We start from the raw sequence: 143,975 nt of genomic DNA on the forward strand, positions 1-143,975 counted from the left end.
ATATATTGTGCCCTCTTCCGCGGGCAATGTCCAAGCACTTGTTTCGTTTGGGAGACAGTTCGAGGTCAAATATGCGCGAACGAGAAGTGTTACTAAAACGTTTGTTCCGAACATAATCCTTTAACATTAGATTCCATCTTCGCATTCCTCTCTTACTGTTTATGAGTTTTCCCTTTGAAAATTACAGCGGAGTTAATAACAACTAGGACAAATTTTGTGACATCGACGCCTGGGTAACATAGGGTAACACATTGGGTGAAAATGGTCGCAGGAAATCAAGTTCTGGGCCAACATTTTTCTGTACTTGAATGCAGCAAATGCACAATTGCGTGTTTCGCGTTGAAATGTAATGTTCTATTCACTAAACAGGACAATAATGATTTATTTTAAAACCGTATATCAGATAAACATTCTATGTATGTATGTATGTGTCGTAAGGCTCGAACCGAAGATTTCCGGCTTTTTCAATCACGCACTTAGCCATCCAAGTTACGCGAAAAAAAAGCCTCAGGCTCTTTTTTCTTTAGATTAGACGAAACCTCATTCGATTCGTACCACTAGCTAAACCATTAGACATGGGTAAATTAATAGGGCATGAAGTTACTTTTGTTTTTGGTAAATTCCGTCCACAGGTACTTCGCATCATGGTAACGCATAGCTCTTTGCTATACCGTTCTGTGTCAATGTTTTCGTTTCAATGTATATACATGCATCAATTGTCTTGCTTTTTCCGTTTTACCAAAAACTATCAATCCATCAATTAACTTATGTCATAGTGAAGATCCTATTTCGTCATTTCATTGTCTTCAATTTTTTAATAATGACTAAATAGCTAGCATCTTATATGTCAGCTGCTATTATTATCATGATAAATTAATGCCGTGGTTATTCTTCTTGACCATTCAATTGACGCGAAACGCACACGCAAAGAAAACTTAAAATCGTCGTCATGCTTGCAATCTCATCGATGTTTTTTAAGCTACACGTCTTGTTTTATCATATCGTTACTATATATATATACAAAAGTACACATTAGCTTGCGTTACTGACGTCTCAGGACACCACTATATATACCACTTTTTTTTTTTTGTTTCACATATATTTTGAATTTCAGTCGCGGCAATCGTTATCACCCAAAGCCTATCCTGGCGGACAGGCGGTTGAAGATTTCGAAAACCGAAACGACGCAATCAAAATCTGCCGGCCTCAAAAGTACATTTTCATCCATTGATTTTTCGGTCTCATCTCGGAAGGAGACACTGTTCCTTTAGACGCCAAACGTAGGATGCGAATAGAATGCTTTCGGCTAACCATACTGTTCTCATCAAATCCCACAGACTCACATGAATAAACACACCACACACTCAAGCGCCTGCAAAACAGAAATGTCCTAGGTAGGCTCGCGCGATTTTTTTCTATCTCTTCTATTCATTCAACTGCAAAACCGCATGTCTCTTCGATAGCTTGAGTGATCTTGTCTCGCATTTTTTCTTTGTTCTCATACGGCGGGATGTCAATTCGATTGAAACATGTGTGCGCTTTGGGCAGGTTATCCGTACAAGCATCCGCGACGAGGTGTAACGTGAAGGGCCTAGGACCGACGGCACCTGTGGAGCCCTGCAGGGCTGAAAAGCCCTGCAATGGCAAACGTGAAGAACCGGTGACGAACTGCAATAGTCTAGCCCGCTGCTCCTCGTCGTACGACTCTACAATCTGCCAGAACCACTCGACCTGAGCGGTGTGCGGCGAACAGTGCTTCAGGCGCGTATGATCTCTCCAGTCGGCTATGTCGATCCGACCTAGCCCGCCAATAACTAACTCTAACTCACGATCATCAAAATCTTTAAGTAGTGCTACAGGTACCAATTCGCTAAAGCCTTTCTGTAGTTCGCGGAACTGTGCTTCAATGCCGAGCATGAAGCGCCACTTGACGTATAGACTAACATACCTGTGGTGCGTACATTAAAAGAACCGCAAAAAACAGATTGCAGCTCATCAGTAATGAAACAAAGTATTGCTTTTCGGTTTAGAATGAGTAAGGGTTTTCCCCATCTACGTAACCCAGCCTACGATAAAGCCAACATCTCTTTATTACTGCTTGACTGTCACTGTCGGACGTTCCATCGCGGCCTAATATCGAATATATAACAAAGAATCAATAAAATTCGAGAGGCGGAAAGTTGCTGAAGCTTTGCCCTTCTCACGCGTAGAACTATTTTTGTAAACGTATATCTTAAAAATAGGTCCGCGATGTTAGTGATTTGAAATTAATACACTTTTCAAGTGAGTGTTTTCGATAAAAATTACGTAAAAGACAATTTTTGTCTGGAGAATTTCGCCTCGAAAGCGTTGAACTCACTCTTTTTTATTGTCGTCTGTAACGGTTATGTCTGCTCCTCCTGGCTTTAGCTCATGCATTACGACGCGTCCGAACTGATTATGTTCAACTTCAAACGTTTCGTCGAAAGCGCCACCGTCGTTCACGTCATTCTCGAGAATCCATTTGAGGCTTCGGTACAGCTGTTCGTCAACGACCTCGATATCTGCTAGCGTAATTGGTTTGTTAAGCAGTTGTTTGTAGAACGGGAGCGTGAAGCCGCCATCGATGTAGTGACCGTGAAACACGGCCATGCCAATGATACGACCGATGAACTTGAAGTACGATAGGTGCTCCTGCAAGTACGAGAACGATGCAAACATTGGACTTGACTCACGAGTGTCAATGATGAGTGCGTCAGTAGATCAAATACTTTGTGCTATTTTTTTGCTGCAGTCGCGTAATGGCCCTTATCTGTTGGCTAGTGCGTGCAGCAGATAAGAACAACAACCGGACGTTCCGCTGAGAATGTTTTAGGTACATTAAATCGAGTAATCTATACATTCTACATTAGATACGGTCGTACATTACAGTCGCTATAATATATCCTCGAACTCTCATTGCAAACGGCCGTTGGGAAAACTAGCATACGATACTGACTAAGTAATCTATTAGATCATTAATGGCAAACCATAAATATATAAATCCGTTTACAATAGTAAAAATGCTGATATTATTACTATCGTTGGCAGCATCAACACCCAAGTGGCTATCGCCTCAAACCTCTCTAATTATCTAATAGCGACACTTAATTTTTCTCTCGATCACATCTATTCAGCCATGATACGGTCCCATTTACAAATGTTTTTCTCTAGCACAAGTTTTCGACGCAGGTCTTGCTCCTCTTGTCGTTTTTGGAAACGTCTATACTCTATTTGATCCGGATCGTCTAAGAAGCTCAAGATTCAATTTTGCTTATAGCTTCAATCTTTTTGGACGATAGACAGTCATTAAAAGCTTCAACTTACTGCACAGCGGTAAGTTGGAATAAACGAAAAAATCGCTCGACGATTGAGCAGAAACGACTTTTAAAAATAAGCGAATTAAAGTACAGATGCGTACATTGGAGCCAATACCACGAGGACTTTTTTTCTACTCGACACCGGCTTGTCTTCGCAATGTTTTTGCAGATTTATATTACAATAATCTTGCTATACTTCGTTTATCGTTAATAACAATCTGTGAATGTGATTTTTTATCAAGTACATCATCTAAAGGCACTCTGCTATTGGACACAAAATAGGCGTTCCGAACTTTTCGTCTGCTAGAATGCGCAATCTTAAGACTCCAAGGTAACTTTTTTTTATCCATTTAAATGTAATATTACCCGATATAATAATGCTGCCCGAAATTTAGACTGTTACCTTGGAATTTTCTAGCGAGACAAGTCAACCCACAAGATATCATTAAAAGCCGCTTTCGAGACTACCCCCCGACACATTGAACGTAAGATATATAGACTCTAATTGCTCATTTGACAAGGTTGTTATTGCTTATTAACTTCAATTACTATGTACAGTTATATGTATGGGAGTATTTATACGTACTGGATTAACACTGGAATCGGGATTGATCTGCAGAGTAAAAATATCTTCACGAGTGTACTGGAATAACCCATAATATGGATTCAGCATCTCATGAGAGAGCAGATAGAGCCATTCCCTTGCCAGCCCACCGTAATCGAGCCCGTCTTCTCCACGAAACTTCACCTGAAGCCGCTTGCGGAGGTCTTTGGGACGCATTTTTATTATCTGGCGGTACGACTCCTCGAAGATATCCTCGCGTGACACCTCCAGGCGGCAATGACCTAATGATGGTTACAACAAAATAATTAACAGACAACTGTACTTCGGAACTTCTAGCTAGCTACAGTAATGATATCAAAGAGAATCAACGCTCCTATGTTACAAATGTAATAACCGCGTATGAATCATCGCCTTTCTTTCTACAAAATAAGGCACAGGATGTTATAAGTACCAGTTGGCGGCTGGAAAGCCTGCAAGTCCCTCCGCAACAAAGTAAGTTTTGTAACGAGATCTCTGTTGTGTTTTTGTGGGCCACGGAAAAGTCCTGGTATATCACGTTCTTCTTTAGGCCCTAGACGCTGCGAAACGCCGGGAATAGATGCATCTCCACGACATCCACTACCTGCCACCTGACTTTGACTGAAATCCAATTGTGTATAGTTAGATAAGTTCCTATAAGAATATCACTAGTAATTGACTCAAAGAGCCGCTAGTTTTTGATTAAAGGACACACAATTTTTCACGTAGGGTGTTCTATTATCGTACGAGAATAATCTTAGTTAGGCGTGAAACTACCTGGATAAAACTGATATCTGCGCTTGTTTTAACCGGTTGACAAACGTGAGGGAGCTCGTTGCTTGTCTAAAGCGTTCTATACTTCAAATTGGTAATGGTGCACCTTAGAAAATGCTGAGCAGTGGGTTGCGAGCCATGCGTCGTCGGAGAGATCGGTGGCAGGCCTGAGACATTAATAGACGGAGCAGCTTGCCTTACAGAGATTTGGGCACCGTGCTCATTACCCCCGCCCTCTACAAATGCATTCCGTCTGCCTCTGCTATCGTGTTCCCTTTCCGTGGGTGCGTGAGCACTCCTAAAATTAGATACCCAATCAAAGCAAGCTCACATGTTGCTGTAGCTACGTTATCTCGAAGATAGTAACGGCGAGAACCAATACCTTCCAAATAAGTCGAACGATTCCGCTTAAAGAAGTTAACCTAGCATCTCAATGACGGTACGCTGCTTTTTTGCCGTTTATATTGAAATGATTGTTACAAACTGCAATCCTTTGAATCCTATGGAAATTCGAATCATCACTAAAGGCGTCCCATTCATAAAAGCATTACTGAAACTATTTCAGATCAGGTTTTTTTTTAATATCATCTTCGCGCATTCAACAACTATGAGAAATAGATGGGTTTTTTTTTGTCTTAAACGAAGATGTTTCTTTCGACAAGCGGAGACCTTGCTAACGTACCTTCGTGGGGGTGTCGAATGGGTTGGTCCGCGATGTCCGCCAGCCTGTTCATTCCCGGTTCCACTAGCCAGGTTGGACGTACCGGTAGCCGCCGTTAGACGGGGATCAGTGAATTGTGTTGTGCGGTTATTATGGTCAACGAAATACCGCTTCCCTGAGCTAGTAACTCGCATTTCCCAACCGGAAGGAAGAGGTCCAAGGTCGACATTGCGAGGCGCCTCCTTTGGTACACGTGGATCATGCCAGGATACCTGGCCTGTTCCGGTATTGATGAAGTAAACTTGTCCCTGCTCAGTGGTGCGGATTTCTGTCGTCATTGAAACAAAAACAAATCAAGGGTTATCAGTAAGGAAAATTATGATACTGCGAAGATTGTGCCGAACATAGTGACAAAACCGTTCCCATTTTTGTGTTGTTTTTATAGCATATAGATTACACCTAACTAACAATGGAACTTCACCAAGATTGAACTATGTTTAAAATTTCACTGACCGTAACCGTCTTGTAGATCCGTGGTAGTTGGTATATTTCGGTGAAGCTGATTGCGACTTAGGTAATTTCGATGTCTTGTGGACCTTCGGCGGCCCTCTCGCTCGCGTCTCGGAGGTGCCTGCTCGTAAGCCGACGTAACGGGCCTGGTCCATTGCGTTGTCCGAGTGGCGTGATTAACGAAGTACTCCCGGCCGTAATTCGTAACACGTACTTCCCATCCTTCAGGCAAATCATCATTTACACCGGCGCTACTATTTGCACCACCTCGTCCTCCTGCTACCCCACCGCCGCTGCCACAAGCATCTGCGATCTGCTTAACTGTATTATTGCTATCCTGATTCTCTTGATTAGCAGCATTCGCACTGTTGTTGTTGTTGCTGCTGCTGCTGCTGCTGCTGCTTTGTTGTTGCGACATGCAGCATCCCGTTGTCGTCGCTGTTGTTTGACCGACAGCATTATTAGAACTATTGTTGCGATTACGACCCGCGTTGTTGTTGTTGTTGCTGCTGCTGCTGCTGCTGCTGTTGCTGTTGCTGCTGTTGTGGTTAGGATTGCTATTATCGTTGTTGTTATTTACGATGTTGTTAAGACAGCCGCTGTTAGTGTTGCCAGAGTTGGAGCTGGAGTGGCTGGTACACTTAATATAGTTGCTACTCGCGGTGTGGCCATTGCAGCTGGCGTGAGCAGGTGAACCACGGCTGTTTGTCGCGTTGGTGCTGGTGCAGAGCTGTTGATTGGGCGCCGGCAGCGAAGAGACTGCGGCAGTTGTCACAGTTTCCCGATGAACACCGCTACTTACGCTACTCGTAACAGGACCGTGTATCCCACCGCATCCGATTAAAACTAATGGACAGCTGCCAGCCATTGCCGAAGTTGCCGGAAATGAATGCGCAGCCCCGCGCGAAGCCAGAGAGATCGCCAGGTGGCCCTTTACGGAATCCACGGATGCTGTATCCTCCGAGGGATAAAATTTCGACAACTCGAGAAGTTGAACTGCACAGATATAGCCATTACAGTGTAGTGATTTTGATCCGTCGATAAGTTGTATCAGGAAGGAAAACCGTACAGGGGCAAACGTAAGTTAACTCCTAATCATTTTCAATGATTAATTATTATTTGCGTTTCTGAGCGAAAATTAACGATCGGTTATGTACGTAGCAAAACGGTCCCGCACGATCAACGCGAGACTATTGTGCGGACGCTAGTTGCAACGTACGAACAATAACTGGGCATCTTATTTACAATTTACTATTAGGAAATATGGCAATACAACAACAATGGAATCAGTCAAATGCTTAAGTCAATTTTCATTTACGAGCATTACTGACAGTGGACATCATTCATTGTACCTACTAAGTATAGCCTCCAGGTGAATGGAAGGCCAGCTTCAGAAGTCTTTTGCAAAAGCAATTTTACAATACAGAAGAAAAAGCTAACAAGCGATACTTGTCGGCACACCGAGCCATTCCTTTGGCTGAGAACGATCTTGTGGGGAGAAGTTACCGACTAGCTTCTTTATATTACTGACCCAGTAAATTTGGCGAAGATGGCCGGGTTGGTTTTATTCATTTACGACTTGTGGCTTTGTGTCGCCTCTCATATTGCATTTCTCCGTCCTTTTCGGCTCATTGGAGCATTATTTTTAGGGAGGCAAAACACGTGATTCATAAACGTCTACGTGCTACATAAGACATGCTAGTCCTCTTACTGCTAGTAATATATATGGCTATGAGCTGCACATACTAACAGATCACATAAAAGTGCGCGATCACAGAATGAGATCTAGCTTATTGTCGACGTCTAAGCCATGTTTTTCAGTTTTATAGCTAATATTTTCAAAATTTTCAGTATATATATATATATATATGTATGTATGTATGTATGTATGTATGTATCTATGTATGTATGTATGTATGTATGTGTATATACAAGTGTAGTTGTGTTTCGAACACACATCCAGCTGATGCGTTCGTTTGTCAAATATACCCAAATACTATCTCAAATACTTTTGTTTGCCATTCTGTCCTTGTCCTGCTAATTTCTGAATTGTTTTTACTTTACCACGTGTCCTCTCAATTTGTATGAACGTTCTGTCTCATCTACTCGATAAGTGTAATTGACGGTATCTCTAAGAGCTTTGCTATGAGGGCAAAATAAAGCGTATTTGACTACGAGACGATTTCGCTATGGCAACACCGCAAAGACACTCACCGCCGGCATCTCGGAGCTGCTGAATCATGTTGGGTTTTAGACGTACACAGCCGAGAAAGGCTGTCGACTCTTTCTTCGAACTAATCTTTCGATTATTCCACACCGATATCGTTATCTGAGCGTGAAGATGATAGACCATCCACAGAAACAACCACAATCCCGAATGTTAGAAAGTAAGAATAAACCAATGCGAGATTTTTACGCTAATACGATTACTATGGTTATTGTTTTTATTAGTAAACATAATGATAAGTAAAGTCGTACACTTATATATGAGGAAATGACGGGCCGTGGTAATTTTCACAGTACAGTACAATACAGGGCTTTAATTAACACGATCAAAAATAGTGTCCAATAGTGTAGATAAGATAGCAAGCAATACGTTTATTTTTTCCCGAGATGATATCCTAAAAATTGAAGCAACAGGAAACGTCTGTAAAGTGCTTGTTTCCTCCTATGAGTGTAATGTCGTTGAAGTCAATTTCCGTTCAATTATATATTGATGAAGTTTCGATGTCCTTATAAACTACAGCTTACTTCTTCTTTCATTGAAGTCTTGCCATATGTTGACCCAACCTTTTGTGCGTTATATAATCATAACCTATTTTCAGTTATGCGTAATTGATGTTTTTAGATTGATTCATTGCGCTTAACCACATTCGTATTCAGTATGGGACACTTGGCTGGTCCCGGTGAATATCAGTGCCTTTATCACCATTGAAACGGGTAATTCAATCACGGACTATGGCAACAATATCTCTTTAGTCAACTCATCGATACTTCCTTTCGGCTTCGATTCGGTTTGGCCAGATAATAGTACCTAGATGTCTTAAAAGGATTGCCCATTTCTAATCGCTGCGCACGAGAAATGGCGGACGACGTCGTCATATATGCGTAACAATAGAACACATGAGACCCAAGTGTGAGCTGATGATCTTGGATAGCTCGCCAAAAATAATAGCGGATAAACTATTGGAGATAGTGTCAAGCTTTTTTTTTTTTTAGAAACTGAGAAAGAAAATGAAAACTATTTGGTAGGTACTCTGTAAGGATCTTCAGTAAGAAAATGCGAGACCCCAACAGCGAACGTAAGTTATTTCATATCATCAGATGGGCTCGCTTGTTTCCGGCAACCACTCCTGACGCGTGGGTAATTTTCACACCCGCATTTCAGTTATCTAAACGTAGGGAGTTCAGCTGACTTGCTAAAATAAACGTTCCAAAGTTATGTTTTTATTAAACTTCTTTACTACAATGAGATGTAGCATCGTAACTTTGAGCATATTTAATCAAGCATCGCTTTGAACGAATCTAAGGGATATTGAGCGGGCAAAGGGTGTGAGCATTGTGCCATTGTAAAGCTGGCATTACCTAAACAGTGATGAACTTACCGAGGTTTGATTAGTGATATACATGTCAAAATTCTGTGACCACCTTGGATCTATAGTGCCTCTACAGAATACGGTGGAGAAGCTCTGTCCCGCGATGTCTGGACCGCCATCCACTGTTATCTTGCAGAACGGATCTGGCTGACGGAAAAAATCTCGGCGGACCAGATTCTTGGCGCCTAACACTGTAATCAATTCAACGCGCGTTTATGTTAGTTTAACTTTGACACATTTGCTACAAATCGTCTTCAATCGTTTAACACGGAACGACAGTTATAGTTTCACAAAAAGTTAACAAGCACACAACTAGCAGGATAAACTCATTGTATGTTCTATATACGTCGTTAAAACTACCTCATTTACATTACTGTATATCTGATCTAGAACTATCTAAAACTTTAAACAAACTTGTATCTTGTGGATTCAAAAAGGAAACGACAAATGCTGTATGAAACACCTTGCCTGATAAGATGCGAAGACGCAAAACCGAACGTGGAAATTAATTCGTTCTCAAAGATCACCGAGCGCGTTAATTATCTGAAGAAATCTAGGCTATTCCTTCCGGCGCATGGACGAGCTATGAATACACCCTGTACTTATTAAAATAATAGTAGGAAACTTAGGGAATCGCTGAGACGTCCGTTAGACTCTTGAAACATAAAGGGATGCAGCCAGACCGTACTAGGACTTCCATAAACTCACAAATTATTTTCGTTTGAATGTATTCCTTAAGGTATTTTTGTCAATAGCGCTTTCACGATTGAGTCGGTAGCACTTAAATGTTGCGACAGAGACATTTTTAATTATCGTAGTTCCTCTCCCTAGTAACCAATATGCTTCATTCTAATACCAGCAGAATCTCCCCTTTCTTTGAATAGTGTTGATCGCTACTGTCTTCGACTTCAGTGGCTTAAGACGAGAAATGTATGCAGTTAGGAGACACGGCAACAGGCCCCCGGACAACGGCCCTCTTTGCTACTGTTTCCGTCTGGTAGAATATTTCAGCCGTTCTGTTGTAGTTATCGCCAGCCTTCTTGCTATTTATCCTGCTGTTGTTCCTGTTGCCGTCGCCGTTGCATCCCACGGAACGAAGCAGTACAGCAGAACTGCTCGCTCCGACATCATCCGCCGGCTCTGTCTCGCTCTTAGATTAACCAAGATGGTCACTCGTTGCAGCTGAAATGAAACTATATAAAGAATAGCCGGCAACGGCGCCAGCAATTGTTGGCACAGCGACTGATAGAACGCAGATGATCGTCGAACTCGTTTCTCGCATCCTTTCATCACGAACACGAGCAACTTCAGGCTAGCGATCGCAGGCAGGCAACGGCGAGGCATCGAGCGAGCGAGCGAGCTACTCGTTGTTAACAGCGTCCGACGGACGAAACACTCGCCTCGACAAGTTGTTGTAGTTGCTGTCGAGCGTAGTCAACTATCACTCGAAATCACAGACACCTAAGTGTACTATGACATCTACAAATGCCGTAAATTTGTACCGAAGCACACGACCATCTGTCCACCTGTTTCCCTAGGAACACGCAAAGGCAAGCACTCATACGCAAACGTTCATCATCGCTCGCAAACTTTCTCAAAAGGGAAGCTGACATCAATTCATCATGAAATTCCCCACTCGATATTGATAAAACAGCAGCTTACAGAGGTAACAGGATATTGTGCGCCCTCTGAGTCACTCAAACAGCCTCGGGACATCCGTTGTCTCCGACACCTTGTAACTAGCTTAACTCGATCTGAATAATCGATTTTTGCTTGCAAAAATGTATCAGTAATAGGACTAAGCACGCTACTATCCTCATTAGTATTTAACAGTAAAAAATTATCCCTAACACGTTTTATAGAACAAAGCTACTTACTGTAATTAAGTCAGACAGGTCGCGTTACGACAGCTGAAGGAATCATTTGATCTATGAAAAAACGTAAGAAAAATTTATAGTACACATTAAGATGTGTCACAATCATAGTCAGATCTCTGGCACCTCCTAGTTTCGAGATGTAAATGTAACGTGCGCCTCCGACATCATATACATACGCGATTTACTTCACTATAATATTTCTAACACATTTAGCAGGCGTCGAGGACGGGGCTGAGCGTCTTCTTCTATAGCTCGAGCAGCAGAGGCGGCCGATCCGCCAGGTGGCAATGGCAGTGAGAACAGCAGTGCATATCATATCATGCATTTTCTGATTCTTCTATCCAGCAGAACCGAGTCAGCAACAGGAGACACAGAAACGAGGTAACGGGGCCGGATAGTTGCGGATGGCCCCTCCAGCTGTTCACCGTTCGCCTGCTGCTGGGTCCTGACGTCGCTGATTTCTCGTTTTTCAAAAAAGCAGAAGCGTTTGTTTGTGACGATATTGTTGTCGATAACAGACCGCGATCGAATCTACCAATGGACTTTTTTTTTATTGCGTTTCTACTTGTCTTTTAACAGCGACAACGGACACAAAGGTATAATACAAACCCGTATTGAAACAAGAAGCCAATATGCGTTTTCCACGGCAGTTGCTCTGTTAATCGCGACCATGGCGCACTGGTCGTAAAGCAAGCGTACACTTGCTATTATTTTGGCATAATCCGTATTGGGAATCCTTTCGACATCCACAATGGTGCCGCAGACCAGTTGACGGTACACACGGTACAACGATGTTGTGAAGGATATATTGCGCCAGAAAAAATACAGCGTAGAATCGTCTATCCATTGTAAATCAACGAGGAGATCAACATTTAAAGCAATAACTAGAGAATCACCCAAAGCTCCATTTGATGAACGCGCGAAAGCTATATGTAGAAGCTAACTATTGAGCTATAACTTGCTCCAACGAACGTGCCTTAAACGACGATAATAACGTGGACACGCAGTGCAACACACATGTATGTAACGTCTAACAAATGATAAACTTGCTATCCTGACGGAACATTTCAAAAATTTAGTATCATACGTTTCTATACGAGGCTCGCATGTAAGACGTTCCTATGGTATTGTATGGGTAATGGTACCCTGTAGTCAACAATGGAATGGACACTGGGAAAAAGGGAGGAGACGTTTTCAAATTGACAAACCTATAGCTCTGATGGTGTCGATTATAATAGCCGCGCAGGCCGGTGGCATTGCCGGCCTGCAGATCAAACAAATTTTCACTAAACAAGACATAGTTGTTTATTTTAAAAAACGCTTCATGCTCAAGCTGGAACGCCTTTATCGCTTTTATTACCATTGGCACGGGCACTCGATTGTTGCTGTTAGCGGCTCCATCACCGACGTCGATGCTTGAATGCGATGCGGGCCTACGAAATGCCCATATGTTCGACGGCTTACCAACAGAACGAATTTGCCACCATTCTGGACAACGTCAAGTGTGCGTTGTATCAATGTATTTGCAATGCGCATGCGCCTTATATAAGTGGAGAAAACCTGATTTATTTCTGCCTCACGAATAATGGTAAGACATTTTGAAAGTTTTGTAGTTTACGATATGCCCATAGCATATGGCCCATTTCAGTGATCGAGACGACTGAGGCTGACCTACCGCAGGGTACTTGATAGTGGTACAAGCTTAGGACTTCGTTTGCTGTGGTTTAAGACAGTAGAAGAAAAACAATTCGGTATAAAAACTAATTGAACGAGGTGACCACTTTGCTTTCAAGGTTGGTGGATTGTTCATTGTAGAGCTTAACGCATGACTAAGATAGATATATTTGTTGAAATTAGCTCAGTTATTTTTCTTCGTGCTTGTTTGTGCTCCTTATTGGTTAGTCGAGCACAATCGTATTGAGTACTCAATCGCTCAGCTATCACATCGTCGGCTAAACAAGATACGTAATGGTCATGACCTTTTTCGTTTTACTCGAACCTTGTTATATGTTGGACCTTTCATACAGGTGTTTCCATCTATGCGGAACGTTTGTGAGAGTGCCAGTTTATACATTATGTAGGTGTCCGTCCGGCAGTACGAGCCAATACGCGACCAAGTGTTCGCTAAACGCTAAACGACGTGCTAAGACCCCCAAGAAATGGCCGTTTTTTCATCGTGATTATCATTTCAGTCTCTCAATTTAAATGTTCTAACGGCTCCAATTAACATACAGTTAAACTATTTGCATTTAACTACGAGCCCATTTCAAGTGATCGACACGCGTAAGATTAAAGTATGGTAACTTCGCTTTTACGGATCACTTATTTCATTTTATCAAATTGGCATCGACATTGTTGATACTGGTTAGGTATTAGTTCATCTATTGCGCCTCGACACGTTTTCTGCCCTTTACGACGGAGATTTATCACTGGCTCAATCAATACATTGACCGATTCAGCTTTTCTACTCGGTCAGTTTATCTCTAGCCGTATCTACCAATGTTTTTACTATTCTCGTGTAAGAGCAGACAGGCATATGCCTATATATATATATATATATATATATATATATATATATATATATATATATAAAAACACAGGAATAGAAAGTCGGCTTTACTTTGGGTTGAGTTCTCAAGCGAACATATAACACACAATCGACCATCATCTTGGTCACAAACACAGAATAAACGCGGGGTCGACAATTTTTTTGTAGCCCATGCTAGCAAAATTACACTAAACCCCACTAATGGAGTAAATTTTTGAGAAATTCGAAATTTCAGAAAGAAGATGCAACGAAAGCAATAATGAAAAAGGAAAGAAGGAGAAGAGACGCAGGCCCAGACCCTGTACATTTTCTGTTAACGTTCCTTCTGGACACACGCATTTTTGCTGTGTTCGAAAAAAAAAAACAGCTGAAATTCACATTAATGTGTGTTGTTATCGTTGATCGTGTCCATATGTGCCCCAAATTATATATCGTTTCATTTTCGTTTGCACGTGTGTATCTTATTTTCATTTTGTATTATATACAGTACTTACAGGCATCGTGCCGTACGTGATTTCCTCGCACTGCCTAGAGCTGGTGACGAATGAGCTACTCGACAGAAATTATTAACAAACAAACAAATAAATAAATAAATAAAGTACGAAATTCAAATCGGGCTTTACTGCACTTTCAACAGGAAGGTGATGACTAAAATATACGAGAGAAAAAAGGAATATTATCGTATTACATACTGTAACTTTCTTAGTATAGTTGGCACCGTACAAGTTTTTGCCGATATCTCACTGCACCTATGCAGCTTGAGTAAATAAACGTTTTTCGTTTCGCTAAAGCTCGCTGCACGTCTTCCAAGCGTACAAACCGCCACACTAGCTGAGAACTGATTTCAACCTGTTACGTTACACAACTTCTCAGTTCATGATTGATTTAACTTGAAAGTCCAATTATCATTACGAACTATTGCTAAAATTGAGGGTTTGATGTCTTCCGTTGAAGCGACACCATCACTGAGCTCCGCGAAAAAACAACTAGTTTATTTAGTTATGCCGTTTGCACGTCGTAGTTGCTAAAGGTTTTTTTTTTTAAATTAAATCTTTACAATTTTTTTACTACTACTACTACTACTACTACTACTACCAAATAAACAATAGTTGTTTCTTTAGAACTGCCCCCTTTGACCGGCATCTAATGTGCTTAACGCTACATGTATGAATGGGTCTCTTATATTCTGCGGTTTCCCTCAAATAGATTACGGTTTTGCCTAGGTTCTCCAATTCGGCTCTCAATACCTCGGAACGTAGAATAATTTCAGAAACGCAGATAACGCAGAAAACGGATGCTTTCTACGTACGATCCTGCTTTTTTGGTTGCTACGATATTGCTGATTAGCTTTCCAGACAAAGAGGAACGATCCGTCCGAGATAGTGCAATCTCCTCGCTGCGGTCGAAAATGATAACACAATTCAATACTATAGAATCTTTTTGATCGCGTTTCGATTTCACAAGCTACGTGATAACAACACGTAACTAAACTATAATTTTCTTATACAAAATCAAATCTGCGTACACGAACGTTAACAAAGCGCTTCTTATAAACAAACAAACAAACAAAGGTCTGAGATTCAAGCGTAGTGTTCATTGAAGCGCTGCACTTTAATACAACGCAAACAAATATAGATCGAAACTAAAAATCTGCAAAACGGATAAGTAAAAGTTAATCTTTATTCCCATAATTTTTCTATTCAGCATGACGGTAAACCTTGATAATTTTAGGAACTAGTAGAAAAAAATACTTCAACGATATATCGATCCGCAAATCATTTTCAACCATACAGAGACGTCACGTTTTCCTTCATTTTATTGACTAGCTACATATTTAAATATGTCATTACTTTAATATAGAAAAAGAGGTCGTTGTCATATAATAACAATCATATATCATATACTGTTACGAAGCTGTAAATTAGAACGTCGAATGCGATCAAATCCACATATATGGATTCAACTAGCGGTCTAATAAGATGCTGGAATACGTCGCTAGGTGAGCTGATAGTTTATACCTATGGGAACTTTGCTAAACTTCAGTAAACTTGCCATCAGAGAAAAATCGATCTCGCTATTGAAAATGGCGCTAACCAAAACGAGACTAGCTGCCTTGCTATAGAAACGGTCTTATATTTTTCGGTTTTATATTTTTCGACGAATAATTAAGTAAATTATAGTACAGCCTCAGCCGCTATTTAAGCGCGAGTTCTCAAAACATTAACTTCCAAAATCTCGACTAGATTTTGTCGCCATATGTAAGTTTTACTGGCTAAAACCGTTTTACCCTCGACATTCCGCTTAGAGCATCTCCGCTCAGCAACGTCTTCATTACCAACACGTTTATTAGTGGCTTTTACCGTAAATTCCAAATCGAAGCAAAGCTATAGCAGTATGGTGTAAATACATCTTTTCATCACCTAAAGATACGCAAACAATTTTAGGAAGACTGTCAAGAATTCGACAGTCGATTGCCACCTTTTGCTTTTCCGACCGAAGTCACCATCAAAAAGGATGCAACAATTAGAAATGCAAAAAAAACTAGGATCGTTTTAGGTGTCATATCAGGCTCCTACAATCAAATCCGGGTGATTTCGAAATGAGACAGTTTTTGAACTATGCGCGGCTAACAGATGAAATTTGGCTGATAGATACCTCAAACTTGTGAGTGAAAAGAGGTCAAGTTTACCTTAGGAAAAGTAAGTTGAGAAAACGAGTCACGAAACAGCCTCGAAAATCAATGCTCAGTGAGCAAGTGTTTGTTCCTTGAGGGGCTACAAGGCTGTAGAAATTCATCAACGATTTGTGAGGCTAGTAGGCGAAGAGGCCTTACCGAAAGCACGGTACATAAATGGTGCAAGCATATCAAAAACAGAGGTCGGAGTGCTGAAGACCAGCGAAGAAATGACTTGAGCTCATGACCTGAGGTATAAGAACGCATTGCTGCAGTCGAGAGAGCTTTTCACAAAGGTAGAACCCGAGTTTATAGGCGCTGTTGGTGAAAGTCGGCATTTCAGATGTAACGAATTACAGGATTATAACCCATATACTAAAGAGGCGGAAACTAAGTAAAAAAAAATAGGTACCGCGTGAATTGAATTCAGGTCAGATAAAAATGGGCGCAGTGTATACCGCGTGCAATTTGCGAAACTTCGATCAATGAAAATCTCATCTAAAGTATACGGTCACAAAAGACACGGTTCGATCTCAACCGCCAGCCGGAGACAAACCAGGCGAGAGAATGACGTCGCCCTGTCGCTAAAAAAATTTAGCTCGGTAGCAGTGTCAAGCAGATTGGGACATCAGGCGCTGACAATATTAAGGACAAAGGTGATGGTAGTACTTACAATGGTCATCAAAGGCATCTGCTGCTATAAGATACTTGCTGAAGATGAAACGGTGAATGCAATCCGCCACCTCGAGGCCATCAAAAGATTTATTGATCATTGGTACGGCAACCGAAAGCGCACAGTCTCGTTAGTTTTCAACGATGCCAGACTTCATTGCTATATCTCAACTACTTTCTAGTTTGAGCAAAGGGGGTGTCCAACATTGGCTTCACCCCACCTATTTTCCCTGGGCTTCCCATGCCCTAAAAAGGGAATAGGTGAACAAGCAAACTCCACTACCGATTCAATTATCGATTAAATTTAATATCGATTGGAGAATACTCGAACGATACATATATGGCTGCCCGGAAGCTGTTATGGTGATAGGATATATAAAAATAAGGGAGAGTACTTTCAATACTGGTTCATAAGTTACTCAACGATAAAGTTCGCCGGATTCGCTCGTAACAGGTCGACATTTATGGCGATCGCTAACGTAAATAGAATCACGACAAAAAAACGATTGAACGTTTTAAAGAAGTAGACGTATAATAGAGTATTTTTCATTCTAATAACAATGATGATATTATAATATAAGAAATATTATAATACTTGTTTGTATATGTTCGCTGTTGCTGGTTTCCCTCCCGAATTTTGTTTTGGTCATAATTACGTATCTTATACTGTCGCCCAGTTTTTACTGGGCTAACTATTATCTTACTTATACTATTTGTACTATAGTATACTATAGTACAAATATTTGGATCATCTTATTTGCCTTGGCTCGAAAGGAGAAAGCTGCCAAAACTATCAGGGGTTGTAGCGCTCTAGAGTCCTCAGCGTACATGGCAATAAATTTAATGGACAAAAATTCGATATTCAAACATGAAAAGTATCTCCAACGAATTCAAGCTTTTTCAAGTATTTTCAAAGCATTATATAAACAGAGTAAATTATACCAATAATTAATTTCTAGTTTATAGCCACAGAACGATAACTATTTTCAATCAATTTTTTATGACTAAATTAAGAGTTACTTTCTTATTTGAACGTTGATTTTTTTTTAACCGTAACCTTTAATCCCTGTGGTCCAGGCTGTTTCGACAACTGAACACAATGTAATTCGTTGAATAGCCGAACTTCAAAAAACCAATATCTGGTGATTTGAAGTGATCATTTATGCAACAATTTCATATATTAAAACAACGATTTCTAATATCGCCAACTTGAGGTAGCCTTGTGATGCCATGGCCGTTACTACCAAACGAAAAGTAGCGACTTATATTCGGCGAGAACATAGAACTAAGCCCGCACCGTCTACCACCGCCGCCGCCGCTGCTGACAGCAGGTATCTTTTTTGCGTTTATGATGAATACATCGAAAATCAACGAGCCTCGAAAATTGAACGAACGAAAAGCTCATTACCTTCTTGCTAAAAGTTGGTCCGGGCACATCTGCCCATACGATTGTATTACCATTTTTACCAGTCACTTCACCGAAGGCGTTAGTTGTTAAATGTGCTAGTTTCCATAACGACTTCCGAACATAGAAGAGCATCGTGAATACTGTTCATATATTCGGATCATTGTCGTTCCCAAGGGCGTCTCAAGGCCATAAATATAAAAACTTATACGAAAATAACTGAATTTTGCTTTTTTTTTTTTTGCCAAAAGCAACATCATTATTTTTTGATTGACGGCAGTCAATATGGAACCTATGTAACGATACGTATGCCCGCGGCTCGCAACGTTTCCTTTCCCAAGCGTAAATAGCTTCTACCATTCTTCTTCCTTGTGTACAAATCAATGGGTCTTATGCTTGCCGTTATTACCTCCTCTTTCATTCTCACCAGTCTACGACAAACGCCTTTGCACTGTCCGCTCACCATCTTGGCTCAAAGACATAACCTGTAGTAGCAGCAGCAAGATAACATCTTGGCAACATGCGAGAGCGGATACCAGCATTGAATGTAACTAGCAATTAAAATTTTCGGCACGATTCGCGAAAATCACGTTAAAACAAAAACGTCTGTGCGCATTGTTTTCATCTGCATAACCCTATATGAGCGGTCATTTTATGTCAGGTTTCGGAATATTGTTCAAATTATGAATTTGTAAAAAAATCTATGCACCTAGCGGGTTTCCTTGGACAACGCCCGTACACCCCTTCAGACGGAATGTAACTATTGCATACCGATTGTCGAATCTATGAACGCCCCTGGGGCGCATTAATTCAAATAGCGATTGTGATCTTAAAAGTGTTTACTTTTTGTGTCAGCGTATTTCATGCTTGTAATCGAATTCGAATGAATCAATCAATAAGCTAATATGGCTGATTCACAGGGGAGATGTGTCGAGGGTTTTTATGTAGGCGTCGGGCTCTATTTTCGGTAGAAAACAATTTTACTTACGCGAAGAGGTGTTCGGCAATTCTAAACGTTGGAGCAGCACATATAGTCGATGTGATTCTGAATGCTTATCTAAATATACATTATATTACTTCAGTTTGATGCTGCTTTACAACACGTTGCTTCGAAGTATATTGAAAATACGGTAAATGCAACTGTGGAAAGACGCTGTTGCTGCGTGGAGTTACATCATTATAATAACGTTCGCGATTTCTTATTAACTCTATTATTACTCTGTGGTATATAATTAAGATCATATCAATGATCGTTACTATCGCTTTAAATCGCATGTATACTTCTCACTACGGCCCTTTTTGTATAGTTCGCGTCGTTAAGTGTGAAAGGCCGCACCTAATTTACGCGTTTTCTGTCCGATAAACAAGTTTTCTGTTTTCAATCGAAGTACTTGGGCTAGAAAAGGAAAGTAACATTTCAATAATAGTTTGTTCATTCAACTATGTCGAAAATTTCAGACACAAGAGTCGATAAATTCAGAAAGGGCGACTTTTAACCTCCTTCTACTTTCTGGATATCTAACCTCATCAAACCTTGAGGTAACTACTAGCCAGTAATCTATTAACTAATCTGCAACAATGTCTAGCAGGCATGCAAAGTAGAACTGAGATTTACACTCTTTAATTTATGTCAGCCTAAGTACAAGATGTGACTTTTCTGCCCCGATTTCCGAATTTCTCCAGTTGTTCAATTTATTTTTTTCTAGCTTCATCAGTGTTCCAGGATGAGGGGCACATAAACCCCAAAAGTCCACGTGCAGATGGATCAGGTTCTCGCAAGATGCTTAGCTGATCATTATCAACCTATGTTGGGGGTTTATTTCACATTTTACAGGGTTGTTTTGCGTACATTCTCTACGGCGACTCGTCTAATAAATCAGACTCAATGCAAACGAAATATGGCGTACGCTGCTGTGATTAACCCGGTTTTTATAACTCAATCTGGCGACGATGGCTCACAAGAATGTCCAATTACACCTCACAGATGAGGTTGTAACAATGACTTAATCCAACTGAAAGACAGTACTAGACGCAACAAAAATGGTAGGAAAATATTATGTTGTTGCTGACTGACGGACACTTGAACCCTAGGTTCGTTTTTTCATAGCCTTCGTAACTAACGACCTAGTATTATTTCTTCACATAAAAATAAAGATCGGTGACAAGGTTATTGCATCTACTCGCAACTCACCACTTAAGCGTATCCTTGAGGCAGTTTGATGATGCTGATGAATCTGCGGGCTCTGAGATGAGTGACTCTGTGTGATGCGTGTATCCTCCGTACCGGCTGGTAATAAACCCCCAACACTACCATAACCGGCAACATTACTTCCAGCCCCATGCGGTTTTTCTTGGGTCTGCTGTTGCGGTTGATGGGCAGACCTATGCGTTGATGACGCACCGTTCGATGGACCTTCCGCCGCTGGCAAAATTGATCCCCCACCAACCCCACTACCTGATCCGGCTCCCACCGCCAGGTTTGCAGTTCCGCCCGTAATACTGGCGTTCATCTGCAACGACCCCCCTACTAGTGCCCCAGAACAACTCGTGGGTGTTGCAGCAGCTCCGAGTGGCGCAGTTCTCGACGAACCTTCGCTACCGGCACTGATGATGCTCATAGATGATGGTTTACCACCGTTGATGTTAATTGCCCCACCACCTGTATCGTCTCCCGGTGCAGAGGCTCCGGAAATCTTTGTTGTAGCGTTGCTACTACTTGTTGTATGTAAGCTCGCAGTACTGCCACCGCCGCTATCCCCACGCCCTCCTGCGTTCGTGTGATTAGTTCCCGTCGTTGAAACAATGCAGCCCTTGCCCTTAGCCGTGCCCCCACCGGTACACTGGTCGCTGCTGACGCTGCTGTCGTTGGTGACGTTACCACCGTTGTTCGCGGCACCGGAGGTTCCACCGGCTCCACCTCCTCCGACACCTCCGCCACCGGCGCCGCAGCCCCTAAGACTTCCGAAGTTGGGCAAATTGCTAGTGATGCTGGCGATGCTGTTAACTGTTGTATCTTGCTCATGGCACTCTGGAGGAACCTCAAGGGCGCTCGTCCAGAACTGGTGACGAAATAAGAACACTACCATCGAACGACCGAATACAGCAGCGACGTTACAGTCGTTGCGGACGCAAAGCAAACGCCGGCACCGTCCCAACAACGAAAGCAACGTGCTTTAATTCCGGCGACTGCCGTCTCTCCAACAACAGAAAATGTTGTCGGTGACTTCGGCGCTCTCGGATTAGTTCGTGGCGCTCTCGGATTAGTTCGTGGCGAGTACGGATGATGACGACTAGACCTGTTTTCAGGTACTACGGTAACCGCTTGAATGTCGACTGACCATCAATGACCACTGACAGGACGATGTCAGGAAATTGGATGTGGCAACCACAACAGCTTACAATCCATAGATCAAGCGTGTACAGCGACAACTGAGTTCTTTAGATGAACGATCAGTTGGCCGTAACGACTTCAGCGATCCTTTTCGAAATGAGCACTCATCGACTGCGAGCAGCTATTATCTGTAAATGCAGACGAGGAAAAAGGCGGTTATAAATTTTTAACACTCGAAATTATCAAGGTGCATATTGATCTCGCATAGAACTGAATGGAACACGGTAATACTTGGCGTTCAGTGTGCCGCAACTTCATCAGTAGTATACGATTATATAGTCGTTAATTCCAGAATCAACGGAACGTTGATCGACGCACGCGACCTCACTATATCTACTTATACGCAGCATTATCTCGAAACAAGAATGATTATAATGGTTTCTGTTTGTTTTTGACACGTGTTTAATATTTACATTGCAGAAGAACTCACATAAAATGGGTAATTTTTCCCTCTGCCACAGACATTTGAAATCATTAGAATTCTAGTCAATACACGACTGATTACGGTTGGCTAATGATTCACAAAGTTGAGTAAATATTTGGAGGTATGGCACATATTTGCTTAACTGCGGCTTTTAGATCTTCCGGTGTCATTGATATTCTACCCGAGACTGCATCTATTAGATAATATCCTTACAAGAAGAAGTCAATCGGCGTTAGGCCCACGGAATTGTGGGAGTACGTTTTCGTTCAGCTAATCCGCTCGGAGTATCATCTAGATGTACTTTCACATAACGGTGAAGGTATGCAAGTGTCCCATTCTTCAGAAATGTTCATTCAGAAAATAAGATTCGCCAGCTTCATCTCTCAGATACGTGACAATATTTCGTCACGCAGTTCGTTCGGATCTCAGTAAATTCAAGTGATCACCACCAGCCATCACCGTGTTATCAAAAAGGTGGCCCAGTTAATTCTCGGCTCCAAATGTTGAGTGATATTTTTTTCCTTCAAATTTCAACAATTTCATCCAAATCGCTTGTGGATTCACAGCTACCCAACAGGCGTAATTACGTCCGTTCACTGTGACATTCGATTTGAATGTTGTTTCATTGTTCCAAAGCAATGAAAACTATGTAACTTGTTTACAACTTCTTCAAATGCGGGGGGTCTGATGCCGAACTTACAACTTGATTGTCTTCGCATTTCGCTGTAAGTAGATATCTTCGTAAGCATTTCGCTATAACTCTTCAGTACTCTTTCCTAGCAGCGAAAGATCGTTAATGTTTGGGCTTTCCGCCTATGAACATACTGAACAACTCCATTTGTCTCAAACTTCGATTTTTAGCTTAGCATTCTGCTTTATTATCCTTGTACATTTTCATACTTCCAAAAACATTTCGAGATAAACTTTCTTTCTTGTTTAAAAGTTCCCTTAGGGCGACTAATATTACTTAAGGAAAACGAAAGCGAAAGGAAAACGTCAGAAGATCATGACCTGTTGAACAGTGTATACACCTTACAGAGTACTCTGAACTAATTCTAAGATGAATTTGTATACTATCATTAATATAGCAGCTCGAAGAGCGTTTCCTACCATTTCTATTCAAGCAGGTCTTCAAATGCTGGTCAGGTCGATATGTACTATTGCTCTTGTAGCAGTGATCAAATGGAGCCATCGGTACAAACGTAAAGCAAGCTCAAGCGACGCACTCATCGCGCGCCGACGTCTGGCCCGCGTTGTTTCAAATAGGCATTGGAATAGAGTAGCGCTGGGAGCAGCTATTGACGGAGGCCGTTCATCGCGTAACTAATCAACTGATAATCAGTAACGAAAAAGCATCGTATTAACATGGCCGTCGGCTGCTTAAAGCATCTCGCCATGACACCGCCTACACTTCTGTTTGAGTCGCATTCTGTTACGTTGCTTCGTATGTTAGCGAGAATGAAGGAGCGATATGAATAGAATACATTAGAAGAGATAGCAGCAAACATTGTCAGCTGTGACTAAAGACCGAGAAAGGAAACGGTTCAGTTTGTACTCCTGCACCACACAGTTATGGCCTACGCCATTATGATGAAAGCAGACTAGATTGTTGAAGGTAGTTTTTTTTTTTAGCCAGTCGCTCACTTCTGACGAACTACGATAACAAGCACAAAAATAAGCGCTAGCAACAGACATGGTCAGGAAACGGGCATTTTGGTTATGAAAAATACTGCACAGACAACTTTAGTAAAAGAGACATTCTCCTAGCCAGTGGCAAGTTTGAAAATGCTTTTCTTTGATGTACGCTGGTATATCTGCTCCCTTCTTAAAAATCCATCCAGGTAGCCCGTCTTGAATTTTTGGCAAAGATAAAAAAAAAGCCATGAACTGTATATAACATTCATTGGATGCCTGTGACTAGCTGCATGTTTATTAAACGTGGCCCATAGCGTATCAGCGTTATGCATCAGCAACATGCTTAGGACAGACAGACAGACAAACAACGGTAAACTCACCGGTGAAACCCATTGGCTAAGTCCAACAGCTGCCGGGAATGGGTTCCCGATTAATGGTCATTGCGCGCTACCTTAGTGAACGACCTTGTCATCGCTAAAATTGGTTTGAAACTTTACAACTGGTCCCTATATTATTTCGTATACCTAGTGCGTGCACCTACTTCAAGGGTTTAGACAATAAAATAGTACAAACGGGTCTCCACACACCGTTGATTTGCGCTGACCTGCCACAGCATAGCAGCAGGAGCAGCCGTTCCTATGGTAGAACAGTGTCTTACCACCACGTTACTATTGTTATGGATATCATTGCAGTCATTTTCATCAATATCATAAAGCCATCCATTAACATCGTCCGTGGCGTAGTCATCCTTTTCAGAAAAGTCTTCAGCTACTGCTCTACAGTATCAAGCACGTAAGCACGCATTTAGTATGGACGAAAACGGAATCACTGACATTGTCACCACGGCCGCGAGCACCAGCAACGAGATCACCACGTTGCCTAACAAACGAGCATGCACCACAGTAACGGCAGCACCATCGTCAGAGGGCTAAGAGATCTCCCGACAGTAGCAGCATGGCGACAAGATCACCTGGGTAAGGCTGGTCGCGATAATGATGGCGACGACGATACACCCAGGCCAGGCGACAGCGCTGCGCGTTCGCGTTCATCTCGTCTCCAACGGCAACATCAGCGATCACCTAGCCCCACTGTCCTGCTGCTGCGCATATTCTTCCCCGCAGCAGCCGTCCAACCAGACGCCCAACTATTCAACTAATCAAACACGCAATGAACAAACCAGCCAGCGATAGAGACATAAGCGACACCCAATTGTCATACAGGCGACACCAACGCGGTGTTGTAGTCTGCAAGGGCGGCATGGCGTCGACGAGGCTCTACAATTATATATGTATATATGCAACAAACGACAGAATAACTGTAGTCATCGGCGATGAAAGAGGAACCCTTCGAATATTTGGTCAGCTGTTTGCGACCGATGCTCATGATACAAGATGTTCCATGCAATTAGGTCGCAATAGCTGGAATCGCCATTTATTTATGATGTAGACACAGGCGCGTCTACAACACTTTCAGCTTACTGGTTTCATTTGAAGAAACTATAACCAACCACTGAATGATAATCCCGTACTTGTACAAAAATAGCACATTTATTAAAATTCTTCGGCTTTTCAGAGACCTTCAATAGAAGAAGCAACATTTATATTGTCATACAACGACTTAGAAACATTTAGAAATGTTGTTGTTGAATTTTTTTCGTTTCAAGTTAGCGTTTTTATGAGTAAACGAACAGTAAAATGTTATTAACGTTACCTAACAAATACTGAGAATGCTAGTATATAGAATGAAGTTTTTAGCCGACTCGTACTCGATATGCTGCAAGGTAACCTATTGTCCTACGCTTACTTACGATACAACAGTTCTAAATAGACCTGACAAATCCAAGAAGTACTTATAAATTCCATGCCACGCCTTGCTTCGGATCATGGAGACGCATGATAATAGGAATAGTTGTTAAAGTTCGTTTTGAAGACTGGCCACAAGGCCTGAGTGCCAAACTCTGTACATATACAAACACCGCCAAAAAAATCTATATAGCACAAGCAATAAGCCTCGAAACTCTAACTTTCATCTAGGAGTGGTTTCTAGGCGGCCTCGCCGAGGTTTGTGGTGACGTTCCTTTGTCACCAAGTCGAGGCGTCCCCAAATTCCATTATCTTATTATTGTACTTTTGGCAATTGAGAGCTGTTATTATCCTGTTACCCATTTCGGTCACGGACATCTGCATCATCCTGGTTAAAATCAGTTTTTCCTATTACGGTTTTTCTTATTACCCTATCTGTCCGCTCAGGGGCCGAAAAAAAAATGTTGAAATCTTGTCAGCAGATCATTTTAAAGTAGCTTTGAGCAATGCATAAACCCTCGATTTATCACGTAGTTATATTTATTTAGTTAGGTACTGGGTCACAATAGCATAGCCGCTTGCCTAAACCTGTTACCTAATTCAAAGGCCTACGTCGAGATGACTAACACTGCTTTTCTAAAGTATCTGTAGCCGTACCATACACTATAGAGCTATCTTTTTCTGATTCTACGGCCCAAGTTAAATTCTAACATCGTACAATACCCAGAAGCCAGGAGATGCAGGGATGTATATTAACTTTCCCCCTCAAATTTTATCATTTCTTTGGTGCGCCCTTCCTAGATGAGCTTCATGGTCTATAGCTTCCTTTGAACCGGCCGCTTCAACCTTAATATGATATTCCGATAGCCATCTTCATTTAATCTCAATTGAAGTATAACGCGCTTACACAACGGAGCCGAAAATAGTTACAGGCGCAGACCCAGGCTGTCCTGGTATTTCGAAACGACGAATGTACAAGACATGCGGCTCAGAGTTGGTCTTGCGCACGCATAGGAATCTCTGATTAACATACCCTCATAAGCGACACTTCGTATACGAACTAAAATATTTCTTTCATTGCCACAACCCTCTCAGCAATGTCTCTAAACAGCGGACCAGAGGGAAAAACCAAAGTGGGGCTTCAACGGTATATAAAAAGATGTGCTAAAGCTCAATAAATGACAGTCGTACATAATTACAGGAACCGGCCTATTTGTTCACGGCTTCCCCAAGCTTTCAGTTATTAGATCCGTGAACTCTACTGTTTTTATTTGATCAAGAGGGCGCTGTTGTCTCGCTAATGAATGCTGTCTGCTGACAAATCATAACTCCGGGCTTGTGATAGTAAACAGTCGCAAAACTATACGGGAGTCGTCATCGGTTTCTGCATAGCTCGAAGCCGTCGTAAGCGGTCGCCGTTAGATTCTCCTCGATGCCATCAAGACTTTTTCTCTAGCTACTGCAGGGTTACTAACGCCGCCGGTCGTGCCCAGTCAGGGTAGACTATAGCCGGTTGTGGCCTTATAGCAAGCGTCAGGCTCACAAGCAGCTATGCGCTAGTTATTCACGAGAGCTGCGGCTGTGGTTACCTCCACAACATCAACCTTACGTCAACTCTGCTATCTCATCCTTTTTCTTTGCGTCTTCATTGCCCTCTTTTATTTAGCATGACCAGGCGGCGCCGTAGGGCGCCATCAGTGAATGTCGACTTGGCTTTTTGGCTTGTCTTCGGTCGCCCCGTGCTGTGTGTCACACTAGTAGTTTGTCTAACACTGGCAACACAGCTACTTGTATCGGTCGCTGCGATATTATAGCGACTATGGTACCATATATAGTATTAATTCAGTAAAATTTCATCGCCTTTCAGGTAGGTCGCATAACATATTCTGCACAAGTATACTGTTCGTTACAACTCCAGGAAAATTTATTTTTGCCAATGGTTAAGGTATTAGTTTTCCTAGCTATATAATATAATGGGTACCGATACAGCGACGTGTCGTCTCGCCGTTGCTACGGTCTACGCGATTGGCCTCCACGTATCTCTAGGCTGGGGCTGATGATGCGGTATGAGAGTAGTTCAGCAGCTAATGCTCAGAATACGTAAGAGAGATACAATACTTGCTTATGTGTCTGCAGATCGTACAACATGCTGGTTTCCTTATAGCAATCTCAAGCTGGAGAAAACGAGCGATTCCGGAAAGAGGTACAAAACGAAGTCCATACATAATTCAAATAAAAAAAACAACAATAGGACGCGTTTCTGAGGTCGTATGAAATCTGAATTTACTTCAAAAACTACCCATTGTGAATTCTGGAGGTAGTTTGCACTTTATAAAAAAATCAACTGAACTCGAGACGTACAAGGCCGCTTGACAATAGAAGACAATTTCCCTTCACCTTCATGATCTGAGGGAGAAGGCAGGAGAAGTATGAACTAGGTTTAATCAACGCAACGCGATATAAGAAATCTGAGGGGCGGGCGGTAGCTCTGCCGGTGCGAGTTGTCAAAGATATGTGGGCGGGTGGCTAGACCAATAAGAGGCTGTCAAGCCGCAACGTTAAGTTACCATAGAGTGCATTTCAAAGCGTTTCGGCCAATTTGTAAGGCTGCCGACACTGGGTTTATCAATAACCCCGGTTTCTCAATAGAGTAACGCCGATGAAGTTGAGGTTTTGAATCACAGCTGTAATCACGTGTCTGACCATAATAATTTGTCGATTTATAAATTGATGATATTAGATTTTATATGTAAGAACTATTTTTCATTTTGAATGTTTAATAGCCTAAAGTGAGCTGACGTTAGCTTATATTATTAGTTGAAAAAAAAAGGATTTGAACCCAAACGAGCGGCAAGCAGCAAAACAAGAAAACTTGTGTGTTTATAATGAGGCCAACGGGATATCGTTCTTATTTCTACGAAGTCGGTAAAAAGTCGGGTAGCCGTCTTGACTTCAGAGTTCACGTAACAACAAAGCTGGACTTCATGAATACACTTTGCTGCTGGGCCGACATCGTTTATAGCCATCGAAGACGAAATCGATTAGCGCTCAAATGCAATCACCCATCTTAACCGGTAAATACGGATCACATATTTGACACAAACCGGACACCCTACCTGCTTTAAACCGAATGACGGAGGGTTGCGAGCGCTAGTGTGTCTAGGAGACTGACGAAAAAAGCCACTTTTCATTGTCGTTTAACTGATCAAAAAGATGCGTTGTCATGACACACAACTGAAGCAATTTAAATTAACCAATTATTACAGTTTGGACCATAAAGGGAGACGATACCGATAGCCGTGGGACTATGTTTGGGCTAGCTCTTAGCTCAATACTCGATTGAACTTTCGTGTTTGTACAAGCCTAGGAAGCGAACGTGATCAAAACACGTCCTTGCCGCAATTATTAGTGTTGTTGATAGCTATAAAGATGAACACGATCGGACCAACGCACATTATGCTATGTCTGTACAATACCGCAGAATGGCATATGGTACGACCCAAAAGCGTTGGGCATCGTCAGCTTGACTGCCGGTGGCTCGAGTCAGCCATATTCGATCATGAACGAAATACAAAACGAACCGCCACTGGCATGAGTAAGCTGTGTTATAGTTTCTCATCAGCCTCATCCTTTCGCTTTCTGAATTAGTTGTGATTATGCTTTGAGCATTGCCTATAATGCGGACAAACAAACATGCAGCCCTCACGCAGCTTACATTACGTCTTAGCCATGCAGCAGCGGTAGCAACGACACAGAAGATGCTGGCCAAAAAAAGTACGATACTGCCCCGCAAAGACCAGCAGCAACATGGGAAGGGACATCAACCACCGTTCGTCGAACCAAAGAGTAGGCGAAACGAGAAGAGAAACAGAGGGCGGAAGGACCGAGACGTTAGCTGGAGACGCGTTCTAGTCATATCTATAACAGATGGCGATGCTCACTCGTTAAAGCAAACAATGAGGTACACAGCCTTCAACCCAATATAAATATGTATTAAGATCAATATACAAACAATCTATAGCCGCACCATGGAGCTGTCGACGGCAATGGTTTAATCTGAATCTTTACGTGTAAAACGTGACAGACACACAACGTGAAATAGGTGAAAGATGAATTTCTTTTCCATACTTTTTTTTTTTGCATATCGTTTGCTAGCACGAACTGCTGTATGTGGTAGCCTTCTTTTAGCATAAATCTGATACCAATTACCGATGAATAAGATTATTTTTAACCAAAAATAACTGTCGTTGTGTATTTATTTTAAGGGATCTGTCTATGCTTCGATGCCATCCCTATAAGACATCAACAAGCCTGCAAACAATGGCCTGTGAAATCTTACCGGAACTGCTTTTGTTTCCTGCCAATTTTGGTAAAAACAGCTTGTACATAATCCCAGACTCGCCCTCTATCGTCCATTAAGACACAGAGAAAACTGCAACAGTCGAGACAGGGTTTCTTCCGGCGTTAACACCCGCTAGTGCGCCAACTGCCTTTTGTTCTCGAGTGATCCGACACCACATACAACCATTCTCCAGCGTCAGTCTCTAAAATGATTCGCGTTGTTTAGCTGCATGGCTACATCTATGGTGTACATATAACGAGCTCTGCCTAGCTGCGTTTCGTTTCCCTATGTCTCGAGGAAGTCGCATGTCTAGATGGACCAAGGAATACCTTGCAGTCGCAGGCCCCTTGCCAAGCTCAGCAAATCTATCTTACTAAGGTGTGCCTTTTCTTAACGTACAACAATCACTACAGCTAGTCTAGTGCTACTTTCCTTTGCGTCAAACACAGACAAATAGATATACAGACATATAAACACAGGCACACAGTCAACGAGCGCCTATCCTGTCGCTTCGACGACGACGCAGCCAATCTACCACATCAATACGAAAAACAAAATCGTGATTTGGCAGCAGGTGCGCAGAGAAGCATACTCGTTTTGTGGGTAGGCACAAATGGTGAGCTATATAGACTCATTCCCCAACCACCTGTTACACACGTGCAATACAATATATAATGGGTACAACGAAGTGCATACCCCTCGTTTGCTAGGGAAATCTCAGCCAGAGTGTCAGAGCAAAGCAGTAACCGATGGAACTACCTCATACGCTTCGTCGCGTGCTCGGATACGATTTTTGATCGTTCAAGAAACGTTCGTCGGTCAGTTTGCAGAATGATTCAAGATTTATGGGCAGTTACCGTCATAAGCAAATAACCCGTCGAGCCATGGTAAGAACAAGTTGTCCGCATACGCCTGGCCATTCACTGCTCGACGCAGGGTGCACGCGCGGAGGCAGACACCCAGCCCTATCTGAAACAGTGCAGACAGACATAACCCTAATAAATGTACAGGAAGATGCCAACTGTCTACATACGAACCGGACAACTCATCTTTTTGTATCATGTACGTGCTTTTATTGTATGGACGGATGCCAGGACCTACAAAGGCGAAACTCTACATTCATCTCTGCTTCTTATTTATTATTCACTGACTGGTTTGTTGGAAATAATTCTTCGCTACAGGCCTTTTGCTTATTTAAAAACATAGTAACAGGCATGTAGGTAAGTGAATTAGGCCCGATCGGTCGTATACAGTAAGAGTATATTGGCTTGGTAACGAACAGCGTCGATGCCAAACGGAGAGGATAATTGACCTGAGCTGACTAGCGCGTGTATTGCAGCTGTACGAACGATACAGTATTGTACCTGCTCCTTTAGGCCACAACAAGGGCAACAACAGGAACGAATCCGTGATTTTAGGAGTAAATAGCACGGCATAATACACTACATAAAGTTAAGCCTCATATGCTCCTCTAATCTGAAATAAACACTATTTATGCTTACTCTACTTTAATAATGTTTACTTGCTTTACGACTGACAGATGGGATATTTACTACTTAAGTCTCCTCCCTTCAAACGTGTATAAATCTGGTGTTGCATATTGATGAAAAGGAAACCTATGCTGGGCTATTTGTGCTTAATCTGCAGACAATCAGAACGGCATCCATTCAGCCTATTGAGAGTTTTCACATGTTAACTATGATGCCCTATACCAATTCCATAAAGAGAACTATAAACAACAAATGTAGCCTTTTGAAGTTGTACTTTAATATACTTACTAGCTATTTAAAGGTTAATTCAAAATAAAACCACATGTAGTCTAGGAACTGACAATTGGTTCGCTATTTACTGCAATAAAAGGTTTCTGGAGCTAATGAATAACGCTACATACGCATGAACCCATCGTTCGGATACACTGTTCTTCTCACGTCCTTAGATAGCCGTAAAAACTGAGCCATCCGCGCGTAGGGAGAGTATAAAAATACACGTCTCACCGCTGCTGGTGTTTGTCAATCAGATAATAAACTTAATTTTTTCTTTTCAAGTTTAACTAACATTGGCCGAAGTCGCGGTCGCTTTTCGAGCATGGCTTTGCGCTAGCGGTAGCAGCTGAAGCGTTATCCGAACAACTATAGCATATAGACAAAAAAAACCGGCGAAATACAAGGTGAAATTAAGCCAGTTTTTTTTCTTATTGGGCGTTTGTTGTCATCAGCAGTTGCCCTACATACGAGTATCAATGACAGTCTGATTTGCTTAACTAGGACAGCGGGTGAAAGTAGATTATATTGTAATTATGAAACAGACACTATTGACACGTCTGACTGTCTAAGTTCAAGTCAAGTATCGTTTTATATCAATGACTGTTAAAGGCCAAAGCCGTTCTTGCACTACATATGTAATGCAGAATAGTAACTCCTTCAATGGGCAAATAGAACTTACAATTGTTAATAAGAAATTGGTTCAGTATCCCAGGCGAGAAAAACAGAAAATGAAAAGTAGTGTTAGTAGCGAAGGTGATCAAGGGATTGTTAGTTGGTGCGGTTGAACAAAGGCAACTAGCTTCATTCGACAGTTTCTACGTCGCACAGAAAGTTACCAGAAACGTTGCGTAACAAACATCAGTGGCTGCCTAGTTATAAATAATGAAGGATATATGTGCTCATGACAAGATGATATTTTTGTTGATACTGGTCCAATCAAAACCCTTTCGAAGCATATAATAGCTTCGGAGGCAATCGGTGGTATAATAATTATTATTATCATCATCAATATTGTCACAGTTCTATTTGCTTGATTCTATGCAAAATCGTCTCTTTGCTTGATTTGAAATTCCTAATCTACCCGCACAAATTCGTAAACATAACAGGCTAATATTTTACAGACGGCCCGTGTTTGTGTGATGACATCATCGCCATTCCGGTTCATGCTAACGTAGATTATCTCCCAGACGCTTGTTGCGGCCGAAAATACTTTGATGATACTTCAGCAACTTTTGTTGTAGTACTTCAGCCGATGAAGCCTTCCGACGTCGTCATGGTAATATGAGTGTGAGAATGTGAGTACCCAAGAAGGCGTGTTTTTGTTTTCCCTGCCTTCTAGTTTATTCATCCAGATGTCTTTGTGAATTTATTCGTGCATGCATGCATGCACGCTTGTTTCGGCCCTTGAACGGCTCCGTCCTTCGATCTGTTTAGTACTCGAACGTTCATTTTTGTATTGCAATGTATTGCGCGCAGCAATGAAATAGGAAGCCGACATACTTTACTTGGAGGTGATAAAAAAATTTTCACTTCGGGCTTCGATCGACACTATCAGGTCAGTAACCAGGTAAAAAAACATTTATGAACAAAGCACTAGTTTAGAAGGAAGACCGACGTTAACAAACCAATAAAGAATATTTATGAGCCTCAGCTCATTTAAAGTTACCGAGGTGGTAATGATAAATCCACTCTGTTGGTAATGTGTACGTTGCAGTTGTCGCTTCAAGGTACTGTCCTAAGTTAATCCTGATTAAGTTGAGGGCGGTTACTGATTTTCGATGGGAAGAGTATTTTTGCCTGGTCGGCTGTTTAGGCTAAAGAAATTAGTCACGGCCAGCGTATCCCCCGAATTTGACGTTGGCGTCTCATAAAGGCCGCAACAGATCTTTCTAGACTCGCATATGCAAACCAGAGTTGGCCGGCACAGTCGTCATATACTTAATCAGATCATCGATATACCATTAACTACGGCCTACTATAATACACAGTAACTTTATAGTCTTCGGTAAACAATGCTAGTCGATGCTTCATTTGTTCACATTAGTAACTGTCGGATAAAAAGACCATTTTGTTTCTCAATTCCGTCCAAAGGTCGCGGCTCGAGTACCCTATCATATACAGGCTTCTAATTAAAATTTAAGGTATACCAGGCAGCAAGGGTCCGAATAAAATATTATACAAATTAATGCTTCATCTCAAGGGAAATCATGCCCGTAGCGAAATTTCGTAAAACCTTGTTCGAACTATGTGGCTTGTATTTATAGAACTGCCGCTCGGACATGAAACACTTGTCCATCATCCCGTAAACAGATCTGAAAAATTTGCAGTAGGTAACACTTGCACTAACTATGGAAAAATTTCGCATACCTGGTTTCTATGAGCCTTACAGCCCTTTAAAAAAAAGAGGAACCAAAGGGAAAAGCAACACTCGCAAGACGACTGAGCTATTAAGTTAAAGAATCAATAAGGAAAATTTCGTTTTGCGTTTTGAATATATATATATATTTTATGACTGGCCCTTTCACCCCTCACGAAAGAACGGGTAATTTTGCCTTTAATAGAAAATAATCGCAAATGACTAAAGTATTGAATCCTTGAAATACAGTTACCTCAGGTTTTGCAGCTCGGCCTCAGAAGGGTCAGAAAACCTCACTATTGTTTGTTAAGGGCAAAAGTCACGGGTTTTTCATTTAGTATGATACGGCGTACCTCCGTTGGAATAAGAAGCGTTGGCAACCGCACGCAACCTTTTGCTCTTCAATCCCTTTCTCACTCAACTTACTTTTAGCCCGTGTGCTACTAAAGCCTCGCCAGCACCCTGGAATATTTCGACACATTTTTCTTCATGTGATACCTCAAGAAATCATTGAATCATTCACACTTTCACGTCAGTCACTATGGCACTTCTACCTGCTTATCATTAGGATCACTGATATGTCGTTAGCCAAACTCCGCAGTCCAATAATTGCCATATTTCGTTAAGTGTCACATTTTTCTCACTTTATTCTGCATTCAAAGCATAAATGATTAATGCACGAATTAACCAGACTCGATTTCGATTGCTTTGTCACTAGGTCAGCACTCCCTCGACTTGTTAGTGATTCCACTCGTGCTCTCGTATATATTATACTAAACTTGTATGAATCAAAACTGTTGGCCAGCTTCCTTTGGTGTTCCTCCCTCGATCCGTGGGGGCCTCTTCGTGGTAACGGCCGCGGTGAGGTTAGCAGTGGCCCTTTGTCCATTCGCAACCGGCCCTCTCCCATTAGTCCGACCATCGAGCAAAGGTCCCTCCTTTCTGCCAATCTGCCTGTCCGTAGTGATTGTAGTACAAGTAGAAGTTAAACTCAATCGGCTTTCGGTGTCGGCATAGGCCATCGTCTACTGGCGCACGGATCTACGACCCCCAAATTCACTACGCCCAAATCATTTTCCTAAATAAACATTCACATAATCACACACCCGCTTCTTTTAGGAAGAACTTTGCTGCAGATTCCTACTTGAAAGTCTACCTGCTGTGTACGTCGCCGTCAGGATTGGCATCGGATATACTTCTATATCGGCGACACCACTATTGTCCCAGGATGAACTGAGGGATTAATGTCGCATGCAGCTGTGTGTACAAAAGTGGCCATTACACCCCAGCAAACATCGTCATTACCTTAGTGCCCCTAGAAGTACGACAGTAGCAGATAGGCTGTTGTGTAACGGCTGATAAAAACAAAATAACAAAACCTGGCGGGGCACAGAAGCTCAAAAAAGACGACGTCTATTTATTTCGTTAGCTCTGTACTACAGCAGCCGGCTTAGAAGAATTCATGTAGCGGCGACCCCGCCCTGCATCGAGTATTTTGTCCACTTCCGTAGGAAGGGCATCAGACACCAGCTAGCCCTTAGCGATTCGGCAGCAATCTTGCCCCGAAAATTCTAGCCGTACACCGTATATAAGAACCCGATAACCACCAGGAACCTGCGACGAAGTGGTTTGGTAATGGCAGCTGGCTCGAAACAGACCAAGTTAACAATAGCCAAGCGGTGGCGGCAACAGCAGCAAAACGATACACATGACTGCCACGTCGTTCATCTCTCACGAAATTACTTGCACGGCTGTTACAATATTGTTATTGCTGCTCAGTAGACCAACAAGGGCAGTTACCATAACACACCAACTTATCAACTGGCGCTGGCATAACCGATTGAACTCTAGGTACAAAAACATAGGTATGGCGTCATAGAGTAGGCGTTAGCGTCGTGCGTCCCAAATTGTGTTTCTCCATCGAGAGCAGCTCTAGCTATACGACGCCATCTACCCGTGACTCCATCAGCCTTCACCGGCGCCTGTCACTCTCGTGCATATCGCAGGCTCTGACGTGTACCAGTAGCATAGCTGCTGATGACAGAGAATGGCGGTAGCCAACTTCGTTGCTGGCCAGTAGAGAGCCAGCACGAATATTACCTAGTTAGCTTACTCCGTCGCTACTACTGTTACTTGGTAGACGGTAGCCACAGCGATAGAAGAAGCTCTCTGTCGAGCTACTTCTCAGTATCGCATTCTTGTTTCACTGATCCATATGGACGGTCATCGATTGATGGATCATGATCATCATGATCATCATCATAAAATCCTTAGTCACACTTTTTTCTTTTCTATCAGCTTTTGCTCCGTTCTGCTATTCGCATATGGCTGGGCTAGACATATTGTAAGGTATCAAACGAGCCAACCTATAAGAATGGAAAATAAGAAATTGACATATTGAGCTGTTGCAACAAACAAAACAGGTATAGGCCGTAGAAAACGAAGCCTGGTTTCATTTTTAGAGCGACTAATATTACCTGTACTTTGAACAAAGTGGACGAGTCGTCTGACGCGACGTTGAACGACGGCGCTGGGCGTAAGATTCGAAATACTTATTCTTGATGCAGTTTTATAGAAAATGTTGACGAACAGTACATTTAACTGGCTTAAGATTTTTTCATAATACTTTTAGCGCTATGTTAAGACAAGCTAGTCAGGAAAAGCCCGTAAATTCCAACAACGGAAACTATTACACACTATCGTATCTAATCAATAAGCTTGTCTGAACATTAGCTAGCCACTGGCCTGGCACTGATAGCATAAAAGGGAAATTCCACGTTATAATTTCAGAACCCCTGAAGTTGAATTTGTGATTGATAATACGAGTAGGATAGAGTATGATTGTGTACCACGAACGGATCAGCGGCGAGTGATGACAGAACCAACGCTAAACATAAAACCAATCCGATTGCTTGCCATCGTTGATGTAACGATATGAAAGTATACCATTGCACTTTTGATACAGCAAGATCTGCGAATGATAAAGCGTTTCTGGGCCAAATGTGCACACTCATATAAAAAGCAAACATTTTTGGTAGAAAGCAACCCCGTGAGACTCTGTTGCATCTCTGCCAAAGCAAAGAGCCAGCCTGACAAGGACAGTATCCGCGTGTCCTGCGCGTGAAATCATAAATAAATAATATGGCGATGAGCGATCACCAATTACGGCGCAGGAAAACTTGTGGTCCAGACAGTATCAGCCACAAAAAGCGTTCTACGGCATCGGGTGTCACACTCTCAATGCGTCCATCAAATCTGCTCATCCTTTTCTGTCATTCAGGCCATCAGAAGCCCTAAAAAAGCAAGAGACATGAAGCAGACAGTTTCACATCATCGAAGGGCAATAAGGCCGATGGCGGGCTGCTAGTCTGACGCCCGTGACGGCCACAGTGCCGGCGTTTGCTGTGCAAATATCTACCAATTGCAAAAATGCTAAAAGTGGAGACCATTTGACTAAAACTAAATGTCGATTGTAACAAATAGAAAGGCAATAGCGACCACGATATGTAATAATCGTTTACTTTGTCATTGTCAGAGTAAATTATTATGGACTGCACAAATTGTCCCTGTATTCTGTGGTTTGCTTCGCTGTTCAACTTGGGACTGTGTGTGAATGTAATCACAAGGTTGTCTGGGATCGGATAAACCGAGACGGGTTGCCTGACGAGAGCTAGACTGAATTCTTAAAGGGATAAGATACTGCGTTCCACATGAAATGTGGTTTAAAAGTCAGACACCATTATTGAACTTAACTACTAAATATCATAAATCGCTAAGACATTAATCATTCAAGGCATCAACCATATAGCGCTGCTAGAAGGACATGTTAAAGATGCAACTAAGCTTCTGTTTCAATAATATGATAATATTAATGTCGACATTTTTAGGGTGAAGTTGCGGACTCAAAACCTTACGTTAGGAAGGCTCATACTTCGCTTCAAGTACTTCCAGGTCTATGAACCTGAAATAGTTATGCCCTCATTACATGAGCATTACGTATTCTTCCGGCGCTCAGCAACACGGACTAGGCAATTCATCTTTCTCTGGTTGCTGCTATCAAAGGGTGCGCTGGCTACAAAATCATCAGTTCGATGTAGGTTATGATTATCTAATTTGTAATTGAAGCGGGCGTTTAAATAACAAAACATGTGCCATTGTGACGCTCGTATATCTGACCACCACAATATTGAGCTCAGTAAGCACAAACGCAGCAAACGGCAAAATAGCAATGTAAAATATTACCAACAGGTGTCTTTGATCAGTAGCAAGTTGAATAGAATCATTATTAACGGTTCTAAAAGTAAAATCCTTCATAGTTGATAAATCAAAAAATATCGTGTCACCTAATCTGTCAGAGAATCTGTTAAATCGATGTTATCATCCATCTTACTCTGTTACTTTTCTCGTTTCGGAGGCTGTTATACCTTTTTTAATAAACCATAGCAATCTTTCGGTTGCTTGTGCACCTACATTTAGTCAATGTTTCAATCTATCAAGTTTATGTGATTCTTAGGTAACATTGGACCATGCTGTCCAAACTTGTCACTAAAACGTCCATCTCTTAATGCAAGTAAATCAGCCCCACCTATGCTATAAACAATAACTTTTTCTATACCAAATTTTGCGAATTTTAGTTTAACTGCCCTTTAATTGTCTGCGACGTCTTTCCTGTTCGTTTGTGTATCTGTATCTTAGTTAGTCGCCAGTAATGCTGAGGTGCCAGTCCATCGCACCGATCAATGGCGCCACCAGAGACGTTTCGAATTTGTCCCAACCTCCTTCCTTGCCTCCTCTGCAATACTAGCAAAAAATAATAATCGTTTCGAATTTACACATACTAAAGCGTCGCATTACAGAGCAAAATACCAGTACTAGCAGCAGTGGGCTAGAAATAGCAGACGAGAATCGCTACGTGCTTGCAATCTCATTTTAGAATCCCCGATGCATCTCTTGAATAAACATAACTTCGAGACTATGACAAGATATCTGTCAGCGTAACTGACAGCTGCATGCGCTTACCATCGCTACCTTTGGCAGACATCCGAACGCCGCTTCGGCCGTTAGTAAACAGAAGGAGTGCGACTGTCACTTGACAGCAACCGATTAAGTTAATTATGTTCATGTGGCAATTACTTCTTCCACACAAACGTTTATACTTATGCGAAATTAAAAACATTAGCATTTCCCTCCGTAAAGCCACTCTGGCTACTCACAACGTTGTAGAGCATGTTACACAGTGTAAAATGAGTACTTCTCGATCACCCGCGCAATACAAAAGCGGTAACTGATTGATGAGCTAGATTTCAATTAGATTCGCCCTCTTTTATAATAATAACTCATGCACCTTTGAACGCTTTTCTTATTAGAACAACCACAATTTTATGTTGGCACAGTTACAGGTCTTGCTGAAGCATTTCTTTTGCACATCATTATCAATAAAACGCATCGTACAATTTATGGACAAAGCACGTACATAAAACGTTGAAAAAGTACAACTTCAATACAGCACCGAAACTTCATTTTGTCAGTGAGTTCACAATGACAATTCCATTAGCATTTACGACGTCATTGTATACACTCTCCGTTTCAGTTTATCTTTCACACCTTAAGGTAATCGAACTGTTCAAACTTCAATTAGTCCTTTAAACAGCAGAAACAAACGTACGTTTTTTTTGTAGGATAGAAAGAGGTTCCATGTAGTATAATATTATCTCTTCAATACCTTGTTTACATGTTTATGCTCAGTGATCCTGTTGCATATAAGTGAATCAATCGCATGTCGCTTAAGTCAACGACATCATAAGCGTTCAGACGTAGACAACCAAGGGGCCCCCTGCTGATTTTTCTGACAGTGGACATATGAGACTCGCTGTTTGCACAATTTTAGCATTCATCCAAGTTTTCTCCGATGTGCCGGAATCCAATGTGCGACTGTCCAATTCCAATCATTTCCTTCAAGCAGATTTCTCAAAGGAGCTGAGAATGAATCCGTGCTATGATCCGATAGTTCATTCTCGATCAGAGTCAAATTGCGATTCGTGATTTACTAACTAATCTATAATGATTGTTACTGGTTCGAAGAATCAATGGTCCCACAACGAACAGCAACTACAATGACCACTGAATGCTCCAAGCCTACGCACAAGCGCAGAAAAAAACTACGACAGGATTTGTCTGTTGAATAAATAAAAGCCTCAACTGAACCTTAGATCAAAGCCTAATACGCTGCAAAGAAGCAAACTTGAATCAACCTGGAGCACAAAATAAATCGCATAACGAACACAAGCATCTGGGCAACGTTCGTGATCCCCTAGACGTCAGCTCATCTTTTTTCTGTGAGAAAGGCTCACTGTTGATTTTCTACTTTAGCCGTCACCGGTATATGAACATAATTGTACTACGCCGGATGTGACACACTCGTTGAAGACGAAAAGTGGTTTCAACAGGGCACCACCCCTACTGCAATCCTCGATTCTGTTTAACTACAACAAGCTGTGACACTTAAAATTGACGGGAACACGACCATAAAGTCAGGGCGGAATCAACACACGATACGGGGGCTGAAATCAAAAAGGCCCCGATGCACCAAAGAAAAACCATTGACTTTGAAACATCGACTATGTACTGGATACTAAATTAGGAAATGACAGGGATTAATCGCAGTAAAATGATTCTACTAAACAAAGACTACAAGCGGTCATTCTATACAATAAGGGAATTCATAACGTTTAGGTGCTTTAAAGCTTAGTGGGCAACATATCTGCACGCTAATCTTTGGGACACGTTATCTTCTAGGTTCGAACCCAGGCATAGACAGACAGAATTTCTTTGGTTCGTGATGGGTGGAAACCAGCCGTCTATCTGACGGATTGCCTAACAACGATACTGGACGTAAAACTCAAAACCTAGTGCTTGAGAAGCACCTTAAAGCTACCCTAATTTGCTTATACATGACAAAGCGAGAATCTTTTTGGTTTTCCAATTGGCTCATCACATAAAAATGTTTGCAGGTAATAAGTCGAAGCACATAGAGAAAATAGTCTACACAGGAGTACGCCGAGGATGCAAATGGACAATTTACAAGCTACCGAACTCGTGTATGTCCCATCAATAACAATCACACCTGAAAACTGCCTTTAAACCTTATTAGTTAGTTTAGAATAGGTAAATTTAGTATTACGGTCAGACATGGAGTAGATATATGCTTGTTTTACGTTTTGATCTTTATTCGGCCTGTTGTACATGAACTACCGTCGTGTCATTTGGAGTATTGTAACAAGACGTCATCGTTACACACATAGGACGAAACGCACTCCTCTATCAAGAAATCCAGACAGCTCTTAAATTAGTAACGGAATCAACAATGTGCCATACAGAAGGCTACCGAAGAATGAGCTGTAAGAAAAGAGCGAAACTGAAGAGGAACTGCCTATTCCACCGCTATGTCCCTCCCTATATAGTCATATCCTCGATGTTTCGAGCGTCAAATGAGCCCTAGCTTGATCAAATTAAAAAATGGGCCACAGCCTACCATTAAATGCTTCGACAAAACGGTGAAAACGGATCGAGAAATGGTCAAACAGCTACCTGCTTCAAGTCTATTATGCAAGCCGCCCGTACAAATATTGCTGGTAAATAGAACAACGATAAGGTAAACTAGAACCAAATCTTAATCAGAAAATTATATGGGAACAGTACATGAATCTATTAGGTATTCATGTGTACGTATCTAAAGGTACAGCTTGTCAAAGGACAGCAACTGTGGCTGAGGTCAACAAACCACTTAGGTAAACCCAACAATTAGCAATGATGATAATGAACACACAATAACCTAGCGATGGCAGCAACAAATGAGGCAATCCGAAGAATAGTTAACGGAGGCTTAAGTATTTGGAAAAACTGAAAGAAAACTAAGAATATTTTCTTGAATTGAGCTTCCTTGGGATGGAGTCGACTTTTTGCTCGTGATAGTTACGAAAATGGTTGCAGTAAGCCTCTTATTAAAACAAGAAGCCACGCACACACAAATTTGCATAGGCATAGCTAACGAGAATATTTATTCAAAAGAAAAATAGAATGAATTAGTTTACCAACATCAGTAATAACAACAATAATAAGTTAGGAAGCGACAATCTAAAGAGAAAGATGATACAATGGATTATACTAGTGCCAAGACATCGAGGCAACAACAGCAACAACATGAATTAATACAATCGTCTGAACGATCAGAACGATACGATGTCGACGGCAACGACGACTTCGACGTCAACGATTTACTACCGGCAAGAAGCTCAGCCAGCAGCATCCCTTCAAGCAAGGCCGCATCACCTTTACTACGCCCAACCGTCACAGCCTAATCTCAGAACCCATGTAGGAGCTCCCTGCTGAAAACTCGCTTCAGACAACACGACTCCGTGAACGACAAGTGAGAAAAGTTCGTAAGATGGTGACATTGTATGTATGTATATACAGAGATAGATGGACAGAATTGGCCAGCAACGAGCGCGGGGATCAACGACTCCGTGGATTGGGAGACCAGGGTGAAGACAAAGGAGAATCTGAAGATAAACTGTAAGATCGTGATAGCGATGATGATAATGCCGACGGTGATGTCCGTGGTAGCCACGTTACGAAGGTCTCCGTTCTCGTAATTGTCGTTGCCGTTGAAGGCCTCGTCAAGCAGACAACGAAGATATGCGAGTTTTGTTTTTGTTGTTGTTGTTTTCTTTTTTGCCTGGTTGTAGTCTTCGTATATGTTTTGTCGTTGACTGGCTGAACCGTTTTTCCGCTGTTTAGCTACTATCTATGTATTTATTGGTAGTTGCGTTGCCTTTGTTAACTCAGTTGAGATGCGATGGTCGTAATCGAGTGACCGTTGTCCACCGGTCCATCTGACGATCCGATGGCTCACCGTTGCCAGTTCACGAAAAGAAGCTGTTTAGTTCTGGTTGCTGTGTTCATTCGCCGGCCCGAACCAGCGCCATAAGGCTTGGAGGACGTCGACTATATTCATAGCAACAAGGCGAACCCGACCAAGAAACGAACAGAAACTTTACTATCAACAGCATGAAAAGACTTCTTTAGTGGCTTCCCGTCACCATCATCATCGCCATCGAAATTATCATGACGTAAAGATGCTGGATGCCTGGCTGGTTACTGCCGTCTCGGGAGGACTCAGCATAATCATCGAGGCGTCACTGTTTCACGGCGTTAGACTGGCTTTTGACTCATCAGCCCATACGTCTCAAAGCGCCGTTTTATCTTCTACCTTTTCCTTTGGTTCTTTTGCTGCTTCTCGAGTCTCTAGATATCTGCATCTAAGGTTAGGCTGACGACGAGCGGATCCAGTGAAGCTGGTAGCTGCCATAGACAGAAGTGCAACTCCCGATAGAGCTACTATATAGATATTTGCTATATTAGTGACGTGATTGCTTAGACACATGCTCTTTATATCACAACTCCGTAGCAGGAACGTTTCTAGGGTTACATTGAAAAGAAACACCAAATTTAAAAATGGGTGCGTAAATGAGTGGTAAAATAGTGCACTAAAGCAACTAGTAGGCTGGTGGAGAAGCCTGTTGGTACACCTTCACCATAAGACCAGGCTCAGAATCAGAAAAGCGTTCGTTATGTTATACATCTACGCATTCGATCGGATTCAGCAAGCCGTTAGAAATGGTCACGAGGCTCTTAAAGGCGAATCATCTGTTCACACGTGTAAAGCGGAAAAATTCTGTTTCCGGTGATGGCGACGTTGTCCTAAGGCGTAAGCAGCCATGCGGAAAGACGATAGTACGAGACGTCGATAGGCCACGTAGGAACCGTTTCGCTTCACGATAGTACCGAGCAGATTACTAAAAGCGGTCCTTTTTTTTAACGATACCGCGCCTATACCAGAACGTCTGGCATCCATATTGTCGTAGAGCTCACATATAGCCTATTTTGTTGAAAACACACAGCTGCATACCTAAAAACATGTTCTTTGACACAAAGAAATAGAAACCCGCCGCAGGGATTATTATATACCAGGGTACTACTTACATATATGCAGATACATTTACCGATGTCCGAGCATATTTGTTAGCCTGATAGTGAAATGGTTCAACTAGTTCATAAAGCTATTGATTTTTATATTTAGGCGAGTAACGCAGCAAAAATGTTCAATCAGGGACATCAAAACGGGTTATAATAAGAATCGGACAATATTCATCAACGGTACCTGTGTGTAGGGCTCACTGGCTGCTTCATGTCAATCGTAAAGAACTCGTAAAAAAAAGAATCGTAAAATGCAAATGGTATCATGGTACACGGTTGCAAGAACAGGTAGAAGCGAAAAAGAAGTCAAGGATGGTCCAAGACCGAAGTCATCCCTATATTAGGCCAGAAAATTGCCTGATATAGGAACGCAACTTTCGACTTCAGCGCACACGAGTCCTGTAGTTTCTTAGCTATCTTTACAGTGTTTTTTGCTATGCTCCTGGGCTCATTTCATTCGTTCAAAGGCGCTGGAAGCGAAGCCTGCCGAGAATAATCCAAGCATCACGTCATGTTGGACACTTTATCGCATCAACAATTAAATTTTATTTCCCTATCATGGCTCGTTTCCTGAAGAAGATTTCGTCTGCTGTTCCGCCTCACGGCCGTCCGCAAGGCAGATGATCTGCGCCATTTGGCGATGACAAACACGTGGCCCCCTACAACGCTGCTAGAGCTGCAACAATGAATTTCAACAGCTTGACTACAATAACAATAGAAGACAACTGCGAGGGATATATGTATATCATCGTTAATTATATAGATACTACCGTAAAATATTCAGTAATAAGTCTACTACTGGTCTATGGGTCTGATGCAACAAAAATTTACTCTACTGTCAGCTTCAAGAATCCAAGATAAATTTTGCGCAGACTAGACGTATGAATATAAAAAAACGAATAAACTTAAGGTGTGTTATCTAATTATATATATATAAAATACAGGATACATAATTTATTTGCGCAGACTGGCCGTAGCACTAGTAGCTCCTGATTAATCTTATTTTTATGCAATCACAAAAACTTCGTATCTAACTGATATTCTGATAAGGCTTCAGACAGCCGATTGACTACTACTACTATTGACCTTAAGACAACAGGCTATTTACAATTTATTTGTGAGCCAAGATCACTGACAGACTGCGCAAACCACAGCCACCGAAGCGATTAAAAGACCCCCGCGAACGCTGTTGAACCTGGAGTGGCAAGCACGCTGGCCACGAATATTGTACTACATCACTGATGACAGATTGCAAGTTATTTACATGTCGGCCACTACAATCTAACCAAAGCACCATTTTGGTGTTTTGGTAACCGAATCTTTCGAATTGCTAGCAAAGATAAATACAAACATACTTAATACTGGGAGGGGTTCTAGGAGTCCGTCCGTATAAGATGCCATACATACGTACATAGAAGCTAGATCCGACCGGTACAATTATACTCGTAACAGTATCTTCACTATATAGATTCGTATAAATGTAGTACGATACATCCCATGCTAAGACACTATTAAACCGGCATTGAGCCTGATTCCATTATGAAACACAGGTCAATTACAAAGCACAGTGGTTTCTTGTCGTTTGAATTAGCACTGTGAGGAACATTTATGTAGCGTCAGCGCTTGAGGCAGCGTAAAGACGCGTTGGCCGTAAAATTCAACCATCTTATCGATTCTGTTTGCAAAAGTATATGGGTAAACCAGGAACCTATTGGGAAGAGGAGGTACTTAATGAAAGTGCCAACGGGGCCGTGCTATAGATGCGACGTGGCGGTCATTACTCGCGATAGCTGACCAAGGGTAGCCGGTTAAGATGCTGTAGGCTAGATTGACTCAGTCAGGCGAGCTCAGCAATATTAAGCTTTCTATCAAATGGTCGCATTAAAGTATCTCTGGGCGCCGTGTTTTATCAACAGTACCATGAAGGTGTTCAACAAGATATTTAGTTTGAAAGGTTGCGCCAATGTTGCACATGTATTTTACTATCCTCTCTTTTTTTTTTATTTAAACTCTTTAATAGATACCGTAAGGACCGTCGTAATGATTTCTTACAAGCCAGCTTTCTCAACGTACGTAAGCTGTATAGTAGGGCTTCTCTTTTTTAGAAGTAACAAGTATCTGTTAGAACCAAGTCTTACGTAAAAGGGATACATGTGGATAACTGAGATTACTTGACTGTGAATAAAGCTGTTCGTCAGCCTCTAAAAAAATATCTTCGATTTCCATGCACATATCCTGAGTATCGTAAACGTAGGCCAGTTAGCTTTAACAACAAATAAAGCGGAACGCTCATGATACTTTACCTATTGATGTCAAAATCACGACTGCACCCAGAAGATAATCAGATTTAAAATGACCACTTTTATTAGCAACAAACAGACCTGCGCTTGTTTTGTAGTTATTTAAATTTAACTAATCTGATTCGTTTGCATAAAGTAACAAAAAGTATTGATCGAGTACATAACAGTTATTTCGTTGTAAATACCTTGCTTAACTTGACCAGGTACGCTTCCGTAGCCTTCAATTGACATTTATTAAAAATCCGCTCAATAACACTAGAAACACATTTCTATCTCATTGTGACATACATAAATTGACACGATTAATCGTTTTTGCAGTTTTTAGTCAAAAATATCAATTTGAGGAACAAGGATGCATATAATATTTTTACTGAACTTGTGGATATCTATCAATTGACTTCAAGAAAAAACCCCTTTTATATAGAAGATCGTGTTAAGTTCGCACCCTTCGAACGGCATTTCCGACCCAAAGACTCCAATTAAGTATGTTAACATGTACTGCACTTGGATTGATATTGATTTCGCATCGAGAGCTTATTGCTACCAATAAATGTTTTCCTAGATAGATTTCCATGTAAGAAAATTTATGCTAGTGTCTCGCAAATGAAAAATCGACCGCATTCAGCTTCTGGCCTTTCTTACGTTGAAATACATATTTTAGTCCTAAGAACATATATTCAGCTCGTCAAAATATATCAACTGTTGTAAATAATTGGCGTGAATAAAGTGGTGCCTTACATAAAGAAAATGTTTTCGATATTTCGATATTTTCCTCAAGAAATCTTTCCGATATTATATATAATGTAGTAATTCCGATAATATAAGAAAGATATTTCCGATGTTCGTAACATCAGCCATTACAACATTCCAATTCAAACTTGTCATATTCCCTCAAAAAAGCGCCCCAAAGTAGTTCGGAACACACTGAGGAGTAGGTGAGACGAACTGCTTAAATTTTTGACTATTTTCACGCCCAAATATCTATTTTCACTAATAGATTGATATCAAAAGCGCCTTCCTTCCTTACATAGAACGTCATGTTAGGCTTACCTTCGGGAAGCATTTTCAGTGCGAAAACTAAGATTTTGTATAGTGACATGTTTTGCATTTGGATTCAGCTCGGCGGAAGAACGAAAGATGTGGATGATGCTAGATAATCATAGATCTCCTCCATAGACCTCCATGAAAACATTTGGCTGCCATTTTGTCAGTAGCGAAAAAAGTTCTGCGAAAACCCCACTCAAATACAACCCATCTTGACTTCTGCAGCTTTCTCATAGACACACGTAAAGGATTCTTAGCAAAAAACAAACACCTAAAAAGGGCGAACATCGCTACAAAACGAATAATTTGTCCCACTTTACATTACGCTTTATAGTATCGAACAGACAGGCTCCACCGGAAAACATATTCTTCCAATTGGCTACATCTTACCCGTAAAATGAAACTCTAGTGAATCGCTAAAAATCAGCCTAATCAAACCCCTAGTGGGGGGAAGGGGAAGGAGAAGAGGAGAGACAAATGAGCAAGTAAGCGAACAGACACAGATCTCTTGCAGCCCTGAAATATATTACTCTTATTCATGCATATAGATATTTGATCACATTAACTAATCGTAATGATACTTCACCGAAATCCTAAAAGCAATCAAAGCGGAGACAAACAGGTAATTAGAAGATACTGAAAATATAACGCCAGAACTACAGAACAAAACTACAGAATAAAGAGATAATAATCAGACGTAGCTCTCGTCAAAGATAGACTAGGTCGACAATCACGGTCTTCACCTTTTCACCGTGAAGGTGTTTAGGCGGGAATTGCACCTATCTCTACAACAAAGTCGATCGCAATCTAATACAACTTAATGAACGCATCGGCAACGAGTAATTGATGAAGGTTGGTCTTACTATTGGTCGTACATGGAATAGCAGAAAAGCAATTCAACAACAACAGGTCGTTTACGATGTTCCTGTTCAGCCGGCTAATATTCATTGCCAGAGGGATTCTCGGCTGTCATTCTGCCAATATACACATGCATGGTGGGTGATCTACAACAGCCAGTTTAAGAAGCACCAAACAGACTCCTGCTTCACGCAGCGGTCCGTAACGAGAAGATCTTCAGAAACGTATAACATCAGACAGAACAGAATGTCTGGCTCAACTGGAGAGGAGAGATCATAGAAATGTAGCAGCCACTGCGGCAGGACCACCACGAACAGCCAGACGACGCCATAGTAACAAGCGACGGTCGGCATCTGCCTAGAAACTGTAGTAGCACATTTTCTACTGGACCCGAACGCTGATCCTTCTGTACAAAGCTGCTCGTACTCCCAAGCTACAGCATCGTATCATCGGTTCAAATACATTTCAATACATGTTCGATGTATAATAGAAGATGGTGGTGCTGTTTGTCACCCACAAGGCTACAGCCTCAACCTCCACCCACTCTACGAAAACCGGCGGATTTGCTTCGTCTTTGAATTTACGGGTCGTATTAACGTACACGTAGAGTTCTTAGTTTAGGGAAGCTTAGGGAAAATTATGTATCGTGTTGGATGATATTGGAGCCGATAAATAACACGGGACAGCTGGACGAAAGTGACTGAATATCTTGTCTACATTGTCGCTTTACAGTATCAAAAAATATTTTCTGTCTAATTTACATACGAACAAGATGAAGAAGCGATCTTAGCCACTGAGAATAACTGATAATTTTATATTTCCATCTAGTTACAACAGAAGTACCCCTTTTTTGAGACTGGAAACACTCGTGCTCTCCAGCGAACACTCGATGAATATCAATAGAATCAGTATAACAGTGGACTTGGCCTTCGATACTGCTATTGAATGTACAGTCGAGTATGGTGGTTATGATAATCACTGTCTTCATACGATTATGATTATCACTATTGATATGAGCTCAAAAATTACGTCACCGTCCCCCCAAAACTCCCAGTATTAGTTTTTTTTGTATCGCTTAAAAGCGGTGGTGCTGATGCTGCTGTTATTATGAAAAAAAAGCGTTACTTTTCCCAAAAAGGACGCGCGGGATTTCCAAAATGGGCATACGCGAAGAGCGGCTTCTGTAAGGCTACTGACGTGGCCCTACAGTATTGAATTAACTGCACAAGTTCTTTACTTCCTTTAGCGATCATTTTTGCCAAACATTTCAGTATGTTTATTCTCCTGCAGAACATAAATCCGATAATACGAAAACGTAATCGACTGTCTATTCAGTTGAGAAGATATCGCACCCCCCGCAAGTATGCGTCCTCAAGCGGCAATTGGGGATCATTTAGGATCCTACTATCCTTCCTGCCATTCCACGAAAAATCAAATTCAAAGTTCAATTTATAGGCCATTCGCTCTCAAGACAACGATTCCATATTTCAAACCACATATATAACGCACCTTAGCGGACTTTCCTTACTCTCAGAAATATTCTATTTGGTCTTTCTATATTTACTTTACTGCTTACCAGTTTAAAAAGAGATGCTCTGTCCTGCCGCGGTAGTTGTCCTGCTGGCCATTAACTACGCGACTGTTGACGGTCATACTTTCACATGCAAAGGGGCACAACAGACCATCACTGCTGGCACCAATCCACCAACCAGGGCTGAAAAAATTATGAGCGATTCGATAAAAAAACAAATACACCGCAGCATACGGACGAATGTATTAACAGCTACTTCACATCCACGACCGCTGTTACACTAATACTAGCTTATTTTTCCTCCGTTCGCATCTGCTCCCTGACTGATGCTTATTTTATCCTTGTTACGTTACGACTACTCCAAACACTGGAGTCAACCCTGTGATCTTCAACACACGCAGGCAAAGGATAAAATCAAACCAAGTATCGAATGAAACTTAGTCTCGATTTCTGTTACAGGCACAGTCAGATAGGACTGCTGTGGATTATACTGTTACTCCTAGGATGAAGCTGTGAATGGCTTTGTTGTGCTTCTGCTGATGCCAATGATATTCTCTAGCTAAACAGAGAAACTCGGTATCCTGAGTAGCAATCGGAAGGCTAAGATTCACGCTCACACAACAACAATAAATTGTAGATCGTCGCAAAGCACAACAACGAGCACCACGACAAGGAATGACCGATGACCACGGACTGCAAAGGCTGCTAGAAAACGTCGCTGCTTCTGGGACGGTTAACTATGGAGTATGTTTTCGTCTTCCTCTACCGGTGGTTACATTTTCATAATTTTTATACCGTCGTTCGTTGATGTCACTGTTAAATACAGCCTAGAGTAAAACGGTTAGAAAACCCACATTCAGGTTTTTACCAAGATATTTGTCCTTGGCAGGATCTTATCTCGAAATGTAGCAGTATCTTAAACAGCAAACCCGCCTGCATACTTTCTCGTTTGCGCTTTGCACTTAAATTTACTTGGCCATTTTGAGTCGTGTCAGCAATAGCGTTACAGCATAATAGGTCTTCACAAAGAAAAAACTAACTCTAACTAACGCTGGGACCTGTGCGTATCAGTGTATCTGTCTGTGGCGGAGCTGTTTCATACAACGATTTCTTTCGTGAAGTGCTTCTGCAGTTCTATACCCCGAAGGTACTCACACCAAATTTATTCTCTCGTGGCTCTTAAGTTAACTTCTGTCTACACAAAAAACAATCGCTCGTAATGGATACCGTGGCATCGTTGGCTAACAATGATAATTTTTTCATCAGGGAGTGAAAATTGATCGAATAGTTGAACACTATAAATAGCGCCACGCGCAGCTGGTCTGCACTGTACTGTTTACGTAGTCTGTTTCCGTCTAATCGACTGACTACGTAGCGTAGTCAGGGTCGTACTGTCGTTGCTCACTGCGGGGTCGAACAGCGTTAGAGGCGACAACTTTGGGCAATGGGGTTTCGAACTTGATCCAATCGTAATACCACCAGGAGCAGCTCAAGTCTTTTTTTGTTGCTTGAGCGGTTTGGCCGCTGGCGGCTATCTCAGCCGATGGCGGCGCCGTCTTGCGATACAGTGTTCTCTGTCTGCCTCTCACCAGGCGCTGGCAGCAGCAAGCGCGGCTGTGTCTCCCTCGCACTAGCGACCCACTCCGTTCGCTGCCGACTTCTAAGACTACTACTGCCGCCAGCACCGTCACCGCAACGGTAGAAACGGCAGCAACGGCCGCGACGACGACGACGGCGGCGGCGGCGGCAGCAGCAGTCCAAGCAGTACTGCGTCGTCGTCCACTCCGACCTGGAACCGAAAAGAAGAGCGCAACCACAACAACAACAGCAGCAGAATAGCTGTCGCTATAACGAGCGTTAGCGAGTTCAATTCCGCTGTCACATTTCCAGAACGAAGAACAATCTCTCCTGTGTAAACAACAACATAGAAATGAATGGATGGATTTGTATTTTGGGTGGTGTTTTGTAGAACACTAGTTTATATGCAGGGCGGAGCAGACAACATATTTGTTGATGAACGCATATGTTAAGGCTGCTCTTTCTTGAAGCTAGGGAAACGCTGAAATGAAGTCAATTAAGATATATAATATGCCTGAAATAGGAAAACAGTACACATAACGTATATACGGTTTTATTACAGAATGAATGTAGCATGATTAAGGTCGTTCTATTTTTGTTCTCAAAAGTATGTACGTTCGCCGAGGGGGGTGCCTTTAGTGAACCCAGAGAGAGCAATAGTTGGTCACATATTGATCAGAAATCGCGTATGGAGTAGAATTGGATTGCCCGTTTTTACTCTACATATCTAATATAGTTCTTTAGACCGTATTGACTTTAAGGAAAACAACGGCTACGGAACTTAGTGCGTCCTGCCCTTTGTATTAATATAATGACGACAGATACTATCCGTGCAGTTGAAGAGTTGTAAGCCTGCCATGCATAGCACAACACGCCGCTGTAAAGAGCAACAAACAGTGTTGCCATCGCTATTATAACTGGAAACATTGCGCACGGAATGGCAGTGCTAATGATATTATGCTACTAAGTTTTGTCGAAAGTGGAATATGAAGGGCGCCTTATTCGCATTTCGAGGACCTAACGCGCATAAAAGTATGCCTCTTCTATAGTAAACTTCTCTCTGCAAGTGACCTGGTAACTTACAGTGATGCAGTAAAATCCACTGCTCGTAATAGCGTAGCGCATGACGTGTTTGCTTGTTGAACTAATGAAAGACACATGGTAGTTTACGTTTGAATTCAGGCGCAGGTAGATTCCATTCCGCATTGGAAAACAGCCGTCTGAAAGAATGCTTAGTGGCGGACTTAAAACACGGGAAATGTTTTTTTTTTAACTGATTTATTATAAAGCTGACACTTTGCTACATTGTTACAATGGATAAACAAGTTGTGAATGACGCAGTTGTTAGACTTGGAAATCTTCTTATAAAGGCCCGAGTTTTCACAATTCACCATTTGTCAGCAAAAATTCGAGCACTTCGGAAGACCCATCCTCAAAAGTCTGAGAGCAGGATTCACCGTCTGCTGCTTGAAATATAGTAAGCCTTCATTCTTATATGGATTGTTTTAGTTAGATAAAACATTTGAGATTACAGTACACGTCAGATAAATGTTTGCTGTCATTTTTAATAGGTGCAATGTTTAACACAGGAGGCAGTCACCGATGGTTTACGAAAAGGCCACAGAATAACTATATAATAATTTTATAATGTGAATTCGATTACAAAATGCGCATAAACTTTGATCTTGAGGGTAAAATAAATTGCAGTGTTTCATAGGAGTTTTCTTGAAAAAAATTCATTCCACAAAGTTATCGTTAGTATAACATGCATAACATTTACAACTTTTAATTAGAACTTGCGTTGTACTTGAAACGTTCACGTTTCTTTTTGTATTGATCTTGCAGTTTTTTAAAGACGCTCACCAATTCCCGTCAACGGAAGTTAATGGCCCGTAGGATTCTTGTCAACGAAGATGATCACGCACGTGCGATGGAGTCTGAAACAACAAAGCCCGAAGAACGGGCGTTTCACAGATTATGCAGGTATGTTGATAGCAATTAAAAGACATATATGACTATACCATCATTTTTTACAATATGATTATTCCAAACACAAGCGTTAGTGTCTATACGGAACCCAGTACAAAGTTTTTGTACGTGACAGTTTTTATTTTGAAAAAAATTATTCCATTTATTTCAAGCGCCGGTCAATCTGAAAAACTGAACATCTGTTACTACGTCTTTAAGATCCTAACTACTCTGACAATGTCCAACTTGCTGCTGCATTGCTTGTGATAAGCATTAGATCACCAATATATTTCTGTACCGAGGCGCTCGTATGAGCAGTCGCGTCAAAATTTAGTAAACCAAATCCATCTGTAAGACAACCAGTTTAAGCAGTTTTTGTGTATTTTAGCATGGTAAACAAGATACCTTCAACGTTTCGAAACATATGATTTCCAAGAACCTGTATTTTTGCTCACACATCATGCTCTAGAAGAGAGTTAATGAAATTAACTTCCAACAAAATAAATGACAGGTTCATGTAAAACAGATTTGGCAACGTATTTCGCAACGTGATTATCTGTTACCTTCCATCTTCGTATTGACTTTCAACACGATTCTTTTGAGAGACTGCAGGTAAAGTATTAATGTATGCAACGTATTTATAGATAGCACGAACAAGCGTTAATAACTGGCAACAAGTACTTGCTTCGCACTCATAATTATGTGATGATCGGAGGAAGTGAAACCTGGGAACGCTGAATGAGTTAAACGAAGTCAGTTTGTTGTTAGTTATGTATCGCAAAGGGCAAGCGTTAGGTTTCATACTCACAATAAGATAACACTTTGCATTGACCTTACAGTCGGATTAGGTATCTAGTGAGTTTTCAGAGCGTTTCAGATTAAAAGCAACCGTAGCAAGAGTGTATTTCGGAGTCCGCAAATAACTGAGACTACAACGAACATATTTGCGATAGGGTGAAAATAAACGACTCTGCCATACGACCCTTAAGAAAATGGATATTGAAAAAAGTAACTTGTTAAAGGCCATTCTGGACTTGCAGCAAATAATGAAGTACTTTATGTACGTACGGAATCAAATTCTGCCGCAGTGTACCTATCGAAGGAAAATGCACCTTTCACAAAGCCTTCAGATATGAGTTACAAATGTTAAATAGTTCTTAGAATTTTCAGAATTCGCAGTTGAATGAATTCGATACACAAATGGTCTTACGATTCAAAATTCTACACAGATATGAAAAAGATCTACTGTGGCCTCGGGGCGCCTTTTCCATCGCCATATATATGCTATAAACCCGAAAATAAATGTATCATAATAAAGACTGCGGCGAGTAAATCCGTAGTAAGTACAAGAACAGTTCAGCATATACCATTTTATAAAAAGCGGAAGTCAGTAGTGTATGACGGATTGTTTTTTTTCTATGTACAAACTCGCGAAGTAGGTAACAAAAAGGATTAGTTCCAGCTGCTATAGCACGAAAAGCATTACACCAACGGAACAGGTAACTGAAACAAAAGTCTGATTCTATTTTTCGGAATATAAGGTGTAACGAAATGTTAAATTAGTTGTAAAAAATCTCCATGGTCGAGCTACAGGTTTTGAATTTATTACGTGACTTTATAGGGAAAAATATATTGAGATGTTTTTATCGCACTTTCGTATAAAATACGCCGATTGGAAATATTGGGTGCCGCCGCTGTTAGAGATGTGGGACAAAAGGCAAAAAATAAAGGAGGAACGGAAGGTCATCGGAAAAGATAAAAAAAAGGTGAGCAAACTATGATTTCTTCACCAACACTTGATACAATTAAGTTTGTTGGCAATACAAAATAGCAACATTCAGAGATTTGATAATTTATTAGCAAACTATTTTGGCAGCAATTCCGCGGTCTGATCAAATATAAAAACATGTGGGCCGTTTCTGAGACAATAAATTTACTTAGGCTAATACGATGACGGCTTTCATCGTTTTTCAAGCGTGCATTTACGGGGCCAAAGGAGGGGCGTGGTGTAAATACCTAGGCCGTATATCGTAACACATTGCTGTAGGAACCATGAACAGAATAAGGCATACAGGCCAAAAAAAAAACGAACAGCTACTCAAGTGACTGATATAGTCATTTTGCCTCTTCATATCGGTGCTGAACCTCTGCTGGCAGTTTCGAAACGATTTTGAAAAGTGATTTCGAAGACTTGTTCACGTAAGACGATAGCTGAAGGCCAGTTCGAATTCGACAGATTAAGAGCCGCTGTGTAAAGGTTAAATCAATGAAGTGAAATTGTTGTCACGGAAAAAGTTGAGTCGTCGTTTCTTGTTAGTATTGTGGGCATGACATGAATCTTGCTAAGACAAAGTAGGGCTGCCTGTTTTGGTCTCGGGCAATACTGACACTTTGCATGCCATTACAGGATCGACCTTCGATAAAAGAAATGGTTCGGGAGACAAAAACCAAGCGAGAACGAAACGACGAAAACTTTGTGAATAAACAAGGTAGATTATATATTACTATTATTCATTTTTTACCGGATATCATTATTACTACAAGTCAAGTTACATTGGTTTTTGCTTTAAATACGTCTTAAGTACAATTACTTAATCATCGTTACGTAATAACAGTTTCTTCCAGCAAATGAAGCCCATGTGTCCTGTTTGTTTGAATGAAATGTATGTGAAGATTTAAATCTCTTGATTCCAAAACCTCATACAAAACAAATGTAGTGCTACATAGTTTGCTTGAAGCTGAAAGCGTAAAATGTGTTTTATTCAAAAGCAGCTTCAGACAATAAAGCTAGTGGAGTATTACTAGATTAGTTCTACCCGTTTGTAGAGCCGTGTTTTGGACTACTGTTTTTTTCGAAGTCTCCTTGAGTTAACTATCAAAAAAATCATTACATTGTATTTTTACCATTATATCTTTACGTGAGCATGGTCCAGATAGCAAGCATTTGGACTAAGTAGTTTTTTAAAAATTACGAACGCGTTTATTACGACCTTAGCGTTTTCGTATTTATTTTTAAATTCTATCATTGTATGTTTTTGAGACAATAAAGGTTTTTATTGAGGAAGCTAGAGATGTTGCTCTAGATTTACTGCCTTTGTATAAGTTTGTAATGCTCTGTCAGATATTATATGAAGTAATATATATGTGATAGCTACATACTACTTTGTTACGTAAATACGGTAGTATGTTGTACATGTACACATCGTTTGCGTCAAATGAAAAGCTTAGTGCACCTGCATGCATGACCGTTACGTTTGCTGCGCTTGATAAGAAACGTAGATCTGTACTCAAAATTTCAGATACTGACTTGAATGGTGAAAGCCTAAAACCACGAAACAGCATAGAAACATATCTCAGCGACAATAAGCAACGAAAACCAACGGACATCAAAAAAGGATTTGATAAACACGCTAAGAGAGCTAGAGCTACAATGTCTACAACGGTATGGCCTTTTAAAAATAAAGAAATATTAAATTTAGTGCCCTAGCTAGTAAAAACACCTGTGCAATAGTATTAGTCGTTGGCCAGGACTCACTTGCCTAAAGGAAAGTTAGAGAAGTAGCATTGACTAAATACATAACATTCTCATGCACAAATGTAGGGTCTCACAAACTACTTGACAGTAATAATGACTCTGTTGTGAAGATGGTAATCGGTATCACCTTTTTTAACAAACTGTAGACTTTAGATAAATAGTCTTCCCCTATAAGACAAGTTAGTTGACACGAACTCGAAAGTGAATGCGAATAGAAACAAGTGGCCTACTTTCTGTTTATAATAATATCTGAAACTCTAAATTGCTTACGTCAAATACATACATAAAGTAATACTAATATTGGTCTACTTGATCGGCTTCTTGCAGAGTGATTCATCAGATCAAGCAGTACCCCAAATAAATAAGAAAGTTATTAGCAACAATCGTCGCCTTTCCAGCAAAAAATTTTCCAGTGTGTCAACAAATTCTATCGGCGAGTTAGACACCAGTGCGGAAGAGTCTATAACAGAAAATTGGGAAGAAGAAGAGGAGCCAAGTAGCGATGAGGCTGATGAAGAGGTTGTGTTCAATCGAAAAAAGGCAGCGCGACGTTTGAGCACTCACCAGAACGGCGATAGTGAAGGCAGCGAAGCTGAAGATTGTTTCACAGATGGAAACAGTGACGACAACAATGACGTCCAAAGAAGCCAAAGAGCCTCTAATAACATACCTGGCTCGGTAGGACTTAATCCATTTCGGCCGTACGCGCCCCAGCATATTGAATATTCAGACAGCGAGGGTAGTGATGACATTTGGGCCAACCGCGATACTAATGATGCAACTCGACAAGATCAAAAAGTGAAGGACCTCAACTTTGGAAAAGATGTCGACAATGACACCAAGCAAATGGTACAGGAAAACAAAGTAAACACTGCATCTGGTAAGAGCGAGATTGACGAAAATACCGAGGAAGAAAATGAACGAGAGAAGGATGAAGATATAGAAGCGTCTGATGTGACCGAAGAAACGCGTCATTCGGGGGGCCATCTAGGGGGTGAAAGCTCTGAAGGTTCTAAAAATGAAATGGAGCTTCGGTGCAAAAGACAACTTCCTATTGATGGTGTGTTTTTATTGGTACACGTTCGCTTCAGTGTCCTAAAGTAATCAAGCAAATTCTACTAGAGATTCGTATATAGCGATGTAAATATCGAAGTACTTAAGCTCTGAACATAAGTTACTCATGTATTTGGATTTTTGGGAGTCTTTTTTCTACAGGTTTAAGGAACAACAAGAAAAAAAAACTTGAAATTGACTTCTCAGTACAAAACAGACTTCAGTGTATCACAAAGGATATGGACGATCTCGCAATAAGAAATAAAGCAATGCAGCAGATGGAGGAACTAAAAAAACGACAGGTGCTAAGGAGAGCCAACAAATCCGCCGAGCCAAAGCTAGGTTAGTTAGGCATAGTGGAAGCAAGCTATATGCCCAAAAAATTCCGTTCTCGACTTATATACATCAATCAGTATTCCTAACCAAAGCCAAGCTGTATGCTACTAGACCAAGAAGAATATGGGAAAGATGCGAGTCACGGTCAAATAATTTCATAAATTTACTGTAATTTTGTCTTATTGAATGCAGGTATTATACAAGCTTATTATCACTCTCGTAATTTTAACTGACTCCAAAAAAAGCTATTGAAAAAAAGTAAATATTTATACTATGAGAGCGACGAGAGATTTCTGATTTTCTGGAAAACTTCAATTAATCAGACGGTAGAGATTAACTGGCTTCTTTGGATAGGTTGGATATATGGTTATCATGCAAAATTGGTTATATGCAACTCGTTTAAGACTATAGACGAACCATGCTCATGACTACCGTATCTAGTGTGCTTGACTTTTGTGAACAGCAACAAGGTGTTTTTTACAGAACTGTTATTGACTTTTCGCAAAAAAGTGCTCTCCTATATTTTTTCTCGTTTTCATGATGATGGTTGTGTGATTATAGGCTCTAATAAAAATGACGATGCATGCTCCAATTCAAATGATTCTGGTGAGGCAGAAAACGATAGTAGTGGTGGCGAGGATTCAGATGAAGGGGCGTCATTTTTTTTAAAAGGCGACGAAGAAACCAGAGATTCCACGTCAAAAACCATTCCCAAAGAGAAAGCTCCTAGCTTGAATCGCCGTGAAAGGAGGGGTCACAAGAAGAAGTCATATACAATTGACAGCACTGAAGATAACATCTACAGGGGCATAGGTGAGTGTTAACGAGGTATAAAGCAAAAATGGTGTTATTTTCATTTACTCAAATAGGTCGTTAGGCGGATAGTTGTTAACTACTATAAGGAGATAGCGACCTTCTAAGGCGACTAAGTTGCTTTTACAATGATCGAAGCTGTTTGCAAATTACTTTTATTTTGCGTTTCTCGTTGGTTAACTTTTGAAGGATACGTTTGTCCTAGTGGCGTTGGTTTCATACTATCTCATGTGCTTATCCAAATGTATTTTAGGCAGAAAATCAGATTTCAACAGTCAGCGCAAGCGGCCTTTTCGTGGAAAGGCTCCTGCTTGTTTCAGTCATAACGCTGAATTGCCATTCCCTGAAAAACTTGGCCCTCAATTAGGTTATCGGGCAGGAGCGGCACCTTTTGAAAGACGCGAGTCCTTCGGAGGAAAGGCGATCAATTTTAAAGGAAGAGGAAATTATAGTGGGAAGTATTCTGGACTTACGAAAAATTTTGAAACTCATGTAGAAAAAGATCATAATGGAGCCGTCCATGACATGGAAAAAGATCGTAAAAGTTTTAAAGGCTTTAACAAAAATTCAAAAAGTTATTTTCACCAAAGGGAATTTGGAAATCAAAGTTACAATAATGCAGGTAGTTCTACAGGATATCAGAGAGAAGAAAAGGGACACGATTGGACGCCGCATCAGGATCGGAATAGTTTCGTCAGCGGTAGAAGCAACGAGCGTCAATATAATACTGGGCTTGAGTCCCAAAAACAATTCCAGAAGAAGCCCTTAATTACAAACAATAGAAATAAACAATCCAGGGATGGTACCGCCACTGGATTAGATGCTCAGTTTCAGGTAAATTTTGCCTAAATTTTTTATATCTGGTGTTGAAAGAAATAACCTTCATTAAATATACGTGGTCAAATGTGTGATTCTCTCTTAGGTTAGAACCTTTGGTAGGCTTGCAATGTGTCTTCTTGCTGGGTAGGCTGAGTTAATGCATTTACTTCTAGCTACTGTATTGAGCAAAGTGTATTGAGCTTAAGTCTATTCCTGTCATCAAGCTCAATCAGAGTTACTTTTTTTTATTCTATCTTCGCTGAAAAGCAAACAAAGTCATTTTATAACTTCATACTATCACTCATTTAGGCAGAGCTAAGTATCATAAGATGCATTACCTTGCAAAAGAACCTGAGACCATGTTTTATAGAGGGTCGTTATTGAAATAGGCGTTCTTTCTGCCGCCACCAGTTCACAATGAATCTCAGAATTAAAGTGTGTCACAACAAAAAGCTGCATCATGAAGCATTTATACTAATCCTATGTTGTGGGGTTCAACTTTCTTATCGCAGGGAGGAAAACAGTCAAAGAAGACATCATACCATAAAAAAGGGTCTCTACAGGAACTACATCCTTCGTGGCTTGCGAAGAAAAAGCTTAGCGCCGCAATTAACCAACCATTTCAAGGAAAGAGAATCATATTTTCTGATGACTAGCTAAATGATTCGGTAAACCTCTTCAGACTTTTGTTTTTTTCTATAAATCACAGATTATTTGGCTTGATTTTGTGTTCCCTTATTATTAACCGCTTTGGGTAAGATTGTTATTCATGATTATTATATTGCATATTTCAACGATTGTCACTTTTGCACGGCACGAATAGATGGCATTTCGAAATTAGCTCGTATTTGCTTTAGTTGCTGTTCAGGCAATTTCTGTTAATCTCATCTTAACTGAACCTCTATTAGCATTGTTATATCGCTAAGTCAGCTTATGATTAACAGCATTGGCGACATACAGTCGAAATTTGTTGAATTGTATAATTAAGGTAACCTGTTATCAGTGACAGCATGTTTGAGTGTAAATCATTTTAATTTACAAAATATATATACTTTTGAACGTTAATTAACTGTCTTGTTATTGTTTTGAATTTTTTGAATCACTGATTCGAATTATCGGGTTACTTGTGTCTAATGGCACAATAAGATATTAAGTTTTTTCGATAGTATTAGATTACGAATAAAAATCGTTTTAATCGGGAATGTTATTATTTGTTCATCTTAAAGGATGATGAGAAAATGAAAGCAAGAAGATAAATTGGCGATTGATTAAAAGCAGTCCACTTATTTAAATCCTGAGCGATGAGGTTGCGTAGGTCAGTCGGAATTTTATTATCTACGTACTCGTGAAAACGCCTCTATTGCTAGTTGATTTAAAATATCGGTCATCAGCGAAGATTGTTATTATATGCACGAGATGAATGGTCTGCTTACTGTTAAGGCCAGCTGCAGTGCTGCTAATGGCGAACTGGCACCAGAACGGACATTTCTGGGCGCTTAGTAACAAAGCTGAAAGTGCCTTGCCATCTTCAAGAGTTTTCCTCCTTTGGGATTAATTACATTAGAAGAACTATTAGTCTCAGAAGAAGATCAATTTATAAACTGCGTGTTTTTCTTTAATCAAACGCCTCATACCCAGGCCCTTTAACACATTGCAATTATAATTTTCATGTAGAGGCATCACGGTCGTAGGCATGTTCCAAATATCAACAAGGAGTGGAACGTTTTGCAACGCGTTGTTCTTCCGATCAACAGATCACCAAAACTATGGAGCGGTCGATCGCCCTACTATCTGTAGAAAATTATTAATCTGTAAGAACGAGTTATAGAAAATGTATCAGCTTCAAAGTCCTACGTTTAGCAACAGCCGCTAGGTATCATACCAACCTTTTGAAACAACAAGGCAGAAATAGGAATACAAGTTTTATTCTACGTGCAAGTGGTCAATTCGACTGCAACATTAGTACTAAATTCCTTTAAATTAGAGCAAAAGTGTCACTGAGCGTGATAAACTGACCTAAGTATCGGTGGTGCGTCGAACTAAAGTTTCAAAGTCGTTGATTGGAGCCGTTCATTTAGAGGTTAAATTGCCTCCTTCAGCCGTACCAACTCCCAGACGGTACTTACAAAAGAACATTAAGGATGCAAATAATAAATTCCAAGAATGGCAAACCAGACGAATAACGGTCACATTCTGCTCCAATCTGTTTAGAAGCAGCAGCGGTACTCAAACCGCATCAGTAAGTTCTTTTCTTCACAACATATGTCTTATAATAATAATATATATCCATCTTATAAACTATGACACAGCTATGAGGCAGCTAACTTGTGAGTAGGGCCTGACTGTCTCCGACCTAAGGACATCAAAAATCTGCTACCCCCTTGGCGCGGTGTCGTTGCCCAGAAACCTAGTCACAATGGCGACTACGTCTCCCAACGAAAGTCGATACCATGTGCAGAGTACTAGTTACCACTTGATTATTCGAATAAGAGAAGACGGGGATGTCGCTTGTATCTATTGCTTGTTCTTTGACGTTACGAAGAACAGCAGCTGAAGTGGCGCGTAGGGATTTTCAGCAGAAGTTTACTATGTTTTGACCGCCTGAAATGCAGGTGATATATGCAGTACAGTGGTAAATAGTATTCCTGAGTTACAAAAATTTTATAACTGCTACCATCTGCCACCAACAGGAGAAGTAACAGGCCTTTAATGAGGAAATGCCCTTAGACTGACTCTTTTCTACCCTGCTATAAATATGAGATACCTTTTCTGGAGTCTATATATATGTTATTATTGCTGAAGTCTAGGACAGAACTCGAACGCATGTTTACGATATGCGAAGTTTTTATACCAAGTCCTCTTTTCAGGCAACCGAACAAACGAAGACTAGGTAGCATATTTTACTTCTGCCTAATAGTCAGGTAAAGACCGTCAAAACGTTGATTTTACCAGGAATACTTCTGATCTTATCAGAATCGTTAGAAAAGGAATATCTTGAGAAGGCGTTCACAGAGAATACTGACCAAGAATTAAAAATATACTTATGAATTCTAACAAAAAGATTAAGAGCGGACAAAATTATATTTTTTTCATTAAAAAACTGAAACTTTACAAAATAATACACATGTATTTAATACACATTTTACTAAAATAACAGCTTTTCTAAAAAGGTGTCAACTTGACTTCGTTGACTTTTATTATGTAATATAAAGCTGCTGCATAAATAATGGCGTTTTCTTTTCGAATGTTTCATTTCTCTTTTCCTTTTTTACCGTTTGTTATTTTACCTGTTGTGGTTCTGGTGTATGATGAATATTCTTCGCTTTATTATCTACACATCGAAGCCAAAACTTTTCAGCAGTTGTGTACTTCTGATTTGCATTACCGTTCCTGACCTTGTCATTGACATTAGAAAACCAACGGTAGGTCACGCTACGCCATCTACTGCCTTTTGAACAGGAAAACACCGATGCGACACGGTCTTAAATCATGAGGACATAGAAGCACAGAATGAACGATGGATTGGATATGACAACCGGGGACTAGGCAGGTCTTTCGCATGTAACAATGTTGTTGGAATAATGCGTGCTTCGAAAAATAACATTTTAAATCGGCAGGGAGGCATTTTTTATACTGTTTTGATTAAAGTTTCTATGATTACAGAAACCTATTAATTCGTTTTACGTTTTGAAATAGAATCGCCTCTTGTTTAAATTCAAAGCATGGATATTTCTGGTTTACAGAAAAACACATTGTACGCTTACTTTATTCAGCATTCAGCCCAGGTCCACAAGCTCTAGATATTTGTATCGTGTTATAAGTGGACTCCATGCTAGAGAAGGCTTCATGGCTATATCTTTCTATTTATATATTGCGCATATATTTGTCAAAGATGGCACCTTAAACTTATGCAATGTACCTTGCGCCAGTCGGCCAACAAATTAAGCGAACTCAAACTTCATAACCGCATTTGCAAGCGATATACTGCAAAACTTCTTGAAACCATTATACAAAAACTTTAGTGGGAAAGTTTTTCTATCCATCTTATTCTTCAGATCTATCTGACAGGTTATTACTTTTTTCACTACTATGAGGTGTAACTCGTAGTGGCGCTATCGTCTCAAGTATCAGAAATTTGTACCGATTGCCAATACCGCAAACATTTAAATATCCCCACGTCTCCCCTCCGAAGGGGGAGGAGATCACAATTTGTACCATCGGTTTTCCACTCCTCGATACAGTTTTTCAATTCGATTATAGGAGTGGCTTTGAATACTTTACTGTCGCCTCGTCGTTGATTTTTACGACCGCTTAGGTGCCGTTCTTGAGCTTTGGATAGAGTAAGTCACAGCACTTCGGCGAAAATAAAGTTAAAGCAAAAGAGGCGTTGAGTTCGTCTAAAACATAAAAAGATCCAAGTAGAAACGTGTGAATCAATCTGTTATTGTAGTGCAACAATATTTCAAAATGACCAAGCATTACTCGTGGGATACATGTAACTTTTTGTGAGTTGGAGTAGGCATATTTCCAGTACGAGCTCCTTTGTTTTAATCCATTTTGTACGTACTCGCTGTGACCAAGTACGAAGAACAAAACGTCTTTAAAGATCTCTTGTCCGTCGCGAAACCTCCTATAAGAAGCACTGACTTATAGCCTCGCTTCAAAAGCCTTTTGCTTTGTTTACGAGCACAATTTCGAACTTAACGCAGAATGGGTTTATTTCGCAGTATTTCGGCTTCGTTTTTTGAAAAAGAATGGGAGATTAGTGTTTAAAAACACAGCAGTTACTGATCACTTAGGGCCATTTTCTGGTAAAAGTATTACTTTGACTTATGTATAAAGAAAGTCTTTCTATCGTGCAAGATACGGAGCTTATGCACTAAAAACTCAATCAGTTTTTGTTAATTTTAATTAGGCTCTAGCAGCGTAAATTGTACGAGCTTAGGTGAGATATTTTCGCTGAATAAAAGGATATGCGCATATTTTGTTGTCTGCGATTTAATATTGCTTAATTACACTTGTAATATATCGACGAGTCGCTACAATTACATGTTATTACGCGATTAACAATCAGGTAGATATAAAAAGCTGAATAAAAGACATGCGGATGCTTGAGGTCCTTCTGAATCTCAATTTTTATTTTGTTAATAAATAACAAAATATATATTTCCACCATTCATTCTCATCAGTACTACCGTATAGCGACATATCCGTAATACATCTATCAGGCCAGTGAGGACTTCAATCATCTGTCGTACTTTCGTTTAATAGTTTGTAAACCATTATTTTCTTTTGTTCAATCACCTCTGCTGTATAGTTTTTTTATTTTTGGTCAACGATGCCATTCTTTTTTGCCTCGAGGCTCTAGCTTTAGTCTTATTTTCGTAAAATTTATAGTATTTACTTATTTCTTTAGTTAAAATCTATCTAGTGACTACGATGCGTGCTTCCAATGATAAAAGATGTTTTGTTTCCAGTTCCCCCCTTTACAAAGTGTCATTGATAACGAAACACTCCTACATCTTACTGTAATAATTATGGTACTTATTAGTAATGATATTAACTAGTGTACAGTAAAACCTTCTTGCCATTTAAAGATAACTTACGAAAGTGTATACGTATGTATACTTGTGTGGTTAACATAATACGTATAAAGTTCGCTTAACCGCACATAGTAAAAGACGAACGGCTATTTTCGGTTGTGTACAGTGTGCTACTTTATGTTTCCGTTAACACTTTGTCCACTATCATTACGGTTGGTTTTTGTCTTATTTGCGAGAGTCTCATTTTCACTTCCGATGTATACCGATCTCATACAACTTGAATAGAGTAAACCCTTTTGTAGCCTCTGTAGAAATCGAATAATCCTGTGGTTTCAGCCTCAAAGGAAACTAATCTCTTATCTAACTGAATTAGTAGAATTAGTTACATTGACGGTAAATAAACGCTGTACAGGCCTACATGTTAGAATGTATCTATGGACAACTAGTCTACATGTAATATATGTAAACATATAAGAGTGTAATTGAATAAACAAAATAAAATAAACTAAAGAGCAGAGCAAAAAATTTAATAGATCAAAATATTTTTGTCATTGCTTATGTTTTGCCCTAGCGAATAATTACATCCAGGTAATTGACAGGCTCTAGTTAACATACGGGTAGAGAACATACGATATAGTTTAAAACCGTACATAATAAAATATATCTCTTCACAAGACGGGGCCGGGGCAAAAGCAACCATAGATCAATGTAAACAAAGATGTCCAATTGCTGTGATTCAGAAGATAAATCGACCTTTGCGCAGTTGACCAGTCGTCAATAATTCTAGATATAACAAAACATTCACAGAGGCAACGGTAACAAGCAAGCTGGTCAGGGACTCATAAGGTTCACCAACAGCTACAACTTCCATGTATGACCGACAACATAGTCCAACTTCCCTTTGACTTCTCTTTCAACATAACCTTATCACGTATGTATGCTTCATATAAACACGGAAACAACTCCCTTCAAAATTACTATTTCAAATCGATAAACGAGCTCGTTCATGTCCTCTAAGCTTACAAGGACCTTGGTCATTCTGTATGTGACTGTGTCTCTGCGAAAGTCTAGTAGATACATTTAGTTGTGCATCTTCATTAATGTGTGCTAGCCATTACGAGCTAGCTTTGGTGTCGCATAAATACACATTTATACTTATACATCGTGCTGACTTGTACACTTGAGTAACGCTTCTTCACTAAAGCTATATCCTGAGCGGCCGTCTTCCTTAGGGTTGGTCTTTTCATTTGATTTATGTTGAGTGCGTGATCAGTGCGATCAGTGCAGCCATCTCTGCCTTACATCTAATAATAATCATGGTGGTATTTGAATGCTTCAGTAGAAGCCGTTATCAGGCCATAGGCGACTCAGAAGATGCACTCAAGACATTTTGCTGTCAAGAATTTTCGTTATCTAAGGAACGACATGAAGTTTGCAACTGCGTGGCTTTAGTACGTTTACTAACTGGGTTAGAAATAGAGTCGTAGCTTCCTTTTCCAGATATATTATCTGACTGAGCAATAATCACGTTTTTCTTTCTAATCCCGGCGCCGCGGACAAATTTCAAGACACCATTTCAGCCTATTTCCCGCCACGATTAAAGTGAGAACTTACGTCAACAACACGCCAGTGTGCATTTATATATCCTATGTACCAGATTATCACCGTGATCGCTGCTATACGAGTTCTGTCATATGCGTTGTTTGTTTGTTGTGCTTTTCATACTTCATATTGTTTGGTTGACATTTGCCATTCTATTACGTATGTATCCCGAAGGCTAGATTATACCTATTCCAGGATTAGTATGAAAGTGCTTATTTTTTTATCAACTTTGCATGGTTTTTTGAGCGTCACTTGAACGCTTGGAAAATTTGGGAGTTTTGTGCTCCCGTTGGACAATGCTGATATAACAAGGCAACAAACAAGGCAAAGCACATCCACGACTACTGAACTACCGTAATAATGACTGGCTCGGCAAAATGTTATGTATATGTATATATATATTGGAATAACAACCTAGCTAAATGCTTCGCATGTCCACGGGCCCGCGTGGATCAGCTCACACCTGACAAAGAAGTAAATGTTATAATTGACTTGCGAAAATCGAATCTGGTCGTAATGTTGTTTCGTCACTGTATTTCGGTCACATCGTGGCATTGCTAGTAGCGGTATAATCAAGCCATTTTTTTTCCGCCGTGTATTCGTCCACAAGACAACTCATACGTGTGGTACTTGCAAGGAGCAGCCTTCGGTTATTCCCTGACACATGTCCACCCCATCTGTCAATTCAGCGCTGCGCCGAAGGGCCCGTACGATTGATGAGCATTAAAAGTAAAGGCCTACTTCCTGGCATTCCTTTTGGTTTCTAAGACTTCTTGCTGAAGCCTTCTGTCAGCGCTACAGCGGCTTTCGTAGTACGCGCCAAATGCGCGACGTTGTTACTACGGTTGCTATAGGTTTCTTCAGACGGAATATAGGTATCGCAAAATTCTTCCCAGAAGACAATTCAAACTTAACATAAACAGATACTACAGTAAGACAGCGCTTTGGCTATTTTTGCTCAGTCGAGACTGCACTTAGCACCAAGAGAAAAATGGCGCACTTTGCTGGAAGCTTTGCGTGAAGTGCGTTGCCTCCCAGGCGCCCTTTGCGCGTCCGTATTTACGCTCCACGATAACGGCAGGCGTCTGCACCAACTGGACAGGTGAACGGTCGTCTTTGAGTGCTTGTACTAGATTCAATACCTGCAATAATATTACGGCATGACTATTAGTGAACTGCGTATAGTCCGAAGAAAATACTTTCACATTTACAGCTAATAGAAACATGCTAAAAAATTTACTATGTACCGAAATGCTTATCCTATTTCATTCGAAGGTTATTTATTCACTGAATAATATGGAAAAAAACGGGCATTCATTTGCATTCTCACCTGGCCTCGCAGCACGCTCATCTGCTTCTCAAAAATGTGTCGATCAAAGCCCGGATCCCGTCGAAAAAGATCGTGTAGTTCATCACAGATATCCTGCACAAAAGTCTGGTCAGACAGCTGAGGCAAGACAAGGTCCTTAGTCTCCTGAGAGAATGGCAGTTTCGCTTGTGGCAACCAGGCCCAGTGATAGGGGTACGCCCGCCACGAGTCGGGATGCTTGAACGGGAACGCTAGGCCATTGTCGATGGCCGCTATTTTAATTTCCGCCTGCTTCGGCGACCACGTCTGCCCAGATCACATAAAGAAGAAAACAAACGAACTCTTGATTGGTTCCTGCTCTCGAATATTTTGTTATTTGTGATCTACGAAATGAATAGTAGCCGAAAAACACTACTGCCATACTAAAAAGCGAAATCACCTGCAACAGCCTTCAGTAACAAATGCCTCATGTCATCTCTGCACATTACTGCACGATAAACATGTAACCATGTAAGCTATACCAGAATATCCAGATCCCATCCAAAGATATATGAAACCTATAATAACAAAAACAGCCAAACGAATAAACTAGTGATAGTGAGCGTCCGGTTTATGTTAGTTAAGTTGCTAGAAAATAAGATTTTGATTCTTTAGTTTGAGGATCCAGCGATACTATTCTGAGATGTGCTAGTGTTTGAAAGCAGGCTAGATAGGTATGATAGGTTCAGTTTAGAATAAAAAAAATCACGCTTTTTCTCCGGACTCATGTGCTTCCCGGCAGGCCGTTGCTAAAAGCAATATTTCTTAACTGCATGTTGGAATCGCCACCTCAGTGAAAGATTTTAGAAGCTGAATCATGAACGAGATATGCTGAAATTATACAATATGTGCATTCACTCTAAATAAATTCGTTAAGGAATCTTATAGTTGTGGTTCTGCTTACCGAACGCAACAATAGACATACAATGTAATTGTAACATTAAAAGGTAAGCTGATAAACATGTACATGCAAAAGACAGGACAAGCAAATAATGTAATAAAATCAATGAATTATTTTGAGTTGATGGCATCACGCTATGCATTGTCTATTATTGTAAACGGTCTGTAATTGGACCAAGTTTCCTGCTATTCGCAGCCTTTCGACATAGATTACATTTTTATGCTTTCATTTGGTTACACAATGACCAGAGCACTGAAGCAATTAAAGCAGACTTAAAACTGAAAGATGCAAACTAACACGTAATGTAAAATAAGCACCGGCGTCATATGGCTGATACTTAAAAAGGGGCAGCACATTCTGACATTTTTGTCAGAATTGGTTGACTCATATTAGCCAATATCATGTTATTTTCATCCAGCCTTCCAATGCACCTACAGGAACAACTACGGTCTATTATACAGTCTAGAAGTTTCTATAGATTATTCTGAATGAAAACGTGAGTATGCCAAACATTTGTTAGGAATGCCGGCACTTCGAAGTATAAATGTGCTTAAGAAGCAGGCATACCAAAAATATTTTTACTTGGGGTATCGTAAAGAGCGAAATTTTTACCCAGAAATTGGTATCCGCCGACAAAACGAGGCAAAAAGTCAATCGAAAGATCAATAGTAACGGGAAGCTATGCATCAATGCATCCTCGAGTGTTGCCAGCAGATTGCAAACAGGTGCGGTTAGTAAAGACGGCCGCCTCTAATATTTACGTTACAGCATGACAAACCTGAGTCGAAGGTACCAAAAGACTAGCGAAATGGTAGAGGCAGCAAAATATCGTCACTAGTAAATGAGAGAAATTAAACACAAAAGCATAACTAGGAGATAAGTGATGGAATGCAGATTCAAACGACAATGCATGGAATGGGATGAAAATGTACTGTCAACAACGAAGAACAACAAATATACCCACACCAAAGGCACTCATTCCGTAAGTATTTATGAGTGACCCAAAAGTGGGATCGATGCTTGCTATAATCACCTTCTGACAGCAGGTTACATCGATAGAGTAGAACTGTGAGACACAATAGCTAGTGATGTAATGTGCAGGATGGATACGACTAATGCAAAGGCTGCGGCAGAGGTTAGAGTTAAAAAATGTGAAAAATCATAACAAGGAAGAAAGTTATCCGTGACTTGAAACAGAACTAGAGATGGCCAGAAAATAGATGGCGTCGGTGAATACCCGCTTTGCTATCGACTACTGCGCCATCTATTGCCGATTTGCCAAAAGGTGGAACGATGCGCAAACAGATGCATAGATATCGCGTTTGTATGTTTTTGTTCACGGCTTGACACTTCGTTGCAATTTTTGGCCATTGTATTATTTTGCTTACCACGGTGTCCTCTATCGGAAGCGCACACTGTTGCCAGATGGGGTTATGCAACCATCAGCGGAGAAAGAGACAAAAGACAGAAACGCAAAAAAGATATCAATCAGAAAGGCAGCTCAAATACGAGAATTTGATCAATCGCCACAGAATCGTCGACTGACCACTTGTCGGCAAATAGTAAACAATTATGGGAATGCAAGTGAAACCTTCACTGAAACGTTTAGCTGAATAAAGATTTAAATTGATTAATCGAAGAAACATCGAAGAAACTAATGTAACCAAACTGCTCGGAAGAATAGCTTCGTTTCGTATTAAAGTTATTCAACGACTAGCTGAGTACTATTAGGCGCCACGATAATGTGAAAAGGTTTTATATGATGCCCGCTTTATTTTAGCATCCATTTATATATATTAAAGGTTATCTGGAATACTATCGAATAAGTGACGTATGAGATTTCTGCACTATAAGCTGAACGAATACATTGAATGGGCAATTATGTGGCGCACTTTCAGAGAATCAGCTACCTTGAAGAAAAAAGAAAACGAAGTGTACGTACTGATGGCTGTCGTTAAGCAAATCGGGTTATTGAAATGTTAGAATGCTATACAAATCAGATTATACGTTTGCGGTTCCGCTTTACTATTTGATTCCTTTTATTTCAAACAATACGAGGTCTAATGATTTTTTGTTAGGGGGCGGCGAGTACTAAATACATACATTTTATTTTTACAATTCTCAAAACGTGTGTCCGCATCCTAATAGACGGCCCTTTTTGATTTTCCCCCATAGGAATACGCCAGATACACATTGTTATGTATATAGTTGAAATTAAGGCTTCCTAAAATGTTTTTTTAATGACAAATGCAAAGTTGGTTATCGGTATAAGTGAAATGTAAGCGGGTAAGCGCGATCCTTCTTGAGACACTACGAAAGCGTATAGGGTCGTCTGTGATAAGCAAATTCGCAAAGAATGAACGGAATTTGGGATTATTTCAGCATGAGGCTAACATGCATCTGTCATTACGTTTCCTTTACAAGAATCAACCAGATCGTCATTAATTCCATATAATCAAATTTTTGTTTTCTTATTAGATTATTTACAATACAATCTAATTTAGACAAGTATTTAATGAATTAGTTAATTTATATTTGATGAAGACAAACGTCCAAAATATTTTTTAATCAGCAGCGCATTTGTTTTGTCAAACCGACGCGCTATCAGTTTTCGTACAAAAATTTGTGAGAACACGGAACTCTCGAAGAATTCTAGATAATGTATTAAACAACCTACCTCAGGTTCCTTATCAGGGCGCACACATTTAATTAACCAGTTATCGTTTCCGCGATCTGAAATCAGATTCGTTCCCATACATGACTATTTCAACTGACAATAAATCCTCATTTGAACGGTACCGCAGAATAAGGATCGTTTAATAGTAGCTGCTGAATAATACGAGGTAACGCTGGCGTCTGCATATAAGCAAATTTGTGTTCAAAGGCCGGTTTCCTAATGCAAAAAAAATCGTAATTTAAAAATATGACTGAGATATATAATTGCTGCTAATTTACAAAGTGTTCAAACAGTAGCTACAAATTCCACTTAGGTGAAAATCACAAACCTGTGTTTCGAATGATATAGTCGAGTATAACTAGTCGTTCAAATTGCAGCTGAAAAGCTTTCTTCATATCATCAGGTAGCGGGTCTTGTTCCCATTTGCGCAGCCACTCTTCTGCGTCCTGATAGCCTTTGACGTAAGTTTGAAACGAACCATTCTTCGGCGGCAAACCAATTCGATTGAAACGCCGGCCAACCTTTGGAAATCTAAGCAACGATAAAATGGCATTCAAATATTTAATTATTATACACGTCCAAAAATTAGTGATTAATTCAATGGACGACCACGCATGGCATAACATGCAATTCACATATTAAGTACAATAATCACTAAAACATTTTTGTGACGGTTAACATTTTTCAAATATCAGTCGCTCTAGATTATTTTATTAGTTTTAGCCGTTATATGTGAATAGGCAGCCGGCTTCTTCGGGGGGCTACAGTTTTTCTTCGGATTTTACTGGCTAATGGCTTGAATAAAACACGCATTAACTTGCACTGATCATCCATTCTTAATTTTCTAAGCAGCTAATCGTACCTGTCACTAACACTTTGTTTTGTCTTGCTTTTCGCTCGATCAATGGCGGTATAGTTGAACGTTTCAGAAACGAGAGCTACCACAAAGGTTTTCGGCACAATATTCAACTGGAGCCGACGATCTACGATCGATGCGCCTGCCTCAGATAGGTAACCTTGGTTCGGCACCAGGCAGCTACGACCGAAACAACACGGACAGCAAACCTAAATCAACCCCGTTACGGTCAAATCAAACGAAACATTCTAAGTGCTCTGGAGATGCTCGCAGCTGGACTATTACGACATTCCATATTATTCACATGATGTGCTGATTAAAAGCTGTTAATTATTCCAAGAAATGTATTCTTTGATTGGCAAACGGTACTGTTTACCTTATGCATCCATTTGGTCCATTTTGGGTTTAGACGTCCGTAAGGCTCCTCGTCCTTCGGTTTAAAGACCCCAACTCGCTGAAATCGGAGGAAAAACGTTTACATTAGTTGGATATAGCATAACGCGGTCGATATCACATATCCGTTCGCTTTTGATACGCATCTTTAAGGAGAAAACACCAAACCTCGTGTTGTATGTTCTTGACATAGTAGCTGCCGGAGCTTCCCTGGTAGATCCTCTCGGGCAAGACGTTGTTCTCGATAGCCGTCTCCGCTTCGTGCACCAACCCCGCAAACTCTGAGTCGGCCAAATACGCCTCACTAAAGTCCACGTTCTCCTCTCCACCCACTGGCTTAAGCAGGGGCTGATTCTCCTGAGTTTTTAAATTGTGCCACAAAATTGATAGTACGAACCTCAGTTGAACAGTTTGTATCTTATTTTTGTTGGCAACCAAAACATGTATGTTTCGCATTCGAAATGAGTGTATAGACTTCGAATATAAATTTATAACAAAATACGTTAATTGAAGCACGTGTGGCCAGGTATTAAGTGAAAATAATTAGCATACACCACCTAAAAAGCTTACGTTAATGAAACTTCTTTCATATCGCCTTATATATAATAAATATCTGAGTTTCAAATAGTCTATTAAATGCCCAAATCTCCAAAGTTGCCTAACACGTTCGTTATTGCTGAAGCTTGTTGTGAACTTTTAATTCCTTTAGTTTCATCGACATAGTTCTCCCAACAGGAGTCATCTAATTAACCTTTTCTTGTTGGGTTTGACATCATTAATTTGCTTGCCATAGCATTTGACTCATGTTTCTGCTGATTCCAAACTATGGCATAAAACGAATGTTTGACAAATTGTGAGCAATTATGATAAAATAGGAAATCCATGTTCACCTCTCTGAAATGACCTGATTTAAAAATTACTGTTATTATAGGTGAAAATATAACTGTTTAGCTTGAACGTTTCAGCTGTTGAGTACTTTTTCTATCTAAGAAGTCTGCATGTAGAAGCAAACAATTATTGAGCTTCAATTAAAAGATCACAGCCAGAAGTTTCCTCAAACTTCCCTCTCCAGTCTTTCGAATTCTTGGCCTCTTTCTCCTGCAACAGATCGATAGTATAAATACCATGACTGGATGCTAAACAACCACCAGCAGAGTTGGTCCTTACAAGTCGCTGAAAAAATATGTACTAACAAGTATGCAACGAAAATTCTTCTTTATCCACACATAATTTGTTTGGAGTCTAATAAATAGCCCAGTTTGTTGGAATGATAGGTTCAGCTAACCCAACGGGCGCCAGTAGTCGTAAATCGTCGTGTCGCGTTAAAAAAGTCACCGCAGCCGCTAAGGCGTCTGTCACATATCGGCGGTCGTTTCACCCATTAAAACAAGTCCAACTGTGTGACGGTGTCTGTTATAGCTGTGCTTTTCGTTATGTGGGCCCCTAAATGAGTGTTTATGCATCTAGTTTCGCCCGAGAATAACTCTCTTGCGCCAGGCAATGTCGATAAGCAATTTGCGTAAGAACGACAGGAACTTTCTTCACAATTTTGATCGGCAACGTAAGGCAACACGACAACAGCAGTCGCAAGCGTAAAAAGTGACAAACAGAAGAAACGAGTTTGAAGTAATTTTTAGGCGGCACAAATTACAGTTTACAAACTCGTTAAAGTTATACGCATCTGTATAAGCAACTTTACATTTGCTGCAACGTCATCGCACTCACTCATACAGTATGTGAGCTTAGAAAAGAACATGATATTACTAGCGCTGCTTTAACACTGGTAATAATACAGGTTCAACTTGATAGCGTTTGGTATACAAGTTTCACAACAATGGCACTCGGTCGAGAGTTAAATGATTTTGAGGATCTGCAGCGAGCCTTAAATTCAGCGACTTCATTAAAAATATATTATGATTTACCACGAACAAGTGCAGAGATCCTTGGCCTTATAGAGTCCCCAAAACTCAACATGGAGAATACCCATAATGGTTGGGATACGCTCCGAAATATGTTTGTAGCTGGCGGTAGGATATTTACGTGCAACTTAGCGCCTGCGACTCGATTCCACAGCTCTTCTCCAATTGTTCTGTCATGTAGGGTGGAGCCCTTTTTGTAATAGCTCAGCTAGCCAATCACTCGCTGTTCCGCCGCTGGTTGAACGCGTAACAGTTTGTTAGGTAGTGGTCCGTGATCGTGCAGAGCTGTGACAGACCTCCTCCACTGTTTCCTCAGCGAGTGAAATAATAGCAGAAGGTCCGCGACGCTGTCCCGTTGCCCTTGTTGCTGATGATGATATATATGTTGCCGTAACTACCTTCGCGTCCCGAGGCTTCTTTCAGTAGCCATTACGACATTTCACCGGAGAGGCACTATGGTTGTGCCTTGTTGCTCTGTCGTGCATATTATGCTGTGACATAGCAAACGCTGAAGTGATGTAGTGACAATATGTCGCGTTAAGAATAGGGCAGACTTTCGAAAACAACAACTTAACTACAGTCTCTTTTCGACTAAATTTGGGCCTATCAATGAAAAAAGCGCTTCTTTGTTTTCATTTATAAAAAAAAATGAAGCATGGACCGCCACCGCTGTTGCTGTATGCCCACACCATAACTTTCTTGACAGAACTTGCAGATGCCATTAGTTGTCATAAGATCTATTTTGAGTTGGAAAGCTCCCGTCTAAACGACGTGTCAGTCCAGTTCATAGATAAAATAAAGTTCATGTCGAGAGATAGTGGCCGCACAGTTTTAAGAAAGCAAATATTAAATGGAGTATTCGGTTTTTCTGCATTATGTAAGGAAGCCGCTTACAATGTAGGCTTTTTTTAGCACAGCCTGAATAGAATTACCTTGTCTAAGCTAACCCACTTCCGACGAGGATGTGTGAGCATTGCTTTTTTGCTCAATTGTACTATACAATAAAACATGTACCTCCGAACTATTTAAAAGCAAACTATCGGATTTTGAAACTGCCAAAGAAAAGTCAGTTCGTCAAAATTTGCAAAAGCTACGTTCATTGTTGGCAAAGAAAAGCTGCGAAAGTACAAAAAGGGAAATTTCTTATATAACGTACACCTTTCTGGTAGTATAAAACAATCATCAGAAACCTATGAAAACCGTTGGTTAACGTTCAAAGATTCTGAACGCTGTAATCCTTTTATATGGTGGTGAAAAATTTTAATACCTTCTGATATTTTATCTGATCTTAGTTCGTTCTTAGGTTATAGGGTCTGTAACAATGCACAGACGATTACACTGATCATAAATCAACAGATTTACATGAGTGCGTAGAGTACATGTACATATTTTCCAATCTTTGATGCGATATCGTTTATATTGTCGAATAGTTCTATCCTTGTAGATATTCAAGCTGTCGTATTTAAGATACAACATAAAGCATTCACATTCATTCAAAAAATCTGATTCTTAAAGATATACTTTACATTTGACGAGTCGCCGCTATATCGTACAGGTTGTGTCAGAGCATAACTGAACAAATATTAGAACGATAGAATTAGAATACGTTGTTTTAAGAACAAACGAAAATTTTAGAGAGAACGCTTAACCGGTAACACTTCCAAGGTTTCTCTTATTATTATACCTACTAAAACTAAACTTGATTGAATTATGTATCATTACATTAGTGGTGCTAATCTTAAAGATTAGAATGGGTACTAATTGTCGTCATCTATTAAACTAAAGATGACAGTCGTTTTATTCGAATTGGAATGTTCGGCGAACGTCCAATACAACACCGAGTTTGTGTGCTATTAGATCGTGTTGTCACAGTCGTAATGATGAAGAACTCTATAAATTCAATAGCCTGTTTAATATGTTCAAAGCCAATTAGTAAAACATCCCGCATCACTATATACAAATGACTGTTATCTTCCCCAAAAAGATGTACCAATTTCAACTGACCGTTCAAAGTTTCCGAACTGTCCTGTTCCATACATATCCATAGTGGTGTCACGAATCAGGCCTTCAGCGAAGGTACATTCCTATTTTTCTGTTCTCATATAAAAATACCTAAATTGCTTGCGATATTGGCGTTAAATTCCCACGATTTGGGAGCTCACTTTAGACAGTTGTATGAATTCTATCGTCGCCAGAAAACAAGCTCATAAACCGCCGACGCTATGGATCACAAAAACAAGTTTCAAACAATTTGTTTTGAGGAATGAATCATAAGTGGCAACTATTTATGCTGTGTCAGGCAAGTACGACGTACATAGGCTGTGCAAAGTCAAAGAGCAGCTATCCATAACCTAAATGCTTCAGTAATCCGTTAGCATAATTAAAGAAACAGAGTCGACGATAACGCTTGTTTAGTGATAAAAAGATATGCTATATCATTCTTTACATGTCATGATTAGACCTTCAGAAGAAGTTTAACTTTCGTCGAGTATTATTAGCATGATGACTGGCTGTACCGAAATCCGGCTGACACAATTTAGAACGTGCGTGTAAAATGTTCACATTGCCCTGATGGGCAATCTACTAAAAACCATTTATCGGTACATTATTGTTGCAGTAAAAAAACAGTAATTAAATCAACAATGACTTTTTACTAGTAGAAGTCAACGACAAACATAGCGATATGTACTACCGTGACGGTATTCGTCATTTTGAAAAGAAAATACAACGCAGAAAATTAACCTGACCACCATAGGCCTAAAAATGGCGCCAATTCTTATACGTGTAACATTTTTGTAGCCGGCTGTTCAGTTCAAATAAACTGTTCGCATGGTGGTGGGGCACCAATAATTATTACTGAATTATATTTCACTGCAATGGCATAACGATGCTATTAACATCCTTGAGTAAACGTTCGTTGTGAGACAGACAATATCAGTTACTTGTGTATATACAATATGAGTAAAAGGTAAATGTAACCTCAAAAGATCACAGCTCCAGACGACTAAAGACTCTACAATGTTATTCCAGGAAGTCCTATAGAAACTCGCTTGGACAATTTCACGTTAGTGTCTAGATCCGCAGACGCATTCAATCAACTTCTCATTGTATATGTTAATTATTCTACGCATTATATTGTAGACTAATTATATCCATAGATTATATATGGTGCTACTTGCTATTTTCTGCCGTACAAGGTCAGTGACGTCGGACATGTTCAAGAAGCGGACTCGTTTTTCACTTGACAACGGCTGCAACGAAATCGGCGGTTCACCTTCGACATTTTGGTGCGACCGATGCACCAATGCTGGCTCTAAACTGTTCGGTAAACCACTAAGCGGATTCATTTTTCTATTTTTATTTTTTTTTTGTATTGTTTTTTTATATTTTTCAAAATTCACTCGATTAAAAACACGAATCTTCGCACTTCATCCATTATAGTCGTTCACACACTTCAACTTTTAGTTCTAGGCAAAGAGACAGTAGCAAAATACTATTTTCAACACCTTGCTACTACTGATTGATTAACTGATTGACTGATATGGACTGTACAGTTAAAACTTTGCCTGCCTGCCTGGTTCTATTGATTGCCCGTTACTTTGTTGTCCACTGTATACTGTCGCGACACTCTCAATATTAGGCGTCACTCAATTTGGCGCATAAACCGACGGAACCAATACATAGCACCGAAATATTACATGAACCCGGCTGGATCTCGTTCCTTGCATTTGGCTCGCTCGCCCCCTCGTGTCGGTGGTAAATTGTGTTGAACTATGTTATCATGCTTACCAGCTGTGGGTATACTCTGATTTCATAGTGTGAAATGATAGCATGTAGTACGTCAGTTTGTCTATGTGTCGCTTACACTTGCAGAGAATTGTAGTGAGGTGATCGAAGAAGCGAATGACACTCACGTGACTAGACAATCGGAACGACAAAACAGTCTACTACAAACATACACGCGCCCAGTGTGTATCATTACCACTGTACATAGACTGGTACTTGAGTTGCCGAGACCAATCAGAGTGAAACTTTCAAGCCTCAAAATAAAGGCGAAGATGGAAAACTGTGAACACGCCTTCACTGCTGATGGCGAAAAGATATCTATATCTAAGTATTTACACTGCACTGTACGGATAGATAACCTACAGTCTTGTTAGTAGCATCACAGCATGGAAAGCCGCCTCTGTTCACCCGGCCGGCCACGTCAAGCCGGAAGTACGCGGCGCATATGTGGCTCTCGAGAAACATTACACCCGGAAAATCATCACTGCTTATGCTTATATTGTAACTACTGTTGCCGGCAGTCTCTAAAAAGCCGGTATAGTACACCACAGAGTACGTTCTCTTGCTCTTGGTGGCAACTACTGATAGTATAACTATTGTATGCCGTTCGGCGTTTTTCACCGACTTGACGGCCATCTAAGATGTGTTAGCCAAGCAGTTAGCTAAGAGAGCAGCAAAAAGACGAAAGCCAATGAAAGCACACCTTTACAGTGAGGAAGTAAATTGCCATAGCAGCTCGTAGCGGGATATTAATGATACTATATTTTGTCGGATACACTAATACACATTGTATTACTAGTATTAGGAAAATACAAATAAAAACAGCACGACAGTTATTATGGTGGACGTTGTTTACCAGCTTGTACTTGTTTAATCTTCTGTAGCGGTTGGTCACTGGTGGAGACCTAGCGTTGTTATCGTGAAATTCCCAGAAGTCATTACTTAATTTTTAACGGCCAAGAAGCTTTTGGATTACATACTTACTGTGTTTTTAACACTGAACGGTACACGGAAAGCTAAAGAGAACGTGTAGGCAACATAATTACAATGTTTTTTATAAACATAAAAAACAGATTATAGCAGAGCGCTTCTCCAATTAGTATCGTTGTAATGTCACGTGTCTACTGCATGAGTCATCAAAGTACCAATTAACCTAATGCACTCCGGAACTTGTTACTACGTCAAGATTGCCAAATATGTGGCAAAACAGGTTGCCCTTTTCGGTGCTCTAGTGCGAATGAGTGTCAGCGAGTCATAATCGTTGGGCTGGAACGCAAAACCAGACTCAACTTTCAGAAATAACTTACAATCATACATAGTCTAATGGATGCATCTACTGTGGCAGATTTACTGTTGTTAGTTCACGGTGGTCTTCCAATTGTTGATCTCTTTATGTTCATATCTATTACAGCCTTTTGTTAGGCAGGTGGGTACGTACCTTTGTCGAAAATGTGACATCGGGAAGCAAACTGCTACTTGCCTCCACGATTCCACTGCCGGTGCTGTCCCGTTCTGTTTCGCACTGAATTACACTATTGGCCCCTTGGTCTCCCGCCCCCTGAGTGTCCATTTTGGCGGTTGCTGATTTACCGCCAGCTTACTCCGTCAAACGTTATACTCAGGCACCCACACAAGGATGAAGGAAATCTCTTTTGACTAGAGACTCTTCTTCGGCACTATTCTACTACTCCTATTGCTGCTGTATTCGATTGTACCAGCGAAGCTCTGTGATCTTTGTCGGGGGAGTTCCAGCCTTACACCGTGCAATTCTTTCTCTTGCTCGTAACCATAGTCTCGATTCTGCCACTCAGTAGCTGGATAGCATGAGCCACATGAAATCATCGAATCTTCTCCAGACCCACACTCACACCAGGGGCAATCGACTCTGCAGTCGCATCGCTCACAGAAACACTATTCGTTTTACTGCTAGCCGTATTGTCACTCTGCTGACATGCATACCAGCTACAGCACCAGCTGCCACATAGGAGTAGAATGTATACATACATGAACAGACACGCACAGACACAGATACACACACGCAAAGACACACACATATACAGACGATAAACACTTGATATTCACAGAAACTTCCCAGCAGTAGCAGCACCTCCGTCGTCTGCTACCACTCTGAGACAAAGCCCATGTTAGCGATGTCCCTCGCGCATATTCTTGTGCCAGTGGTGATTTCATAGTATATCAATTGAAATACTAACAGAAACACATACAGGGTCCAGCTAAAGTACGCCCTTTTCATCACTCGAAATCTGTAGCCTGAGTGAATATGATTAGTTCGACGAAAACATTCCCATACGATGAAAACTGCATTTGTCGGCTATCACTTAGAGGGCGCAGGGCAGGCAAAATCATGTTTTGTTTACATTAGACACAAACCGTCTGCTTGAGATTTCGTTCGAGAGCTTGTTAGTTGGTTAGCGAAGTTGGCATGTTTTCTAATCTTTTTGGTCATTTTTTGTGTGTCTCAGTGTGCTAACCAGCGCTTCAAAAAAACGTGTCAAAAGTGTGTAGTGCCCCGAGTCTCCGGTCGGCGCCGGTCAGCAATGTCCTCACCGGACAGCAACGCGCCTACCGCCGACTCTAACTCGAATTTAGATTCAGCCGCTGACGAGAAAACCAAGGACTCGATCATATCACAGGAGTCTCATAACTCACAGAATTCTTCTAAGATCTCAGATAATCCTATGGAACCACATGACGGAGTGCTGGATTTTGAGGAAGACGGTCCGGAGCCAGGAGACAATAAGTACGATGATGCCAATTCCCGCTCGCCTTCCGTTTCGCCGTTCCGATCTGGTTGTGGGAGTCCGGCCGGCGGCAAACCACCGGCTTGTGATGACGGTAACGATGAAGTGAGCAAAGACGGAGCCGACGAAATTGAACTCCCTGAAGAAGGAGAGGAAAAGGAAGATCAACAAGACGAAGATGAAGACGAGGATGACAAGGTGGTTGAAAAAGAAAAACAAAAGAAAAAACGTAGTGAAAGTGACCTCGAAGACGGCGAAGTAACGGATTCTGAAGATGAGGAGGGCGAACGTTTCAGCAGCCCCTCTAAGGCTGACAAAGATAAGCCGGCTGTGTGCCGATTTTTCAGTCGAGGACAATGCACGTGGGGCAATCAATGTCGTTTTATTCACCCAGGTATGCAGCCCGGTGGACCAGGAGGCCCGATGAGCGGACCACCTGGCCCTCCCTACGGCGGCCCGCCTCCACACCCACCCCATGGGCCACCGCCACGTCTGTTTGGTGGGCCCGGTGGGCCATTTCCACCAGGACCCCATTTTCCGCCACCTCCAATGGCACCTGTGGAGTCCGCATGGGAACGCGGTTTACGTAACGCGAAGGAAATGCTCAAAGAGGCTAATCGGCGGCGCGAGGAGGATCCCGCCTTTGAAGACCGCAAGCTGCATCAAGGGTTGCAGGCATCCCCTGTCAGGGATTTGTCACCTCCACGCGTCTCACCATCACCTTCGCCACCTCTACGTAGCAAAATGTATGGAACATACGAACGGCACCGTGAAGTCCCTCGTTCCTTGTCGCCGGTAAATGTCGATCGTTTACGACAGGAGCGATATGCAGCGGCTGAAAGGGAACGAGCACGTGCCGGTCCTGGAGATGTCTGGAGAGATCCGTGGATGCGGTCAAAATCACCGATTCGTGGTCGCCCACGCCGCAGGAGCAGAAGCTGGTCGTCACGAAGCTCTTCTTCATCATCAGGCAGCTCATATTCGTCGTCACGAAGTTCTTCATACTCAAGATCACGTTCTCGTGACCGAAGACGTAACTACGGCGGCCGGAGTGGTCCCCCCATGGGAAGAGGACCACGCGGGGGTGGTGGGGGAGGAGGAGGCGGAGGGCGTCAGAGGTACCCGTCGGAACGAGGTGGGCGACTGGTTGCTAGCCCGTCACCTACCCGATATAGACGAGGGGGTATAAATACGGCTGGCACTGGAGGCGGAAGGGGTCGTAGACGATCTTCGTCCTCAAGTTCATCGTCCTCCCGGTCTCCCTCGCCTCGTCGTAGAAGGTACAGCCGCTCCAAGACACCTGAAGGTATCCCACGCAGACCCCGGCAAGTATCACCACTTGGTCGTCCGATAGGAACTCAAATAAAAATGAATTTACTTGACAAGTCAAAAAAGCTTCCCGTGAAGCGGCCGTTCAGCGCGAGTCCTAGTCGATCGCCATCCCGCAGTCCAAAGAAGCTTCGTGTTTCACCGTCGCCACCGCCGAAGGCAGTCGAGAAAGAAAACAAGGACAAGAAAAAGGAAAAGGACAAAAAGTCGGACGCGGCGAAACGCGACGAACTGATGCGCCAACTGAAGGCTGTTGAAGACGCCATCGCTAAGAAAAAGGCCAAAACCTAAATAAATAAAACTGCGATAAAGCCGAGTATTGCCGATTACTGATTATGGGGTATCAAGTACGATTACGATTTTGATGACTCTAATTCTGTTGGGGACCGGGAGTGCTTGAAGCTCCAAGAAGGATGTCTTCAATTGTTGCAACTGTATCTAGATTTTGTGAATTTCTCAAGGCTTGTATTTTCCGATAAAGTATATTACCATAAAGCGCTGACGATTAAGAAAATCATTATTAAACTATTATTATTATTATGATAACTAGTATAATTATTGTACTATTATTTTATAATTACATTATCATGGAGGCAATGTATATCAATAAATTCGCTAAGCACATACTACCATTAATTTTCATTTTTAAGGCTGATAGACATATATGATAAACTCCGTTCGTTTGGGGTGAACGAAGGGATTGAAGGCTATAGCGTTCGATTCTCATTTCATGATTAACGTTTAGCTGACACTTATATCGATGTGCTCCAGAGCCGCACACTATAGAAGTTGACGCCGTGCGCGTATCTTAAATGTGTACAGCGTTTCATGGAAATGTTTAGAGCCATTAATTAATAGCCGTGTATGATAATAATAAGCCGCTACGGCAGGCGGCGGATTTGCTATCATTCTCCGCAGCCGTCAACATGGAGACGATAGCCTATTATTCTCGCTAATCCAACTATTAGTATTATGAAAACCAACGGAAACGCAAGACTAATAGTGGGAAAACTATGTAAAAAGTATCTACCATGTTTCATATTTACTTGTGCTCTGCGACTGTGTACAACTGTGCCCTCTCCGAGTAATTCGTCATCCGAATTGTCACAACATCAAGTACTGTTTCTATTAATAATAAGTAATTGTTGTCAAAGAAATAAAAATGTTTAGTTTTTTTTTTGTCACCTTTAAACATTAAAGTAACTGTATTCGTTCGGAAAAATACAAAAGTCACACACTGCCGCTGGAAAAGTTTCGAACTGGTAAACTTTACTTTTCACATTGGTAACCTAATAAAGGTAAGAAATGATTGTACAATGACTGTAATGGGTTATATGGAAAATGCGCCCGCTATAATGCTCTGTTTGCTGTAGTGATGGAATGCGTTCATTAATTAAACCCTTCAACTGTAAAGACTAACGATAGATTGAATAAATTCATACATTACACATATTCACTTTGTTGTACCTACCAAGTCATTCATTTGATTATTTCAAAACTTATTTACCTCGTTCGGTTATTTTTGTTTATATCCGAAAAGGCATTTACGTCTAAAACTGGCCATGGAACTGATATTTTTTTAACGAATTCGTCATTATTTTGGACAGAAACTGGCTCATCGAGGTTAACGAACTTGCGTTTCTGAGAGTAGTAAAAATGTGAAAATCTAAAGGAGCGAGTGGCTAACGGTTGGTAGCTAAATTATTATAAACTTATGTGTATGCTGGACTTCAGATTTTACACGCGGAATTTTAGCACGTCTTGTCAATGATGTGTTTGTAAAGGCTTAATTTATTTTTATTAATTTTGTATTCACAATTTTACCTTAAGACAAAAAAAAGTGTTTCGAAGAGCGTCAGAAGTGTATTGGAGAAAAACTAGATGAATTTCTTTATTCTTGCCCTCGGCCTCAATAAGCATTACAAAATTCTAATCAACTGAGTACATCAATTGGCTAATTGATCGATAGTGTCTTAAATCCACTCTAGATACAAGTATAAAATTGTGACGTTTCATAATTCTCGTCAGTCTCATCGTGTTTTTCTAGAACTGTACTTGAAAATTATTGGGAAAAAATCGAGTTGGAGTTTGCTCAACGACTACTCCAGAGCGAGCAATGATTAGTTAGTGAGAATTTTGGTAACTTGTCTATATCTAAGTGAAAGTGTACACTTTTCTGACACTGTTGTACTTCCGTTGAGTTCTGTCCGATTGCTTGTAAAACGACTACAAACAATACCATTTAGATTAAATACGTTACCAGTTCGATAAATTGTAGTTGATAATTTGTGAGGATTTGTAAAAATATATTATGTATTACTATAATATATTATTATATAACAATATTATTTTTGTCACTAGTGTCACATTATTATAAACATAATTAACAGTGCTCATTTAAGTGCTGTGTCAATAAAAACAGTGAAAGTCCCATTTTTTTTGGCTGTAAGAACCATCTATTGAAGATTTCTGTTTCGATTCCCCCTCTATAGAGCTTTTAGCTTTGCTTTAAGCCTCAATATGCGGCGCAGGTGTCGGCCGTCGGTACAGAGTAAGCTTAAATACTAAGGCCGTGTTAATACGTACAATACCGCAGTTGCATGACCACTTCTATTAATCATGTGGGTCGTCAAAGGTCTAGACTAAGGCTGGTTATCGTAATTTTCAAAACAAAGTTACCGATATTGTAGAAATCGGAATGCTACGGCATCCGTCGTTCGAACTATACCTCTCATTTTCTACCTTTTTTCCTAGCTAACAACCGCACATTGTGCACGCTTCCTGGGTTTTGGCTTCCGGAATAAGTTCCACATGAATGTTCGGAACTGGTTTCGCTATTTAAACTCGTAATCGATAAACGACGATTTCTATAAAGTCGTCCGTTACACTGAATTACTGGATATTGTGACAGTAGAAGTTACTTACTATAACTGATACAGATTATATAGGGAGAAAAGACATGGTGCTAGCAATGTTGCCGTCCAAAAATATATAACTCTTATGACGTGAAGCAGTGTCGGGCTGAGACGCCACTTACTGTTGCCATCGGCTGTTGTCTGTCTACAGTGTAAAACGACGGCGTAGTGCACGAGGTTCTTGTCGTTAGCGTCCGGTAGTACCTTTAGCCGTCTATGCGATTGCTATGTTCTGTCGTTTTTGTCAAGCTAACCACGAAAGGGCTATAAGGGTCACTAAGGTGAGAGAAAACGTGAAGAAACGAAGCATCCGAGTAAGTGATTGTAAACCATATGCATAACAACGCTTTGAAACTGTTGAACTCGGTTAGTCAGTGAACGATTTTGCCAAAATAAAGGCGATTTGTTCGATTGACTGACCGCTGTGGCCTACAACAAAGTGGTTGGCGCTAGCCATTTTCTGGACACTCCCAGGATTGAGCGAGTTCGCTCAACAGTGACCGAAAAAAATAGCTTGTCCGTTGTGTCCCGTTGCTGTTCATGCTAGACGTAAGCGACGCGACATCGTTCCCATCACTAGAGTTACTTAGCAACGTAGTCTTCGCTGCGATCGTCACGCACAATGCCTAGCTAACTCGGTCGTATCTCGCAGTTGTGGTTTGTCTCCCCTGTTCTCTATATAGGTATTTAGATCTTGTGCTTTGTGGTTTACGACTGTATCTGCCAGATCAGTAAAGACTCAGCGACCAGTTGCTGTGCAAAAGTCTAGGTAGAAGCTCTTTGCGAGAACGCACTTCCGTGTTCGCTGTGCGCTGTCTTCGCCTTCTGATAGCCTTCTCAGCAACTTCTGGAAGAAGAGGATTTCATCTCTGTCAAATGTTCCTGCTATTTGACATCCAGTTATATTAGGGAAGACACTCAATCATAGATTATACTACTATGGTATAGCATGGCGCTGACAAATTTTCTAGCATGAAGCAATGGTTGTCTGGTTTTGAAATGGTGATCGTACTTCTGCACCGCAACATGGTACTTGGTTAATTGGATATAATCAGAGGCCAAGTGACGGTAATTAGCAACTTGTGTACATAATCTTAAATGCTATACATCTATAACAATGTGACAATACGGTGCTAAAACGGAAACAACGTGGATGAGGTCATGTCAGTGGTACTTACTAAATATAACAAGCCGCCAGGAGCATTAAAGTGTGAAAGGGCTACTGGTATATGTGACTGCATGCCGATTTTCCTATTTCATTAGGTTGAGCTTTTGACTGATTTCTAATCGAGCATTTACCTCTGTATGCGGCAAGCGCAAGCACAAGTTAACGGTATCGGAAGGAACGCACCGACGATAAACTTCCGTCTCGTAGGTAATTTAATCAACGCAGATGTACAAACTTTACCCATACACGACACTGTTTTTAATTCTTCAATTAACTTTTATATCAATGATAGGTAAAAGAGAAAAAGGCGACAGTTCAAAAAAGTAACAGGACATGTTAGGCTTTTGCTATGGAAATAGCTAATAGCTTTTGGCCAAATTGACTATTTCGTAGCGTGACTCTTGTTTGCTCGTCCAGTTCAGTATGACTATGCATCATCATTTGAGTACTGAATAAAGTGACACTAAACATGACACCCAAAGACCATGGTAAACAACGTCCATAGTTCCAAGAAAGCAGTCGCACGTCGTCAATAAAATTAGGTCGTGCTTTTCTTGGTAAATTCATTTTGTAGAAAGGCAGTTTTTGGCAAGGGGCAACACTGCCCATGTGAGCTATGCGATTTAGTGACTATGAGCCTTTTAAATAATATCGATTTTAATACCCCACCAATGTCGGAATAACCTTAGGTCTATATGAAATATCTGCATGCAAAGCGGCTCCAAGCAGAAGTGTTTCGGTCTTGAACTACGTAGAACATTACTGAAGTGATTGTGGTTATTTTAGATAGATTAACTGAAGGATATGTTTTCTGTCAGAACCGCTCTAGCCTTGTAGTCTAAGAAAACTTGCAGTCGTGGAGGTGGCATCGACATTCGTTGACGTAGGACAAAGCGTAGGACAGCAAATTTTGTAGTATATTCTCATAGAAGCATCTTTTCCTAGAAGTTGATCACCAAGAGTTTAGAGTGGCATGATATGGCTGCCAATAAGAGTAATTTTGTTTAATTTTTATGAAATTCATTTGTTGAATACTATTATCCTATTACCGTTTTGTCACAGAGTTGATTAAGTTTCTAATATTTTTCGCTTATTTATTTCCGTGCTTGAACGACTATCAGTATTATGAGTAAACCGTAGAGATGTTTTAGCGCAAAAGTACTCTGAAACCATGTTTCAACACATATTACTAATAATTAAGGTTTGCTGCATTTTTCTCTCAGTGTCATATCAAGTAAATTAAGTTTAAGAAAATAAGATAAAGAAAGCAAGTACTTTCGCCGTCTACCTTGACAAACACTTCGAATATATGCGTTAGCGACCAAATCCAGTAATGCAGAAATATACAAGGGGTGTGACGCTGTTGTAACGGCTTACTTTAGGTCAGTTTTATTTTCTTTGATGGCAAGTCCTCGTATCCGTCTGTACTAGCAGTTCTAGCTTTAAGCCGTTATAGTGAGTATTTAATTAAGCCTGAAAAATCAACCTGAGAGCTTCGATGTCATTTAACAATAAGCTAATAAAGTTATCGAGATTACTTAATTAACCTATAAGGTCTATATATATATAATATAATGATGTGGCATGATAAGCTACTTAAGCTCATTACTTGTCATTTTGAGTAAAAATTATACATGACCGCAACTTAAAAACTCACCTAAAAGACACCATGAAGTAATGCTGACTGTTCAATTAAGCGTTGCAAGTTCTATTTATAGTACAGTGTAAGGAATTTTTAGCATGGAATTTACTCAGTTTTACGAATCGCCATTGCAAGTAGATGGATTAATTGTATTCTAAAGTTGGAACGAATTCATTTCTATAGGCACAGTTTTACCGCCGCGACAGTGAGTTCGAGTGCACTGAAAATTTATTTGTGTAAAGGCTGTACCATTCCATTATCTTATTCAGCTTTCATTCATAGAATTTTCCGGTTAGAGGCTATTGTTATATATTTTCATAGATTCTACGGTGAGTTAAGTAATAAGTGATTTTGCGATGATTAGTTCGACAAATTTTTGCGATTTTTTTTACGATACAAGTAGCAAAAAGTTTGTTTAGAGCATACCCTATCTATTTCCTTTTGTATGACTGAAAGCAGTTTTATTAAGAAATTCCTGGGGAGACGCACGTGCAAATCATCTAATGGCTCAATAGTTAACTAGGATAGAAAATATTCCTTAAATCATGTACCTATAGATTAGACCTTAGTTTATACTAAGAAGGCACTACTTCAAAAATCTTGCAATGTGTTGTATATTTTGCTTATAACTTTTTGCAAATTTCGTTCATCTTTAATAACAAAATTTGACAGCTTTGTTTTGCGCTTATTCTCAGTGGCGAAGGCAGCTCACAGAGCCTTTTCCAATCTTGTAAATTATTGTTGCTAAGTCTTTTTATTAGGCACATGATTTTCACACAAAATTGGTTTACCGTCGCAATGACATAAAAGCTAAAGTAGAATGGAAGCTAAAAGATATTCTTTCTAGTTTTAGTTTGAATTCGGCTCATTTTACAAATTCCTATAGAGTTTGATTGCTTTTTTGTATCCCTCAAAAGCTATCATAGATAGCAGAATATTCGCTGAATCAAACAACAGCCTCATGCGTTATCTGGTGTTTCTCCCGCGATTACGAAAATTAATTATTTATCAATAATCAAGTTGGGCAAAAAAGAACCGTTAAGTGCACTTGCACGAGCTTCAGAGAAATATGTGCGCGAATTATCGTTAACGCGAGCCGAATCCTTTTGTATCGAAAAAGCCAAAAATCTGTGACTGAGCGTTATTGGCACCTTTGATATTTTGACGTTACGCTAACACACATGCGCTGTCATATCATGACTGCTATTAGGGGTCTCCCGGTTGTCGATCCATGACTCATTACCGATTTTGCCGAGGTGTCTGCGTAGCTTCCGACCTCAGACGTGATGCAGACGCTGGTCACGTTTCTCGTGCTTATCTCGGCGGCGACGGCATTTACGTTCAGCAATCACCTGAAGGGTGCAGCTTTTCGGATAACGGTTTCGAATAACCACGTTCCTCCAGCAGCTACGAAACCATTCTCACCTTTCCCGCTTCCATTAGCAACTGCGCCGCCTATTGTTCCAGAACAAAGAATATATCCTCGTAACATTTCGCTTTTCTCATCATCAAAGGGCGCTCACAACAAGAAGCAGAATGTCCAGGAGCATTTCGGGCTTAAATCAGATAACGGTAGCAACGTGGTGGATCCCGACAGGGGCAGCAAACAGGTGGTAACTGCTACGGTACCTGTTGTACCGGTCGCCCTTTCGGCAAATGGTATCAGCCCCCCGAAGTGAGTCATATAATAATGATAATTATAATGAACCTGTTTGTTCACAGAGATTGTGTAGTATCTATGTGTCGTTGGGGGGTTTGGGGCAGCGACTCCTGATTTATTTCAAATAGAAATGTAGCTGCCCAAGCTAGCACACTGAAACTGAACAAACTAAGTGAGATAGTCATTACACTAGACGTTGTGCTTAACATAAGCACGGAGAAATGATTTAATCCCATTATACATTCTGCGCTTATGTATCGTTTGAATATATATATTTGCATATAGTAGTACTAAGCACAAATCGACGTGAAATAAAATAGTATAATATAGGATTCGATTGTGCGTCGGATATTATTTCCGTATAATATAAAATGTACCTCGTTAACGTTTTTACTTGTTATATTAGGTTTGTCTACATACCCTTCCTTCGCCGCTTTGCTTGGGTTCTTCAGAATATGCGACCTTCACAAGTGGGGGGTGGTGGTGGACAAACTGACACGGCAGCTATTGGTCCCTTCACCCCACACATTCCCCAGCAATATTCTACTCGAAGGCCGGGCTTTATGCACACGCCGGAGGTGCAACCCGATATCGAGATTGCCAGTGGTGGGCCACAATATCCATTTAATCCTCCTGGAAGCGTAACACCAACTTCGGCTTCAACAACCACCATACGTCATCCTTTGCCGCCGCAATTTGAATTAGCATCTAGGCCATCGATTACGTTGCCCATGATAGCCAACACAACTTCTGCGCCTACCCCGATCAGACCCATTGCCACATACAAACCACCGGTAAGAAACTGTCAGACATAACGGTTGATATGTAGAAAAAGGTATAGCTGAGCCAGACTTGTCTATGCAATGTTTATTGTAGAACCAGTGTGAAACAAAGTTTCTAAACATGCAAAAAAAATTATGTTAAATCTACTGCGATTATAGTGATTTCTGCCACACTGCAACATCCGCATAATTAAGACTGAATTTAACTTAAGCCAGATAGTGATAGAGTGTGGGTTCCGCCAGTTTAGATAAGTTCCGTCAGACGCGACGCAACTTCTCAAAACTGTACATATGCACATAAAATTTCATTTAATTCATAAATAATACAATTATACTTTTCAGTTTCTAGTACTAGAAATAACAAGCACTTTACTCTGCTCCAGATGGTTAAAAGGAGTCTGTGTCTATTCTTAATAAAACACTTAGAGAGTGCCTTCAATATTAATATTCTTCATTAAAAAAGATACCTTAAACTTGGCCTCAAAGTTGCTGTTGGTAATCTCATCACTTTTGTTGACTGTTTGCTAAGCGAAGCCCCGCTTTGAGAATATGAAGTCAACTACCACAAAAAAATATTTACCTTGATTAAATAATTTTAGTCTCTCATTAAACCACATATTTTCTTTAAAGGACTATGTGAAAGGACTATGAAAGGACTGTAAAATACGTACTTAGTCAGCACAACGGTTTACAGCTTTGTAGTTCAAAATCAATGGAACTTTTTGGTATTTACATCGCAAAAATAGGATGAAGATAACGAAAATTTACAGGTGCATTAACCTAGCAGCCTTTTTTTATAGCACGTTGTTTTTATGTAACTTTTACAACGTAGACATACGCGATTTCTCACTGGCACCAGCCATCTAAAGCAGTTGAGCACGGCAGTACCAGACGTAAGATGCAAAACGTTCATTTACTTGCATTGTAAAATGATATATATATATATATATATAGACCCGTATATATTCTTAACGAGCATCTTAAAATAAAGTCGCAAGCTTCCGCGTATCGGCTGACAACCGCTGTGCCTTTCATGTTACGCTTAACTTATAAACCTGTAGTTTGCCCGAAATGATCGCATCGCACGACAAACAGTGAACTTCTGGCGTGGTTAGTGATATTGAGGGCTACTGTACAACATCTCGAAAGTTTCGAAGCGTTTTCGAAAAGTACGCTATATTTGAGGAAATTTACACATTAGAATTAATTAAAGCTATTGAAATTAGAAGTAACATCAATGTTGGGACTATTGATATGTATTTTTGAGAATGTTATACACCTGTTTTTTCGTTGGCAGGTAGCGACTAGATCGCCTATGAAGCGTAATTCTTGTGTCGTCGAAGCTCCATTTTGCTCATCCTGCTTGGCAAAAATTTCCTCTTCAGAACCCTGGTTCCCCTATCCGCCTCCTTTGTTTATTCCAGCTGTATGTTCCCGTTGCAGCATCCTTCAAGTGAGTTGATCATCTTGTAAGTATATTTCTCTAAAGAGATAGCGCTCCTTCTGATGCATAATATCTAAATGCCACCTAGCGAGGTAAACACATTTAGCTTTAAAGAGTTATAGCTCTTCGTATTGAGCTGGAAAGTTCGTTTTGTATGCATAATGTGAATATGAACTACATAATAACTGTTTCACAATATGTATATAAAATTCCAGACTACGCTCTGAAGTTCTACGTGGGTTGCTATCTCTTTTCCGTAATCTTTTTTGTTGCATTCATATTAATGTAACAATGTATGTGTGTTGTTCAGGCTAGTCATAAAGACTTGCAGATCGTTGTGTTACCACGTTGATGTTATGCTGTAGGACTATTTAACAAGGAATACTGGAAAACCTTGTCCAATTTAAATAGGTGATTTTAAATCGATTGCCGGAAGAGGTGACTGTTTTCTCGGACATCCTCAAGCTGGCGTCGTTCGGCGAAATCGTAGATTTTAACGAAGTTCTCACTGAAGCTAACGGTAAGTAATGATTCCCTATTACTATCATCCTACTATTGTCTACTATTGCCTACTATGAGTACTATTGTCTTTGTATTGAAATCGAAGCGGCTCCGCAAGTCCAAGCTGAATATTACATTTGACTCTTGCTATAAATATGAGCTTAATAGTCCTTACTCGTGAACTTAGAAACATGAAATCTTTAACATTTTACCAGATGGAATGTATAACTTTATAACGAATATATGCCATTCTTCAGATCAAACTGTAGGAACCCTGTGTTTAATTAATTTTTATATCAACACTAAATATATAATGCTATAGTATAGGGTAATTCGGAGTGATCTTTTGGAAAGGTTGTTCTCAAAATCTATGGCTCAATTATGATGGTGTTCAAACCTCTCACAGGCTCCATTCGACTGTTCCTGCCGTTTCCGTCGTATCTTCGTTTATAACATATTTTATTATTATATCACCACAAAATTTGATAATGTGAAGCAGTTTTCTCTTAAATTTTGATAGGATGTTAAAATAAAGGATGTATAGGACTTTTATTATCCTATACATTTCCGTATTGTCCCGCATATGTATACTTAAGTGTGACAAAGGGAATAAGCATTAAAAAACTCTAATATTGAGATCACTAAGTGGAATGACGTCAAATACCAAAGGTATTGAATTTGACGGATAAGGAACCTATCCACACTACATGAGACTATTTTGTATCACTATGAATTGCTACCTATTGAAGTCGTTCTATTCATTATGCAGAGGAGAGTGGGGCTCACCATGTTGCTAGTCTTATGAAAAAGTAGGCTTCTATTGAAAAGGAAAATTATTTTGACTACTGTCAAAACAAGCACTGCTTTTCTACGAAATCACAAGACCTAACATGCGTTATTTTGGTGCAGCCTTTAATGCCACTAAATCGTATTTTTATAATCGACACTTTAATGGTGACGTACCGTTTTTAAAAGCCCTTACAAAATTTCTTCGTCTAGCTGCTCACTTCTGCATACGTATATTTCAGTCAAACCGAGCGGACTCATTTTTTTTATTTAACCGAAGTTTACAATTTTAATTCACTCTACAACGCATGGTTTTTAAATTTTTTTCAAATATAGAAAGACCTACGGGCTTGTCTAAAGACACCAATTTTTTAATGAAAATTTGAAACCAATGAACGCAAAATGCGCTGAAATGAGGAATCCAAAATACTTCAACGGCCCCAGCACATTCCAATTATACAATGAAAAAAGTCTACCTAATAATACAAATTCTTAGGTGTTAGTGAACAATGATTTGTTGATTATAATTTGAATAAATTGTGATACAATTTAATGTGAATGTTTGTGCGCGTTAGGTCAGGTAACGGTTCTGGCGCCAAGTGATGCAGCGTTCGCGTATTTGCCGATTTCGATCGATGATCTTAAACAGCGACTTGTAAGAAGTCCCAATGAATTGCGTCGCTTCATTCTCTATCACCTCCTGCCTGGCTATGTCACATCGAGAGATTTGAAGCCCGATGCGTGGATCGCAACATGCTTATTTGAAAAAAGCATTTATATCAACAATGATCGGGTATGGCGAACTTTTTTAGTCAGGATAATATTTGTTCGAATTTTATGGAACCGTTACAAGTGGCGAATAGTTACCGGAAATCTGCCTTCAACTAAATCTGTCTAGTCTTGCCATACGGGAACATAATTATCACAAAGTATTGTGGCAGATCCCAAGCAGACCCTCAAAGAGTACCATTGTCATAAAACACATTTTCACTTAAATCTCTACACAGAATTCTTTGAAACGTGGAGATTGTTTTCGTTTGAAAACTTCCAGCATCTATACTTTTGCTAATCTATATGTAACTACCTGTCATCAAATAATAAATGACTAAACGCAGTCCTCAACTAACGCTCAACAATCTCTGCATGCACTGGTGCAAACAAGTGCCTATAAAATCACTTATTCCCATTCAAAGTAGATATTGAAATTGAGGATTTCTACAGGTTCTATTAATCCTACGTACAAAAAACACAAGGTTGATGTTAACCAAGTGGAGTGATGATTCACTTTCGCATTGTTTCAGCAAGTGAACGGAGCGCCTTTACAGAGCCGAGACATAAATCACAAGCACGGTTCGATCCATACTCTGGGTCGTGTGTTGTGGCCTGTGGCCGAAGATTCTGTTCAACTCTACCTAGACGCCAATCCTTTTCTCTCACAGTTCGCTTCATGGTACCGCAATTTTGCTCGCGTGTCAAAGAACGACATGGTCACGGTGTTTGCACCAACTAATGCCGCATTTGAGCGCGTGGCTCCCTCGATCCGTAAAAATCTAGCGAAGAATGACGTTCTGAAAGCAAGTGAGTACTTGCAGGCGGTTGGCGGAATGATTAATACAACACTATGTTGCAGCGACGCGAACACATATTTGTGTATGACGTTTTCTTGTTACCTTTGCCTGTTAACTTACTAGGAACGGTTCAAAAGCATATAGTCCCCGGCCTATGGTTTTCATCATCAATATCACCTAGTGGAGCTGTCCTTACACCAATGGATGGGCTCAGTGTTACCTGCACGGCTATCAAATTCGAATTCAATGATCCCCACAAATATCAACAGAAATCAGGCTTATCTAAAGCAGGTTAGTGTTTACTTTTTAGTCAACGAAACAAATCGGCTTTTTGCCTATCGATAATCGTATTGAAAATTACTTTTCATACACAAACATCCATCTTAGAGTTCATGTAGAAAAACGAGAAGTAACGCAAAAAGCAAACTGGAAATGTTCTTTTATCAGCCATGTGTTGTACGTATGTGCCTATCACGGGACGTAAACCAGCTCAAATGCACAAATCATGTATTACAGCCAAATTGGTCTCGAAAGTGTTCAGTCTTAGTAGAAAATCACAATTATCTAGGACGCGAGATTGCATGCTTATAGAACCCTTAGCTATATATTATATTTGTAAATTCGAATTATATATGGGAAGTATCTTTGAAAATAGATTTTTTCGGAACTCCTTCGTTTTTTTTTGTTAAAAGATAGTCATTACTTATAAGTTAGTTTAACTGTAGGATCTTTTAGTGGATTAAAATTCTTCTAAATTCTTGGCTTTTGTTTCAGATAAGCTCTTGACTTTTGGTTCATCGCGGGTGATCGCGTCCGACCAATTTGTCACAAACGGGGTTATCCACATTGTAGACAAGCTTAACACAGACCAGTTAGAACTGTGTGGCTTCAGCTAATCAGCAGTTTTCTCTGTTCACAAATAGTCGCCCAACTACACTCTACCATCTACTCTTCCATGTGCAAGAATAGATGACTAACAAAGAGAAGTTAATCTATTATTATTATTATACAAATGCCGAGGCCGCAACTTAAAGGATTTTAAACCATCGTGCTGTGCTTCGAGCCCTAAAAGCCGATATCTGGATACGATTACTGCTAAATCGATACATTCTCGCAAACTCTGAACGAGTAACATCGATCATGATAGATAAAGAACCATGATGATAGGTCAAAAAAACTCAATTAAAAGCGAAAAATCTTGATACGTAGATATACAACAAAGAGTAGGTTATGTACGAACATCAATAGGTCGAGTACGACGACTAAAAAATGTCTTAAGTTATTTTGGCGCTTTGGCGCACAAGATGCTATCATATGCAAGCGGATGAACGGTAAAGTAAGCCTGGCTTACTTTCAGTATGGAGCCACATATCGTATAAATTTTGACGTAAAATTACTTCGTGACCTATTCGTGTTTACCCTAGTCGTCCTTCAGCGTGTTTTGGCTGTTTAAAGCTGTAGGACCAAAGTAATAGGTACAGGAATCGGTCGTATATGAAAACCACTTGCTATTCCATTATTGGTATTATATGGTAAGCTGCGTTTACTTTTCACAAAAGTCTTTATGAATCTCAAGTGTGATTGCGAGAGCCTATCAGAAGCCACGAATTAGTAGAACAAGGTTCGAAAACCGTTTGCGCTAGACGCTACAAGGCTGTGTTTTGCCTCTTATTTGCTCTGTCCCACGTATACCCACGGTCGACGTTATGCACAATGCGCACATTATAAACTTTAAACACAATGAATTTAAAATTAAAGCCTCGGTACAGAGCAATAATGGACACTAGTCCTCATAGACACCATTTCTCGGTAGGGAACAATGATTGTACACCATATAATGTCACACATATTGCTTCATCGGATTTCCCGGCATTTATTAAGCAGCGCTAAAGGTTTTCTTTGCCAGTGTTCTTTGACTTCATTCCTCCCTCAACCAAGAACCCCAGTACGCTCTTACCTATACGAAAGGAATGAAATATAGCAGAGCTTTTGAACAAACGATGAACTCTAGCATAATAATTAATTGTTGCTTCTCGGATTTCCATGAATAGTATCGAATACCTTGCACATAATATATAGCAGTTTGCAGATCTCTTCTGTTGGGGGTTTTACTTCATGATTTTCCGCTGCATTGGCCATCGGATTGATACGAGCAACCGATTGGTGCAACGGAGTAGATTTGCAAGTAGATTTACGAAGGCGAGCGTGTTGCTTTCGTACACGTGTATTTAACCGTTAGCTATGCTAATTGCAAAAAATGTGTTAGAGATGATTTGAACTCTAGTCGAAGCTATTTTTTGACATTTACTGATAACGTTATGTCGGTTGATTGTACATAGGATAGGTTCAAGGTACATGAAATGAACTAATAACAGTGTGTTTTTTATTGATAAGATATTGATTTTCTATTTAACCTCTGTTATGGCCAGTTGTTCCGTCCTAGGGTAATTTAAGTAAACGACGGACCTAGGAAAGAGAAAGCGAATGAGCGTTATTTGTAATTTTGTTGAAGTTCTTTGATTCATTTTTTTTTTTCTCATTTTCCCTTTTGCGCTCAGTAGTAGCAGTAGTACTTATCGAGAATAGCCCTTTTTTACAACTCAGTTTGGTGGAATTGCACTGTAGCAGTTTTTTTTCTGTGAAATGGACAGTACGTCAAACTGCGAAAATATAGTCTCACACGAACCAAGTACCGTGGATATACGTGGATACTCTCACAAATTCTATGAACAGATATGCGTGGTTAATAAAAAAAAACGGGACAAAATCTATTTTGGAAAAATACATTAGTAGACGGCAGAAAGAGACACCGTACTGGAACACCACTAGAAGAAAATGACCGCGAAATCATATCCATATCGATTCTTCTATGTTGATAATATAGAAAGCGCTTTTTGCCTCTAGACCTCATGTGGACTGAATTAGAAACTTAAACCTGTTTTGCAGTCTGCATAATTAAATGCGTATTTTATTACCAATAGTTAGTACCAATAGAGTTTGCGTGTTATTTATTCCCACAATGTATATAGACAAAGCATCACAAAGATTTTTACCTTCCTGTGGCAAAAGAAAAGCATGAATGACTGCTAGAAATTTTCGCCTTATGAAGACAATAGCCCGAAATATAGCTGCCCGATTTTGCTCCAGTAAATCCCAAGTTGTCTGCATAATGCCGACATGAATTTAAGGTACTAAAAATAATTAGAGTTAACAGATCGTGCATGTATTATGTATATATATATATATATATATATACATATATATGCACGTGATATAACTAGGATAAAGAATATAAATACAACCAATAAAAATACTCGGCTGACACTTACCTTTCCAAAATGAGTCCTTATTTATTTATGTTAAATATTTTTAATAAATAAAATATTAAATTGAATCCTGCTTCTTCATCTGTGAGCCTGCGACACTTACGTTGCATTTACGTGGCAAATAAGAGAAGGTCTGTTGAGTATATTTATGTTAATGTATCGTAAATATGTTTATCTATATATTAGTTACTATTGTGAGGCATATTATAGGTACTCATTGCAACAAAATGTTGTGGACTACTCGGCAATTTATAGAGTAATAATACAATTCAGTACAATATACAAGTATATCGCCAGTATGTAAGAACGGAATAACGCCTCAAAAAAATGACGTAATGCAGTATTTATGACATATGCCTGACGGATTCCTTTACTAATTGTGTACGCCAGGGGAGAGATATTGATATGAGGCTTATTATAGAACAATCCATTTATTTACGTTTATAGAGCGTCCAAATGCCAGATATACCACTCCATCACAAATAATCTAGTCTTTATCATAGGGCTATTTGCTAAACTATGAAACTAACGGTATAGATATTAACAGTATCGTAAAAAAAAAATCAGTCCTATGCCCAGCCGATGACTGCACGTATCCGCTGTTTTTCTTCGCAGCTAGTTACTATGCCAGGCTGGATCTCACTCTTACATCAACGAAACAGTTATCATCATGACGGTCCGGACTGACCGCGACTAGGTCTTCCTACACAGTTGGATAGGGTTAGCTACATACACTTACACCTAAATATGCGACGACACATGACTGTCAGGCGAAGCCCGTAGTTTACTGTTTATAAATCTCTCATACATCATTAGGGTTGGCCTGGCTAATCAGCTTTGATATATGTTTTTTTTTTATTTATGCATCTGTGTACATTTATATAGGGCGTTTGTGTAAATTTGCACAATGTAGTAACACAGCCTTTCCTTATTTCATAGAACTGTCGAGCAGAGTGAGGTATGTACGATTGTGTTCGAGGGTGTCATCCGAATGCCATTCACCAACATGCCTGGGTGGCAAGGCGCGACTCTTTCAGTGCGTCATCAAGGTAGCCATGAATATGCTGTCGGTAGTTCAAACCCCAGCGTTAACAAATGGTGACTATAGCATAGTATTACTGTACCGTATGGCTCAAGTACGGGTTGAGCGATGACGATGGCGGCGACGGTGCGTCTCTAAACGCCGTCATTGTTCATATAATGTGTTTATTATAGCTTTTGGCTTTTTCAATGTGAAAAACTAAATGTAAGCTTAGGAATACGTGTAGTAGGTCGATGCAGCTGATCGAGAGCTCTCGATTGTTAAAAAACGACTCTCTACATAGGCCTCCAAAGGATACCATTCGGTCAGAGAAACAGATCTTGGACAAAATTATCTTCGAACTAATAGCCAACATTGGTTTCTGCACCTTGCTCACAACGCCTCCCAACATGTTCCGGACAAAAAACCCAAAAAGGCGAAAAATCAAAAACAGATTTTTGATACAGACACGCATATTAGTTTTACAGACACTGCTGGGTATAACAAGTAGATACACAATATTTTGCACATGACCGTACATTTAGTGCTAAAGAGAACGATTTCAGTCAGACAAAGGGGGCGCCGCATCCTACCACCCGCAAGGACCTATTTTTGGCCCTCAGCTGTAGCTTCGTTACACAAATTTTATTTACGAAGTATATCTTATATGTGTACCTTTAAGAGATCTATTCAGATGAGATTAGAATCTAGTAATGAATTACACATGACGGATATATTCATAGACCTTTAACTAAGAAGTTTAGACCTTAATCACCCTATAGAGCAACCATGCGTCAGGTTTTTTAATGCGTATATTTTGCCCATTATCGCACATGCCATCTCTGTCTGCAAGCCAGAATTCCTATACAGCAGCAGAGTATGTACTGTCGATATTAATAATATTTTGACCCATATATATCCATAGCTATTTTGTTTTGCTTGATTTGGCTTGCTTTAAAGAAAAAAATTCTCGGTAGTAAAGCGACGATTCGTTTATCATCACGTACAACGAAATTACTGTTGTTTAGCACTGAGTTTATTCGAATGTCAGCTGTGGTTGCAGAGTTGTATTCCGGCAAAGATGTAAAACTTATATGTGTAGAAAATGGAAGAATTTAGACTAGACTGCTGGTGAGATACGCTGCGTGTGGGAACTGTCAGTAGTTAGTCAGTAAAATAACAATAAGAGCCTTCTGACTGCTGAGGCAAATCCCAAGCTTGTGCTCCGGTCGTTGTTTGCTATGTAGTTCCGAGAAGGTTATCTTACCGACAACTTTAATGGTTATTCTTATACCAACAAACAATTCCACAAGGAAGTTAGTGAAACTGAAATGTTTCTTGTGGGTTCGTTTGTCTTTATTTATATCACGTTTCTAAAAAGCTATTGCTTTTTTATTGAGATTTATGCAGACCGGTTCTACCGACTGCGGCTTTTGTTTGATATTATGAGGCTATTACCTACCCATTAAATCCAGAATCTCCTTATCTGGGGCTTTAGCTTGGTACTTAGTTATATTATTCCGAGACCAAAGGCTTGCAGGAACGATTAATGCACTATTATTCCATTAGTCTTGTTTCTATTTATTCACCCGTCGGGTTCTCTACCTCGCCAGACGCGTTAAGTCCCGGACAATATCTGATTCTTAACTCTTCCATCGCACTAATGTGTGTAGCAGTATATTTTCTCTTTGTCCGTCTTGCATTTGTCCTTTCGTTAGTCTATTAGGGCAATTTTGGAGTCTTTGCTTCTTAGCCATGATGCCCTAAAAGGAGGCCGTAATCCTCTTTCAGTTTTCTATATGTTTAGTCATTAAATCTAACATTTGTCGTTCATTTTTATTGGAACCTTACTATGTGTTGGTCTATCCTGTATTCCGTCACGTGCTTGACAGTGAGGCATGGTGTGTTTGGCGTCTTGCCAAAACTCTCAAAAAAAAAATCTCAAAACAAGCGTATGCTTACCTGAATTTTGCTCTTTTCCGCCATGTATACTTGACACTGGCCATGCACAGGCAGTATTTGACATGAGTGGGATAAGAGTGATATATCGAATTTTAATCGCTTTTCTATGAACCTAAAGTAATACGGTTAAGCAATCATTTTCACTTTCACTAACCTAAATGTGGGTGCTGCTTTGGTACTTTCGTGAACGGAAAATTGTTGTAGTTGATGTTCAGTGCTTTTGTCGTCCATTAATATATACGTATAGCATTCCCCATAAGCTACACAATAATGCATAAAGCATATTAGTCTAACATACACGCAGGATATCGAAATTAAAATGTCTATGACATGCAAGTATAAATTTTAAAATATAAAAACGTAAATAATAGACTAAAATTATTTTACTTTATTTTAGGTAACTCAATAACAACTCTAACAAATGCGACGTAAAGGACACTTAATTGCAAGATATATATATATATATATATATTCCTTTCATATAAAATTTTCAGTTTCCAATCGGTTTCGTCATTTCCTTTTTGTAGTGAGAACACACTAGTGCTAGTAAAGAATAAGGTTTAATTCGGCGATACTTCATACATTCCTAGCGATATATAGCGACTAACACATTTAAAAGTTAACATATATTAACATCAATTCAAAAAATGTGCGATTCAGAACCTTTGTTGTTACCATAATTTTGTGCATATTATTAGCCAATGTTAATATTGTAGTACCTTTTGAGCGCCATTGTAGCTTATTTTTTGTTATTATAAAATTCTATTTCGAAGTCGTTATTGACATCAAGGATCCTGTTGCAACAACATCTGCATCAGCATTTGACAAAGCTCGAACACAGCAAAACGCCCGTAGCTTAAAAGCATCTGAGTGAGCTGCGCTCTTCTCCTCGCTCACATACGGCTTCATGAAATGTTTTGATTGTAGTTGGGACCCTTCGTCTCAGAAGAGTTGTTTGTAAACGGTGTTGACTGTTTAAGCACCCGTGGCTTATAAAACATAAAGACAACATTTATTGTGAAATGGAAGGGTTATTGTTGACAGTATACATATACCAGACACCGGTGAGTGCTGTGAGTGAACTGTAAATTTCTGGCTATCCAATTTATGTGACAATTCTGCATACAGTAATGCTACCGAAGTTCGTTGGGAACGCAGCGCTATCTCGAATGCATCGTCTGTCGTATCAGAAGCCTATATCTTACCTGACATAACTTCCCTAAAGGTTGACCGTTTCTATGTGTAAGTCTACAAGTATTCTTATTATATTTCTGAATAAAAATATTAGCTCGAGTGTTATGACTGACAACGAAGCTTAGTTACCACTATTTAGATCTGAATATTGTTTCATTATTTGCAAACGGTAAGCCTAACGTATTCCAACCAAAAATGCATTTTTCTAGCAAGATTTTGGACAGATAGATCACTAATTTATGTGATACTGATCTTTTGTATCGCAAGATTCCATATTCGATGAAAAACTCGTGGAAAAGTTGACTGGTTTACTTGTTGTACATTATTATATATACCGTGATCTGCCATTTTGTAACTTCGGTATTAAAATTAAGCATAGCAGTAGTTGCACATTAAACGATTCTAAGCCCGAACTATTGAGCTCATAGCTGTTTGCAAATATCTTAAAAAAAAACAGTGTATGCAATAACTATGTTAGTTTGCGAGAATCGGACTCAACTAGTGAAATACGAACATATCATTATGAAAGAAGCATATATATATACATATATATATATATATATATATATATATATATAAATGTATATATAATAAACGGGATATTGGAAGAAATTGTACATTTCTTGTTTTTCCTGTTCCTATCAAAAATGGTAGGAATTAGGTGGAATCGAAAAAAAGACACAGTTTTCACCCAAAACGACAGCTCACGGGATTACGGGCTGGAACTTACCAAAGATGTCATTTCGTGATTTCGATATTACATTGCGCAAGTTATCTTTTTCAGAAAGTGATACGAAATGCTTCCAAAGCAGAGATGCAATAAAGAATCACTCGAAACCAATCAATCCTGTGCAAAGTACTTGCAAATATGGTGTCTGTAAAAAGACATCGGAAATCAGTGTCCACCAAAAAAGACCACCAAATGCTAAAGGATTTTTACTTTATAAATTATGAACAGGCATTTTCTTATGCGCACCTTTCTAATGGATAAGATAAATATAGTAGTTTATGCTTTTCTCACAAAAATATATAAGGACCTCAACAAAGATGAGAAATTCAAATTATCAATAAACAAGTTTTTGTTTAACTTTAATACCGAGATCTTGTCTTCGACGTTAGGTAGAAGATGTGGATTAAGTCGACATGACAAATGCAACAGTACGTCTCGTAAATGTCCTTCTCGTCTTGCGGAATGTCCGATCATGGTTTGTACCAAAATTACAAGGGCTGAAGTTCGAACGCGTTAAATCGCACCATCTGAGCGGCCAACTATGGTCGACCAGGAAACGTTTTGTGAAATAATGCCATTATTTCACGCAAAACACAGCAAACGGAACCATTTGTTCAGAACCACTTGTTCTTGTGGCTCTTAACGTCTATTCGTGGCTTAAAAAATTGGAGTATCATTATCACGGAACGGATATGGATTTATTTATACTTTCGTCATAACAAATGAAATAATTCCGGCTGTTTGCAAAGCCATCAACATGAAAATGAGCCTTATGACTAAAGATGATCTTGTAGGCAAATGGATTGTGCACTCGTTTGCAGCTCTATTACTCAATTGACGAGCTTTCTGCTGTTCGTAGTCTATATGTTCAAGCCGTTAAGTAAGCTAGATTTTGTATAAAAACATATTTTTCTTGAGAGTATGCAGCATATTGTTTTTAAAATGCTGAAATTTTGAGCACGGTGTCGAACGGATGTGTGCGGGCACAGTGCAGCAGGAGGCCGTTATATTTTCTATCGTTTGTTCCCATCGAATCTATAATATTTATAAACAACGATTATTCTTTTCCCATTTAATGTACTCTGTACATTTAATGTACAGAGTACATTAAATTACTTTTGATATATCTATATTTAATGTAGATATATCAAAAGTTGGCCTCAATTTGTATATAGAGACAGCTAAGCTTTATCATCCTTTTTGAAATAACAATGGGAACGTACTATTGTACTGAGTCGCGATCTATTTTTAAAAATGGAGGGTGGTATGTCATTTAACTGACATGATGACTCGGCCATTTAAAATACAGCAGTAGAAATAGCGCCGAATTTAGCGTGAAGAAACGCTCTGTTTTTTGCTATGTTTTCGGATATATAATATTTGTGAGATTTATTACCACCAAACAGTAAGCATAAGTAGTGTTTATTCAATGGGATGATCTTCTAAATAATAGCTGATATGAATAAATAAGTTTGGAGAATTTTCGATAAGGTTAAATGGATTTAGTAAATTATTTGTAATATTATGATGTCTACATTGCAATAAAAATGTCAGACCGACCTTTCATTACATTTTAAATGTTTAACAACGACACATAAAATAATAAATGAAATATGTGGTGAAACGTTTCATGTGTACGCTTCCGAAAATATTCTGTAAATGGCAGCCAAAAAGTTTGTTTTTTTTTTTCGATTTTAATTCTTTATTGTTTATTTACTTCAGCGTACTGAAAAAAAATTGATGTGCAAATTAGGTAATTACAATAAATATACTTCCAATAGGTATGATGTGATCGAGGAGGTGCCTTACTCATAACTTACTCGGCTCACAAGTCGCTACATAATACGGGGTAACGAAGATGCTCATACGATCTGCATACAAGACCCCCTACATCTGAACCATGGATATCAATAACGCCGCAAACGGGACTACCCATTTTGGCAACTCCGGAGGTATTAAGTGACTTTTTTTTCTGGTAAACTTCTGACGTACTAACTGATTTACATCTAACCAGGAAAAAACTAAAAAAATTCTTAGAACCGACCGCCCGAGGGCGACATCGTACACCAAGTTGTCGATGTCCGCGAATGCCTCCACCTGATCCCCTCTGATTTTAAATTTTACTATTTGCCGTGGAGCGACCTAATGATCCGTTTAACATTCTGACCAAGAAACCATAAATCGGCGTGTTTTAGGAACTCAGCCGAAACAGCACTCATCCCGGATTTGTCGCATAATTCTTCAGTACAGCATTGATTTCCAAACTACGAAACAGCCGGCGCCCTGAAGAATCGGACAGCAGAGAAGTCGCGCAGGCTCGACATAGTGTTTGACGGTCATGCACGTGGGCAATCAACCTGGAAGTGGCCTGTTCTTACACTGACAACAGAACGCGTCGAGGCAACGACTAGTAAAGCAGGCTACGCAGACCCAGCATCTTGATTACCGGCTGGTCACTGTCCTCTGGCGTATAAAGTCGGGCGGCCTATATCGAGACGCTATACTAAATCGGGTCAGCCACCGCTACGATGCTCGCAAAGTTTCGCTCTCCTATAGTCGCTTGCCTCCAGCTAGTCAATAAGTCTCCTTGGCCTTGTTGAACCCCTCGGACCCTTCCTCGTCGCCCTCTTATCTTCATCTACCTAGAGACCTTTTCTGGAGGGCCGACCTCCTCCAGAAGAAAGTGTTACTAGAATATCTGTTGAAAAACGTCTTAGTGTTCCGCCCTCGTTACGACTTCTAGGTTATACTATGCGAAGACCGGGCCACGTCGATACGGCTTCACGCATCACTCCCCCTGTTCTTGTGAGCACTGTGGATCCGTAGGTATTTCTTACCGTCACTTAGCAAAACTTCTTTTTTTCATAAAATAAGGTTCCGGCACCCTCAGCCCCTTGCAGAATCCTCCGAAGCAGTCCGCCGCTAAGTTTACAGAAGTGACGAAACTCGACCGCTAGAGACTAGCGATTGAGCGGCCGGTGAGAGAAAACTTACAACCTGCCGAATTTGGAAATACATTTCCTATAAATATAAAATGAATACGTTAGTTTTACTGCTACTGTTTTTTATTTCTGTATTATAAGTGATCTATCTTTCTTTGGTAAGTTTGTCATAACCTCATTGTGTAACGAATAGAGTTTCGCGTCGGCTTCAAGCTGTAAAAATTGAAGTTTTGGGTGAAAAAATATACTTTTGACACTTCGGCTTGGCCTGTTGGTGAGGTTAAACAGCTGCTGCAGAAGTAGCATGAAATATTTATGTGTATACAGCGAGGATTCTAAAAAGACTGCATAAAACTGACTTGCAAAGTTGTCTCCCCGATTGGCCATCTGAGGTCGGTGAAGGTCGATCGAAGACTTTTTTGAAAGAAGACGGGGGGTAAGTAATTTGTTAATTGGGCGAAACAATAGACGGCGATCATATGAATATCGTTAGGCACTTTAAGAATATACGATTTACCCAAAGATTGACAACTCTCACAAACTGAGTAACTATTGCAAGGAAACACGGCGTCTCATTATCTCTAAATATCTCATTCGACGATGAGTAACATGCATCTATAATAATATGTTTTCACACAGAATCTTCACTGAGAAGTGGTATATTTATATCCAAGTATAGGAATGAATGGATTGCTCCAGAACATACGCCCAAACATAGGGTTAAGCCAGATCTTCATCCCAGGAAAACAGTGATTTGTGTTTGGTGGGACTGGCAGGATTTCAGACATTGAAATATACATGAGAAGAACAAAACGGTTAAGATTTGTTTGTGGCTTGATTGTATTGAGGAAACAAGGTTAACCAACAGAAATGACTCGATAGATAATGCTGGACCGGCACTTCTCTCGATAGCTGGTGAATAAAAATAGTAACCGTATGTCGAACAGTGAAAGGGGCCTCAACACTTCTGTTTTTAGGAAGTCGTTAGTTTTTGTTTTACGCCTGACTTATGTTCGACTCAATATGATCGGGGCCTGTAAGGCTTCTTGATGATGCTGCAAAGCCTTTTGCACTGAGAACCTCTAATTACTAAAACTTTACCCGCTTCATATTGCATCTGTCCGGTTAGCGACCGAAAATGGTTCTGCTATACGTCGGCCGTATAATTCTCTGAGCAAATATAAATAAAAACTCAAAAATTATATTTAAACCATGTTTCGTGGTCATTGGCTGTGTTTTTAATTTTTATTTCTGCTGACGCTTATAGCTGTAGCATTCGGGTTGCAACTTCTTCCATGATTTACCATTTTTCATAGCTTTCGAGCATCATGTTCACCCATTTCATATATCTCATTTTACGGGCCAGTTTTCGGCGTATCTCTCTTCCATTGTCTTACTTCAAAAGTCACTTTCTGCATGCATCCGGAAGAGGCCTTTTTAGGCCAGATAGGATGATACCCGGGCGTGCGTTCTGTTATATTAGGAAACAATTTCTAATCTAACTTGTAGAGATCACTGGGATCGACAAAGCTGGTTAGTGTAATTTTTTTCTTTTTGTATTAACCTTTATTTTATTTGGTGTTGCTGAGAATACTCGTTGCTGAGAGATCAATCTCGCAATACTTAATGCTGCTTTGTATGAAACAGTTCTGAACGATCTAGCTGCTCCTATCGCGACTTACCTCTTACGGTTCTTAAGCTTGCACCTGTTGGTTTTCTTCTGCATCATAGTACTCCATAATAATTCAGCATATAGGTCGGTGCGGTTTGTGACTAAAGCTAGTAGCTTTCTAGCTCTTGTGTCAGGGCGCTGTGTTATTGGAATTTTTTTAATGAGGTCTTCCACTGCTCTAACTACTTCTATCGTCGCATAGTTGACATGGGCTATGTCCAGTAATGGCCACTTCTAAGTGTTTTAGTCCTTTATAAAACAGAACTGTGTAGCCATTTATGTAGACTTTGTTTTCACATTTTTTCTGCCATTTAACAGAGCAGGCTCGGTCTTTCAAAGCCTACTTTGAGTTAGTGCTTCCTGATCTAGTTTATGATTATATTTATAGTATTATCAGTTTTCACGTTGGGTTCGATCTTATCTCTGACTATGATCACCGATTCCGCAAAGGCTACTATTAATACCCCGTTCAGGTATTTTTAGTTTAAGATATCGTCGTATATTACATTCCACAGTAGCGGTCTTAATCGTTGCGTGACCCCGTGCTCATTTAATACGTATTACCATAACGCACTATAAATCTCTCCTACCTAAGTAGTTATTTATGTAGCTAAAGGCAATGCGAATATCTTAATGCTGCGCCTTTTCCTTCTCCATCTGCCTTTTATTTTTTGTTTTGCCAGACCTATAAGCTTTTCGACGGTGTCGATTGTGAACAAGCCTCAAATGTGTTTTTTAGTTTTCAGTCATGGGTCTGTTTGCTATAATGTTCCACAACCTTATTTATTGAATTAAGTAGACAAATTTTGTAGACAACGTTTTGTAGACGTTTTGATGTATGAAATTGATTTTCTCATCCCGCTAGTATTTCTGCTCATATTAATTATGTCTAACAAAAGGTACGGGGAAAAATTTATTTTGAAAAGGGATCTTCAAAATGGTGGCTGGTTAATAAGGTGATGCGAGAGGCTTAGTTTCGTGTTTTGAACCTTCCACTCTGCAATTTTCCTAGTTGTCGTTAGTGTGCCCATTGTCGCATTAATCAATTTTGTGAAAGTTAGGGAACCATCATTGACTGTGCACCAATTTTTCTGTTGTTGATAAGAAATCGAATGTGCATTGATGTCTTCGTATAAACTTACATAATTGCTTCTATCTAGGTTCTACCGCAGGAACTTGGTCATTTTGTTATGTTTTAATGCCGTTCTTGTTTTTAGCCGTATCCCTGAGTCCGATTTTATATACCAGGTACTTGCTACTTGCAGGTAATAAGCTGTTAGCTTAGTGTCCTAAAGTTTCGCGATGGAAGAAGTTTACCACTTTCATGCATTGCTTGAAGTGATGACACCTACTTTTGTATTTAAAACACATTGTATGTTTTGCAAGCAGTTACCATTAAGTTGCATAGATCGCGAATAATAATGCGATTTTATTTATCCGATCACGCGTTCATCGCGTCCAATTTTGAACTTTCCTCAATTGAGGAAATTGTCCGCTATATTTTAGTTCGTTATTATGATTGCAGTTTATATTCCGTTGGAATCTTGTCCAAGTTTCTGTATTTTCGGCGGCAGCTGCCTCTAGATCATCAGTTGTCATTTTTTGTGGCCAACTTAACTATTGGATCCGCTAAGCTCATAACCGTGCTAACAAACTTTTTTTTTTTTTACAAAGTACGTGCATCTTCCTTAATCAGTAGATGGAGTTTGACGTTTTCTGATGAAGAAATTTTCTCTATTTCAATGTCCAAGTGTGTGGAGCAGAATGTGGCCCTTATATTTGGCAGGACCTGAGGGCATGGTTGTTCTTGACTGTTTGTGGCTATTGTAATCAATCTGTTTTCGTGTCTCAAACCCTAGCTGGACGACTTCAACACTAGACCCAAAATATCTGTCGAAAGAGTAATTGGCATAAAAGAGAAGGTTGAAATGGGTGATCACGAATACATAATAAATTAATTTGGTGCTAGCATCTAAGCAAAGCGCTGTACTTTGAGACAAAACATCAAAGTTCCAACCTTATAAATTACAGCATACGTGAGGCTAATACTTCGCGATATCAGAGAAGATATGACAGAAATTCGATTTTTTGTCTTTACAAACATTAACCCGTTACGATTTTATATTGTTGAAATATCTGAGTACATGTATTTATATAGTTCGAAAAAATTTCACAACTTCTAACAATATCATTGGCATCCAAAAAGTCGCTTACAACTTAATCTTTTTAATTTTTCAACTTCATTATTATGCGTTTTTGTTGAACAAAAGAACCATATAAAGCACTACCTTAGAGGAGGTTCTGATGCGGACATTGCATTTTAAAGAAAGCTGTTTGTCATCTTAAGAAATAATGTTTTTTGGCTTAGCGTATCACGTGATACTCCAGAGGATGCTTACTGTATGTTCCAAAACAGTTAATTTAGTAACAGCGCCGTAAATGATATCGGCAACTCAAGATGGCCAGCCACGAAAAAGACACAAAATAGATTAGTCATAACGGAGGCACGTGTCCCTGTAATGGTGCATAATGGTAACGTATTTGCTTGCTAACTCTGAGGACGTAACACGCTTCTTTTGACGCTGGGAGCGAACCATCGAAAGCAATACTAATACTAGTGCCAAACGCAAAAAACTCCATATATATTTATTTCGCATCGAGAAGCAGCTAAATTATGATCAGGATCAGCCAGGGATGCAAATAAAGCAAAAAATTAGAATTTTGAAACTATGGATACACTAAGCCATGTCGATATCGTCCGAATACCCTGTGAAGGTTAACTGTTTTAACATACGTCTGAATTTTCCATAAGTGCTAACCGATGGTTCATTAAATAAAAATGTTGAAATGAAAGGAGACATCAGTCGAGGACAAATTATCTTTATGGAGGTTGGCATGCTTATTGCATGAAAGATTCCGGTATCAGGACCCTCTTCAGTTGGTTAATCAAATATTATTACGCCTGCTTAAATTGTGCACTAACGTTGTTATTACTAACTTGATGGGCGTAGGAAACCTCGGTTTAACATCTTTCAATTTCGTTTCAAGTGTCCTCCAATTTAATTCCTCGTACTTTTTCTATTGTTTCTTCACTATATTAGCTGCACTCGTTGTAAAAGCTTTTTTATTTTCGAATCATAAAATTCTCAGAGTTTAAGGAAAAGCACGGGAAAAGACATTTTATTAATTCATACATGATGGCTTTGAAGGTCCTGCAGCGCAGGGCCTGTCTTATCGTTTACAACAGTGTATGCACCTGGAGCTGTAATAAATTCTGTATAGAAATTAGAGCAATTTCCGTCAGTGTTGGCAGACAGCTTGCATCACAGATGTCAAGGAGACACGTTACCAGTATGACTATCCATTGATAACTCCAGCGTCAGCAAGCAGCGACGGATTAGATAGGTAGCGTCGACAAAAACTGTGAAACTTTAGATTGAGGCTGAACGCATTTTTGGGGAAGAAAACAGCGTATTAAAAATCAGGCTTCGGCTGAATGTGCTTGATTGTGACATCAAAACTTTAAGCTTATTTACGTCCTGCTCAATAGAGAGTGGCAGATTTTAAACGCATTTATAAGTTTATTTGAATGTATGTCACACGGTATACAAACAAATATGCACCTCGTGCAGTTAATATGAAGGGTAGCTTATTAACCTTTTTATCTATGGCCTGCAGGATGAGACCCTCTTAGAACGCGTGAAACCTAAGGATTGAGAAAAGAGGCCATGCAATACAATTTTTAGTATGAGTAGCTGCAGGTAATTTAAAAATGTTAGTGTGAAACTATTCTGCTAACAAATCTATAGTGTATTTTCGTGTAGCTTATTCTTGTGCCGCATCTAAACAAAAAGTGGTTGCTATAGTGTCGTATTAGGGTCAAAAGTTTCAGTCTTAATCTACTCTATGCACAGCGCCCATTTTAATGGCGCATTTTATCCCGGTAGTGTTGTGTATATCAATAGTATAGGTCAAATCCTCGTAAAAAACGAGAACTTACTGCCAGATCATAGCTTAGACTAGAGTAACCTCGACTAAATATTATACAGCTTGCTGCACAAGAGACAAGATATGTACATTCATCAATATAAATAGTAAAAGTCTTGTTAATAAATACGAATGACTTCTCGACCACTTCGCTTTGCCCCCGAAACTCTCGATTCAATGATAGATAGGTCTAAAGCTTAAAAGGCGCTTTGTCAAATGGCGTAGATCGTAACTCGATCAATGATGGCCTTGAACTGAATCAGTGATATTATGTGAAATCAGTGAAACTGCGACATAACTGTCGCAGTTAGTACACATGCCAAAACAATGTACGTTGTATAGAAAGCCAGCCCTTCCTGCGCGTTTCTTAGTGTCAAAATTTTCACACCTTCCAATGAACCAAGTTCAACCAACAAGGAATACAAGGCTAAGTTACCGTGATGATATATGCAATTTAGCTTTTCGATTCGAGGTCTAGCGAGCATTGAACAAACAATTAACTGAGAAGAACAAACATATCTTGACCACAAAGTTAGTGCGAATGAATTGCCCTAACCTTCAACAAAATACAAGACCGTGCGGATAAGTGAAATTTATTCTACTGCGGATTTATGGTAGTTCTGTACCGGTTTCCCATGACCATTTCTGTTAGATACATTTTCACATTTACATTTACATTGATAGAGACATTTTCTGTTAGAATTGTGTGTGTCCCGATGATAACCTACTGCGTCACTTGTCCGCCTGCAAAATTTAGCAAGATGGAGTAGTTTAGGTCCGAATCCGGGTTTCGCGCTAGGAGCTAGCTATCTGAAATAATATCTAAAAAAGGGGTGTTGGGCATAAAACTCGAAAACAAAAAAAAAGGTAAATTTGATCCATCACAATTTCACGTGCGCCGTGTTTTTTTTTGAAGTTAGTGGTAAACACTGGCTTTATTATAAAGTTGAATTATGTTTTTATGATTCGTTCACTAAGTGAACACGAATCTTTTCAACTGCTTTTAGCAGCTTTTAAATGAATCATCGGTTTTTCTAAAAATATGTTTTTATCTTCAGGTTAGTTGTGGCAGGCCAAACATTTATTAGGCTTAGAAGTAATGGTTTCCTTTTATGTTTGCAGAAAAAGATGTTCCGAAATGCCTAATTTGCTTGTGGAAGGACAGAGTATGCAGTCCATCGTTGCCGTTGAAAGCCTTTGCATAAGGGTAAGTAGTATCAATAAAATTGTAATGTGATGCACTTATGCATAAAATCAGTTACTCCGTGTTATATTTGGTGTAACTATTGTTACTGCGCTATGTTCACATAAACAAAGGAAAAGAGGGAGAATCGCTAGCACCAAAAAGCCTAAATACATTTTCCAGCTAATAACTGTGTGTGTATGGTTTGAACATCGCAGAACGAAGACAACAACTCGGGTAGGATGGTAATTGCTTCAGTGGAATCATTGGCGGCAGATGTGCCACGAGCGGACGGCATCAAGGTGAAATCCGCAGGTCAGAATGGCAACAAGACTGGTCACGATAGTCAGACAGGGAGAAGGCGTAATACCCCTGCTCAGAGTCATGCGTTTTCTGGCCCTGCAGCCAAAGGAAATAGGGTGTGGCTAGCAGAAGTGATTGAGCTTTCGGATAGCGATGATGAAGTGTGTGTAACCAAAGTTGAAGCTCCCAAAGTAGCAAAACCAAGTCATTCTATCCCAAAATTATCCAACACAGACTCAAACTTAAGTTTGCAATCGCCAGTGATTCGCACGAATTCATGCCGTCCAGTGCCAACTGCGGTAAGGGGAGCATCACGCCCTGTAGCTAGCACACCTGCCACTACAGCTGCTCTGAACGATTCGATTCAGATACAACCCAAGGTGCGCCCACCAATACCTCCTAACACAAGTTGCGGAGTTCGTCCTGGACTCATGCCTCGATCGGGAGCAGGTATGGAAATCGTTTATCGAAATTTCTTTTCGCCGTCAGAAATTCGGGCTTCGCACTCTCGGGCGTCCGTGGCAAGCGCATCGTATTCTGGGCGCCGCGGTCGGCCTCCGTTAGCGCGTGCAGCATCTCTCCTACACAGTATCATCACTCAGTCTACACAAACAATGACCAAAAACGCGAACGTGCAAAATGGTAGAGCTTTACATGTTCTTAATGGTGGCCACGTTCAAACCGAGCGCCCGGGATCTAATCCAAGAACTATTTCTGCACCTGTTGTCCTCGCAGATGGTAAAGTGAGACAGACTCGACCGTGTATCATACAATCCCCTGCCCAGGTTGAGCGTACTGCACCTCGACCACGAGTTGCACTGCCTGACTCCTCAGTGCCAAGGTATCCAACAACACCAACTAGTCTTCGAAGCGGAAGGTATACGCCGTATATGGATAGCCCTGCAAACGTGATACACGTACCCAACAGCACATCACGTCCAATAGAAAATCCGGCATGCGTATCTGCTACAATACAGCAGAAGCCATATGCTGTACTGTCTTCAACAATGGATGCTTCGACACGTGGAAAACCACCCCGCATCACTGTACAAGTATGCTACATTTGTGATATTTATTTGAGCCAGTAATTCAATACACAACTGTTAAAACCTGGTCTTTTTTAGAACATTGGTCTTAGTACCTATGTGGCCGACCGGAACGAGAAGAAGTCTCAGAGCTCTGTACTGTAAAATCATATCCGTTCTAGATATATTTTATTTACCGGAATTTTTCAATAGTCAGATTAGTCATTAATGACCTATTTAGTAGAAGTCAAAGCCTCATTTCTTCATCCAGGGCAACCACCCCTCTATTAACCTTAGTGCAAATTTTTTTGCCTTATAGCCTTCTTTTCATTTGCTTGACGCTATGTGGTATTCTTCACTACGAAGACAAATTCAGTTATATAATTATTTTACCACAGCGCTTTTTATAATCGTTTACGGCATTCGTTCCGTTGAAACTAGAAATTCCTAGTTGAAACCCGACGGAGTTTTGCATAAGCTGTTCTTATAAGAGTTGTTGTTAGTTAGCAAAGTATTGGGTATGCATACATTTTTCTCGTATATGAATTATATGGAACTAGTGCTATCGAACGTTGCGTTAGTTAGTGTTCGAACGTACTCTATTACTTACTACGTGAGGATGCTTTACCCGCTTTATGTTCGTGTTGAGATAATACGCTTGGAATCCACAGGACAGGTACGACATGCACGAACTCGGCATGTTACTAGATTGTAATGCTTTTCACTTACTCATTGTCGTATACGAGCGTCCTTCTGTATCTACCGTTCACGAGCGACTGCTTCGTCAGGATCGCTGTTGCCTTTTCCACCGCTGCTTTCTCTTTCACAGTCTTTTTTCCTAATCATCTCCTCTCACAAAAGACCATTTCATATGTACCTCTCTCGCCGTCTCGCGAGATACAATGCGTTTACGCGTGTATGCACTGATCTCTATCAGATGGGCATCGCCTTAGACATTGAAGAAGTACTGGTTCTAGCACGTGTCGTTAACGTAAACGGCCCAATCAGTTTACTACACTATTGAACTTGGTCTAGCTTCAAAATCTGATCTAGCACACAGTCTTGTTCTAACTGGAAGCTAGCGTAAGTTCCCGACGTATAATTCTGAACATTTATACTACCGATTCAGTCCACAGATGCATACGTTTCACGTAATATCTTCCAGTGATCACTCGACGGATCTAAAAATAGGCAATCAAGATTTTACCTGCGCCGAAAAGTACAGCGGTAAACAGCTTTCCGGTCCTGGTTACTAATGGGGGCCCTACATTTCAAGATATCCTTTCCAATACGAAAATGTAACAATAAATAAGATTTCATAATTGATCACGAATCTGCATAAAACACATTTTTACGATTTTTCGTAATTCAGATTTCTGTCACTAGCCGAGATGCGAGCTAGTATTAGGTCCCAAGTAAATAAATGCATTATTTAATTATTTCATACCTGAATACTCAATTAAAATAAAACGCTCGCTTTTAACAGATTTTCTGGAGCCCCACTGTTTCATAACCCGCATCTTCCCGATATTAAACAATGATTCGATCGTTTTGCGCGTGGTCCAACGTCGAGTATGGGATTTTTTAAATTTGTCGAACCCAGTACTTTATGTCACAAAATTAAATTACAATATACACTCCTAGGCTCGATTTCACTCCATAGTTATAAAAATGTTCTACTACAGTGTCAAGCGTTCAATAATCTGATTATCGGACCATCTGGCCCTCTGTAGGTGTCTGTCCAGAAGCAACGCAGCTGAATATTTTTTGAAGAGGAAGATCGCCTCTCCATTCAATGAATACCCTTAACCTTAACGTTTTTTTATACCACAAATATTTCTATATAATAATAATAATTTGCTAACGTGACGTCCTGATAAACGATTCGTCTCTATCGCCGCATTTAAGTAACGTACATCTGAACATCGCGAATGAACAGCTGTTAAAATACGGTTAGAGCTATTATTTTCGGAGCCGCTTTTGGGTTACTTGCAATGATCCTTTCGGTAGGTATTTTACTCAGCAAAAAATGAGAGTCCATTATAATGATTGATTATCCTAGACATTATAACACAACAAGCAACAGCGTTACGTTTGCGTCCAGAGATTTTCTAACTCCGAAAACATCTTTAACTTGAACTTTAAAAACATCTTTAAAATGAACGCGGCTGTTTAAAAACTATACAGAAAAGCAATGGTATTTTCAATACTGTCCAGATCGCTCGCTTACTTTTGCGCGCAATAGAGAATTAATATTTTTTATGCAGTCCTTCAAGATGGGTACGTTTTTATAAAGCAAGTCAATGTGCAATGTTCTTGAACAGCGTGTGAAGTGTACTGTCAAAATTTATTGATTTCAGAGTCCGCGAAAGGCTTCAGGCATCTCGAATCGATCTGGCACTCTAATAACGCATCGTCGAGTCACTAAAAAAGAAGTTAAAAACTTACATTTGGATCAAATTGACGCACTCGTCATGAGGTAGATGTGTTATCGCTTCGTTATATATAGTACGAATGTAGTGTTAAACTATAATAGTATGCCTAAAAACACAAGGATATATTTTTCAAATCTATAATTTTTCAAGGGGACTTCATTATTCGACCGAGAAAAAAACGAAATGTCGCGGTTAAACGGACAGAGGACGCAAATAACAGCTTTGGTTTATAAATCGAAAGCATCCTTTTTTGTTAATAGGTGCACCATGATGTGTTAAATAAGTTGAATAAAGGCCAGCAGTTTGGCAAATAATCTTCAAAGAGGTATCTAACTCATCAGTGACAATTTAAATGAATATGCAATTTGTCTTTTTAGGTACGGGAGTGTCGTACTGAAAGAAATAACATTAGATGAGATCGTCGCCAAAGGTATGGGTGAGTGGAAAATACCCAAGAATATTAAGATAACTCCACGTCGGTTTCCGCCGCGACAGTTCAAAGCTCCAGTCGCTTTAGCTGATCAAATTGTGGTAAGTTCCTTATCAAATAGACATGAACTTACCATGAATTATTATTATGTTTCCGGTGAGAAGCTATATTTTTGTTGCTTAACTGGATTAAAGGTCGTCGTATCTCTGAAATAACCAGGGCATTTAATTTACCTTTTGACCTGTAAGCAGTCGGACGGCGCCACAAGACTTTGTGAACTCCATTTGGAGAAACAGCGATGAGCCTGATGTAAATATGGTCCCCATTGTTAATAATCATCACATTAGATTTAAGTGCCGATGTTCTGAGGACCTTGATACTCGGATGTTACATTTCTTCAAGAGAATGCGGATCAACCTACAAGCTTTCAAAGGAAATTCATTCTAGACTCGTCACAGCGAACTTTGCGATGATTTATAAGATTCACGGATTAAGGATATAAACTTTCGGGTCTTATTCTACTTCACTAAATTGGAATATCTTGTATAAAATATACGCGCAAAAGTAATAGTAACGTAGTTATTACTTAAATGTGGTTTCTTTGCGGAATGCGTTGTCTTTCTTTCTGCGCGCCACTGGTCTTCTTACTAAAGCGGTTGCAAGACAAAATTTACAGTTGCAGACTTTTTTCTTATAGGGGTAAATAAAAATCTTCGATACTGGGAGATACCCCATCCGTATGACGTGGTAATTATCGAAATGTATTAGCTATGAAACGTTTATGTTTATTAGCTAGGCCAAATTTCCGCTAGCGTCTCTTAAAAGAAACATTATCATGCAAGATGCAAACGAACGCTCAAGAGTGCTTTTGCTTGGCTTTCGAGGAACTTTCTCTAAAATCAGCAATGGCCGTACATGTTAGCTATATAAAGGCGTTTAGCACGCTACACTACGATAATCGTATACTACTATCTATGCATAGCAAAAAAAAAGCTTGCTAGTTTTTTACTCGCTTCCTAATGGCTAAGCATGCTTTTACTATCCCCGTATCCTCCATCATCCAATATGATATTTATCTGTATCCTTAAAAATTTAAGAAACTTAAAAAAAAATTACAATGGTTCCCTTTCCAAACGACAGCTGTGTAAACAGTTTAGCAATCTATTTCAATCCACGGCTAAAAGGAACATTTGTTAATAGTACACTCTATATTAAAAAAAAAAATGAATGAAGGTCTATAAGGCATGTGCCGAACAAATTGCGTCTGAAATGAGTGACCGATGTCGTTGATGAGGTTGTTTATACTGTCTGAACATTGTATTGAACACAGGGTACACTTCATTTGTCTAGCAGCAATAAAAAGGGCTGACTTATTACCATGAGTAATTCTTATCACACTGTAAATTTCTCGTTTGATTGACACGATGTCTTTAATTATGACGGCTCTTCTCCCTGACGAGCAGGCTATTTAAGCTTTTGAGCCCTTTTACAAGCGTTTTTCATTGATGCTTGTGTTGGGAGGACTTTCTTACGACATAAATGTAATAAAAAAATGCCTTGATTTACAGTAATAATCACAACATTTCCCTTAAATAACAACTGAAATCGACGATCGAAATTCATTCATCTGTTGACAAACAAGCGTTTTTAAATGAGTTTATTTATAGATTTGTATAATTTTCATTTTTATTGACACTTCGAGACTCGAAAGCAATTCACCATAGCAAAAAAGCTGGATATAATCGACATACATACTTCATACTTCTCCTATAGACACTAGCATGCACTTGCGAACATTTCATAGGAAATATCCTCGGATGATGACGACGACGACGACGACAATGATGCAAAATGGTCGCCAGTCAGAATTAAACGTGAAAAGGTTCGTTAATGTTCTGCCACTTCACTTGATGAAAAAAAATCAATTAAATTTGTCAGTCCTATTAGAGTAGTTTGTATCTAATTACAGTGTGTACATTGTTTAATATGCAAACAATCTTATCAAGGCCTAACAGAAATTTTTTTGCAGAACGTATTTTATTTTCTCTACTAAGGGCTAAATCTCTCTGATCTTCCTGTTTACAGGCGGACTCAGACGGGTCAATGTGTCCTGGATCAATAAAGCCCGAAGTTAGTGAGACAGCAGCGCCAAAAGAGCGATTGATGGCTGGGCTTGGTTTAGTATCCAAACCTGAAGCGAACCGACTGCGAACAGTTAGACCCTTGAAGAAGGATATTGTAGCTGTTCTCAAGGATCGGCGAACGATTAAGAGGTTGATTTCCTTATTTGAAGTAATATTGCGTACTCAGATAGACAAGCAGTTAATGGTGTGCCTATGCCATTAACCTCTGTCCTGGTTAAAGCGAATGCTATGCAAGCCCAGGGAAAGTAGAAGATGTCTGTGCAACGAGAGTCAATCGCAGAGAAATTGAGACAAAGATTTTCGAGCATCTGTTTCTATGTTGCCAAAGGATGACTTGGATGTAAAGAAGCTACCAATGAACTGAGCTTGCTCAGAACAATTCCAGGTAATATGAACGCCAAACATCTTGCAGAAGGAGCTAATTGCGTTAATGAACGAGCAGAAAAGCTGCTAGATCTTATTTGGATATTGAACCAATAAGTCATGAAATTGCGTTTGGGTTTCGATGAGCAACCGAAGGTCCTTCCATTACATTCTCTGACCATGTTACATGCGCGCTTATGCCAACATGAAGCATTGGGCAGATATAGAGCTTGAAACGGGTTGCCGATTTGTAGAAGTATCTAAGCGAAACACATGAGGACGATCGTTGCAAGCGACAGAACGTTTTAAGATCGGCTGTACGAACAGAACAAAGAGCAACCACTAAAGCTAGATTACTGCTTGTGACTACCGGTCACGATTTCCAGTGAACCTATTTGATGCACGCAGTAACGGAGCACGCATATGCTGAATGAAACTCGGACCCGTCACGGAGTCCTCGCAGATTTTGTCGTCTTGAGACTAAAAAAAAAGGTAGAATAAAATAGAAAAAGGTAGAAAGTTGGGACAATAGTATACGTCTTTCATCGATAGGTGAAAAGTTCCAAAAAAAGAATTCGGCATAGCATAAGCTTCTACAGTATTAAAGCGAGCTGTACGGAAGCTTTTAGGTGAGCTATTACAATGCATGAGTAGGTCGAACGTAGACCAAGTCAATCTCAATGCTAAATGTTATCACGGGCAGACAAGAGGCCGGAATCGTAGTGTGCCTCTAAGCAACAAAAACCTAATCTTGCGTTAAGAATTGGGGATCTTGACAGAAGGGCAGGGCTGAGCTAACTGTCAAACAAGCAGTTGCAATCGTTACCTAAGGCAAGGCAAGCGACTTTAGTATAGAAAACCGAATGGTATTTGGATAGGACGAATTCCCAAATGAATGGAAGGTGAAGCTGTACTGTTTTCCAAATCCATAACAGATTTGCTCTTCGGTTTCATCGCATGATTGTCAAGACATCACACGCAGACATGGCTCTGAAGAGAATGGAAACAGGTGTTGGAAATGGAATAATTGGCATGCTTATAAGCAACTTCGGTTGGTACAAGACAATCTTCTAGGTCTCATAGGTGATGTTATTAGGTTAAAAATGGGCACATTTTCCAGTTTTTTTGGAAACATAAGGGATATAGAATTTTTCAAGTCATTTGGTTGAAAAACAGCTCTGGTGAATTTCCATATGACTAAGAATGAGAAGTGCTACGAACTTTAGAAGTGTGACTAAGCAGAAGGTTAAAAGAAGTCCTTAGAAAGGAATACTTTCCCTAACATTGCTCGTGATATATATTACATATGTGAGCAAAATGAACCAACGAGGCTTTAGGCTTTGCCCTAACAGCGATGCACTGTGAGTTAGTAACTGGGGCAGCGGTCAATCGAGTCGACGCTGTACATGGACGGGAGTCAATGAGGTCCAAAGCTGGGTAATTGGCTGAGCAAAGCCTGATAGAGAACCAACATAGCCTGGCTTGTAAGTAACCCATTGTTGTTAGTCTCTTAAGCATGACCGCTATTATTTTCGTCCTTGATGAGTGTAGTGTGATGCCTTTCAATTCAGATGAGAGTAGTGCTTAAAAAGCACTATATCACATGTGAGCAATTTCGAATTTTAGCTGTATTTACCAAAGGATTAGATTTGGTAGCGGTTAAGAAGCGAAAGCAGCTATAAGCTAAAGGTTGCTGATCTCGATTGAGCCTGTGCTGGACATCATAGGCATTGGCTTGAGAATGAAGAAGATGCTATGCGAAACCGTAAGAAAAAAGGACATGGACACCAGGGCTTACATTTACCGAGTTCTACCCCTGGACAATTGCTGATAGCAATAAGATAACTTCATTAACTGATGGGTCTTTCAAGACGGCGCAGGTGTATACTGATTAAACGATAACTAGACCACAATTGTTGAAATAGAGTTGCAGATAATTTCGGGCGAAGCTGGTGGCCACCCGCGAAGGGTGCTGCTAAGCGAAGTTTGCCGATCAATAGTTTAGCCCACAGATTAAATCATAGCACGCTGTTAACAGGCGGCTTTAGACTGAAGTTAGTCTGCTACTACAGTAGCTTGCGTGGGAGACCCTAGAAATCAGAAAGATTGCAGGCTCATCAAAGTCGGTCTTCAGAAGAAGATATGCACGAAAACATTATCGATCATAGTGCCATCACAAAGAGATGGGCGTCAAATATATGGGTGTGCTGTGTAGCATGTAAATTACCAGAACTAATACTTAGAATGGCGTTGCTTACAAAAATCTTGACTGTTATTTAGGCGCACACAGGGGAAAACATTAATGCACCGGAGAATGCACCAGAAATGGTCCATCGATTAAGTGGTGGAAATGCACTAATCCAGTATGCTACTTTATATACATAGAAACCATATCAAATAACACGTAATGATGGTGTCAAACTTACATACCCTGTAGAAGCATGGGAATCAAAAGGTAAATCAGGGTACATTATTAGAGCAATAGATTTTTTGAAACGAAAACATTTTCAATCAAATTGTCATATGGGTCAACAAGGTGCGCTTAGTTTCAAAACTTCTATACGTGTACATTTCTGTTGATGTGCAATCTGTTTACATGCAATGAGTGTGAGACCTCTGATGTAAGATTTCACACTCCGATATGAATGAAAGAAATAGAAGGCCATACCCACAGTGGGCTGATTTGTGGGCACTTGTAATCCTTCCATCGAAATTTCTTGGACAACACACAACGGCCTACACGGGCCAGTTTTGCGGGAATCTCATAAAAGATGCTCGTTTGTGTCATGCGCTTCTCTGTTGGGGCTCATTATTGGATGTTTCTGGCTGTCTTTTTACAGGTATATTACATGTCCGTTAGTCTCTATTGTGAAGGCGGACTGTATTTATAAATACGTTTTAGCCAAACGTATAATGAGACCCCAGGCTTTCCGTTGCACGCGTCAGGAGCCTAACAGAACCACAAAGCAGAAGAAGCGGCGTAGCAAATCGACATTTTTAACTAAGCTCAGAAAGAAAGCAAAACCAGATGTAAGGGTGGAATCCGCGGTGAAAAATGAGGTAATGTTAGCCGAAATACTTACCAGTTTAATTTTTTTTCCAGAAAAGTTTTCCATGTATAATTCCAAAATCATGTAATTTTAGATTAGGTTAGAGGGAGAAACGGAAAAATATGCATCTCCAAGAGCCTTTATTTAATTTTCATTGTATGGTCATCGTTCGGAAAACTATCTGTGAATCGTTCTTCTGAAGATCGAACAGGTTGCCGAAATCTAATTTAACACACTTTTCAGTTAATATCGGCGAATTCGGTTGTTAGCGATGGGGGCAGTGATACCGAGATAGACGCAGATTTCAATCAGACGTCACCTTTACCACAGCTGAGTGCGTATTATTGTTATAAAAATATTGTGAGCATTATTTTCAATGAAACGTCAAAGCACTTGCTTAGAGCGTGTGGTTACTGCGAAGCACTGCATTGACGTAACGGAATACTATGATGTGATAGCTGAAGTTGTCGGGTGGGAATCACCGCTTATGAATGTCTACGTTTTCTGTTTTCGTTTTCTTTTCAGGATCATCCGAATCACTATCTAAGGCAGATATACATGCGATGTCTAATATCAACAACAGGGCAGAACTCCAAAAGGTAACTAGAACGTCATACTTTTTTTGAATTCATGCTTTTCAAATACGCTTGCAGTATTGCAACTACCAGATTACTGTGTCTATTGAGGTTCTACACTATAACGGTTAAACTAAGCAAACTCGTGCATTACAAATCCCCTGTCTCAGTCAACTGCAGAATGAGTAGCACGTGATGACGGAGAAAACCATAACTTCGAAGTCCTCTGTGTCTGTCAGGTATACGCTTCTTTCTCTGCTTGTGTAAGGGGTCAAACGATGCTATTACTTGCAGTGTGAAAAACACTGGGCATGCGATGATTTGCCATGCTTTATATGAAAGTATAGCCTGTTCATAAAAGCTTATAAATTTTGTTTTATGTAATAAAAACAATAGATTCAAAAAAAACCAGCTGTTTATTAGTAATTTTGAATCGATCAGAGTCTCTCCGGAACGACAAAGATACGAAGTCGGCAAACCCTGCTATTAAACGGTTTCTAAAAAGTATCAGAAGCACTTGTGTACGCCAAAGTGTGAATTAGGTCTGGAAATTAGCAGACATATTTAAACGCATCAATACTGTTTTGCTCCTAGTCACTTGTAGAAAGTTACCTGCGCATTGATAAGAGTCATTCTTCAAATCAACTTGAATGGTTTAAGTTCTGAATCGAAGCAGATGACGGCTAGGTTGAATAAGTACATCTGTCAAGGGTGCTGCTGTCTGTACACGAACATTTTATTCAAGCCTATATTTTCAGCCATATACAGCCTATAAAGAAGTGATATCAAATTAGTTAAGATTTAGAATTCCCACCCCATAGAAATAATCGTTAACAATTCAGACTAGAGTAAATTACGGTCAGCAACGTATTTCGAATTGCTCTTGTTACAGGTCATAGCTAATTCCGAGGCGGCGTGTATATGGACGTCCTTCAGCACAGCACAGGCACAGAACAACACCTGGTGTCCTATCGTGATCCTTCGAAAAATCAATATTGACCATATGAACACCATTGAAAAGTGTAACGCGCTGGTGCGTCCCACAAATTCACAGGAAAAGAGAAGCTTTCAAGGTCTGTAGATGCCTTTTTAACATGTATGGTTATTTTACTTCTAATCAAAAATATGCACCATTATTATTCCCCGTTATTTGGACAATGGCTTATTTGTTCCGCTGCTGTGGGAATCTGGGTTACGGGAATCGAAATTGCCTGTGTGTCGTCACGTCAAAATTTTATCAATTTTTGTTTCAAGAACCAGTGAAGATTTGGGTAATCTGTGAGAGTAATGTCTGGTGAATATGGTAAATGACTGAGAGTTTTCAGTTGCAACGTTTCCACTGTTGTCGCTCTCATGATTACGGTGGGAAGTCGAGCGCGATTACGCAATAGAAGTAGCTCATCTCTATCAAACTAATCTTGCTTGTTTCAGTTACTGATATTACATTTTCGGTATGAATCGGAACTTAAAAATGTTCAACTTAAAAAAGAAGAATAGCATGCGTCTCTATGCCTCTACATTCAACACCGAGTTAAATCATGTGGCACGAATTTGTCTCAGTTCTTTTACCTTCTTAATCTAATAGAGATGGAGGGTTATACTATGATTCAGCTTTGCATCGGGGACTCCACGGGAGTCTATTTTTTTGGAAACCGTAGTAGTGATTTTTCACTGAATACGACGTTGCAGGAAGATATTCGTACTTGTGAACCGTTTGATTCTCCGATTTCCCTTGGCTCATTGCAACCTAGCGGTTAATAACTCGAGTAAGAGCATTTTATACTGAACCATTTATTACACACACACATACATACAAACATATATAACGACAAGGAGCCTATAGTTGAGAATACTATCAAAAATAAGTTTAAAAAAGGCACTTTTATCTAAAGAATAAACACCACTTAAATTCCCAGAACACCAATTTAAGTCGGTTTTGATGGGCAATACTTGCAAGATAAGCCTACATCTCTTAATATTATAGGCCTTACTAAGTACGCTGAACAAATACTTTGGGTTGTATCGTCAGTCCTTGACACTGAAAAAATTTAAGTTAAAGCTAGAATCGAAAATGCTACGTTCTGCAACTTGAGACATCGGTCTTTGGGATCCGGAGCAGGTATTCTAGACATACCTTTATTTTGCCGTTCTATTTACAGGTGCGCGCCCCATGGAAAGGCGGTGTTGTCATTGCCGGTTCAGTTGTCTAAATATGACGAGCCTCCGAGAACATTTCTGGGACTCCCATGGCATCAAGCTGTCCGACTGAGCTGGATCACATCCGTAGAGAAGAATAAACCACTGATACTGCGCGGTTCGACGACGAAAACACTGTTTAGCCCGCTGTTTCCTTCAAAGAAGAGTAACTTGCTCAATACTTTAGAGCCACATATCTCTTTGTTTGCCATGCTACAATGCCGTGGCACAAAAAACTATTCATGAAGGCTAACCGAGGTTCGAAGCAATGTTTCGAAGCCTCAAACTTGCACAGTATGAGATTAATTATTCTGAAACATGAAATGTTGAATTTGTATATAAGATAGTTACAAAAGTGACAATGCCATATTCGCTTCGACACAAGTTACAATGTGATAGAGTCATGATATGTATATATGAATGTACAAAATAAATTGTCTATAGATGATAAATGTTAGATATGTACTCGAAACTAAATACTTTTAATAATCTATTCCATTAGTATTTGGTTTTCACTTGTACTTCTGCTGACTTAACTAGCACCTCCCGTTGAGGGCAGCAAGACGCTGTCATGCTCAGCAATCATTTGGTTATAAGGTAATGGGATGTACGTCGGGGAATTGTTGCATGAAGAACGCAGACTATCAGGACATATGTTGAACGTATAAACCGTCTATAACCAGACGTTGCCGTGATGGCATAGTGGGTAACATATGAACCTGCTAACCTTAGGGACAGTAGGATGGTCCAGCTTCGAACCCGGTACACCTAGTTTCGTGCTGGGAGCCATGTAATGCCTAACGGCGATACTAGACGTAACACTTGAGACATAGAGATATCTAGAAGATTATTTATTTTACTTATTTTGACAGAAGAACATATATTTTAGATAGTACTGCAAAACGAAAAGAACGCCTAAGCATCACAAGGGTTTATTGTAAGCAGTCTGAAAAAACCGTACCTCTGTTTTCCGTTGTAGATTTGCTTCGGCTTATGTTTTCTGACGGAGTTGACTATATATGTACGTAACGAAATTGCTGCATAAAGTTTCGGGCAGCGTAAGCTCAAGTTCTTGTTCTTGCGATTCTGCATGTACATGAATGAGAATGTTACATAGGAAAGGTGGCCGTCCGGCTTCGCGGTTGTCGATGTCGAAGGGCGTGATTGCCACGTATCAAATAAATGGTTCTATTTACCAAATTAGAATATTAACGTATATTCATGATGCGGTGACCAAGTGTATCACGTCCAGATAATTGCGTATACTTCTAATCGAGAGTATGTGGTCTATATAAGCTAGAGGTTTGAGGAAAGGGGTTCCGCTTCGTTAATTTCGAAAAACGGCAACTTTCGTACCGGAATGCGTTCAGCTAGAAAACTGTTTCATCATTATACCTATAACACATTTCTCTGGAAGTGATACCGTAAAAATTTAAGCAGAATTCAAATTCCACAATCAAGACCCGAACGAAAAATTCGAACGTACCACAAAAGACATTCGGAACGTGCGTACCTATACTAAAACCTTTCATTCAGCTCGTTAATTTGGTGTTTCATGTTGGAAGTGGCCGCTTGCCGCCTAAAGCCGACCTGCTGAACTAAAACAGTAGCACTAGACCTTAAATATTTAGTACCTTGCACCTAAAACAATGGCCTTGAATACATGGTGTGCTTTGGTCCAAAAAAAGGATAACAAGGAAAGCATAAATTTGCTTTCCGCTTTAGCAGCACATCAGTTTTCGTTCGTAATTTCCGATTGAGCATTTCTTGGCGCTGCAACGTAACTAGCTTAATTCACCTTTTACTGTCAGTGAGTGCCAATTAATTCCGTACTATAGAATTAATCATTTCAAATGAAAAAGAAGGTACTGATCAGCAGTCGCAGGAAGGACGTTGCCTTCATCTGTGTGGAAAAGACCAGAGGAGGACCGGTGGATGGAAGCTCAACTGGCACCAGTGTTTACGTATCATGCGACGACCGCTAATACCTGTTATTTCGTGTAGGTCGTACTGCGGGCCCACAACCAATAGGCTCGCTGTTGTTGAACGGGCACCCGTGTGGTTCATCGCATCAAAAATTTACCTTTCAAGCCACACGTAGTACACGTTCGTTTAACGGACAGTTACTACCTCAGCAATGGTAGACATTAGGATCAAAAATAGAATCTTTCCATTTCTCATATTATTAAGTTAGTCTTAAGATCCCACAGATGGTTCAACCGGAATAAGTTTTGCAACCGCATCTTTGTTGGAATCGTCGTTTGGTCTTAGTCCACGACAAGTGACGCATCCGGATAAGTAGTATAAATAGTAGCAGTCTTTTTACGTTGTCATGAGACGATTTCTAATTGACGGAATCAATCTGTGATTTGTTGACTTCAGTAGAAGCAGGTAATGGGTTATTGAATAACTATATGGATTGAACTATGATGGTGTCTTCTAATATTTAACGGCTTGCAGTTGCTTTGGATAATTTGACTGTGTACTTCTTTCGAACATGTCTTTGCAAAAACATTATAGTGCTGCCCTTCATATCGCTGATGCGAGGAAGGGGAAGAATTAGCGTCGTTAATATCCGTACACAGGGGTAATTCGTATGTCGTAGTCCTCTAAATTATTTAGTTTGATGTATATTAAGTCCGCACGGGAGAAGGCTGACCGTTCACCTATTGTTTTTCTATGCTGCAGCACTCATAGACATCGAAGGGCCCACAGGGTTCCATGACGTGAAAATCATCAGCGTTAGCATTTTTTGTTTGGGCTGGCGAGGCTCACTTTGACAGTAGTTCGTTCGTGAACCACACATCCCCCAGGCAACAGTAAGGCCAGCAACAGTAATGTCGGGCATACTTCCCCTGCAAACTAGTGCCGCTAAATAACAAGGAGAACCATACGGACGACGAACGATTGCATACGACGTGTAGCTAAAAGCGTTCTATCTACCTTTAATTTACCTCGATTTTTATCGCTCTCATAAACCATCTTAGCTAGAACAGAGCCCAAACCAGCTAAACCGGACCCCGTCGAGATCATACCTGCAAAATAGAACTCTGTGCCCCATCTGTGTGGTACGACTTCATACGTCTCACAACGCGGCTACTGAATTACATAGTAGTCGTTGTAGCCCTTCATTAGTTGTGCAGGAGTGGCTTTATCGAGCTCTTAGTAATGATGCGCTAGAATCGGCTCGAACACAACGTATCTGCTTCAAACGTTCAAACCGAATCATTCGGATACAATCATGAATAGGAGTTGATGTATATGAAAACGATTTTCTTCTTCTGTTTATTAATATTGATCTTGTTTAGCCTATTAAACACTTTCAGCGACTCTAAACAGAACTCTAATAATCTACTTTGGAACCTCCTCGAAAGAAAGTTTCTATCTTAGCTCATATGACCTCATGTAATTCTCTAAGATCCGACAGTTGGAGCATACATTTTCCACTGTCAGTACTGGCACGGAAATCTTTTCCGCATGGGAAGCTACGAAAAAAAAACTTGTTTATCATTAAGGTCGTGTCAAAATACTCTCCGGATCCCACTCATCTCTTTAGGACGATCCGTCGAAATTCTGATCATCATGAATACTCGTTCGGCTGCATTCCAGTTTAGAAATTCAGCGATAAAGCGCCGAGGTACGCAAAAAATCCGCTTCCACTTTGATGTCCTAAGCCTTTTAATGCTTCAAATAAGGGGCCTAACGATGACATGAACCTCTTGTTCGAAGCCACACTCGACTTGCATTTCATATTCGAGCTTTAGAGGCTTAAAGAGTTAATGGATTCGCCAGAAATTTCAGCACGGACTTTACACGCGATTAAAAAAAGGCGAAAATAAACTAACCCTTTTTACCTCCAACGAGGTTACGCAGCAAGGCCGAGTGCTCTAGACCTAGCTTTTTGGGCCGAGTACAATTTGTTGAGACACATAGATATTATTGCACTAAGTGAAACATAACATTATACGTACTGGAAAATTGGCCTTTTTCAAAGAGAGTACTATACACTGCTTTAGTCGGCCGACCCAGGAGGTGGCGTCCACGTATTACTAACAGCAACGTACATGCATTAATATTTTTCTCAGATATATTATATATTTTGATATGTGATGCGTATTATAATGTTTAAAAAATTGGAAGTAAACTTCAGTTGTCCCGGCAGATGTATTGTTATTAGAATTCTAAAAGCCGAACGCGACCTCAGCTGTTGGATTGTTACGTTGCTAATGCTAGGAAGCCAAACGCCCAAATTGAATACCTCTGCTGTAGTAAATTGTAGGGTTGACGCCGCCACCGCAGTTGTTTGTGATTCAAATTTATCAAAATAAACAGCTTGTAAAAAAATATCTGTCCCGATTGCGGCGCTTAAAATCCTCACTTGTTGCAGGCACATCGTTTCTTGGAGCCATTCCTGATCTCTCTCTCTCTCTCTCTCTGCCGCTGTTGGAGTCTTTGCTCTTGAGATTTTAGAACAGTAATACTATTTGCGCCGTGTACTTACGGATTACATTCATCTCACTGAATTTTGAGAAACTATAGTAAAAGATAAACCTCGAAAATTAGGCGCCCAACATGGTATTATTGATGGAAAATTTGTTCCTTCGTAAGTACTAATAGTTCCATACTTAGGTATGCAGACTGCTGTCCGAATTTTGTAAAAACAGTTACTATTGCTGCTGGCCTAAAGTTTTTCTTGTGTAAAGGCTAGCACACTCCGAGTATTTATAAACAATGTATATTTCTGGCGGAGAGTAAAATGGAGACGTAGAAACTGTATACTGCCCTTAAAGTTTTGTCCAAATAAGTCAAAAACATCGTTGTAGCTGGGAAAAAAAATTGTTTTTAACGGGACTAATTCTCTAGAGCATATACCCGAACGGAAATTGTTCGGTGATCTGCGGCCTACTTGAATAACTAAGTACCTGAAAGAAAATGCCATTTGACTTCTGCCTGAGATAGTAGCTTGAAGAAGCAGAGGATTCTGCTTGAATGACGATTACTTTCGTTCATATAACTGTGCAGCTCTTATCGACTAGAGAGAATACTTGTTGGAAATTTCGGGGGGTCGTCCTTTGCTGTGTGCTGAGAACCTGCTGGAAAAAAAAGTAACAGAAATAGAAATGAGTGCAAAAAAAAGACGGATACGTTTGAAAAAGTGTCATATATTTATTTTGTCGAATAAGTCTCCATCCGTACGGGATCGAAGTGAATAATACATAGGAAAAAATGAATTGGTACTGATTTTATGTCGGCATTAATCGAGCTAGGCGTCTGCCCGCTTGAACGTGTCAGATGCCTTTGATAGTTTCGTTTACAGATACATACAGTTACCAACACGCATATATTAGCGTAGAAACGTGTATTTGTATTTCGGGCTCCCGAAATAACGTTTCAGTTATAAACGTCGCTTTGTCTGCTATTTGTTTCAAGTAAGCGAAACTTCTAGTTTTCGATTCATAAAGATACAAGAGATGATTGTACTAATGGATACGATCAGTAGTGACGCTGATACGCCGGAAGGAGTTTCAGATGTTTTGGCATTGTCGATGATCCGTTTCCAGAGATACCATCGCAGCTCGATGGGCTATTTGCCAATTTTACAATGTGAAACAGCTGCTCCTATTGCCGCTATATATTATTATGTAAAATTCTGTGTTTAGATGAATCGCATTATCTAAGTACTTAGTGAAATAGAAAAGACTGTGCACCATCTTAAAGTCGACCAAGCCTACAAGTGGGACAGATAGATTTTTAGAATTGCTCTAATGTCGGGAAGCTTGACTCGGAAATTCATGTAATTTCTTAATAATGAACTCATTTATTTTCTCTAAACCCCACAATAATAAACGTAATGAGGTGCGTTTAATATATTCATTCGGTACGATATGTATATGGGACTGATCTTTATTCGAATCAAGAACGTGAGCGAGAGTTGGCAGGGTCAACAAATAGATATAAAATGAAATATATATAAAAATAACAATATAAGGTGTCGTCTGCTTGTCTAGATTTTAAATCGGGCAACGAAAGAATCCAACGTGCAGTGCATAGAGGTTAACTAAAAAATAAGAAAGGTCGTACGCTGCTTGAAAATTTACACAGCTTGAACAACAAAGTTCAGACTCTAACGAACTACATATTAACTATGTTTTCGACATTGTAAATTAACCAAAGAGATTGAAAAATGGAGGCGAAACGATCCTAATATTTAATCAATCTACCTGTTCGGTGTTGCTTTCATTTCGTGCATTCATTCGTGCTATATCTTTCGTGCTGGACATTGATATTATTGGATCATAATGTATTAATATGGACCAGGAGCCACGCTAGAAGGACACACCCAAAGGGTCCAGTGCTGGAAAGCGAGTGGAAGTGTTTCCTCAATAAACTTGGAACACTAGGATGGAAAGATGAGACACTAATTCGAGTCACTTTATTTTCTTTGCACGTCTGAATACCTAATATTCAAGTTATTGACCAGTTTTTTTTACCAGACGTGTTGGGCCAATGTATTTGCGCATGACCGGGATATCTGAAGCTGTTTTCTTTTATAGTCTAATTGATTGGGCTCGAGTGTAGAACGCCTTCATTTGTCCGCAGACATGAAACCGTACTTTGATGGTGCAGGGCATAATAATCCCTCTGAAAACTGGAACTTGGAGAATTACCACAGTTAGTCGTATGAGAGGTCGCCATGTTGCCAGCCTAGCGGACTTGGTAGATCCGGGATGAAACATTTCCCTGCTCCATTTGTCATCCCCGGCTGTGACCACTTTTGTTGCCATTTCTGCATCGCTTGTTGCTGTTCTGGCCTTCGCCAGATACGTATCGTAGTTCACATATCCTTTCGCTCTTTCTTCTACAGGCATATTGCAGGGTGACTTTTTAGTGAACTCGAAGATCACTATAGTGCGTACGGTCCCGAATACTTTTGATTGCTATCGCTTTTCATCCCGTAAGCAAGATCTTCCTATTCCTCTGTTTGTCTAGGCCGACATTCGCCCGTATAGGCTCAGCACACAGCCCTGCAGGTCCTACCACCGACGGTAGAGAATATTTTGTGCCTTCCGACAAGCCTTTCATTCTAGGCACAAATCGCATCAGGTTGAGCATACTACGGAGTGTGCATGAGCTCTAAGTAACACATAACTCAATTTCGAACGGCTATGTTAAGCATTTACTCTATTTATATGCATGCTTTTCGCGTGATTTATGGTCGCTGGGTTAATTGTAAATCTTCTCCTCCGCTATTCGGTTGGTCTAAGAGGCTCGACGGGTTAAACTCTAGTTTATCTATTCAAACGATCTATTATACTAATAAAGCTCACTGTCGATCTATCCCAACGAGCCCTCGTAGACTCACTATATTTTGGAGGCTGATAGAATTATATCATCAGCTGAGCTAGGCGTAAGGTCTTCCCGAGTGACTGTAGGGTTTTCTAGGAGAAGTGTGGTATAGTTAATTTCTCGGATAGATTTAGACATGTTGTTCCTTTTTAAAAATCTAAAAGTGAGGTAAAATTGCTTTTAGCAGTTCTAAAACAGGCTTGAGTTCCTTGCCCATTTAGTAGTGTTACAGCTGTAATGAGTGGGCTAATTCCCAAGCATAATAACAAGGGTACTAGAATATTCCAATAGAAAAATGAAACGGGAATTAGGTCACTGGCACAACGTAAGAAAAGCCGAATCAGAAAAATTCAGTTATTGTAATGGGGTAGTTGCAACGGAATAGCAGAATTAATACAACAGGATTTCAGGAGAACTAGGATTTGGTATTTTTATATGTCGACCTGTAATCGAGCAGTAGTTAATACTAGGTCGGCTGTAACACGAGTTAAATATCTTTGGACATTAGAATGGTAAAGAAGAAACAACGCTGTCAGAGCATCCCAACGAGACATTGTGATAGATGGTACAGGTAAATGCTTCTACTTGAGCCAAGGTCTGAATTCGAGTGGCTGTTAGACTAACAAATCAGAGTAGTTAGACAAACAGCAAAACCGCTGCTGGTATGCAACGGGTTTGCCTCAAGGGAACAATTGGGAATGAGAAGGTGTTCCAGCAGGAAATGGACATCACTCCAGTAGGATTTACTACAGTAGAAGACCCAACCCCTAGAACAGGATTATACGATATAAGAAACGGGATTATAGACATAAGGTAAAAGGTTGACTAAATCGCAAAATAGGACTAGTGTAATCGGAGGACAGTGAAACTGAAGCATTAGACTGAACGTAACAAATCAAATTTATTGATCCGCACAGAATAATTCAGTAAGTCAACAGGATTACCAAATCATTTTAATAGAAGAACGGGACAGTTGTAAACAGGTAATCGGACAGGCAACTGTTGCTATATTATAATTATAATTAATTATAGGCTACGCTAATCTGGAAATGCATTAAGCAATAAGATCAGTTAGAGTAATGGGAAAACGAGACTGGGACGAAGCCTGCAGGCTACTCCAGAACAATCCTAAAATAGATTTTTTCCTGTCACACGAGTCACATCGGAGTTGCTATTGTTTCCCGGTACCGAAGGCGACTACCAAAAATAAGAACTGGTTGACAATTTATTTGTTGCGAAGTTCTCCTTTTTGTCTTCATTAAACAAACTGAATAGTCAAACGGCGAAGTACGATCTAGTATACAATAAAAACTCCGCTGCCCCCACCTTTGAATCTCGAGAAGAACGGACCGCCGTCGCATTTGCTATCACGGTCCTACTCCGATTTATTTGGCATCAGACCGCTCCTTATATACCAAATCGGGCTGTATTTATCTAGGATATATGTATAAGATTATCAGTACTCGTTGTGCGCACCTTTATATTAGGTTCTGGTACCAGCGTATGCTTCTCAACATACGCTTTTGGACGCATGGTTTTGTCCGCCTGTACCGGGCAAACGTGAGCAGTGTTTTTCTTCCTCGACTCTGTAGGGCACGCCATCGTCAGGCATAGAAGCTGAGCTACGAGCTCTTTCTTTCAAGCTCAAGACTGCTACGCGCAATTGAGGGTCTTTCCTCTATTCTCTTGTTTAGCTCGGGTCCATCATACTTTACTGGCGACAGGTTAAAGCCGTTAAAAAGGGCCTGCATTAGCGATATTCTTCTTGTGAACAACCTGAAAGTTGTAGTCCTGTTAACTCAGAGCCCAATGAATACCCAAGTTGACCGCAAGTATCTCAAGCAATGCTATCGATCCCAATATTGAAATTATTTCCATGCAGATAATGTTGGAACTTTTCGACCGTTTACATCACCACTAAACGGTCAGTCTTTAAGGAGCGACACCTAGTTCCCATGTCGGTCAGACAGCGGCTAGAGTATGGAATATCCTGTTCGAGTCCCCCATTAACCTGCTTTCAGCCCACGGTCGTCTGTTGAGCACACTTAGGATTCGTGCAAAGTCTCATATAAACCACCGGCAAAAGGGCCCAAAAAACTTTCTAAACGTTTGGCCATCGCTGGAGTAGATAGGAATTTCATTATCCGGACCTTCTCGCGGTACGCTTGTCTCGATGCATGCTAATTTGCCAGTATCCACTGGTTATATTCAGGCTACTGAAATATTGTGCACTGGCAAGAGTCACAGGTAGGGAGCAATGGATAAAAATCCTTTTTCATAATATCATTTATTATACAGTGGTTAAAATAAATCGCATCGTTTGATCTTCTGTCTTGACAAAGGGAACTGGAGGGAGTTATGCACTAAACGAGGGTTCGATGATAAACGTTGCTTTTGACCAAACCTTAACCACAAGTGCCTCGGCATCCATTTTTAAGGTTCTTATAATACTTCTACGAGAAGCATGGAGTGCACGCTCCGTTTTATAGCCAGCCATTCTTTGCACGTGTCCGTCAAGCATTGACAATATTTTTTTTTCGAAGGCATCTCTTCTTTTTTATCGCAAACACTTTAACCGTCTCAGTCTTAGGTCTTGGCCGTCATTATCGGTGTACAACCCCTTTCTCCTATATTCGCGCCTGCACCCCTTGGTGGGTTTTTTACGTTGTCTCTTGCTATCGCTCTTTTCCCAGCTCAGACGAACCGACCGTCAACGAACTTCTCTAATACTATCTCGCTACTACCTCAGCAATAACGTAGACGATAACGCGGTTGAACAACATGTCTTAGATCTCGCCACCTATAGTCTATCTGTTCGTTTTTTGGTAATTTATGGCGACTGTGTGTGGTTTAGTACAGGATTGTTACCGCATGCTGGCCAAGTCTGTTCGGTTGCCCGAAGAACGGGTCGTAACGGCTCATCAGTAACTGCACGACGCCACCGCTTAGGTTCAGAGTTGACAGAGTTTCCTCGTATCTTTGTGTGAACAACGCTGCTTATTCTCACGTTATAAAGATGGGGGCTATTGATTCACCCAGGACAAGAAGGGACGTAACATCGTAAATAATAGAGATTTTCCTTTCAAGCAACGTCAAAACGGTTATAAATACCGCTTTCTTATTAGAAAAATGCAGTTTCCTTTCTAACAATAAGTATGGAGCCACACATTGCTGTCTCGAATTTCGCAACGTGCCATATGTTTGCCCCAGTCCAATCATTAAGCTATAATAATAAACAACATATATTTTTTCAGTATTATTAGAGGAGTATGTCAAATAAATTGCACTTCTTAGGTAAATAAAAGTCTATTACGGAAGCGACTGCAAGAGAAGCATCGCTCATAAGATGGAGCACAGGAGTTGAGTTTTACCTTTTTACCTCTCGCATTTAAAACTCCCACAGATAGAAATATTGCGTGTCTAAAAAAATATAGAAGAATTTTGCAAAAATTTTATTTTTAAAGAGCAAATATCTTATACGAGTAACGAGAACAGTATATTAAGTATAAAACATTGGCAAGTTAGTGCCAGTTTAAGATATTTTCATTACCTATTGCACAATCTAGTATTAATCCATAGACCCGATTCATGGGCAAGACTTTGCCCAAACCAAAACATCCAGTCAGAATTTCCTTTTTTATCTCGAAGAAAACGGCTATAAAAACTAGTAGCAAGAGGTTTAGTATCTACCATGTAATATGTCTGTGACAGTGTAGTGGGTAACGTTTTTACCTGCTAAAATTAAGGAAAAGTATTGATCTAGATTCGATTCCGAGGATCGGCACACTTCCTTTCAAGCTGGAAGCCAACGGTATGAAGCAATGCTAAATGATTTTGTTTATTTACTACATTATGACGTTTAGCCGCTGGTTAAACATAAAGCTGAAGGTTGCCGGTCCAAGGCTCTTCAATGACATATAAAATACGGCAAAGCTGACTAAACAAGGAAGCAAGACAATCTAGTGGCAACTGTTACGTGTAAAATTGACATTGATCTTGGAAACTGCCGACAATAGATACCGTATTGTTCAGCTTTGAACTTTTTGAGCGCAGTCCCATCATAGGTCTACAATGATTTACGCCACTAAATAGCATGTATCTTGTATTACGCTTTCGCGTAAAAAGATCTTCAGTAGAGTTTATATTGATACTGAATGATCTACGAATTCTCTTCTGTACCAGCCGCGATTTTTTTGCTCTATCTAGTGACTATGATTTCTTAGTAGCAACGCACGAGACACTGGGCTTTGCCGGATATCCAAGGTTCTGGAATAATCTGAGTCTCTTAAAGAGGCCGTTTTTGATCCTAAATCTATTTTAAGGGTTTTAGCAGTTTTTTCCCGATCAATTAACCTTTAAAACCTTAGCAGGTTAAATGTCAGCCAGCCGTTTGCTGTGTTCCGAGTTGAGAATAGTATGAAACTTTACCTAAAAGCAATACCCTTGATATATAACAGTAGAAAGATCAGCGTGACTCAGCTTTTGTAACGATCTTGTCGGTTGTGCCAAGTAAACAAAACAACTTAATTTCGCCGTGCTCTTCACGACGGCAACTCACATTTAGCCCTATATTGTCTTCCTCTCAATCATACAAAGAAGATTCAATCAATCATTAAATAAAATTAATTCTATTAATTGATGAAGCATGAAAGCGTTGCTATCTTTCATACTCTTTGTCATTGCGTAAGGCCTGTGACACCTTTTTAAATCGACAATCGTTATGCTTTCAGCTAAACTGGACAAACGAGATCAAAGTCGTTCTTACTTTATTTAGCTGACGAAGCACGATGTACAAGTCGATACTCTAGAGGAAAAACTAGATTTTTCAGATAATACTATAGTTATTAGTTAACCGCTGCTACATATCGTACATATGATGCATTTTGTTGTCTCACCCCTGTGTTGTTAATCCCCGTCAAAACAATGCATCTACCATTATGTGATTATCTATTTTCATGTGTGTAATGACCATCTAGTATACTCTAGTAATTAAAAAATGATAAAGTTAATTATGATAGTATTGTCGTGTTTGCGTAAATAGCTCTGGTAACTTCTGACCAACTTCCAATGTTTTAATCCTGCCACCTTCACACACATGTGAAACATTTCCGAACAGATACTGCTGCGCAAAGACAACTTACGCATTTAGTATAGGTTCGTTCTATAACTTTCGGCTCGAAACACCTTTAAAATCAGGCGCTCAAAGCCACCTATCTGTCCTGCTTCCAGTTTCAGAATCATCTATAACCATCTCGGATTTCGACATTTTATACGGCTCTTACGTACTAGCTCTCCAATGTACATGGATACTGGTTCATATTTTAAACGTCTTAGATGCTTATGTAAGCGGATCAACAATATCGTTAAGTTATGATATACTCTGAAATATTTTCTGAGAAAAACAAGTTTATCGTAGCATAATATGTTACAGTTAAAATTCCAAATGTAGCGTCGAAAACAAACACAATTGGCATTGTATACTCCATGTGTGCGCAGATTTTTTCAACGTTCAGATGGTTGTCTTCCAAGTACGTTAACCGTATGTTATTAGATAAAAAGTTGTTGATCTAGTGGTCAGAAATTAGTATAGTATTAAAAACGGCCACTGATTACAGCCTTATGATAACTGTACTGTTCCATACGACGCTGATTGCGCCTGTCAAAAACATAATTGCCTTCCTATTGACCTGAACAAGATCAACTGCTAGCATTCACCGAGCAGGTGGTAGAATCCTGTGTTCTCTGCATCCGCACGAAGGTATCCCAATCGATTAGAGCAGCTTTAAAGTACTTTATAGTCACAAGATTTGTCAATATTCAAGTTGAATATCCGCTTCTAAGTTGACTAGTTTCTCTTATTGTCCTTGTTCTAGATCACTAAAAAGGAGACTTATTTGCCAATTTCGGTTCGCGTTTATAGTCACGGCGGGTCCTGTCCAAGAAGGATAAAGTAGCTTCTTTATTGTCTCGACAAAACTCGGGAATGAAAATCCCTTTTGTCCTGCCTCCAGTGCTAGTTTTCATATATTATGATTTGTGTAAACGATTTTTAGCTTCGTTATAATGTCTTTGAAATCTAAATCGATTGTTTGATTTTCGACTCTTGTATCTTTCATAATATTTAATACAGTCAAATATGTTCGTTAACATTATGGCAGCACCTGCAGTCGCTAAGGCAGCGTTTCGTGCCACAAATTCATCCAGCGGTGCCTGTTTAGATTACCGTAACATCAGCCAGTTGTGAACAGCCAAAAGTATTCCGTATACACGTCCTATACATGCCAATTGTAAGGTGCTAGGGATCCTCTCCTTAAATGTTATTAAGATTCCCTTGATAATATATTCGATTTGAGTTTGATGGGAAAAGTAAAAGTTTCCTTTGGCAAAACGTATCCTTTGTTTCTTCTTACGCTTTTTTGCTTGGCCTACTACTGCAATAGTCTAGGCTGTTTAAAAACGCGTATATATCTTTAGTTAATGTAGGCATTTCTTGCTCACCGCGCGATATCACTGGCTCCAGCATCTGCCATAGAAGCGTTGCCTTTTCCTGAGAATCGTTGGTGGATTCGTTTTAATAATAAGTATCGTCGCAACAGCAAAATGCCCCAAGGGTTTGTGGACTTGAGGAAGTTATCTTTTTGTTTACTAATGTCTGTGTAACAGCACAACATGATATGCGACTTCATATCTCGATAGCGGTTTCCTGATATTGAATCGACCTTTGTGTTGTTATCATCTGTAAGGCCGCGTCTGCGCTACTTTTCTCTTAAGGCTCTAACGAGTAGATTATTACTTAGGTCCAAGGGCTTATGACAATGTTGAAAAGCCATGGGCATGACACAGTTGTATTGCTGGCATAAAATAGTTTGAGAAAAATGTTCTTTGCGAGTTTTTGTTGGAGGTATGGTCAACTAAAATCGAGCTTACTTTCCGATAGTTCCGGATCTGCTCACTATCTTTCAACATAATATATAAGACAATCGTGACATTTCGGAATAAGCCAAAGCAGGCAGGTTTATTGTAGACGATCACATCTTTTGCATCAGATGCCTTTGCTTACGAAAATTTTTCTACTATCACAATATAATGGAAATTTCAGATTAAACAGAGCTGACAACCTTAAATACGGCACTAATGCTCCCCCCTTAAAATGCACTACATGTTATTATACTGAAACCCATCAGTAATTTGTTCTAAGTATAGTCTACACATCGATCCCTTTTCATACTTATAGCAAGATTTTTCTTGCAGATAGGTTACACCGTGACACAATCTCTGTCATGTTTTCCTACGAGCTGCACTGCCATTACGTTGGCTCTCTCCTTTTTTGACTAATTTTTTTGTAATAATAAAAAATATGTGATAATTTTTTCCAAACAAAGGCAAGATTTCTCTCCCTATGGCAGCGTTGAGATCACACTTCAACAATATTCTTGAATTACTAACATAATATTGTTTCGTTGTGGATATATTCTCTGGAGCTTCCGATGTTCCTAAACTTACCTTCGTCTTAAGAAGCTTAACACCTTCGATTTATTCCTAGTCTCCATTGTGGGTACAAAGTGTACCTGGTGTCCTTTACATAATTGTATTACTGTTTAATCTGTTGGTTTTGTACAGTTGCTCTAAACTTGCTCACTTGGGGTTTTCCTGGCATTTGTTGACGTTCTACAATCTTGACATTGCGTGCAAAGCGAACCAAGAGCTCGCTAACATTGCCGAGCTGTAGAGAAATTACTTGCATACATCAACATCTTTACCCTCCGCTTGCCAGTGAACGCAAAAAGCCGTTTTCGACCATGTCAAAAAGGACAGACGACACAGAGTCGTCCTGCTATACTCCTAATGAGCGTCGAATTAGCTCTGTGTTATGAGAACATAGGAAGGAGTTGCCGGTAGACGAACAAATGCCAAACTTTTTCCAATCCAACTTGTGTTGCAGGAGACTGCAAGAAGTTATAAGTTTTCTAACTAAAAAGTAACCAGCAAGAAATAAGCACAACTGGCGCGCTCTTACATTGAATTTTGTCTGCCCTGCGCTACATAAAATCCATGGCGAAATCCTGCATGGGTCTTTCCATAGTTGTGATCGAAAATTGTTTATGCCACGCAAAAAAACCAAAGCTTGAGTCACATAGCCTTCTTACAAACATCGAGATCGTACGAATCTAAGACATTAATTATGTAGCATCGCTTATCGTAGCATATAATTACAAAAAGGCTTATTTAAATCCCGCCTGTTAGGTCGTAACATGTAATAATCCAGAATGTTCTGAGAAGTCTGTGATCAACTTAAAGGCGACCGTTCCTTTCGTGAGCGGTTACGTAGATGAAGATCAAGAAAAACATGGTCATAAAGCTTAGCAGGACTCCGATAGCCACTCTAAACACTGCGTCGACGCAATTGGGTTTAATGTCGTTGATTGTATATTTCTTCCGCCCTGATACTTGACGCTTGAACGTAAGCTGTACAACTAGAAACTCAAGAAGACAAAAGAATACAATACCTCCGCAGGTCAGAGTCCACGCGTCAAGTAGTTTCAGGCACCATGGACATGCAAGATTCATATAGGTTGCGTACCTGTAATTGATGGATAAATGGTTTATAATTTTTGCCTTAGCTTCTTAATGTCCATTAACATTATCGGGTCGGAACTTTGCATAATCTCGACAATGCCTTTCACTAAAATATGTTCTCCGAAAGTCCTACGGCGTAGATGAATTACTCTCCATTTGGCACAGATCTAATATTTTTCAGCGCCAATTCTTTCGTGAGAGGCTTGAAGATTTTTCGAATCTGACATATACAAATCAGTGGTATCTAATCTAAGGTTAACGTTTAACGCTTATACGAACTTAGTTTCTCGTACATTAAGGTGGTGATAGTGAACATGCAGACAACAATTATAAGAGCCCGAATGGATGAGCATCGGATAAACAGCGTGAGCCAGGCGACAAGAGCAAGAAGACCTGTAGGAATAATGTAGGCGATGAGGTATCTGTGATAGTTTCGTTGAAAGACAATTTTGACGCGCAAACAGGAAAAGTCGGTGGCATCAGCACTTTTTAAGCAATCACCATCCAGTGAGCTTTCTACTGCGATCGGCGTGAAGTTTGCATTGTTCCCATTAGCCGGCAGCACGATGGGATCATTTTCCCAGCTAAGAAATATGACATGTTTATCGTAGATGGCGCTACGCAGTGTGATTGAACAGATTTGTACATCAACAGGTAACCAGTTAAAACGCATCCTGCACGTAAAAGTCGATATCAGCCGCTGCGACTGTCGTCTTTTGCCTTCGCTGGTCACCTGCGTAGACCGATGCAGTAAGATTGATTCGTCTTGTGCATCCAGGAACAGCCCCGGGTCGAATTCGCTTTTCGAAGGTACATTTTTGTCGGAGGTGTGAACATGTGTTCGATAGGGATCTTTCCATTGCGTTGCGAGCGTTATCCTGAGGCCCATTCGTTGGGAATCGTCGTCCAGAAACAGAATTTCGTCGATCTCGAAATGCACTTTCACAATTAATGGGTACACGCGCACGACACCTTGTGAGCTTTCTCCGGTACTGCTGAATGCGAGAATCCATAATATAAACAACCAGCAAGACCTTGGCGGCACCTTCATTATCATCGGTTCGCGTTTATAGGAATAACACCTTCTCTGTTAGCCAGCAGTTTATTATAGTAGTCCAGTCAGTGCAAAGGTATTGAGTTCACACCAGAGAACAGGCTTCTACACTCAGCCGACTCAATACAGGCCGTTGTTGTCACACTAGACAAGGGACGGCAGCGTTTGGGAACAATCGAAGGCCGACGCGTTCACCACGGGTGACATCGCGGAAGGAAAAATTAACTCTTTCCCAAAAACGAATCTCTAGCAAATGGGTCGCCACGCGGCAGTTCTTCGAACAAGGTCTAGGCAGGAAGGCAGGCAATAGCAGCAATCCGCCGAAACGACTCACTGTCTTCACCTAGTATAGAACGAAAAAGTTCAGCTTACTTTGCTGTTTCGTATCACTGCTTTTGTTAGTAGTCACCAATACACACACGCACACATGTATGTGTAATAGCGCAACGTTTTACATGAGTTGCAATTTACATGAAATTATTACTTCAACGGACACATAGCGAACCATTGACAGGAAGCGTAAATGTTCACTGTATTTCCTAGAGAGAATTAGCCTTTTTCCCATTGAAAATGGTGGACAATTATGCATTTCGTTAAAACACGCTAAGTGATAAAGTTCCGCTTGATTTTACACCAACTTATCTTCAATGGTAAAA

At 40.1% G+C, this 143,975-nt stretch overlaps 7 protein-coding genes across 17 annotated transcripts; 4 read left to right on the top strand and 3 right to left on the bottom strand.

The window, feature by feature from the left end:
• Positions 1 to 968: 968 nt before the first annotated feature.
• On the bottom strand, positions 969 to 51,977 carry Smurf (SMAD specific E3 ubiquitin protein ligase). 3 transcript variants are annotated; one of them, XM_086971977.1, is made up of 12 exons: positions 51,275 to 51,976; positions 50,165 to 50,302; positions 20,830 to 22,157; positions 9,472 to 9,653; positions 8,081 to 8,195; positions 5,870 to 6,862; positions 5,378 to 5,684; positions 4,802 to 4,993; positions 4,355 to 4,542; positions 3,925 to 4,184; positions 2,360 to 2,673; positions 969 to 1,948 (listed from the first exon to the last, which is right to left on the bottom strand). In XM_086971977.1, the coding sequence occupies exons 3-12, from the start codon at positions 21,722 to 21,724 to the stop codon at positions 1,429 to 1,431; spliced, it is 3,966 nt and encodes a 1,321-aa protein (XP_086828103.1). In that variant the 5' UTR covers positions 21,725 to 22,157; positions 50,165 to 50,302; positions 51,275 to 51,976; the 3' UTR covers positions 969 to 1,428. The 3 variants fall into 3 exon arrangements, with proteins under 3 accessions (XP_086828103.1, XP_022704201.1, XP_022704202.1); XM_022848466.2 differs by having other exon boundaries at positions 50,165 to 51,976; XM_022848467.2 differs by lacking the exon at positions 4,802 to 4,993 and having other exon boundaries at positions 50,165 to 51,977.
• Positions 51,978 to 52,362: 385 nt separating this feature from the next.
• On the top strand, positions 52,363 to 61,286 carry LOC111269106 (uncharacterized). Its single transcript, XM_022848468.2, has 10 exons — positions 52,363 to 53,174; positions 53,543 to 53,680; positions 55,287 to 55,431; positions 56,073 to 56,154; positions 56,965 to 57,107; positions 57,528 to 58,260; positions 58,416 to 58,595; positions 59,151 to 59,402; positions 59,656 to 60,236; positions 60,734 to 61,286. Exons 1-10 carry the CDS (start codon positions 53,011 to 53,013, stop codon positions 60,875 to 60,877), a joined length of 2,562 nt encoding a protein of 853 aa, XP_022704203.1. The 5' UTR covers positions 52,363 to 53,010; the 3' UTR covers positions 60,878 to 61,286.
• A 4,043-nt stretch (positions 61,287 to 65,329) lies between these two features.
• LOC111269107 (phosphatidylinositol 4-kinase II alpha) lies at positions 65,330 to 81,326 on the bottom strand. 4 transcript variants are annotated; one of them, XM_022848471.2, is made up of 9 exons: positions 80,685 to 81,326; positions 73,710 to 73,898; positions 73,525 to 73,602; positions 73,155 to 73,357; positions 72,621 to 72,823; positions 72,293 to 72,348; positions 71,004 to 71,030; positions 68,697 to 68,981; positions 65,330 to 68,508 (listed from the first exon to the last, which is right to left on the bottom strand). In XM_022848471.2, exons 1-9 carry the CDS (start codon positions 80,814 to 80,816, stop codon positions 68,341 to 68,343), a joined length of 1,341 nt encoding a protein of 446 aa, XP_022704206.1. In that variant the 5' UTR covers positions 80,817 to 81,326; the 3' UTR covers positions 65,330 to 68,340. The 4 variants fall into 4 exon arrangements, with proteins under 4 accessions (XP_022704206.1, XP_022704205.1, XP_022704208.1 ...); XM_022848470.2 differs by lacking the exon at positions 80,685 to 81,326 and adding an exon at positions 78,655 to 79,337; XM_022848473.2 differs by lacking the exon at positions 73,710 to 73,898.
• Positions 81,327 to 81,650: 324 nt separating this feature from the next.
• Positions 81,651 to 84,789, top strand: LOC111269111 (uncharacterized). The gene has a single exon (XM_022848481.2). It carries the CDS (start codon positions 81,805 to 81,807, stop codon positions 83,626 to 83,628), a length of 1,824 nt encoding a protein of 607 aa, XP_022704216.1. The 5' UTR covers positions 81,651 to 81,804; the 3' UTR covers positions 83,629 to 84,789.
• Positions 84,790 to 90,348: 5,559 nt separating this feature from the next.
• On the top strand, positions 90,349 to 99,131 carry LOC111269114 (uncharacterized). Its single transcript, XM_022848485.1, has 8 exons — positions 90,349 to 90,737; positions 91,129 to 91,516; positions 92,802 to 92,957; positions 93,360 to 93,468; positions 94,811 to 95,028; positions 95,537 to 95,813; positions 95,927 to 96,094; positions 96,578 to 99,131. The coding sequence occupies exons 1-8, from the start codon at positions 90,349 to 90,351 to the stop codon at positions 96,697 to 96,699; spliced, it is 1,827 nt and encodes a 608-aa protein (XP_022704220.1). The 3' UTR covers positions 96,700 to 99,131.
• A 3,479-nt stretch (positions 99,132 to 102,610) lies between these two features.
• On the top strand, positions 102,611 to 126,842 carry LOC111269108 (uncharacterized). 4 transcript variants are annotated; one of them, XM_022848475.2, is made up of 13 exons: positions 103,036 to 103,354; positions 113,760 to 113,844; positions 114,039 to 114,573; positions 114,859 to 115,175; positions 117,509 to 117,627; positions 117,961 to 118,114; positions 119,818 to 119,895; positions 120,099 to 120,286; positions 123,361 to 123,580; positions 123,814 to 123,904; positions 124,096 to 124,169; positions 125,038 to 125,218; positions 126,305 to 126,842. In XM_022848475.2, the coding sequence occupies exons 2-13, from the start codon at positions 113,776 to 113,778 to the stop codon at positions 126,412 to 126,414; spliced, it is 2,136 nt and encodes a 711-aa protein (XP_022704210.1). In that variant the 5' UTR covers positions 103,036 to 103,354; positions 113,760 to 113,775; the 3' UTR covers positions 126,415 to 126,842. The 4 variants fall into 4 exon arrangements, 3 of the variants coding, with proteins under 3 accessions (XP_022704209.1, XP_022704210.1, XP_086828104.1); XM_086971978.1 differs by having other exon boundaries at positions 103,039 to 103,354; positions 114,039 to 114,135; XM_022848474.2 differs by having other exon boundaries at positions 103,033 to 103,354; positions 114,039 to 115,175.
• A 7,768-nt stretch (positions 126,843 to 134,610) lies between these two features.
• Positions 134,611 to 143,500, bottom strand: LOC111269112 (glutamate-gated chloride channel subunit beta). 3 transcript variants are annotated; one of them, XR_002685591.2, is made up of 3 exons: positions 142,545 to 143,500; positions 142,196 to 142,269; positions 134,611 to 135,464 (listed from the first exon to the last, which is right to left on the bottom strand). XR_002685591.2 is itself a non-coding variant. In XM_022848483.2 (3 exons), the coding sequence occupies exons 1-3, from the start codon at positions 143,320 to 143,322 to the stop codon at positions 135,439 to 135,441; spliced, it is 864 nt and encodes a 287-aa protein (XP_022704218.1). In that variant the 5' UTR covers positions 143,323 to 143,500; the 3' UTR covers positions 134,611 to 135,438. The 3 variants fall into 3 exon arrangements, 2 of the variants coding, with proteins under 2 accessions (XP_022704218.1, XP_022704217.1); XM_022848483.2 differs by having other exon boundaries at positions 142,559 to 143,500; XM_022848482.2 differs by lacking the exon at positions 134,611 to 135,464 and having other exon boundaries at positions 140,677 to 142,269; positions 142,559 to 143,499.
• Between the last annotated feature and the right edge of the window lie 475 nt (positions 143,501 to 143,975).

This window comes from Varroa jacobsoni, unplaced genomic scaffold (assembly GCF_002532875.2).
Source record: "Varroa jacobsoni isolate VJ856 unplaced genomic scaffold, vjacob_1.0 scaffold_1355, whole genome shotgun sequence".
NCBI lineage: Eukaryota > Metazoa > Arthropoda > Arachnida > Mesostigmata > Varroidae > Varroa > Varroa jacobsoni.

Excerpts from the sequence above, each read along its gene's own strand:
- Smurf (XM_086971977.1), bottom strand. The coding sequence starts at position 21,724 with ATGGTAGTGTTCTTATTTCGTCACCAGTTCTGGACGAGCGCCCTTGAG. Across the intron at positions 8,196-9,471 it reads ATATCACTAATCAAACCTCG|ATAACGATATCGGTGTGGAA; the intron begins GTAAGTTCATCA and ends CTTCACGCTCAG. Across the intron at positions 4,185-4,354 it reads GGCTTTCCAGCCGCCAACTG|GTCATTGCCGCCTGGAGGTG; the intron begins GTACTTATAACA and ends AACCATCATTAG.
- LOC111269106 (XM_022848468.2), top strand. The coding sequence starts at position 53,011 with ATGGATAAACAAGTTGTGAATGACGCAGTTGTTAGACTTGGAAATCTT. Across the intron at positions 58,261-58,415 it reads AAGACAACTTCCTATTGATG|GTTTAAGGAACAACAAGAAA; the intron begins GTGTGTTTTTAT and ends TTTTTTCTACAG. Across the intron at positions 60,237-60,733 it reads GATTAGATGCTCAGTTTCAG|GGAGGAAAACAGTCAAAGAA; the intron begins GTAAATTTTGCC and ends TTCTTATCGCAG.
- LOC111269107 (XM_022848470.2), bottom strand. The coding sequence starts at position 78,807 with ATGAATCCGCTTAGTGGTTTACCGAACAGTTTAGAGCCAGCATTGGTG. Across the intron at positions 73,899-78,654 it reads TGTCCGACGTCACTGACCTT|GAGAATCAGCCCCTGCTTAA; the intron begins GTACGGCAGAAA and ends TTAAAAACTCAG. Across the intron at positions 68,982-71,003 it reads TTCCGATAGAGGACACCGTG|ACGTGGTCGCCGAAGCAGGC; the intron begins GTAAGCAAAATA and ends TGATCTGGGCAG.
- LOC111269111 (XM_022848481.2), top strand. The coding sequence starts at position 81,805 with ATGTCCTCACCGGACAGCAACGCGCCTACCGCCGACTCTAACTCGAAT.
- LOC111269114 (XM_022848485.1), top strand. The coding sequence starts at position 90,349 with ATGCAGACGCTGGTCACGTTTCTCGTGCTTATCTCGGCGGCGACGGCA. Across the intron at positions 90,738-91,128 it reads AATGGTATCAGCCCCCCGAA|GTTTGTCTACATACCCTTCC; the intron begins GTGAGTCATATA and ends TTGTTATATTAG. Across the intron at positions 91,517-92,801 it reads TTGCCACATACAAACCACCG|GTAGCGACTAGATCGCCTAT; the intron begins GTAAGAAACTGT and ends TTTCGTTGGCAG.
- LOC111269108 (XM_022848474.2), top strand. The coding sequence starts at position 113,776 with ATGCCTAATTTGCTTGTGGAAGGACAGAGTATGCAGTCCATCGTTGCC. Across the intron at positions 120,287-123,360 it reads GATCGGCGAACGATTAAGAG|GTATATTACATGTCCGTTAG; the intron begins GTTGATTTCCTT and ends GTCTTTTTACAG. Across the intron at positions 123,581-123,813 it reads AATCCGCGGTGAAAAATGAG|TTAATATCGGCGAATTCGGT; the intron begins GTAATGTTAGCC and ends CACACTTTTCAG.
- LOC111269112 (XM_022848482.2), bottom strand. The coding sequence starts at position 143,322 with ATGATAATGAAGGTGCCGCCAAGGTCTTGCTGGTTGTTTATATTATGG. Across the intron at positions 142,270-142,558 it reads TTCACTATCACCACCTTAAT|GTACGCAACCTATATGAATC; the intron begins GTACGAGAAACT and ends CATCAATTACAG.